We start from the raw sequence: 144,179 nt of genomic DNA on the forward strand, positions 1-144,179 counted from the left end.
CCCCAAAAGGCAAGAAGCTCCCCACATACCTGGGTAGGGCAAAAGAATAAACAGAGACAAAAGAATAGGGACGGGACCTGCACCAGTGGGAGAGAGCTGTGAAGGAGGAAAAGTTTCCATGCACTAGGAAGCCCCTTCACGGGCAGAGACTGCGGGTAGTGGAGGGGGAAACCTTTGGGGCCTCAAAGGAGAGCGCAGCAACAGGGATGTGGAGGGCAAAGCGGAGAGATTCCCGCACAGAGGATCGGTGCCGACTGGCACTCACCAGCCCGAGAGGCTTGTCTGCTCACCCGCCGGGGCGGGCCAGGCTGGGAGCTGAGGCTCGGGCTTTGGTCGGAGAACAGGGAGAGGACTGGGGTTGGTGGCGTGAACACAGCTTGCAGGGGGTTAGTGTGCCACGGCTAGCCGGGAGGGAGTCCGGGAAAAAGTCTGGACCTGCCGATGAGGCAAGAGACTTTTTCTTCCCTCTTTCTTTCCTGGTGCATGAGGATAGGGGATTAAGAGTGCAACTTAAAGGAGTTCCAGAGACGGGCGTGAGCCGCGGCTAACAGCACGGACCCCAGAGACGGGCATGAGACGCTAAGGCTGCTTTTGCCGCCAACAAGAAGCCTGTGTGCGAGCACAGGTCACTATCCACACATCCCTTCGGGGGAGCCTGTGCAGCCTGCCACTGTCCCGGGATCCAGGGACAACTTCCCCAGGAGAACAAACGGCGTGCCTCAGGCTGGTGCAACATCCTGCTGGCCTCTGCCGCCGCAGGCAGGCCGCAAAACTGCACCGCTCCCTCCCCGCGGCCTGAGTGAGCCAGAGTCCCTGAAGCAGCTGCTCCTTTAACCCTGTCCTGTCTGAGTGAAGAACAGATGCCCTCCATCGACCTACACACAGAGGCGGGGCCGAATCCCAAGCTGAGCCCCGGGAGCTGTGAGAACAAAGAAGAGAAAGGGAAATCTCTCCCAGCAGCCTAAGAAGTAGCAGATTAAAGCTCCACAATAAACTTGATGTACCCTGCATCTGTGGAATACATGAATAGACAACGAATCATCCCAAACTGAGGAGGTGAACTTTGAGAGCAAGATTTACTATTTTTTTCCTCTTTTCCTCTTTTTGTGAGTGTGTATGTGTATGCTTCTGTGTGAGAGTTTGTCTGTATAGCTTTGCTGTCACCATTTGTCTTAGGGTTCTATCCGTCCATTGTTCTTTTTTTCTTTTCTTTTTATAAAAAATAATTTTTCTTAATAATTACTTTTTATTTTAGTTATTTTATTTTATTTTACTTTATTTTATTTTATCATCTTTCCTCTTTCTTTCTTTCTCTTCTTTCTTCCTTCCTTCCCTCCTTTCTTTCTTTCTTTCTCTCTTTCATTCTTTCTTCCTTTATTTCTTTCTACTTTTTCTCCCTTTTATTCTGAGCCATGTGGATGAAAGGCTCTTGGTGCTGCAGCCAGGAGTCAGTGCTGTGCCTCTGAGGTGGGAGAGCCAACTTCAGGACACTGGTCCACAAGAGACCTCCCAGCTCCACATAATATCAAATAGCGAAAATCTCCCAGAGATCTCCATCTCAACACCAGCACTCAGCTTCACTCAAGGACCAGCAAGCTACAGTGCTGGACACCCTATGCCAAACAACAAGCAAGACAGGAACACAGCCCCACCCATTAGCAGACAGGCTGCCTAATATCATAATAAGTCCACAGACACACCAAAACACACCACCAGACGAGGACCTGCCCACCAGAAAGACAAGATCCAGCCTCATCCACCAGAACACAGGCACTACTCCCCTGCATCAGGAAGCCTAAACAACCCACTGAACCAATATTAGCCACTGCAGACAGACAACAAAAACAACGGGACCTACAAACCTGCAGCCTGCAAAAAGGAGACTCCAAACACAGTAAGATAAGCAAAATGAGAAGACAGAAAAACACACAGCAGATGAAGGAGCAATATAAAAACGCACCAGACCTAACAAATGAAGAGGAAATAGGCAGTCTACCTGAAAAAGAATTCAGAGTAACGATAGTAAAGATGATGCAAAATCTTGGAAATAGAATAGAGAGTATGAAAGAAACATTTAACAAGGACCTAGAAGAACTAAAGATGAAACAAACAACAATGAACTACACAATAAATGAAATTAAAAATACTCTAGAAGGGATCATTAGCAGAATAACTGAGGCAGAAAAACGGATAAGTGACGTGGAAGATAAAATAGTGGAAATAACTACTGCAGAGCAGAATAAAGAAAAATGAATGAAAAGAAAAGAGGACAGTCTCAGAGAACTCTGGGACAACATTAATCACAAAAACATTCGAATTATAGGGGTTCCAGAAGAAGAAGAGAAAAAGAAAGGGACTGAGAAAATATTTGAAGAGATTAAGGTTGAAAACTTCCCTAATATAGGAAAAGAAGTAGTTAATCAAGTCCAGGAAGCACAGAGAGTCCCATAGATGATAAATCCAAGGAGAAACATGCCAAAACACATATAAATCAACCTGTCAAAAATTAAATACAAAGAAAGCATATAAAAAGCAGCAAGGGAAAAACAAATAACACACAGGGGAATCCCCATAAGGTTAACAGCTTATCTTTCAGCAGAAACTCTGCAAGCCAGAAGGGACTGGCAGGACATATTTAAAGTGAGGAAGGAGAAAAACCTACAACCAAGATTACTCTACACAGCAAGGATCTCATGCAGATTTGATGGAGAAATTAAAATCTTTACAGACAAGAAAAAGCTAAGACAGTTCAGCAACACCAAAGCAGCTTTACAAGAAATGATAAAGGACCTTCTCTAGGCAAGAAACACAAGAGAAGGTAAGACCTACAATAACAAAGCCAAAACAATTAAGAAAATGGGAATAGGAACATACATATCAATAATTACCTTAAATGTAAATGGATTAAATGCTTCCACCAAAAGACACAGACTGGATGAATGGATATAAAAACAAGACCCATATATATGGTGTCTACAAGAGACCCACTTCAGAACTGGAGACACATACAGACTGAAAGTTAGGGGATGGATAAAGATATTCCATGCAAATGGAAACCAAAAGAAAGCTGGAGTAACAATTCTCATATCAGACAAAATAGACTTTAAAATAAAGACTATTAGAGGAGACAAAGAAGGACATTACATAATGATCAAGGGATTGATCCAAGAAGAAGATATAATGATTGTAAATATTTATGTACCCAACAGGGGAGCACTTCAATACATAAGGCAAATACTAACAGCCATAAAAGGGGAGATCTACAGTTACACAATCATAGTAGGGGACTTTAACACCCCACTTTCACCAATGGACAGATCATCCAAAATGAAAATAAATAAGGAAACACAAGTTTTAAATGATACATTAAACAAGATGGACTTAATTGATATTTATAGGACATTCCATCCAAAAACAACAGAATACACATTTTTCACATGTTCTCATGGAGCATTCTCCAGGATAGATCGTATCTTGGATCAAATCAAGCCTTAGTAAATTTAAGAAAATTGAAATTGTATCAAGTACAATCTGACCACAATGTTATGAGACTAGATATGAATTACAGGAAAAGATCTGTAAAAAATACAAACACGTGGATGCTAAGCTATACACTAGTTAATATGGAGGGGACCACTGAAGAAATCAAAGAGGAAATCAAAAAATACATAGAAACCAATGACAATGGAGCCACGATGACCCAAAACCTATGGGATGCAGCAAAAGCAGTTCTAAGAGGGAAGTATACAGCAATACCATCCTACCATAAGAAACAGGAAACATCTTGAATAAACAAGCTAACTTTGCATCTAAAGCAGTTAGAGAAAGAAGAACAAAGAACCCCCAAAGTTAGCATGAAGGAAGGAAATCGTAAAGATCAGATCAGAAATAAATGAAAAAGAAATGAAGGAAACAATAGCAAAGATCAATAAAACTAAAAGCTGGTTCTTTGAGAAGATAAACAAAATTTATAAACCATTAGCCAGATGCATCAAGAAAAACAGGGAGAAGACTCAAATCAATAGAATTAGAAATGAAAAAGGAGAAGTAACAACTGACACTGCAGAAATACAAAAGATCATGAGAGATTACTACAAGCAACTTTATGCTAGTAAAACGTACAACCTGGAAGAAATGGACAAATTCTTAGATATGCACAACCTGCCAAGACTGAATCAGGAAGAAATAGAAAATATGAACAGACCAATGACAAGCACTGAAATGGAAACAGTGATTAAAATATTCCAACAACCAAAAGCCCAGGAGCAGATGGCTTCACAGGCGAATTCTATCAAACTTTTAGAGAAGAGCTAACACCTATCCTTCTCAAACTCTTCCAAAATATAGCAGAGGGAGGAATACTCCCAAACTCATTCCACAAGGCCACCATCACCCTGATACCAAAACCAGACAAGGATGTCATAAAGAAAGAAAACTACAGGCCAATATCACTGATGAACATAGATGCAAAAATCCTCAACAAAATACTAGCAAACAGAATGCAACAGCATATTAAAAGGATCATACAGCTTGATCAAGTGGGGTTTATTCCAGGAATGCAAGGATTCTTCACTATATGCAAATCAATCAACGTGATAAACCATATTAACAAATTGAAGGAGAAAAACCATATGATTATCTCAATAGATGCAGAGAAAGCTATTGACAAAATTCAACACCCATTTATGATAAAAACCCTCCAGAAAGTAGGCACAGAGGTAACTTTCCTCAACATAATAAAGGTCATATATGAAAAACCCACAGCCAACATCGTCCTCAATGGTGAAAAACTGAAAGCATTTCCACTAAGATCAGTAACAAGACAAGGTTGCCCACTCTCACCACTCTTATTCAATATAGTTTTGGAAGTTTTAGCCACAGCAATTGGAGAAGAAAAGGAAATAAAAGGAATCCAAATCAGAAAAGAAGAAGTGAAGCTGTCACTGTTTGTAGATCATATGATACTATACATAGAGAATCTTAAAGATGCTACCAGAAAACTACCAGAGCTAATCAATGAATTGGTAAAGTAGCAGGATACAAAATTAATGCACAGAAATCTCTGGCATTCCTATACACTAATGATGAAAATTCTGAAAGTGAAATCAAAAAACACTCCCATTTACCATTGCAACAAAAAGAATAAAATATCTAGGAATAAACCTACCTAAGGAGACAAAAGACCTTTATGCAGAAAAGTATAAGACACTGATGGAAGAAATTAAAGATGATACAAATAGATGGAGATATATACCATGTTCTTGGATTGGAAGAATCAACATTGTGAAAATGACTCTACTACCCAAAGCAATCTACAGATTCAGTGCAATCCCTATCAAACTACCACTGGCATTTTTCACAGAACTAGAACAAAAAAATTCACAATTTGTATGGAAACACAAAAGGCCCCGAATAGCCAAAGCTATTTTGAGAACGAAAAATGGAGCTGGAGGAATCAGGCTCCCTGACCTCAGACTATACTACAAAGCTACAGTAATCAAAACAGTATGGTACTGGCACAAAAACTGAAAGATAGATCAATGGAACAGGATAGAAAGCCCAGAGATAAACCCACACACATATGATCAACTTATCTTTGATAAAGGACAGCCTCTTCAATAAGTGGTGCTGGGAAAACTGGACAGGGACATGTAAAGGTATGAGATTAGATCACTCCCTAACACCATACACAAAAATAATCTCAAAATGGATTAAAGACCTAAATGTAAGGCCAGAAACTCTCAAACTCTTAGAGGAAAACATGGGCAGAACACTCTGTGACATAAATCACAGCAAGATCCTTTTTGACCCACCTCCCAGGGAAATGGAAATAAAAACAAAAATAAACAAAGGGGACCTAATGAAACTTCAAAGCTTTTGCACAGCAAAGGAAGCCATAAACAAGACCAAATGACGACCCTTAGAATGGGAGAAAATATTTGCAAATGAAGTAAGTGACAAAGGCTTAATTTCCAAAACATACAAGCAACTCATGCAGCTCAATAGCCGAAAAACAAACAACCCAATCCAAAAATGGGCAGAAGACGCAAATAGACATTTCTCCAAAGAAGATATACAGACTGCCAACAAACACATGAAAGAATGCTCAAAATCATTAATCGTTAGAGAAATGCAAATCAAAACTACAATGAGATATCATCTCACACCAGTCAGAATGGCCATCATCAAAAAATCTAGGAACAATAAATGATGGAGAGGGTGTGGAGAAAAGGGAACACTCTTGCACTGTTGGTGGGAATGTGAATTGGTACAGCCACTATGGAGAACAGTATGGAGGTTCCTTAAAAAACTACAAATAGAACTACCATATGACCCAGCAATCCCACTACTGGGCATATTCCCTGAGAAAACCATAATTCAAAAAGAGTCATGTACCAAAATGTTCATTGCAGCTCTATTTACAATAGCCGGGACATGGAAACAACCTAAGTGTCCATCGTCGGATGAATGGATAAAGAAGATGTGGCACCTATATACAATGGAATATTGCTCAGCCCTAAAAAGAAACGAAATTGAGCTATTTGTAATGAGGTGGATGGACCTAGAGTCTGTCATACAGAGTGAAGTAAGTCAGAAAGAGAAAGACAAATACCGTATGCTAACACATATTATGGAATTTAAGAAAAAAAATGTCATGAAGAACCTCAGTGTAAGACAGGAATGAAGACACACAGTTACTAGAGAATGGACTTGAGGATATGGGGAGAGGGAAGGGTAAGCTGTGACAAAGCGAGAGAGTGACATGGACATACATACACTAGCAAACGTAAAATAGATAGCTAGTTGGAAGCAGCCGCATAGCACAGGGAGATCAGCCCGGTGCTTTGTGACCACCTAGAGGGGTGCGATAGTGAGTGTGGGAGGGTGGGAGATGCAAGAGGGAAGAGAGATGGGAACATATGTGTATGTATAACTGATTCACTTTGTTATAAAGCAGAAACTAGCACACCACTATAAAGCAATTATACTCCAATAAAGATGTAAAAAATAAAAAAAAATAATAGCTATATAATAATAATAAAGAAAGAAAAGAAAAGAAAAAAACCATGGTGATAAGATTGAACCTCATAAAAGTTGGTTTTCTATTTGTTTTTGCAGTGGTCACACATTGCATTCCTCTGTCTAGGCAACTGAACACTGCAAAAAAATAAAGTGATTGCAACTACATTAGCAGAAGCAAATACCTCTACTAGACAAGATGCTTCAAGCTTGTTGACAGTTTCAGAGTTCTATCTGTAATCACAAAATATTTGGGTGTATATTTAAAGGTAATATTTGCCTTATGTACTCCAGATACTTGAGTAAAAACAACTTGGAAGCATGTTCCTATTTTAAATTCCCAGGAAATTTGTTGTGTTCTCATTCACTATTAACGCTATTAAGGGTTATGCATGTGAATCCAAGGAAAGAATAATTCCTTAATTATCAGATATTGATGTGTTGCTGTATTTTGAACACCAGGCTAGCACTTGTTTCACCTTGAAACAATCGGTGAGCTGAAAGAATCCTAAAAACCACTTAACTATAAAGTATAATTTGTTTTCTTAAATAATGTGAATGATAATGAAATATAAGCTCACATGGAGTAATCATTTTCATTTAATATTTTCATGTTTCTTGCATCTAATTTAAATGATAGTAGGATATTTATCTAAATTTATTTTGATGCTGTATAATGAAATGCAGTTCAAAGCAAAGCATTGATAAAAAGAGATGCTTGGATGTTCTTACAATCAGGATGGAAAAATGTGAACTCTATGAAAGTTTAAGGGAGACAGCGAGACTGCCACCATTTATTTAATTCCTGTAAAATATTAAGCATTGGAATCTCAGCTTTACATACATTATCTCATTTAATTGTCACATCACAGATAAAGTATCATAATCCTCAGGTTTATAGCAAATGATTCTGAGATTTTAGAAACTTTATTGATCAAGAATGCTAAAGGAGGAAGTGGCAGTGCTGGGATTTAAATTTAGGATGTCTCTAAAGCCCAAACTCTTAACTACTCAACTATCATACTTTGTTCAAAATATTATTGCAATTTAAAAATAAGCCCCTTTGTAAACTTTAGGTTCATTCTAAACAATATTATTATTATTATATAAATAGCTTTTTCATATTCAATAGTAATACATGGTTGTTAAATAATTAGATAATACAGAATGAAATTATCTAATCTTATCATTGCTCAGTGTTCAATTACAGAGAACAGAATATTTTCCACCACTCTAAACCAAAAGAGATTTTACTAAATACTAAATGGCTTACAGAATTATTGTAAAGAGTAAAGAGACAGATTCTAGGTTGTGCTGTCAGAAAGAATGCCAGAGCCATACCACAGGGAATTACTGATTCTTAAATGATTAGAAGTTAGAATTCAAAATCATGCCATCACTGCCAGGACTAGGAAACTGTTCCACAATCTATTCTGTGCATGCTATACTATACAATGGCAAAATGGATGTCCCATGGTCAGCTTCTTGAAAATCACATTACAAGTGACTCAACACTGGGACCCCTTTGATGATGTAGCAAAAAATCAAATGATTCTATGCCTATGCTTGTGAGAAGAAATGGGAGTAACAAAATTATATCTACTGCCTCACTTGCACCTTCCAAATTTCCTGCAATAACATGGGGTTTGTGGGTGTTAAACAGATACAGAGCCCAAGCTGCAATGGAGCCTAAGGAATGGAATTTCTAACTTTCTAGTCTCTACAGAATAGGAAAGCATCTGAGAAGAGGTTGGAAGAGGTGTTGAGCACAAGCCATCATATCTACTAAGCCCATATGACATAACCACTGTGAGCATTTGTTGATTTTTCTTAATATTTTTAAATCAGTAGGTTTGTGCATCTCTATAATCTCATGATTTTTTATTGAATAGCTGAGTGGTATTCAATTGTATGGATATACCACAATTGATCTAATAAATCCCCTATTTAGAAGTGCAGACAGTTCTAACATTTTTAATATTACAAACAATGTTTCAATAAATATTTTTGTTGCTAAATCAGTGAACACATTTATAATATTTTCCTTAGGATAAACCCTTAGAAGTGAATTTCTAAGTAAAGTATGCAACACTAATTTTAGAGAAATATATATCAATTTATTTTCTTACTAGCAGTGTACACAATTACCCATTCCCCCCCCCCAAATCTGGCCTACATTGGGTCTTATCACTTTTTAAAAAAGATTATCAAATATTACTAAATTTTGTAGTTATTTGACTATTAATTTTGTGGGACTATTCGGGGGCTTACTTCTGGTATAAAGTCTTAGAAATAGTTCTTGGTTTTAAAGAGGCCACAAAGAACCACAGTTCTCAAAGTGTGGTCCCTGGACCAGCAGGAACCTAGAAATGCAAATTTTTATACCCCCACCTCAGACCTACTGATTCAGAAACTCTGAGAGTGTGGGCCAGGATTTGTGTTTTAACGAACCCTCCAGATGATTCTGATACATGCTAAGCTTTGAGATCACGAATTTAAAAGATAATTAATGGCTACTCCTACATCCTTTTTTTAAATAAAAATGTTTTACACTTAAATTTAAATTCATTTATACACACATTATATAAAAATTTACAAAAATATACAAATATGACCATATCATTCTTTTTTTTTTTAGTGAAGTCTTTGAAAAAATACACTCAAAATAAAGACAGGAATTTTAAAGTAGTAACCTTTATTTTTGTAAGCAAGAGATGCAAAGAAAATTATATTCTTATATGTTTCTGGTAGAAATGTGATTTTAAATATGATTTCATATAGCAGAATTCTCTTCTTTGGGAACCTAAGTAATATAAATGAAATTTTCAGTATGTAAGGATCTAGGAAGTTCACTTCAATATACACCACGCACTGCTACAATATGTGTCACTGCATTATAGAGGGATCCATAGTGACGAATAACTAAAAATAAAGTGAATTTCCATCAGTAGGGAAATTGCTGAATAAATTATGGTATATCATCACATTGAAAAATTTATTGTCACTTAAAATAATTAAAGCTACCCAGTTGAAGTGAAGAGATTTTCATTAATTACAGTTGGGTAAGAACTCTACCTTTCTGGGAAATAGAAAATGATAGAACATCTATTTATACATGTCTATCCATATACTTGTTAAATCATATGAGAGAGGAGAAGAATGTGACAAGATGTATGCTAAGTTCTTAAATTGTATAACTGTTGGGGGTAGTATTGGTTGCTAATTTGAATGGAGAGGTAGAGAAAGGTCATACTTTTATCATTATATGATTTTATCAATACACCTGGCTGGTTTAATAGTCTTTTAATCTCATTTTCCTACCCTATAAGCATCTCATGAGGATACGTGAGAAGCAGCAGCATACTGCAATAGTTAAGAACCCAAATTCTGCAACCTTAAGGACTTACTCCAAAACTAGGCTCAACTACTAATGACTATATCGCCTAAGGAAGGCAACTTCAACTCTCTGTGGCTCAGCTTTCTCCTCTGTAAAGTGGGAAATGGCACCTATCTCATAAGTTTTTTGTGAGAATTAAGTTAATATATGTGAAAAGATTAAACTATGCCTGTCACTGTTCTAAATGAGTTAATATATGAGTTACTATTTGCTTACAAAGTGTTTAGTTTTATTTATTTATAAATTATTAATTTATTTAATTAACATTATCATTATTAAATTAAAAAATAAAATGTATAAGAGTCTTGACACAAAGCAGGTGCTCAAAAGTTAGAATTGTTCCTAAAATGCAAGTGACCACCTTCTTTCTTCTCAAAGGACATATTCCACTACTATCAAATGCTCTTTCTTCTAACACCTATTCTCTCAACTTCCCTGGGAATATAACAGTTTATCAGTTTCTTCTATACTCTGGTGTTTCACTTCTTTTTTCTTCCAGTTTTATTGATATGTAATTGCCATACAGCATTGTATAAGTTTAAAGTGTATGACATAATGATTTGACTTACATACATGATAAAATAATTACCACAGTTGGTTTAGTGAACTTCCATCATCTCATATAGATAACAGAATTAAAGAAATAGAAAAAAAAGTATGTTTTTCCTTATGTTGAGAACCCTAGGATTTACTCTCTCAATTGCTTTCATTTATAACTTACAGCAGTATTAATTATCTTTATCATGTTGTACAGTACATCCTTAGTACTTATTTATCTTGTAACTGGAAGTTTGCACTTTCTGACTGCCTTCCTCCAATTCCTCTTCCCCTCACCCTCTGCCTCTGCTAGCCACAAATCTGCTTTTTTTTCTATGAGTTAGTTACTTGGTTACACTTTGTTTCTGAATTGTAATTGACCTTCAACACTATGTTTGTTCCTAGCCCATAACGTAGCGATTCAATATTTCTGTACATTTTTAAATGATGAACATAATAAGTCTAGTTGTCATATGTCACCATACAAAGATATTACATAATTATTGATTATATTCCCCACACTGTACATTTCATACCTGTCACTCATTTTCTGGTAACTGAAAGTTTGTACCTCTTGATCTCCCTCACCTATTTCCTTTTTCCATACGCCTCCCCTCTGGCAACCAATGTTTCTTCTCTCTAACTATAGTTCAGTTTCTGTTTAGTTATGCTTGTTTATTTGTTTTGTTTTTTATATTCCACATATAAGTGAAACCATGCAGTATTTGTCTTTCTGAGTCTGACTTATTATACTTAGTATAATACCATCTAGGTCCATCCATGTTGTTGGAAATGGCAAGATTTCATTCTTTTACATGGCTAAGTAACATAACTATATATATATATATATATATATTTTCATTTATTGATGTGCATTTAGGTTGCTCCCATATCTTGGCTATTGTAAATAATGTGCAATGCACATAGGGGTGTATATATCTTTTCTAATTAGTATTTTCATTTTCTTTGGATAAATACCCAGGAGAGGATTTGCTAGATCATAAAAATAGTTCTATTTAATTTTCTATAGCTCTATTTTTAAATTTTTTGTGAAACCTCCACATTGTTTTCCATAGTGGCTGCACCAATTTACATTCCTACCAGCAGTGCACAGGGTTTCCTTTCCTCTACATCCTCACCAACTTAATATTTCTTTGTTTGTTTGTTTGTTTATTTATTTATTTATAATACCATTCTAACAGGTGTGAGGGGATATCTTACTGTGGTTTTGATTTGAATTTCTCTGATTAGTGATGTTGAGCAGCTTTTTATGTGTTTATTGGCCATCTGTCTGTCCTCTGGAAAAATGTCTATGCAGATATTCTGCCCATTTTTTAAATTGTTTTTTTTTTTTGACGTTAAGTTGTATGAGTTCTTTGTATATCTTGGATATTAAACCCTTGTTGGATATATCATTTGCAAACATCTTCTCCCATTCAGCAGGCGGTCTTTCCATTTTGTTGATTGTTTTCTTCATTGTGCAAGAGCTTTTAAGTTTGATGTAGTCTGATTTGCTTATTTTCCCTATTGTTTCCCTTGCCTGAGGAGACACAGCCATACAAATATTGCTAAGACCAATGTTAAAGAGCATACTGCCCTCATTTCAGGTCTTACATTTAAATCTTTAATCCATTTTGAGTTTATGTTTGTATATGGTGTGCAAAAGTTTGATTCTTTCACATGTAGCTGTCCAGTTTTCCCAATATCATGTATCAAAGAGCCTTTTTCTCCGCTGTATATTCTTGACTCCTTTGTCATAGATTAGTTGCCCATATAACTTTGGGTTCATTTCTGAGCTCTCTATTCAGTTCCATTGATCTATGTGGCTGTTTTTATGCCAGTACTAACTGTTTTGATGGCTACAGCTTTGTAGTATATTTTGAACTCAGGGAGCATTATACCTCCTGTTTTCTTCTCCTTTCTTAAGATTGTTTTGATTACCTGGGGTCTTTTGTGTTTCCACACAAATTTTAGATTATTTTTTCTAGTTATGTGAAAAATGCCCTTGGTATTTTGATATGGATTGCACTGAATCTGTAGGTTGCTTTGGGTAGCATGGTCATTTTAACAACATTTTTTCTAATCCATGAGCACGACATATCCTTCCACCTGTGTCACCTTTCATTTCTTTCATCAGTTTCTTATAGTTTTCCAAGTACAGGTCTTTTACCTCCCTACTTAGATTTATTCTTTTTAATAAGATTGTAAATGGGATTATTTTCTTAATTTCTCTTTCTGATAGTTCATTGTTAGTGTGTAGATTTCTCTATATTAATTTTGTATCCTGCAACTTCACTGAATTCATTGATGAGTGCTAGTAGTTTTTTAATGGTTTCTTTAGGATTTCTATGCATAGTATCACGTCATCTGCAAACACTGAGAGTCTTACTTTTTCCTTTCATTTGGATTCTTTTAATTTCATTTTATTGTCTGACTGCTGTGGCTAGGATTTCCAATACTATGTTGAATAAAAGAGTGAGTATTCTTGTGTTCTTCCTATCATAGAGGAAATGCTTTCAACATTTTACCATCAAATATATGGCCTTTATTATGTTGAGATATGTTCACTCTATATCCACTTTGTTGAGAGTTATTATCACAAATGTTGAATTTTGTCAAAAGCTTTTTCTGCAACTATTGAGATGAGCATACAATTTTTATTCTTCAATTTGTCAATATTGTTTATCACATCGATTGATTTGCATATATGAAACCATTCTTGCATCCCTGGGATAAATCCCATTTGATCATGTTGTATGATCCTTTTAATGTATTGATGAATTTGGTTTGCTTATATTTTGTTGAGGATTGTTGCATTTAGGTTAATCAGTGATATTTGCCTGTAATTTTCTTTTTTGTGTGACATCCTTGTCTGGTTTTGATATCGGGGTGGTGCTGTCCTCATAATTGAGTTTGGAAGCATTCTTTCCTTTGCAATTTTTTGTAATAGTTTGAGATTAGGTGTTAACTTTTCTCTAAATGTTTGGTAGAATTCATCTGTGACCATCAGGTCCTGGACTTTTATTAGTTGGAAGTTTTTTTTTTTTTTATTACCAATTCAATTTCATTACTGGCCATTGGTCAGTTCATATTTCTATTTCTCCTGATTCAGTTTTGGGCTATTGTACATTTCTTGAAATTTGTCCATTTCTTTTTGGTTGTCCATTTTATTGGTGTATAATTGTTCACAGTAATCTCATGATCTTTGTATTTTTGTGGTCATGGTTATAACTTCTTTTTCATTTATGATTTTATTGATTTGGGCTCTCTCTTTTTTATTGATGAGTCCTGATAAAGGTCTATCAATTTTGTTTATTTTTTTTCAAAGAACCAGCTCTCAGTTTCACTGATCTTTTTTATTTTATTTTATTATCTTATTTTATTATTATTTTTTTTAGTCTCTACTTCATTTATTTCTTCTCTCATCTTTATGATTTCTTTCCTTCTACTAATTTTGGATTATGTTTGTTCCTCTCTTTCTAGTCCCTTTAGGTTTAAGTTCAGGTTATTTATTTGAGATTTGAGGAAACTAGAAAGTTTCCTGAGATAGGCTTTTATCACTATAAACTTCCCTCTTAGAACTGTTTTGCTGGGTCCCATAGATTTTGGATCATTATGTTTTCTTTTTCATTTGTCTCCAAGTATTTTTTTTATTTCCTGTTTGATTTCTTCAGTGATCCATTGGTTGTTTAGTAGCATATTGTGTAGCCTCCATATTTGTGTTTTGTGCAGTTTTTTTTTGTAGTTTATTTCTAGTCTCATAGTGTTATGATCAGAAAGGATGCTTGATATGATTTCAGTCTTCTTAAGTTTACTGAGACTTGTTTTATGGCCTACCATGTTGTGTATCGTGGAGAATGCTCCATGTGCACTTGAAAAGAATGTGTATTCTGCTGCTTTTGGATGGAATAGTCTCCTCTCTCTGTCTCTCTCTGTCTCTGTCTCTTTCTGTCTCTCTCTCTATATATATTCCATCTTGTGTAATGTATTGTTTAAGGTCAGCGTTTCCTTATTGATTTTTTTGTTTGGATGATCTGTATTGATGTAAGTGGGGAGTTGAAGTCTCCTACTGTGTAACTATCATTTTCTCCCTATGTCTGTTAATATTTGCTTTGTATATTTAGGTGTTCCTCTGTTGGGTGCATATATATTTACAATTATCAAATCTTCTTATTGGATCAATCCCATTATCACTATGTAATGTCATTCTTTGTTGCTTGTTATAGTCTTATTTTAAAGTCTATTTTGTCTGATATATGTATTGCTACCCCACTTTTCTTGTTGTTTCCATTTGCATGGAATACCTTTTCTACTGTGGTATTTCTGAAACAGGTAATTAAAGGCTTTTATTTCTGATAACTAGAAAGAAGGCAATAGGGCTAACAAATGACATACATTAAGTTATTCATTCATTCATATTTATCAAATGACTGTTACTGCTGGCACAGCACAAGGCAATTAGAAAAGAGCAGTAATGAATGAAGAAAATTTCTCTATGTACTAGAGTTTATATCAAATTAATTATTCAATTTAAATTATGACATAGAGAATAAAAAGAAAGCATGAAGTCAAAGAATTCAGTAGAGAACAAAGAAAATAGGCAGAGGTCAAGTCAGGTAGGGCTTTACAGGCCACATGCAAGGTATTCTATATATGTAAAGCACAATGGGAAGGCACTGGGATGACATAATCAGAACTGTCCTTTTAAACAGTTAAACATGATGGATTGAAGATGTGTTTTCCTGCTCCTCTTGAGATGACACTGAAATGACAATACAGCAATGAAAGGCTATAAATCCAATAGGACAAAAAGAATAGGAGAGGACACAGGAGTTGACAAAAAATGTCATTAGCTTTACAAGATAGAAGAAGGTGGAGTAGTAACTGCCTTCCTGAGTAGAGGGAGCTTAAACCTCTAGAGGCAGATAAAAACTGAGAAGTTAGTGCATCACCTCACAGAGCCTCAGAAAAACGCAAATATGAAGATACGTTGTACTGATTCTGCAGAAGTTGGGGGTAGGGTGAAAGGCTAAAAAAGGTGGGGTTAGGAGTTAGTGTAATTCTCTAAGTGTCTTGAGGCTCAAGTCTCCACCCATAAAATTCTTGTGGTCAGGTGATTACATTTCTCCAGTCTTGCAAATAAAAAGGGATTTTCCCTGGAGATAGAAAGGCTCCAGAAACAAGACAATAGGATTTCAAGAGGGCAGATTGAGGCACCAGAAAAAAGAGGGTTAAGTAAAAGCAGACAGACTTTAATTATGAGCCCACATCTCTAATGAAAGATTAGATAGTCCTTCTCTGATATTTTGGGATGCTCCACTTCAAAGTACACTGAATCATTCTTCAGTGAAGCTCACTGGTTATAAGCCTTATTAATGCATTTCAGCTCCATATTATAGTGTTCTTAAATAGAAATAGAGAGCATTTACATCTAGTCATTTTTATCAGCAGACACCTGAGAAAATCCCACAACATGAAAAACAACAAACAAACAAACAAACAAAGGTTATTCAGGGACACATAGTTTTTAGAGGCAGAAGCCCTGTGTGTCTCCCTTTGCCTGGCAAAACAATAAAGCTATCTTTTTCTACTTCACCCAAAACTCTGTCTCCAAGATTTGATTTGGCACCAGTGCACAGAGAGGCTGAGCTTTGGGTAACAGTTTTGGCAACCATGAAGGGGCCAACTTGGGGACGGTCCCAGGGGTGTCCCTGAAGGCCAGATCACCCTGGATCCTTGCCTGGAAAGGCTGAGCCCCAATCATACCCTGTCCACCATCCCAGCAGCTGGACTCTGAGTTCGGAATAGATGGTGGAAGAGGGACAGCCCTAGCAGCTGCGCTTTTGCCTTGAGGATGTTCCTCTCTTCCTCCTGCCTGGACCACCCTAGACTTCCTCCTCCAAGAAATTATTTTGGGGAAGCAAAAAAGATAGCATCTTATGTTGTGACACCTCTGCCAGAATCTGGGTCTCCCATTGCCTGGAAGCTTCCTTACATCCTTCCAAAGCTGGCAGACAAGATGCTGCTGAATGTGAAAAAGAGCAATGACCTGAGCAGCAGCTTGAAGAAAAATGGAAGGAACTCTATGATGTTCTTATTACTAGTCATGCTTCTCTAAAGTTGCATGGAGTAAAACTGTGGGTACATCACACTAGAGTAAGAAGATTACCAGAGATGAACCAGCCAAGCCTGCCTACAGCCAGTGAGCAGACTCCCAAGAAGCAGACATCTCACCCTTTGGGAAAGTATTTGTTTTGACAAATGGAATGAAAGTTCTGCTCTCTTATCCTTTCTCATACCTTTTACTACAAAACTATAGATTCATATGCTGATTCTTTCAATAATTTTAACTGCTAGATATGTGGTCAGCTTCCTATTTCCTGGTCTTCAGGATTGCCTTAATAGGTTTTCCCCATACAGGGAATGGTTTGAAAACAACTGGCTACAAGTCTCTCCAAAGTGCCAAGTGTGCAACGGGTTTCAGGCTTATTCCTAAGGGACTGAGATCTTAATCATAAAAGACTTGGATCTGGGACTTGGAACTCAAATATTTCTAATTCGGTATCTATTCCACCAAATTTAGGCAGGACTACACCCCATCTCAGCAGGAAGTAGTCAGAGCAGTCGTCACCCCATTCCCTCAAAGATTTGGGAAAGATAAAACCGAAATGGGGATTAAAATCAAGTCCCCCTAAAACCAACTTCCTCTGCCGAGTTTATGATTAACATCTCTATTATCCAAAATGACTGTTTCCTTTCTTGTCCAACATCTGTTCTCCTCAAGATTGAGGAGTATCAAAGAAAAGGGGGTAATGAAACCAAGTGGGGCCCTGTGGGGCTCCTTGGCATGGAGGCCATTTTGTCCCCCATTCCTTTGTAGGCAAGACTCCAGCTTCCATGACTTTCCCTGAGTTCCAAAGGGCAGATTCAAGCAGATGCTAATCAAGAGAGGAGCAGCCAAGAAACGACCTTAGGCAAGATTAAAGGGACCAGAGTAGCCCATCAAGATTAGGAGACAGACCACCTGAGATGAGATTAAGAGAGTGCATTAGTCAGAGTTCTCTAGTGACAGAACAAATAAATTTCAGAGGTAGTAAAATTTTTGGAGGGAAGAACCCCTGGATGATCATTTACTAAAATGAGAGTGTAATAGATGACAAGCCTTATTTTTGCAAATAATTAATGGATAATTCTATGTCTCTCATTTGATCTGCCTGAATTTTGGTTTATTGACATACCAGTTTCACAAAATGAAAGCATAGCTCGAAGTCCAAATCGCTATTTGTAGTTTTCTTTTTTCTCTTTTCTATTGAGGCAATGGTATTCTTTAATCCACACTTTTGGTATTTTAATACTTAAATTGCTACAGTTCATGATACACTAAAATGTGGTGATCATTTCACAGTATACACATAAATCATTATGTTGTACATCTTAAACTTATTCAATGTTATATGTCAATTATATCTCAATAAAACTAGAGCAAAAAGAAGTTATTCAGAGGGAAAAGACACAAGACAGAAATGGTGAAGGAAAGTTAAAGAAACAATTAACATGGTCTGAAAAAAAGTACAGACTATATGTCCATGAAATAAGAAGCAAAAACAATCAATAAAAAGTATGGGGCCCTCCCTGGTGGCACAGTGGTTAAGAATCTGCCTGCCAATGCAAGGGACACGGGTTCGATCCCTGGTCCAGGAAGATCCCACATGCTGCGGAGCAACTAAGCCCATGCGCCACAACTATGGAGCCTGAACGCTAGAGCCCACAAGCCACAACTACTGAGCCCATGTGCCACAACTACTGAAGCCCACGCACCTAAAGCCCGAGCTCCACAACAAGAGAAACCACTGCAATGAGAAACCTGCGCGTGGCAATGAGGAGTAGCCCCCGCTCTATGCAGCTAGAGAAAGCCCACGTGCAGCAACGAAAACCCAACACAACCAAATAAATAAATTAAAAAAAATAAAATAAAGACACATGTTTCCCAAATCGCCCTTCCACTGAATGTTGGAGGTTTGCATAAATAAAAAAATTTAAAAAGTATGCATATCTTAAAACTACAGTAGCTGAAATTGTAGGAATTTAATAGAAAGTTCATAAAAGAAAGTCAAGCGTACAGATAGCCAATAGGCACATGAAAAGATGCTCAATATCACTAATTACCAGAGAAATGCAAATCAAAATCACAAAGAGTTATCACCCCACATAGGTAAGAATGCCCATCATCAAAAAGTCTACAAATAATAAATGCTGGGGAGGCTGTGAAGAAAAAAAACCCTCCTACACTGTTGGTGGGAATGTAAATTGGTGTAGCCTCTACGGAGAACAGTATGGAGGTTCCTTAAAAAATTAAAAATAGAGTTACCATATGATCCAGCAATCCCAATCCTGGGCATATATCCAGATAAATCTCGAATTCAAAAAATACGAGCACCACAATGTTCATAGCAGCACTATTTACAATAGCCAGGACATGGAAGTAACCCAAATGTCCATCAACAGATGAATGGATAAAGAATATGTGATACATGTCTACAATAGACTACTACTCAGCCATAAAAAAAGAATGAGATAATGTCATTTTCAGCCACATGGATGGACCTAGATATTATCATACTAAATGAAGTAAATCAGACAGAGAAAGACAAACTTCATATGATATCACTTATATGTGGAATCTAAAGTATGATACAAATGAACTTATTTATAAAACAGAATCAGACTCACAGATATAGAAAACAAATTTATGGTTACCAAAATGGAAAAGGGGAGGATAAATTAGGAGTTTGGGATTTGCAGATATGAACTATTATATATAAAATATATAAACAACAAGGTCCTACTATATACTACAGGGAACTACATTTAATAACTTGTAATAACATATAATAGAAAAGAATATGAAAAAGAATATATATATACACATACATATATCTGAATCACCTTGTTGTACACCAGAAACTAACATAACATTGTAAATCAACTATACTTCAATTTTCTTAAAAAAATAAAGAAAATAAAGTCAAGGAAATTTCCCAAAATTTCAACTGCAAAGAGTAGGGGGTGGTAGAGATAGAAAGCAAAAGAATAACAAAATAAAAGATTCAATCCTGGTGGTCCAAAATCCAACACAAAGGAATTCTAGACAGATGCAAGAAATAGAAAGAAATAGAAAAATAGAAAGCAAAGGATTATCAAAGGAATAAATCAATAGAATTTCTCAAAATTGAGTCTCTGAAATGTTCACTGAATATCTGTCAGGATAAATGAACAAGTGAACACAATGGAAAAAGAGAAGACACCAAACCTTCCAAAGTGATGAATCAGATTGATTAAAAGGATCTGGAGCCAGAATAGAATAGGACTTGTCAATAGCAATACCCATGCCTTCAAGCCAGAAATCTGGTCATTATCATCACCACTTGGGTGTGAATGACCATGCCATTCTCCAAATTAAGAAATATAGAGAAGGCCCAAGCATGTACAGAAAGTTAGAATTGGGCCCTTATGAACCTGAGCTACTATAGAACACAGAAAAGGAATGTGGTAAAGCTTTAAGTAAATTAAAATGTAATATTTGCCTCTGATCTTCATTTTCAGAGTGAGCTCAGCTGTTCTGATATTTCCTCATTTACTCACTCTCTTACTTCCTGTCTTTGGGGTCAAGTAATTTTTGAAATTATTTGAATGAAAAAAATGTTGACTGCCATATCAGTAAACAAAGGGTGTTGCAGCCATCAAGCCATCACATTGCAGCCACCCCAAAGGTGAGCCTTTGAGGGAACTCAGGATAGAAACAGGATGCCTGCCATCAAGCAGTCAATCACTGCAACAATCCTCCCAAAGGTGCACCCTGAGGAGACTCAGAATGGGAAAGCACAGGATATTGGCCCCACATAGTTAAGGTGTATATCAAAGGAATGATTTCAGTGAGCCCAGACTCTTGTATCTTCCCATATATAGAAAAGTACTAAATTCCTTAACTTAAGCTATCTGGTTTTCTTTAACAGTAATCTTTTTATGTTCAGACTACTTGGTTTTTGTTGCAAAAACTCCTATATATCCTGGATCCTCCCTTACCTTTTCAGAGTGGTCCCTCAGAGTGATCTAAGAGTCCTGTCTCCCAGGCTTGGGCTTGAATTCCTCAGAAAATCCACCAAATAAAATGCAACTCTCAACTTCTAGGTTGTGCTTTTTTTTTTTTTTTCAGTCGACGATAGTTTCAGGAATGATTCACAAGTTCCCCTTACCTCAGGTAGATCTCTACCTAAGAAGATAACTCCCTCTCCTCCATATTTTGAAAGGGGTATGGGAAGAGGAAAAAGAAAGAATTGGAAAAGCATTGAGCAAGCAGGGATATCAGGGAGTACTGAATGTCCAAAATTACCACTCAAGAGGCTAGTTTAGCTCACACAGGAATTCTCATAGGATCTTCCCCCCCAAACCAATTCTTCCTCTACTTAATGCAAAGGTCACTCAGAATGAAGCTGTGACAAAGACGCTTAGAGCCTGTATTTTTTGATTATCAATGCCTCACGTTAGCACAGCAAATTGTGTTCAGTGTCAGCCTAACCTGTTCTCCCATTCCTTACTACTTTAGCAACTCCTTCAGAGTGTTGGTGAGGAAGTATATGAAAATATGTATTGCATGGTTTATTAGGCTCTTATTAAAATAGTTGACAAAGAAATTTAAAGACTGTGAGTTTAAATTCTTGTCATCTTATCCTTCATCATTGAAAAAAAAATGACTTTCAATGCAGTTTCTACTTTCCCAAAACTCTTACCTGAGCTTTAATAAGTGACATAAAATCCTGACTTGACCCACCTGTTAATGAACTGTGAGATGGCCTAAAGATGCCATCTCTAGATGGCCTAAAATAAATCAAATCCTTATGGTATTAATTTTAGAAGAAAGCAAAAATATTTCAGACAAATGAATTCAGCAAAATGAATATCCAAGCGAAATTAACTCTGCTTGTTGTGGAAACACAGCAGTAGGAATAGTAATAAACAACCAAATAGTAGGAACAGCATAAACAAATACCAGGAAAGTTATTTTCAGAATTTGCTTACCTAATAATATTTAACACTGAAATCAAACATAAGAGGGTCATTAGAGAGACATTCTGCCTTACTCCACATAAGCAAGTAAGTAGTATAAAATCACTGATTTGGTCATCCCACACAAGAGCTCATATAGTAAATATGAAAACACAGCATTACATTACAAGTTGTTTCATATGGGTCTGTCTAGAGTGTGGAGGACTGGAGGGCAAGGACAATTGGAAAGGGCCTTACTAAAATCTGTTACAGCAGGACCCTGAGGGGCCTTCCTGAGTACAGAATCTCCTCTCTGCCCCCCATTTCTTGATTGTAGAAAAAAAAGGCATTAGTCTTCAAGGTCTTCACTGAGTTCCAAAGAGAAGGCTCAAGCAGTTAATGATTAGGACAATAGAGTCACAGGACTGCTAGTTCCTCCTGAAGATAGATATACAATCTGATGTGTATCTTTGAGTTATTCTGTAGAAACTAAGGTGCTCCCACCCAGGTGGAGGATGGTGACTACATGCTGACCACAAGCATGTAGGCCCCAGACTGGTTGGAACCAGAAGGTTGAGATTTCCAAAACATCAGCCTATTACCTCACCGCCAACCAATCAGAAGAATGTCCACAAGCTGATCACACAACCTATGACCTTCTTTCCTAACACTGTCTTTAAAAACCCTTGCCTGAAAGCCATTTGAGCATAAGCTGCCTGTTCTTCTTGCTTGGTGCCCTGCAAATAAATCCTTACTTTGCTGCAAACACCCTCTGTTAGAGTTTGGCTTTCTGTAACATGGGCACAGGAGCCCTTGTTCAGTAACACTTATCTTTAAACATAGCGGATATTCAAGATTTTTTTAAATGACAGTGAAATTATTTCTTTAGTCAATCTGATCTAAAAAAAAAAACCCCAAATCGATGTGCATAAAAAAAAAAAAAAAGCAAATGAAGCCTGCAGATTTTACTTTCTCTTAATTCATGATAAAAATAGTCCTAGTGATACCAATTGTCCTATGAATCAGGTCAAAATGATTCAACTAATAAATGCTCCCTACTGGAATGTTATGCTGAATATTTATAGTAAACTTTACCAGTGTTCTTACAGAGGAAATAACTTATCACAAACTGTCAAACAGGTTTAAAATAAAACAATCTACTCTACGGCAGCAAAACCTGCTGCCCCAAAATGTCTCTGGCATGTGGATTATTTTGAGCTGAAAACAACAGTACCAAAAAGACTCAGGAAGAAACTTCAACCTTCCTCCTAGCTGCCTAAAACAATGTAGATAGAGCTGTCCAGGAAGGGAGCTATCATCATAGGTAACTACTGTATGAACTAGATGTGTAGACTGGGAGGAACCTAGCAAGGTCTGTTTGTTAAAATTTTTCTTGTCTCCATATGGCCGAGAACACATTTGTTTACCAAGCATTTGCTTTCCCATCTCCATGTAAATTGCCTTCTTCCCCTTTGAGGTACCAAACCACTACCCCCAACACCCTTTTTTGCCTTTAGCTGAAGAGGGCTTTTAAGGTGAGGGCTGCAGCCATTTTGGTGAGTTACTCATTTTTTCCTGAGTCTCTCCCACTGTATACATGTTATATATATATATTTTTTCTCCTGTTGATTTGCTTCAAATCAATTTAATTCTTAGACCAGCCTGAAGAATCAAGATGGGTAGGGGGAGATTTCTTCCTCCTCAACAAGAACAAATTCAGGATATTCTACTTCTAAAGTAAAGAATCCTTACCTAACAAAGGTTAAATCAATCTTCAGCTTATACTATGGGATCAAACTCTGCCTGAAAACAATTTAAAAGCAATGTAAATGCATTTCCTGTAAACTTGTGGCACATGTTTATTAACATGATTTTGTAGCTTTAGCTCCATTAGTGATTATCACTCATTTGCATTAGAGAATTATAAGTCCAAGCCCCTCAGTCATCTCCTCGACTGAGATAAACACCTGAAAACAATTTCCTCAGGTTAAGCAGTGGTGTGTGTGAGAGATTTGAAATTAATCCTTCTCCCCTTTAACAACTGTGGCTTGTCTTTTTCAGTATTTAAGTCACTTGAAAGGGTGATAAACGGATTCAGGTTATGCAGTCTCAATTTCCAATTCCAGATTAGTGGACAGAATCCTAACTGAATGTTAATACAAATAACATATTTTGTTTTGGGATCTCCTAAGTTTAATAAAGAAAAAAATCAAAAAGGCAATAAATTAAAATTTGACTATTCAGTTTGTTTATGCATAAAGAAAAACTGAACTGGGTAATCAGTAAATACACCTCATGGTGAATTTCACTGCTAGTAATAAAAAGACCTCTTGGGTTGAATATTCTGTCTCTAAACAATCATAGTTAGAAATCATTTTTAAAATGCTTTCCTGGGATATCTTCTTTCTATAGACATCTAGTTTTATTACTCATCTACTCGTTTTTTCAATTTCACTTTTTCAGTTTGTTTTCAGTTGGAATGACTTTTCAGAAAAGTAGAACCGGATAGAACACATCCGTAGTCACATTGGAGGGAAGAGGGGATTGGGGTACGGAGGCTGAAAAAGGTACAGAGAAAACCAAGATTTCTTGCCCTCCTATGCCCCCAGAAGAGCATCCCCAGCCTCAGCAGGACGACCCAGCAGGGGAGCCGGGCAGCCCCTCCTCCATGGTCTCCCCCTTCCCCCGGGGACTAAAGAAGGCGCGTTCTGTTGGGGGTCTCCGGGCCGGCGCCAGGCTGCGATTGGACGCGCCCCCGTCAGGCACCTGCCAGAAACACAAGCGCTGCAGCAGTCGAGGGCTTTAGTTTTTTTACGTCCCCCGCCCCCTCCCCTCCGCACTCCATGCCGGGTCTCTCTCCAGCTCGCTTGGGCTCGTTCGCGCCGCGTGAGAGTTGGCAAAAACCTCGCAGCCGCCGCTGCCGCCTCCGCCTCGCCCTGGTTACCGCCCCAGCCTCTCCCCCTTCTCCCGAGCCCTCCGCTCCCGCCATGGGGCCAACTTGGGGCTCCTAAATTGCCGCCTTTTAGCTGCGCGCTCTCCGGCCAAAGTCCTCGAGGGCTGGTTATGGTTTACGGCGCTAGAGGGGCCAGCACAGAGGTAACGGGAAGGGGAAAGGACAGCTAACTGGGGGAAGCAAGGCCAAACGATGAGTTTCCAAAAGGAGGACGGAGTGAGCAGCCTGTGCCAGAAGGCGCTGCATATCGTCACCGAGCTGTGCTTCGCGGGCCAGGTGGAGTGGGAGAAGTGCTCGAGCATCTTCCCCCCGGACAGGGGCAGCCAGGGCGGAAGTAGCACAGGTAATTGGGGGAGGGCTCCGCTCGCGACCTCCCAGTCGTCTGGGACCCGCGTCCTCTCGGCTCTAAGGTCCCGGGTCCTGAGCCTTCAGAGCGGCGCCGGCGCATCTTTGGGACGCCGCGCTTTCCTATCCTACCTCGCTCCTTCCTTCTGGTCAGCTCCTGGCGACTTCCAGCGTAGACTGTTCGGGTTTTGTCTCCTCGCCTCCATCTGCCCGGCTTCTTCCACTTCTCTGGTCCACTCCGTACCCGCCGGCGCCTTCTCTCGCTCCCAGGCGCCTGCACCCCCTCTTCCTGAGCTCTCCCACGCCTCCGATCTCCCTCCCGGAGTGGAGGGGCGAGCGCGAGCGGCGGCGTCCGATCATTAGCCGAGCGCTGCCCTCGGGGGCCATTCGCCACCCGGACTCTGGCTGCCCTAGCTTGTCCCGCGGGTGGTGGGTCGCGGCTTGGGGAAGGGGCCGGGCGGAAGAATCCGGGCGTGGACGCAAAGAACCGCGTTGGAAATGGGGCTGCCTTGGCCCCCGAGAGCAGAAAGGATCCCTGTAGGGATAACCCGCGGCCGCAAGCTGTCTAGCATTTGATAGTGTGCAAAGCCCTTTAATACATATGACTTTATAGGGCTTCATGACAACGTTGGCCCAACAGCAGGGATTATGCATCCCATTTTTTGACGCGACAGGTAAGGCTCAGCGCACATACAGATTTACGTGGAACAGAGGAAAAGGGTTATAAATCCTTTCTACACACGTGCTCATACACCCCCCAACACAGGCACCCTCTCTGCCCCTTCAAGAAACTTGGGGGGAAAAACGGGGTGGGGTGGAGGAAACATATCGACCTTCAGAAATCTGGAGGTGGAAAGAAGTCTCAGGTGACAGATTTTTCTCAAAGGGGTGTGGGGAACGTATCAGAGCCACTGTTTTTGTCATGCCTGGGGGAAAGGGTTTTTTACCACCTGCGCTATGTGCAGCCTGTTGTGCTGTTGACGCGGGCGAGATGGATTCCGGGAGTTGCTGGCCGCGTGGTTTTAAGAGTCCCTTGTGAGAGGGTCACTTGTTGCTTTGGGAGACGAACACTGGTTGGGGATTTTTGTCATCAGGCTGGAAGGTTATCATTCCTTCTGTAGGGTCTTGTTTCTTTCCCCTTACTTTCCCGTCATTTTAGTCACCTGGCAGGAATTCGTGGGTTGAGGGTAGCCAAGGCAACAGGTAAGAGCTGGACCGTAGCTCAGTGTGGAACGTGACAGTAGAGAAATCTGTGCTGGGGAGGAGGCGAAGAGGGCACAGTTAGTGATCCCCTCATCCACTACTACCAAAGACAGAGGGAGAGGGGATGGAGGTGGAGGAGAGATGTGGTTTAGTCTTTGCATACCATTATTTAAGTGGAATATTTGCACTCTTAAAATTCTCTGATCTTGGCAATAGGAACCACGAGAGGCTTCTGTATGCACTTGGCCGAACCTGAGGAGATGTTGCTGTTTGGGCCCTGGAGCGGAATGATGCATAATTGCTTCTGTACATATTCTGGAAACGTAGACATTTTGTGAATTTTTATAATCACAACAGAGACTTCCATTTGTTCATGAGGTGTTAAATTGCTAGGAATGTATGAAAGTCAACTACTAGTGGAAGGCACTGGGTGAACATTGTGTATATGCTTGTCTTGTGTATGGTAGCTAAACATGAGATAAACACTCAAAATAGAGTGAACTTAAAATCCTGTGTGGTGATTGGATAAGTTGCTCTGAAATGTCTTTGATGATACACTTGCTAAAGATAAGACTAAGAGAAGGAGGTGAAGTGAAAGAAATGAGAGTATATTTAAGTTTAAAGATCTGTACTTTGGTCATTTAACAGTTGATACTGTGGATAAAACTACTGATTTCCACCATCACCCCACCACCCCACCTTGTGATCATACACCAAATAGTGGTTTCCTGGGTCTCAAATTGATTGATAATGAGGAAAATTTGAAGGTTGGAAAACAAACACTAGCTCTTAAATCTTTATAAATACACAATTATCAGCTTAAGGTAAAGCATAGTATATGAATTGTAGAAAGGGTTCTGAACTTGTCCTAAGCACTACAAGTAGTTGTAATCCTAATTCCTTTTGGACTTTCCCTTGGGAACAAAAAGTGGACAAAACATAGTCTAAAACAATTACATGGATATTCTTCTGCCCTTAGGGGAAAATATATACTATTCAAATGGGGTATTCAATTTAATATATGAATATTTATTCAATGGCTGTCACTAGAAAAGACATCCTACTAGGTTTTGTATGAGATATAAAGATGCACAAGATTGCTTTACATTTTCCATTTGTAAATCTATGCAACAATTAGAAGTACAATACTTTAATCTGCAAATATACTCCCAATACCAATATATATCTATGAAATGGATCAAAGATTATTTACCAAATCTTTAATTATATTAATTAGCCACTCAGCTTCACTTTGTTCTTTAAAGTAAATTTTCTTATAACTTATGTACTTGTGTCCTTTATTAAAGATCCCTACGTAAACACACTTCCAGTAGGCGATCCTTCTACTCACTGTTTGTTTAATGAGAAACACATTATTGGTAGGAGGACATGGACATTGAATGGTACAGTGGTTTTTTACTTTCAGCACTGCCCAGATGGTGTCAGTTATTCTAAGGTTGCAGTGACAATTGCAAGCTTCCAGATTGTTTATATTTTTAGATTCCTTCATATAAGTGTAGAGGCAGAGAAGTTCAGGTATAGTCCTCCTTTGGTCTCCATGGGGGATTTGCTCTAGGAGCCCCCACAGATAACAAAATTTGTGATGCTCAAGTTCCTTATATAAAATGATGTAGTATTTGCATGTAACCTACAGCACTTCCTCCCATATACTTTACATCATCTCTAGATTACTTTTAATACCTAAATCAATGTAAATGATTATGTAAATAGTTGTAAATACAATGTAAATGTAATGTAAATGGTAGCCTGTGTAACAAATTCAAGTTTTGGTTTTTTGAACTTCCTGGAAATTTTTTTTTTTTTTTTTAATATTTTCAGCCTGTGGTTGCTTGATCCCATGGATATGGAACATGGATACAGAGGGTTGACTGTAATCCTAAAGTTATTCTAACTTAAAGAAGGCATGAACCATATATATAAATAAGATATTCTCCTACTGTTTTTTTTTAATGCCAGTAAGGAGCAGCTTCACCATTCTCTTTACCATTTACTACTACAGAAGTAGCAGAAGCAGCAGCAGCGTTATTGACTTGAGGATCAAGCAATTAAGTCGACAGATCCCATATTTTATTAAACTTTACAAAAACTTAACTGCAGATGGCAACATTGGTTAATTTACTCTTTTGGAATAGTTTTTTTAGAGACATTATTGATGCCAACATTACTGGAAAGTTCATCATATGCTATTTTTTTAGAAAATCAGATTTTTGCAGTCTTTTTGCCACTGATTCTCCCTGTCCCCCTAAATAGATAGATCACCCACTAAGCTCATTAATTTATTGATATAATAGGACTTAATGCTATAATGTTTAGGGAAAATACAAAACAATATATTGGCCTTAAATGTGATTTTTCATACGTACTGTGATTGAATATACATAAGAATTTTTGAACTGCATTTGAGTTCATTTCTGGTCAGTCTTTAATTGCTTCTCCATATCCAAATCCCTATGAAGTTTTAGGAAACTTTGTTGCTTGAAAAGCAGACCTCATAAATGCAGCTAATCAAACCCACATAAGCTCATAGTCACATCACAACTGTATAGACCTAACCATAATTTAAATATTTAAAATAAACATTTAATTCATTAATGTTATAAATTTTCATTTTTACACTTTTAATTTAGTACTAAAATTTCTAAAATAAACATTTAAACAAATTATTCTAAATTCATATGTGTGTTCTTCAATTTCTTATATGTGGGAGCAAGTAGGTATTTATATGGCAAACACTTTCACTGAAGTTACTTGACTAATAAGAATGGTACCAGTACCATTAATTAAATGTTGTGCATAGTTGTTCAAGTTAATGTAAATGTAGAATTAATATACAATCACAGATTATAAATCATTTATAAATCATTTACTCAATTATGAGTATATGTAAAGACTTAAAAAATAAATTTGGCTAATTTAATACGACATTTGGTACTATACTTGATACCATATTTTATTGAATCTAAGATGCTATTGATTACAAGACACAACATTATTTTATATGATACCAAAAAAGGAAAAAGAAAGATGCAAATTAAATTATGCTTTCTTATCACATAGAATTTTTATTTTATACTTATGGAAAAACTTCTAAAAGTTAAAAATAAATTTTTAATATCATATATCACTCTTGTACAAATATAAAAAGGAAAGCATAAAAGACAAATAGGTTAAAATAATTTAAAAATTAAAGTTTTGAGTCTGATTCTTCTGAATAGCTTTTTGAATGAGAATTGGTGATACCTTTGTTTATCCACTCATCATTGGACTCTTTGCCATCAAGAATGCTGTTAAGACTAGTAATGATGCCTTTTATTCCTTGCAGGAATTCATAAGAGATATAAGGTCTAGTGTTGCTGTGCTCTAAAGCTAGCTGTACAGTTATGTCGAATGTTGGCAATGTTGCCAAACTCATCTGACCCAACAAAAGTTTGGCTTATGAGGGTTGCGGGTCTGCTTCGCTGTTTTCTCCAGTATTTTCTTCCAAGCCAATTTAGACTCATTCTGCGACTTCTGATGCTGATGTATTTGCTTTAGCACATACACAGATAAAACTATGACACACATACTTAATGGCAATTAGCAGTTGTAACAAGCTTGTTATTCTTCATCCAGCTGCCTGGAATGTAGACATTAAGCTTGCCATCTTGGACTTTAAGGAGAAAGCAAAAACCTTTGAATAGAAAAGCAAAAATATTGAAGAAACCAGGATTCCAAACATCTGAAGCTGATGTATTTGCCCTACTTTCTTATGCTGAGCCAATTAATTAAATGAGAGGGAAATAAACTTCTATCTTGTTTAAGTCAGTATTTATTTGGTCCCTTATTATAGAAATCAGAATTATGCCCCATTATAATAATAACACCATATGAAGAGTATAAATAAGTTAACTTCAAAGATAATTCCAAATCTTCGTTTTAGAGGCAGCTTTCCTCAGCTTTCTCTGAATAAGAGTTGCTGGTTTGAGTTTTATTACCTCTTGTTCTCTGCAGAATGTTGCCATAAACATGGTCTGTCATCAGGCAACAATGAGGACAACCAAAGAAATAAAAGACTTGGAATATACAAGAAATTATAATTTCTGATTAATTGAGAAATTACTTCTTTGTACATTTTGAGAAATTAAAAAACTATAATTTTAAAATTTAAAAAAATGATGCAGAAAGACACAGATAAGATTATCAACTAAGGCAGTAGTAATTGGAATTGAGAGCATACAAATTGGCCTATACTTTTCTGCATCGTAGCCATCTGCATGGTTAATAGGTAATTAGACCTAACAGTACTTACAATCCATAGTAATTAAGACCATGCAAATATTAGACTTTAGCAAAGTTCTGTTTTACTAAACGATTTTGAGGAATTAGCATTTTTTGCCTTATTCTGTTTTCTGATGAGAGTGGTCTTTCCTGTTTCTTTCAGAACAATGCCACTTTATTTTGAGATATTAAGACATGATAAAAGAGTAAGATCTTTATAGCTACAAATCATTCAAGAGATATAGAGTCAGCCAACCAGACAGACAGATAGATAAGTAGATACATACCGGTGGAAGCAATAGTTATGCATATGTATGTAGTCAAATCAGAGTTCGAGCAAATTTAAACCTGATTTTCTTTGACTCTAATCTAATTTTTGAAATTTCATTTACTCTAATTCTTACCAAGATATAATTGGATGAATGGCATATAATGGATTCTTTTTAATGCAAATGTCTTTAGTGTCTTTAATGTCTCTGCAAAGAGACATTAAAATTTTGAGCTAGAGAGATCCTACTCATCAAGCTTGCTCATTAAAATAGGCAATTTCAAAGTCTGTGTGGAGAAGGCAAACCATTCATATTCATCACCCTGACCTCAGAATGGTTGGCCCCTTTGCTCCAGTGATCTTCTCCTCCTCTCCACCTTACCTCATTTCTTTTATGATCATGGTCAAACACTAGTCATTATGTTAAACAGTACTATTTTAGAATTATAAATTCAAATATTCTGAGCCCCAACGAAGAGCTCCTATGCTTTTATCTTTCTCATTTGGAAACTGCATTCAGTTTTCTACCTCTGTGTTAATTCCCTGTCAACAAATATTGCATCATACTTACGATACATCATTTCATCATTGCAATCATTTTCTCCTTTGAGGTTTATCACATTCTCCTGGGACGGTAGGGAGTGCTCATTCATGGATAAATTCATCTGCTTCTCTATTCCTACACCAAAGAAACTGAATATTTAGGAGGTTTTAAAACCAGGGAGATGAGTATCACTCTTAGTCTCCAATTTCAAAAGAACCCTCAATTCTGATCAGACATCCTTTGTTTTCCTATTCAATTTTCTCCTGTTCTCTAAAGTTCATATATCAGATTTTCCGCACTCTGTTTAAATATTCCAAATTATTCCCCAATATCCCTAAATAACTGGCAGTTGACCCTAACTCCTATTTTGCAGAGAAAATTGTACTTACAAACAAGAATTCCCTTGTCTTCCTGCCTATACCTATAAACTTACCCGATTCCAGAACCATCCTCCTTTTCTTTTCTTTTTTTTAACATCTCTATTGGAGTATAATCGCTTTACAATGATGTGTTAACTTCTGCTTTATAACAAAGTGAATCAGCTATACATATACATATATTCCCATATCTCCTCCCTCTTGCCTCTCCCTCCCACATTTCTTATCGCACCCCTCTAGGTGGTCACAAAGCACCGATCTGATCTCCCTGTGCTATAGGGCTGTTTCCCACTAGCTATCTATTTTAGATTTGTTACTTTATATAAGTCCATGCCACTCTCTCACTTCATCACAGCTTACCCTTCCCCATCCCCGTATCCTCAAGTCCATTCTCTACGTCTGCATCTTTATTTCTGCCCTGCCCCTAGGTTCTTCAGAACCTTTTTTTTTTTTTTTAGATTCCATATATATGTGTTAGCATACAGTATTTATTTTTCTCTTTCTGACTTACTTCATTCTGTATGACAGTCTCTAGGTTAATCCACCTCACTACAAATACGATGTTGAGCATCCTTTCATGTGTTTGTTGGAAATCTGTATATCTTCTTTGGAGAAATGTCTGTTTAGGTCTTCTGCCCATTTTTGGGTTCGGTTGTTTGTGTTTTTGATATTGAGCTGCATGAGCTGCTTGTAAATTTTGGAGATTAATCCTTTGTCAGTTGCTTCATTTGCAAATATTTTCTCCCATTCTGAGGGTTGTCTTTTCATCTTCTTTATGGTTTTCTTTGCTGTGCAGGAGCTTTTAAATTTCATTAGGTCCCATTTGTTTATTTTTGTTTTTATTTTCATTTCTCTAGAATGTGGGTCAAAAATGATCTCCCTGTGATTTATGTCATAGAGTGTTCTGCCTATGTTTTCTGCTAAGACTGTCTGGCCTTACATTTAGGGTTTTAATCCATTTGGAGTTTATTTTTGTGTATGGTGTTAGGGAGTGTTCTAATTTCATTCTTTTATACGTAGCTGCCCAGTTTTCCCAGCACCATTTATTGAAGAGGCTGGCTTTTCTCCATTGTATATTCTTGCCTCCTTTATCAAAGATAAGGTGACCATATGTGTGTGGGTTTATCTCTGAGCTTTCTGTCCTGTTCCATTGATCTATATTTCTGTTTTTGTGCCAGTACCATACTGTCTTGATTACTGTAGCTTTGTAGTCTATTCCAAAGTCTGAGAGCCTGATTGCTCCAGCTCCATTCTTCTTTCTCAAGATTGCTTTGGCTATTTGGAGTCTTTTGTGTTTCTATACAAATTGTGAAATTTTTTGTTCTACTTCTGTGAAAAATGCCATTGGAAGTTTGATAGGGGTTGCATTGAATCTGTAGATTGCTTTGGGTAGTATAGTCATTTTCACAATGTTGATTCTTCCAAGAACATGGTATATCTCTCCATCTGTTTGTATCATCTTTAATTTCTTTCATCAGTGTCTTATAGTTTTCTGCATACAGGTCTTTTTTCTCCTTCGGTAGGTTTATTCCTAGGTATTTTGTTCTTTTTGTTGCAATGATAAATGGGAGTGTTTCCTTAATTTCTCTTTCAGATTTTTCATTATTAGTGTATAGGAATGCAGGAAATTTCTGTGCATTAATTTTGTATCCTACTACTTTACCAAATTCATTGATTAGCTCTAGTAGTTTTCTGGTGACATCTTTCGAATTCTTTATGTATAGTATCATGTCATCTGCAAACAGTGACAGATTTACTACTTCTTTTCCAATTTGTATTCCTTTCCTTTCTTTTTTTTCTCTGATTGCTATAGCTAAAACTTCCAAAACTATGTTGAATAATAGTGGTGACGGTGGACAAACTTGTCTTGTTCCTGATCTTAGAGGAAATGGTTTCAGTTTTTCACCATTGAGAACTATGTTGGCTGTGGGTTTGTCATATATGGCCTTTATTATGTTGAGGTAAGTTCCCTCTATGCCTACTTTCTGGAGGGTTTTTATCATAAATGGGGGTTAAATTTTCTCTAAACCTTTTTATGCATATATTGTGATGATCATATGGTTTTTCTCCTTCAGCTTGTTAATATGGTTTATCCATTGATTGATTTGCACATATTGAAGAATCCCTGCATTCCTGGGATAAACCCCAGTTGATCATGGTGTATGATCCTTTTAATGTGCTGTTGGATTCTGTTTGCTAGTATTTTGTTGAGGATTTTTGCATCTGTGTTCATCAGTGATATTGTTGTGTAGTTTTCTTTTTTTGTGACATCTTTGTCTGGTTTTGGTATCAGTGCGATGGTGGCCTTGTAGAATGAGTTTGGGAGGGTTCCTCCCTCTGTTATATTTTGGAAGAGTTTGAGAAGGACAGGTGTTAGCTCTTCTCTAAATGTTTGATAGAATTCACCTGTGAAGCCATCTGGTCTTTGGCTTTGGTTTGTTGGAAAATTTTTAATCACAGTTTCAATTTCAGTGCTTCTGATTTGTCTGTTTATATTTTCTATTTCTTCCTGGTTCAGTCTCAGAAGGTTGTGCTTTTTGAAGAATTTGTCCATTTCTTCCAGGTTGTCCATTTCATTAGCATATAGTTGCTTGTAGTAATCTCTCATGATTCTTTGTATTTCTGTAGTGTCAGTTGTTACTTCTCCTTTTTCATTCCTAATTCTATTGCTTTGAGTCTTCTCTCTTTTTTTCTTGATAAGTCTGGCTAATGGTTTGTCAGTTTTGTTTATCTTGTCACAGAATCAGCTTTTAGTTTTATTGATCTTTGCTCTGTTTTCCTTCATTTCTTTTTTATTCATTTCTGATCTGATCTTTATGATTTCTTTCCTTCTGCTAACTTTGGGTGTTTTTTGTTCTTCTTTCTCTAATTGCTTTAGGTGTAAGGTTAGATTGTTTATTTGAGATGTTTCTTGTTTCTTGAGGTAGGATTGTATTGCTATAAACTTCCCTCTTAGAACTGCTTTTATTGAATTCCATAGGTTTTGTGTCATTTTGTTTTCATAGTCATTTGTTTCTAAGTTTTTTGATTTCCTCTTTGATTTCTTCAGTGATCACTTCGTTATTAAGTAGTGTATTGTTTAGCCTCCATGTGTTTGTATTTTTTACAGATATTTTCCTGTAATTGATATCTAGTCTCATAGCATTGTGGTCGGAAAAGATACTTGATACAATTTCAATTTTCTTAAATCTACAAAGACTTGATTTGTGACCCAAGATATGATCTATCCTGGAGAATGTTCCATGAGCACTTAAAAAGAAATTATTCTGTTGTTTTTGGATGGAATATCCTATAAATATCAATTAGATCTGTCTTGTTTAATGTATCCTTTAAAGTTTGTGTTTCGTTATTTATTTTCATTTTAGTTGATCTTTCCATTGGTGAAAGTGGGGTGATAAAGTCCCCTACTATGATTGTGTTACTGTCGATTTCCCCTTTTATGCCTCTTAGCATTTGTCTTATGTATTGAAGTGCTCCTATGTTGTGTGCATAAATATTTACCATTGTTATATCATCTTCTTGGATTGATCCCTTGATCATTATGTAGTGTCCTTCTTTGTCTCTTGTAGTAGTCTTTATTTTAGAGTCTATTTTTTTCTGATACGACAATTGCTACTCCAGCTTTCTTTTGATTTTGATTTGCATGGAATATCTTTTAACATCCCCTCACTCTCAGTCTGTATGTATCCCTAGGTCTGAAGTGGGTCTCCTGCAGACAGCATATATATGGGTCTTATTTTTGTATCCATTCAGCCAGACTGTGTCTATTGGTAGGAACATTTAATCCATTTACATTTAATGTAGTTACCAATATGTATGTTCCTATTACTGTTTTCATAATTGTTTTGGGTTTGTTAATGTAGATCTTTTCCTTCTCTTGTGTTTCCTGCCCAAAGAAGTTCCTTTAGCATTTGTTGTAAAGCTGGTATGGTGGTGCAGAATTCTATTAGCTCTTGCTTGTCTGTAAGTTCTTTAATTTGTCTGTAGAATCTGAATGAGATCCTTGCTGAGTAGAGTAATCTTGGTTGTAAGTTATTCCCTTTCATCACTTTAATTATGTCTTGCCATTCCCTTCTGGCTTGCAGAGTTTCTGCTGAAAATTCAGCCATTAACCTTATGGGGATACCCTTGTATGTTATTTGTTGTATTTCTCTTGCAGCTTTTAATATTTTTTCTTGTATTTAATTTTTGATAGTTTGATTAATATGTATCTTGACATGTTTCTCCTTGCATTTATCATGTATGGGACTCTCTGTGCTTCCTGCACTTGATTGTCTATTTCCTTTCCCATATTAGGGAAGCTTTCAGCTATAATCTCTTTAAATATTTTCTCAGCCCCTTTCTTTTTCTCTTCTTCTTCTGGGACCCCTATAATTGGAATGTTGGTGCATTTAATGTTGTCCCAGAGGTCTCTGAGGTTGTCTTCAATTCTTCTCATTCTGTTTATCTTTATTCTGCTCTGCAGTAATCATTTCCATTATTTTATCTTCCAGGTCACTTATCCGTTCTTCTGCCTCAGTTATTCTGCTATTGTTTCCTTCTATAGCATTTTTAATTTCATTTATTGTGTTGTTCATCATTGTTTGTTTGCTGTTTAGTTCTTCTAGGTCCTTGTTAAACATTTCTTGTGTTCTCTTCATTCTATTTCCAAGATTTTGGATCCTTTTTACTATCATTACTCTCAAATCCTTTTCAGGTAGACTCCTTATTTCCTCTTCATTTGTTTGGTCTGGTGGGTTTTTACCTTGCTCCTTTTCTGCTGTGTGTTTCCCTGTCTTCTCATGTGCTTACCTTACTGTGTTTGGGGTCCCCTTATTGCAGCCTGCAAGTTTGTAGTTCCCGCTGTTTTTGGTGTCTGCCCCTAGTGGCTGAAGTTGGTTCAGTGGGTTGTGTAGGCTTCCTGGGGAAGGGGACTAGTGCCTGTGTTCTCGTGGATAAGTCTGTATCTTATGTTTCTGATAGGCAGGACCATGTCTGTTGGTGTGTTTTGGGCTGTTTGTGACCTTATTATATTTTTAGGCAACCTCTCAGCTAATGGGTGGTTTTGTGTTCCTGTCTTGCTAGTTGTTTGGCATAGGGTGTCCAGCACTGTAGCTTTCTGGTTGTTGAATGGATCCTTAACATTTAGATGGCTATCTCTGGGAGAGCTTTTGCCATTTGATATTATGTGAAGTTGGGAGGTCTCTAGTGGGCCAATGTTCTGAACTCAGCTGTCCCACCTCAGAAGCACAGGCCTGACACCCTGCCAGAGCACCAAGACCCTGTCAGCCATGCGGCTCAGTAGAAAAGTGGGAAATAAAGCAAGCAAGCAAGTAAGAAAGTAAGAAAGAAAGGAGGGAGGGAGGGAGGGAAGGAGGAAGGGAAGGGAAGGGAAAGGAAAGGAAGGAAGGGAGGAAGAAAGGGAGGAGAAAAGGGAGAATGAAAGGGAGAAAGAAAGGGAGAAAGAAAGAAAGAAAGAAAGAAGAGAGAAACCATACCAAAAACAAATCCACCAATGATAACAAGCACTAAAAAGAATAGTAAAAACAAAGTAAAGAAAAAAGTAAAAACTGACAGACAGAACCCTAGGACAAATGGTAAAAGCAAAGGTATACAGACAAAATCACACAAGGAAGCATACACATACACACTTACAGAGAAAAAATTAAAAATATGTATATATATTTTTTAAACAAATAAATTAAAAAAAGGAATTGAGCAACCAAATCACTAAACAAATCTACCAATGATAATGAACTCTAAATACTAAACTAAGATAAACATAAAACCTGGAACCAGTCAGTCACATACAGCAAACCCCAAGTCTACAGTTGCTCCCAAAGTCTACCGCCTCAATTTTAGGATGGTTCATTGTCTCTTCAGGTATTCCACAGATGTAAGGTACATCAAGTTGATGGTGGAGATTTAATCCGCTGCTCCTGAGGCTGCTGGGCGGAATTTCCCTTTGTCTTCTTTGTTCGCACAGCTCCTGGGGTTCAGATTTGTACTGGTCCTGCCTCTGCATATAGGTCGACTGAGGGCGTCTGTTCCTGCCCAGACAGGACGGGGTTAAAGGAGCAGCTGATTAGGGAGCTCTGGCTCACTCAGGCTGGGGGGAAGGAGGAGTACAGTATGCAGTGCAGTCCTGTGGTGACAGAGGCTGGCATGATATTTCAACAGCCTGAGGTGTGCCGTGTGTTCTCCCGGGGAAGTTGTCCCTGGATCACGGGACCCTGGCAGTGGTGGGCTGCATAGGCTCCCGGGACAGGAGGTGCGGATAGTGACCTGTGCTTGCACACAGGCTTCTTGGTGGCTGCAGCAGCAGCCTTAGTGTTTCATGCCCATCTCTAGGGTCTGCGCTGATAACCACAGCTCGTGCCCTTCTCTGGAGCTCATTTAGGTGGCGCTCTGAGTCCCCTGTCCTCGCACCCCCTAAAATAATGGTCTCTTGCCTCTCAGGCAGGTGCAGATTTTTCCCCAGACTCCCTCCTGGCTAGCTGTGGTGCACTAGCTCCCTTCAGGCTGTGTTCATGCAGGCAACCCCCGTCCTCTCCCTGGATCTGACCTCCAAAGATGGAACCTCAGCTCCCAACCCCACCCATCCCAGCGAGTGAGCAGAGAAGCCTCTCTGGCTGGTGAGTACTTGTTGGCAGTGATCCTTTGTGTGGTGATTTCTCTGCTTTTCCCTCTGCACCCCTGTTGCTGTGCTCTCCTCTGTGGCTCAAAAGTTCCCCCCCACCAACCACCCCCTCTCTCCATCAGTGAAGGGCCTTCCTAGTGTGTGGAAACTTTTCCTCCTTCTCAGCTCCCTCCCCAAGGTTCAGGTCTCATCCGTATTCTTTTGTCTCTGTTTTTTCTGTTTTCTTTTGCCCTACCCAGGTACGTGGGGAGTTTCTTGCCTTTTGGGAAGTCTGAGGTCTTCTGCCAGCATTCAGTAGGTGTTCTGTAGGAGTTGTTCCACATGTAGATGTATTTCTGATGTATTTGTGGGAAGGAAGGTGATCTCCACGTCTTATTCCTCTGCCATCTTGAAGGTCTCCTGCCCATCCTTGTTTTCTTACAAAGGAAGACGTGATCCAGTCCTTTCACCTTTGCTTCAGACTCCACCCATGGTCACCTTTTATGAGACTTTACTATTAATTATTCATCCTGCTTAATTTTCTATCTCTTCTTGTCTACTGATTCCTTCCCATAAATTTTAAAACATGCTAAAATATTGCATATCCAAACATCAATTCCATGTGCTACTGTTTCCCTCTTCCCTAAATATAATGTCCTGAAGGAACTATCTACACTCACAGAATTCACATCCTCACTCCCATTCATTCATTAAACCACATTCATCTGTTTAACAGTCTCTGCTTCACTAGTCTCCTTGAATGCACTAAAGACCTACTTGTTAAAGTTAATGGATACTTACCAACCTTTGTTTTAATTGAACTTACTTTAACTTATGCTGTTTACCACTTCTTAAAATATTCTCTAAACTTCTATGAAAGCACATTGGCCTCATTTTTTTTCATACTTCTACTCTTTCCCAGTCTTCTATGCAGGCTCTTTGTTCTTTAAAGTTATGTTTCTTTTATTATCGGTGTCCTCAGAAATCTGTTAAGGAGCTTTTATCTTCTCTTTCATGGATTCAGATTCTACTATTTAAGAAAGTCCTTGAATTTTATCTTGAGTTGCAGTGACCAACAGCTTACTCAAAATTTCTATTTGCATGTTGGATATGTACTCCAAACCCAACACAGCCGAAGCTGAAGTCATTGTCTTCCTCACTTCAACAACCTGTTTGTCTCCCAGTGAATCACATTCTTGTCCTTCAATCTTCACACTTTTTCACTAGAGCCTTGATTTCCCAATGTGCTCTGTTTCCCATTTCAGCCACCCTTGTTCAGAACCACTATAATCTCTCATGTGGATGACTACTATAATCTGTTAACTATTTTTCATCTTCTAGTTGGCCTCCACTCTTATCTTCTCCCTAGCCAGAAGGTTATTTCTGAAATGCGTATTCAACCATTTCATACCTTGACTTAAAAATGTTCCTGGGACTACTTATTTGAATTTGAACTAAGTCCAAACTCATAACATCCTTCATGTCATAGCTAAATACTGAATCATAAAAACTCATTTTAAACATTTTGATGACTTTATAAATTCTCACAGATCCTCCCTTAATCTTTTGAGAGTCAGATTCTTTTTTTATCTTGCTAAACAAATTTTGTTGAAAAAAAGTCATAAAGACCTAAGAATTAAACTATTGGTTTTGTTTTTTAAATACTTTTAATAATTAGTCATAATTTCAATAACAAGCAATGTAAAAAGTGTGTAATACAATAGCTTCTTTTTATAATTTTAATTTTATTTTTCTTAATAAAATTCTAACTAATGCAACTTCTTTCACTTCTTGCTGTTGTGGGGAGATCTCTTCCCTCCTTGCTTTACATTTCTGGATGGAAGGAGCTACAAGATAGAATAATCATGGAATCTTGGCCTACCCCATCCCTAAGAAATTACTTACCTGTTTCCCCCTTTTCTTTGAGTTATAACCTTGATATCCTCAGGAAACAAATATTCTCTACTCCTTTGGATAGTAAATTTTATAGGATCAAGTACCCATGGGGAACACATGTGGTTGTCCAGCCAGGACTGTGACTGTATGGGCTAGTCTACTTAATTCAAGGTGATATATTAGCAAATCCACTTTCTAATAGACCTAAGCTGATATTCACTTTTATTTTTTTTTAATTACTACCTGCTTGAACAGTTTCTCTGAGCACAACTGAGTAGGAAAATAGAATGTTATTTATTAACTTCCTGAAGCATTAATATTTACTTAGAAATTTTGGTTTCCATTATAAGCAAATTCACTTCTTTCAGTACTAAATAGCATTAGAAGATGTGTTTCTCTTCTAACTAATCTGTGAATCACCATTCAATCCATACTCAATCCATACCTATGCCTCTTTTCCCCTAGGTACTCTTGTTTAAAGAAAAAAAAATAGTTGACAATAGTAGCAACCTATTGTTGCACTTATGCAAATTATGATGCTAAATAATTTACATACATTTCCTTATATAAACTCACAACATTCCTACGAAATAAATATAAATTCCCCCATTTTACTGAGACTCTTAAAGCCTAAACAATTTGCCCAAAGTCACACAGTGTTGGAGTTGACATTTTAACCCAGGTCTAAATGGTTTCACAGTATAAGTTATATTATACTATTTTCCTAGTATAAGAATTTCTACATATTCCCTCTATATCACTCAACTTTTAGCCATCTTGAAGTTCACAGACATTTGAGTATCTTTTCAGATAATTCCCAAAATGTGTATTCAGTAGCTCCATAAATATTTTTTGACCATGTGATATATGCTAGACACTAAAAATAAAAAGGTAAATAAAGGGAGTAAGTGTACTGGTAGGATGGGAGCATTTGGAGAAGCAAAATAAATACACATCCACAATTCCTTGTCCACAATTATGAAACCTCTAAAACCTGAAAATTATTTTGCTAATTGTCCAATTTGGGGACTTCCCTGGTGTCGTAGTGGTTAAGAATCCGCCTGCCAATGCAGGGAACACAGGTTTGATCCCTGGTCAGGGAAGATCCCACATGCCACAGAGCAACTAAGCCTGTGCATCACAACTACTGAGCCTGCGCTCTAGAGCTCACACGCCACAATTACTGAAGCTTGCGCACCTCAGAGCCCGTGCACCACAACCACTGAGCCCACGTGCTGCAACTCCTGAAGTCCACGGGCCTAGAGCCCAAGCTCTGCAACAAGAGAAGCCACCGCAATGAGAAGCCCACACACTGCCGCGAAGATTAGCCCCCCTCACCGCAACTAGAAAAAGCCTGTGTGCAGCAAGGAAGACCCAAAGCAGGCAAAAATAAATAAAATTTTTTAAAAATTGTCCAATTTGGCACCAACACCTTATCTAAATTGGCATTAAGTTGCTTACGGTCTTCAGTGATCCCACTCAGTGTGACTGATCCATACATTTCATTACATATATATTAATGTGTTTGGTTACTAGATGTTATTCCAGATAATGTATACCTTACTACCTTTCTAATATCCAAAAGAAAATAATTTTTGAAACCATCATGTCCTAAGTGTTTGGGATAAAAGATTATAGACCAATAAATTATTACTAGTGCTATGGTAGTGGATGTGCTTTCAAGGCCCTTAGAGGCAGAGAGAGCTTCAGGGAAGAGGTACTACTGGATCTAGATTTTGAAGCATGAATACAAATTTGCCAGGCACCCAGACAGGAGGAAAAAATGCCCTGGAACTATTAGAAACAGCCTGAACAAAAATCATGAGAGAGTAACGTATGGTCAGGAGAAGGAGAATAGGTAGGAGAGTGGCAGAAGAATGAAGTTGGTTCAATAGCCAGGGGTCAAATCACAAAGACACTGTGGAATGTCATGCAAAGTTTAGATTTGACCAGATTGGGTAATTTGGAAGGATGTTAGGCTAAAAGTGGTAAGATGACCATTTACTAAGTTTCCAGAATATGACTTGATTCCTGCTACTCTGGTACAGTTGATAGTACAGCCTTTCACTTTCAAAAGTGACTTGGTTTGGATGAAGTATTTTATGAACCACATTAGTGAGAAGGGAGGTGTGATATTGTGCATATATATTTAGTCTTCTTCTACAGTTCCTGGCTCACAGCTCCCAAAACCCTTAGAATTTCCTCAGTGATGAGAGCAATGTCTTGTTATGTTAATGAGGTGACTTTTGGACCCCACCTAAGGATGAGGGCTGTTTTCCAGAAGGATCAACCATGTGATTAGAGGGTTGGAACTTTCAGTCCCACCGCTGCTGACCTCCTGAGAAGGGAAAGGGGCTGGAGGTTGAATCAGTCACTAGTGGCTAATTATTTACTCAATCATGCCAATGTAATGAAGCCTCTATAAAACCCCAAAAGGATGGGGTTTGAGAGCTTCTGGGTTGTACATGCAGAAATTTGAGAATATTGTGCTCTGAGCTTCCATGTCCTTTCCCCATACTTTGCCCTATAATCTCTTCCATCTGGCTATTTCTGAGTTATATCCTTTTATAATAAACTGGTAATCCTTTTATAATATATCCTTATATCTTTTTATAGTAAACTGGTAAAGAAATGAGTTTCCTGAGTTCTGTAAGCTGCTCTGGCAAATTAATCAAACCCAAGGAGAGGGTCGTGGGAACCTCCAATCTTTTGCCAGTTGGTCAGAAAACCACAGGTAACAACTTGGATTTGCTACTGGCATTGGAAGGGAGGGGAGCAGTTATGTAGGACTGAACTTTTAACCTGTGGAATCTAATGCTACCTCTCGTAGGCAGGTGTCAGAATTGAGTTGAACTGTAAGAACACCCAGTTGGTATCCAGAGAATTGTTAGTGGTATGGGAATTCCCTCCCCCCCCACACACAAGTTGAAATTGGGTCAAAGAACTTAAAAACAGGGGGCATTTTCAGTTATAGACTGAAAACTATTTCCATCCTTTCCTCTATCCCACTTTGTCCTGCAGTTTCCTTATATCTTGGCTTTGGCTCCAACTGAGTAGAAGTTAGCCACTGAAGAAGTTAATTGAGTTAAAATATCCAGAAAAATATAATGTAAGTGGAGCTGAAAATACATGAAGGTTATGAGGCCATCATTGGCTTCCTCCATTTTAAAACTGTAGTTAATAATCAGGAAGCACATTCATTTTATAATTTTTCTCTTTCCCTCAAGGTATGGTGCTAATGGATAATTTTAAAATGTAAAAATAAACTACAAAGTATAAAATATGATCACACATTCCTCACCAATGGAATATAAATGGAAAATATATTCAATGTAACTTTAGCTAGCAATTGAAAAATAAAGGAAAATATTAGTGTCTATGTATCATAGCATGTCAAAATTAATTTTTATTCTTATAATTAAGTAACAATAAAAACTTGGAAGTATTTCAATTTCTTAATGGATTTCCATCAGCTACAAATTGAGAGTTTAACTAGAGCCATTTTATCTCACTAATCAGAGAAATAAACAAACCTATCATTTCCCCATCAGGTCAGTGAAAATTAAAATACAACAATATTTCTCTGAAATTGTAGGAACTGGTAGACTTATATGATGTTTTTTTTTAGTCAGTCTGGGGTTCTTTTTGGAAATATCTAGTAAAGCTAAATATGTGCATAACATGTGACCCTGTGGTTCTATTTCTAGATATGTACTTTAGATAAATATTCACAAATATGCACAGGGACAAGAGCACAAGGATGCTCATTGTAGCTATGTTGTAATAGCAAACAGTGGGCATAATCCAAATATCCATCATGATGAAGTATTATGGAATGCTGTGACATGAAGTTAGACCTCAAGTATTGTTGAATAAACAAAAAGCAAATTGAATAAAGCAATATGCAGTAGCCATTTATATTAAAATTGTATTAAATAATTCTATATTTTATAGTTACTTAAGATATATTTGTTTTTATTAGTGCTTGGGCTGGACAGACACACACCAAACTGGGGTTAGTGGTTGCTTTCTAGGAGGGGTGGGACCTCCTGGATTTACAATGGTGGTTAAAGGAAATTGGATTTATTCTTTAGTTTTCTAGGGCTGCCATAATCAAGTACTACAGACTGGGTGGCTTAAACAACAGAACCTTATTCCTCAGAGTTTTGGAAGCTAGAAGTCTGAGATAAAGGTGTCAGGAGGGTTGATTTCTTCTGATTCCTCTTCTCTTTGGCTTGTCAATGGCTGCCTTCTCCTTGGGTCTTCACATGGTCTTCCTTCTGTGACTGTCTTTGTCTTTATCTGCTCTTCTTATAAGGACACCAGTTATATTGGGTTAGGGCTCATCCATATGACCTCATTTTGCCTTAATTACTAATTTAAAAGTCTCTATCTCCAAATACACATTCTGAGGTACTGGGGTTTAGGACTTTAACTTATGAATTTGGAGGGGATGGAGGGACAGACACAATTAAGCATATAACATATTCCTAACATCTTTATTTAAAACAAAGAAACAAAAGAAATTGGTTTCATATTTGACACTGATGCTAAACAGAGTTGTAAAAGAAAAGTATAAGGTTATCTAAATCTAGAAAAATTTTCCCTCATGGGGAATCTATTTGGTCTTCCAAACTTTAAGAGTGCTATAACACCAGGTTGCTAACATTGGTTATTTTAGGAAGGTGAAAATGGAAGTGAGTAGGGGGATATTCTTAAATTTTTTTTAATGGATTTTACTTTTTTAAAACAGTTGTAGATGTGCAGAAAAATTTGTGAAAATACTTCAGAGTTCCCATATTCCCCACACCCAGTTTCTCCTATTATTAACATTTTATATCAGTATGGTACATTTGTTACAGTTGATGAACTAGTATTGATACACTGTTAACTAAAGTCCATACTTTATTCAGATTTCCTTAGTTTTTACCTAATGTCCCTTTTTTTTTTTTTTTTAACTACAGGATTCCATCTAAGATACCACATTGCATTTAGTTGTAATGTCTCCTTAGTCTCTGGGTTAGGACAGTTTCTCAGACTTCCTTTTTTTTTGGACAACATTGACGGTTTTTTGTAGAATGTCCCTCTACTGGAATTTGTCTTCTGTTTTTCTCATGATTAGATTCAGGTTGTTGGTTTGGGGAGGAGGACCACAAAGTGCCATATTCATCACATCCTATCAAGGGTATTAACATGAATTGTCACTGTTGATGTTCCCTTTGATCACCTGGGTGAGGTTAGTATTTTTCTGATTTCTTCTGTGTAAAGTTACATTGTTTTTGCCCCTTTCCATACAAGTACTCTTTAGGAGAAAGTCACTTTGTGCATCCCACAGTTAAGGAGTGGAGAGCTATGCTTCACTTCCTTGAGGGCAAAATATCCACATAAATTTTTTGGCGTGCTTTTGCATGAGAGATTTTTTTCTTCTCTGCCATTTGCTTATTTATACAATCATTAACTTTTTTTTTACTATATCCCTTTTAATTATTTTACATAATGAGCATATATTAATTTTGTAATTATTTTAATTTTTTAAAATTAATTAATTTATTTATTTTTTGCTGCATTGGGGTCTTTGTTGTTGCTCATGAGCTTTCTCTAGTTGTGGCAAGAGGGGGCTACTCTTCATTGCAGTGCGTGGGCTTCTCATTGCGGTGGCCTCTCTTCTTGCAGAGCACGGGCTCTAGTAGCAAGAGCTTCAGTAGTTGTGCACTCAGGCTCAGTAGTTGTGGCTCATGGTCTCTAGAGCTCAGTCTCAGTAGTTGTAGCACACAAGCTTAGTTGCTCCGTGGCATGTGGGATCTTCCCAGACAAGGGCTTGGGCCCATGCCCCCTGCATTGCCAGGCAGATTCTTAACCACTGCACCACCAGGGAAGTCCCTGTAACTATTTTTAAATAAGAATATTTTAAAGATACTTACATAAGAAATCATCAACCAATTTTGGACTTTAGAAATTAGGAGCATGAAAGCTTATTAGAAAGGACCTATGGAGTTTGAAAATACAAATAATTGTGTACCCATTCTCTATTAGTAATGTGTTATTCTCATTTACACCATAGAAAGCAGTTTATACAAATATTTAACATTACCTGTTTAGAGAGTAAGAAGGTTGCATCTTTAGGTCAAACATGAAGCAAACAGAAGCCTTTCCAGTTGTATACAGTTTCAGAGCATCTTAAGCTTCATGACTTCAAGGCAGGTTGCATGTAGCTGACCTTCATTTTGCAAACTCTTGGAATGTTTGTACTATACTTGGAAATGATATGTACATACCATGCTTTTCTTGTATACAATTGGAAACTTCCTGGGAAAGAAATTTTTGTCTCCTTTGAGAATTTCCAAATATAATTATTAATATTTCCTCCCTACAAAGATACTTAAAAGTAAATTTTTGAAACTCTAAATCAGCAAACTATTAATAATAACCATAATATCAAATTATCCCATTGTTGCTGCCCTATTACGTACACTATCAATGACTTAATATTTCTTTACATTGTAATTTTTTCCAGATATTTCAGTCAGCCTGTTAGCAGTTGTTGTCAGCTTTTGTGGCCTGGCCTTGTTGGTTGTTTCACTTTTTGTCTTCTGGAAGTTGTGCTGGCCTTGTTGGAAGAGCAAACCCATGACTTGCAATGTCAGTACCCTTCCACAGAGCATGTCAAGTGCTCCCACTGAAGTTTTTGAGACTGAAGAGAAAAAAGAGGTTAAAGAAAATGGAGAACCAGCACTAAGAGCTATTGAGCCTGCAATAAAAATCAGCCACACTTCCCCTGATATCCCAGCAGAAGTCCAAACTGCTTTAACAGAACATTTAATTAAACATGCACGTGTGCAAAGACAAACTACTGAGCCTACATCTTCATCCCGGTAAGGAAAGATCAAATATATAAAACTATTTGTGGTGTGTGTGTGTGTGTGTATGTGTGTGTGTGTGTGTTGTATGTGATTTTCTAAGAGAAAAAAACTGAGGTGGGAAAGGAGAAAAGAAAAGACAAACAGGAGAATGAGAAAGACACAGGAAACAGATAATAGAATAAGGAGGGAATTGGCAGGACAGAATAAATAGGGATGAAGAGAGAGAAATTAAGGACAAAGAAGCCAAACAGAGAGCAGTACCATGAAAGGGGCTTACTGGAATTTGAGGTCTCATTAAAATCATCTAATTAGAGTTTTTCTCCCGTTGCGGAGCACAGGCTCCGGACACCCAGGCTCAGCGGCCATGGCTCACGGTCCCTGCCACTCCATGGCACATGGGATCCTCCCGGACTGGGGCACGAACCCGTGTCCCCTGCATCGGCAGGTAGACTCTCAACCACTGCGTCACCAGGGAAGCCCAAGATTATTATTTATTGACTTTTTCCTTTGAAATATCAGTTTGATCATTGCTATTTTCAGTCTTTCAATTTAGTTTAAAACAACCAATAAATATCAAGAAAACAGCCATTTGCAATGCGTTTCATGAAATTATCCACAAGTTCACAGTCAAAACTGAGTAACAGAGACTAATGTTTCATCTACAGTTGTTTAGCACCCACCGCATAAACTGCTGGAAAATTTCATTGCTTATTTGAACTCACATAGACCAAACTCTTATACTGGTTAGAGTATGGTAAGTTCCACAAGAGCTTTGATGAATATCATGAGCATAGCAAGGAGTGTACATGAAAGGAAGGAAGAGGGAGACCTCCTTAAGGAGATACATTTTAAGGAAGTGCATTTTAACTCAGCCTGGAAAAATCAGCAGAAGTTTGCTTGAAGGAAAATAATTTGCTGTGGTGTGTATTGAATTGTGTTAACTGTAAAGGGAAAAAGATTCTTGTGAAAAGCCATTTTTTCTACTAAGTATGGTATTCAATCTTTAACACGAAAAACATGTTAGTAGCAGTGTTTCTCTGATTCCCAGAAGTAGCAACTAGTTTTACACTAGGACAGGGTAAAAATCGATAGCAATGGGGGTAAGTCTGTTTTCTGCTAACTGATTGACTTCCTAATCTTACCTTCCTACTTCTCTAAATCAAAGATGCATCCATGCTTTCTGACATGACGTACTTTTTGTGGGTTTGGAAATCTGTCTAGTTGAAAAACTGCATGGGTCATGCTTGCTACTAGGATTGAAAGAATATTCAATATATCTTTTATAAAATAAAAAAGGATTGTATCTATAAATAACTTGTCTTCTTTCTGAAATAAATTCCAGAGGGATGAGTAAGAATAATTGTTACTTCGGGGATGAGAAACTTTGGGGTAAGGAGGATGTATGGAGGTGTTATACTTTTCTGAGCTATTTAAATTTTATAACCAAGGTATGCCTCATATTTAGTTATTATGTTGACAAGTTTTCCTGAGCACTGCATTTGGGTTCATTTTTATAATCCAGTATACATTCATTTAAATTTATTTATGGATATTTAACTATAAAATAATTATCCCATGTGCCACTTCTTTATATTTATAGGAAAAACTGCTTCAAAATTATCTCATGTGGTTGGTTACTTGATTGTCATTACTATCACAACTGCAAACTGTGGCCAACTATGGTATTTAATAAAGCCTTAACATACCCAGAAATTTCAGGGTAAAAGTGTTCAATTAACCTACAAAACATTTTTTAAAAATATTGATAATGGCTATGACAATATATCAACTTAGTATTCAGAATTATTCAACTCTTTCAGTTGATAAGTGCACCCTACATAAGGACACTCAATTAATGAAGACAAATTGAGGTAAGCTATGACAATATCTTGCCTTTCTTTGTGCAGATTTTTTTTTTTTTTGGAAACCTCAGAAAAATGAAGTACTATCTCCAAAATATTATCTGCTGAATGTAAACATACAGCTTATCTGATTATCCCTAGCTAGGGGAGAATGAAAGAATACATACTGAGAACACGTGTGAAGTTTGGTTTTAGATGCAGAATTGGTTTCTAGAAATAAAATACAATAGGGAATGACAACAGGTCATTTTAGCCCTGGATTTCTCAGTTATTAGATGAAATTGAAGAAATCAGAAAAAAACCTTTTTCTCTCAATCTTAAAAAACATAAAAATTGGATTGTACCTGTACATCTCATATTTTCTTAAGAGAAAAAGTGGAATACAAATTCATAGTTCTGCTAGAACTTTGATATAATTTCATTACCTCTTTGAATTTCCTTGTTTATGAGTGGCTGAAGAGGGAAGAAAAAAAAGTATTGTTTTTGAGTGCCTGCAATTTAGTCACTATGCCAGGCATCCTTCCTGCTAATCCTCTGCCAGCCTGTATGAAGTAAGTATTATTAATTATACCCATTACTTGTGAGTTAACTGAAGCCCAGAGAGATTTTAAAAATTGCCTAAAGCCATGCAGCTGGTGAAAGTTAGAATTCAGATTTATCCAGATTGATGGAACATGTTTTAAGAGTTAAAGCCAAGGGAATATGGTTTTTTGCAACCAAAGATGGTTAAAGTCTGCTGTGGGCAGGTAGTTTGGAGATTGGAGAATGAGGGTCACTTCCTGCTCATTCTGCTCAGTTGGAAATGTGGAATTATATGTGGTTATCATGAATAACAAGAGTCATGAGTTTAATCTGTTTAGCCTTGGGATGAATTCCTTGCAGAAAACTTGATTATTCCTAGTTCTCAAAACCCCTCATCTATATAATTACTTCATCATACTAAAAATTACCTTTATATAGAGAGGAAGGGGAAATTGCTGAGTTCATTATGCAGACAGAGAGATCCAGGGCACATCATTATAAATCAGATTATTCTGCTCAAATGCTAACTTTTCATTGAGGTCTAGCAAAGCAGAACCGCCCCCCGCCCCCCACCCCACCACTCACACATGCACACACAGTAAATTTAACTTTAATGCTTGGTTTTCTCACCTTATTAATATATCCCAGCTCTAGTCTGCTGTTGGGACTCCATTTTATTTGGTTCAGACAATAGATGACATATTCTCTCAAGTTTTGTCACTATTCTTAAGCGGCATCTTGATTAGTTTAACAACATTGCCGGAAACTGCCACATTTCCCAAGTTCTCATCTTCCTTTTCAAATACCTGGACATTTGGCCCCATCAGCCTGCTGGCAGCCAAACAACCCAACAGACATCTGTGTATTTCTTATTATTAACATTATTCTCACATCTGTCTTGATTGACTGTTGATTCATCCAATAGCCTTACTCAGTAGATACAGTCAGCAGATATAACTTTTGGGTATAGTCAGTGTACTCTTCATACTCTGTCCACTCTGCAAACTCTAGTGAACTGGAAAAAAATCCACAGCATAATGCAGAGAGATAAGATACCAACTTCAGCATAAGGAACTACAAGTGCAAACTGTGTGGTGGAGAATGTGGAATTAAGATAATTACAAAAATCATTTTTAGCTGAGGCATGGAGAAGTCCCATTAAACTGAGACCAAAGGAAACTAGGAATTCACATAAAGACAATTGGAAGAGAGTACACATTCTAGATGGAAACATTTTATGTGAAAAGACACAGAATGGCAAATCTTATTATGAAAACAGCAGGTAAGTTGCCTTGATCAGAAAATAGAGGTCAGTGGAGGAGTAATGGAAGATAAAGTCAGCTGGGATTAAAGTCTGAGGAGGCCTTGGAATCATGGCCAAAATTGTTCAAGGTCTGTCCTGTCAAAACTATTTGTAGCAAAAGAGTCCTTTGGATAAAGAGCTGTGTTTTAGGAAAATTAATTTGACAACAGTGTGTAGGACAGACAATAGAAAAAGGCATCTATTTTGAAAGTAATATAGTAGTTCAGGCATGATAAAAATCTTATAACATTTTGAGTCCATACTGCCCCACACATATAGCTCTACACTGCCTTCTTAGGAAGAAAACCTGCCAATTTTATTTCTGTACTGATCTTGATACCTAGACAAAACACCGTAGGAACTCAGGGTATATTTGTTGAATTTAAAAAATCAGTAAATGAATTTGATGACTTCATTTTATTTATCCAAATGGATCTTTCATGGTTGCCAGTTAGAAGGGTGCTTGGTCTTTTTATCATCCTCCTGTAGACCTCAACTCTCTGCCTCTGTGCTTTTGCTTATGCTGCTTCCCTTGTCTAGAATGATAAACTCTTTTTTATCCACTATAAGATCTTTAAGGAAAATGCATCTTTTTTTGTCCAATTATAAGCTATTGTCCTTTAAAGCCATAGCTACAGTCTAGCAATTATTTATTGTCTTAATGTTGAGCTCTAGCTGTTTGCCAGACCTGAGATGCTAAGTTCTCAAAGAACAAGTCTGTATAACCCACTTTAATGTGCTCCTAATTTCCTCACTGTGTAGGTGCATAATAAGCATCAAGTGAATGTTTTGGATTGACTGATGATCTCTCCACTTTGCTTTGCTCCTTTAAAGACAGCATCAGATGGTGAGATAAACATTGCTAATATTAGGAGAAGGTTAATGATGGTGTACTCCCAAGGAGGAGTACGAGGACCAATTTTCTGTGCATTCATTAACAGTGTGAAATGAGGTGAATTGTAAGTGGCAAAATAATTTGTTGAGGATGAGAAATTATGTAGGTTAGCCACTGTTAGAGAGGATTATAAGTACCTACTGAAAATAATTTGGAAACCTAGTGACAGGTCCATTTGAACATGAACAAAAGCATGACATGGAAAGAAATCATTGACTCATATGTGCTGATGGATTTACAATTAGCTATGGTTGCTTAGAAAAGTAATTCTTAATATCATCACACATAAAGTCAGAAAGAACACTCAATGTATATTGTTAAAAGAGAAATGAAGAATTACATAAAAATATGTAATACTGGAGTGCATAGTTTTCTTTGAGATTTTTTGAAAGTTAAGTCCTTCTCTAAAGATAGCAAAAAATGTAATTTTCATTCTAAGATACTGTAAGGAGTGGAAGACAAGATGTTACACAAAGGAAGAATTTAAATGGTATTTAACCAGCTAGGATATCAAGAAGAAGTGCTTGGCCAGAACAATAGAGAACCTGAGATCTAACTCCTTGAAATAAAACTTCATAAAACATGCTGTGCCGGTGCTTGAGGTGGTTAAATAATTTCCGCTATGAAACATATGTATTTGGTATATAAACTAACTTCTGAAATGGGGTGGCTCTTTGAACCAAGGTCAGAGATAAAACCTTATAAATGTATTCAGACTTGGAGAGTTTGTTTTCTGGCACTGATAAATATTATCTCCTCTTTACAAGCACTAATTATAAATTGATTAGGCCCTTCTTCTTCATAGTACGAATAATTCTTGGGAAGTTGACTTTTATTAGTGACAAGAATCTTGTAGTAAATTATTTCATACAAACTCCAACAGACTTTCTTGAATCCCAGCATGTGTTTATTATGAAATTCATGAAAAGATTAATAATATTTAGTTCTGCTATTATAAAGACTACTAGTAGAAGGGTTGGGGAATGGAAGGTACGTCTGAAACAAGTGATTTCAATACACTCTTTTCAGTATGCTCAATGAGATGTGGAGGAACAGAAGGAGGGACCAGGGTGGTAGGTCAACTCAGTTGGAGGACTACAATATTTTTCTTCAAATTCTAGCTGACCTCTCTAGGAGAGAGGCTCATGATAGCCAGCAACATAATTCCAAGTAAGGGAAGACCTAAATGACAAATTGAGCATAGAAATTTAGAGCTAGAATACAAAATTAAGGTCAAAAGACCTTATAGGGGCCTAGCAATACCAAACAGAATATTCTTGGATTTATTAATCTGACAAGTAGTTATTGTGAGTTTTTTTTTATTTAGGCTTCATTTTATATTACTTCTTTTCTTTAATATAAAATATTATGTTCTCAGAACTTTGTTTGTAGATCAAAAACTACCAACCTAATTACTTCATACTCTATTCCTTTAAATATATGCTGGATCAAAAACAATTGCTTATCATCTCTTTTTATGATTTGTAAGCTTTTTTTTTAACATAGTGAAAGGCCAAGGGACAAGTATTTACAGAATAAGAACAATTCATTTCCTTAATTACTATTAAAAACAAGTTTCCTGTAAATTCTTTGAACAGAATAAAGATAAGTTACTTAAATTAATTTTAAGCATTACATTGAATAATTGAGAAGAAAACCAGTTTTTTTTTGAAACAGCTTTTATTATGATTGGATTGTTAGTCATATGGCTAAATTCTTCAGGGAAAATTTTTAACTTATTTATTCAACAGTATTTATAGAACACTTGTTATGTGCCAGGCATTTTTCTAGACATTTGATACACATTAGGGAACAAAACTCAAAATTCCCTACCTGCATTCTTGTGGAGAGGAACCATACAACATAACTAAGTCAGTTACATGATGTTTTAGAAGATAATAGATTCTGTAGAAAATACTAGTGCAAAATAAAGGGGTTGGTAGGTCTGAATGAGGAGATGGAAGGGTGGTCCATGCTGGTGTTTGGGGAGAACTTTCCCTGTGGAGGAGGCAACCAGTGCAGACGTCCTGAAGGTGGAATCTGCCTTTTCTGTCCCAACCACAACAAGGAAACCAGTGTAGGTGTAGCAGAGAGAACCAGGTGGAGAATGCTAGGAGAAAAATCAGAGAGGTAGTAGGGCCCAAACCACTTTTGGCTTTGAGTAACATGCAAAGCCACCAGAGAGTTTTTAATCAGAGGAGTGCCATGATCTAACTTGTTTTGAAAGGATTACTTTGTTGTTTTGAGTATAAACATTGAAGGAGGCAAAATGATAGAAGCAGAAAGACCACTATGGAGGCTGTAATCCAGGCCAGAAGTGATGGTGGTTCAGACCAAGGAGATGGTAGTTAATGATGGATATATATATCTATATCCTGGCTGGATTCAGGATATACTTTGAAGATAGAATAAACAGACTATGACACACTAGCTTGGGCATAAGTAAGAAAAGAGGAGTCAAGAATGACTGCATGTTTTGGCCTGAGCATCTGGAAAGATAAAATTGATAAACATGAGGCTGTGAATGGAGTGAGTTTGGGAGCCCAAAACAGGAGATATGGAACTGTTGTGTTTAAGGATGTTGTTAGAAATCTTAGTGGAAAATTTGAGTACGCAACCAGATAATAACTCTGGAATTCTGGAGAGAATCTGTAAAACATATGTAAACTTGGGGTCCACATAGAGATGGTGTTCAAAGCCAGGAGATGATATTATCAGAGAGGTGAGTGTAGATAAGAAAGAGAAAACCAGAGATGAATCCCAGAAGTACTCCAATATTAAGACGTCAGAAACAGCATTGTAGACTGAGAAGTCGAGACTAGTAAAGAAGAAGGAAAACCAGGAGGGTATAACCTGAAAGCCAAGTGAAGAGAGTATGTAAACAATCAGGAGTGATTAACTGTCAGGTGACTATTGTAAGGTCAAGTGGGGTGAGGATCATGGATTGACCGCTGAGTTTAGCAATGTCAGGGAGACATTATTGACATTTTCAAGAGCTATTATGTCAGAATTGGTATGTGAAAAACGAGTTAGAGTGAGTTTATATAGAATGGGAGAAGATAAATTGGACAGTGGATGTACTATCCTCAACTCTTTCAAGGAGTTTTGCTGCAAATGTGTTAGAGAAACAGCAGTACAGAGAGAGGAAGTAGAGTGAATGGAAGGTTCCTTTAAGATAGCAGAAATAACAGTATCCTCTTGTGCTGATGGTAATAATCCAGCAAAGAGGCAGAATTAATAATGCAGGAAGCAAAGAGGAGCAGCCTTGAAGGTGACATGAGAGAAAATGGGATTTAATATACAAGTGGAGGGATTGGCTTTAGATAATAACATGGGTAATTAATCATATCAGAAAAGTAAAAAATATGTATACAGATGCTGATAACAGGTTGATGAGGTGGAAGGTTTCTGCTCTTTGCTTCAACTTCATTAGTGAAATAGGAAGTAAGGTCATTAATTGAGATTGGGAATGAGGAAGGTGTTAGAGGTTTGAAGAAAAGTGAGAAGGTGTGAAATAGTCTTGTGAACCTAGGAGATTAAGAGGGAGAATGGTTTGCTCTTCAGTGTTAGGGTTTAATGAGGAATGTGGTCATGAATTTAAAATGGAACATTGAGAGTTCTTTTATGTTTTTCTCTAGTTGTATTCGCTTGCACATGTACAGGTGTAGATATGATGGAAAGTTGAATTCAACCAGGACTGTGGTTTTGCCCTGCAACTAAGAAGGTAGAGAGCAACAAGAGAATTGGGAATGTATGTGTGAGAATGGCTCTATTGATTAACAATGGAATTGAAACTGGATAAAGAGGGAAAAGTGATATCAAGGAACTAGGGATTATGAAATAGTGATAGAATCAATGTATTGGAGGTTCTTGTGAGTTGGAAAGTTATTTGAATTGGAATATAAGAGGGTGTGAGCTGGAAAGAGGTGCTGCTCAGAGAGAAGCATGTGTGAAATTGGGGTTGTGGAGAGTTTGCAGCTAATTAATAATGATGAAATCTGGCTATGAATATGGTAGTAACTGAGGTAAATAGAGAACATCATTAGAAGAGAGAAATTAAAAGAACCTAGAGGCCAAGTAGTTGGAAGAAACTTGTTCATGGCTAGGAATCGAAGCAAAAACATTGTCAAAGAGAGTTAGTGAACCAAGTGATTAAAATCACTTTGAAGGGAGTGATTTGAGTATTAGTAAATGACTAACAATAAGTGGTAATGGGGATATGATCTGTTGACTTGAGCTTTAGAGCCGGGAGTAGTGTATTCAGGGAGAATGATGTGAATGTGGTAATGAAGGACAAGAGGAATGGACAACTCCTTCACTTCTAGGACCAGTGGAACAAGGATTATCGCAAAAATATCAACCACCACATGATAGGGGCACAGAACAAACAGTGTCCTTGGGGAAGAATCAGGCTTCTACTGAGCAATAACATGAGAAGAACATTTAAAGAAGAGATTAAAGATATAGAGGATTGTGCTGACATCAGACAATGAATTAATTTCAAAAATTCCTTGTGGTACATTATACAACTTAGTCTGCCTTCATATATATAGTGCCCTGCTTGGTATATGTTCAGATATTTTTGTGCTGAATGAGTCACTCTTGTCATTGTTTCAAATTGAATGGAAAAAATAGGAAACAAATAAAGATGAAAACTTTGTTTACCAGCAAATTAATTTAGTCTTATTATTTGAGCCTCTTTAGCTATAAAACAGGGTTACAACTTTTAATATATGGTGATAGTTTCCTATATAAATATTATTAATATTAAAACAGAGAGATGAACTCCTTGTAAATATATTGAATAAACAAATAAAACGCTGCTAAATATATTTTTGCTTTTCACCTCTTATTTCTCAAGCAGTACCTAAGATAAATTTAATAGCTAGTAAAGACACTGCAAGTAAGAGTAGGAGGATATAGGTTTCCCACTTAAGGAAGAAAGAACTGCTGTGGCTGAGAAGTGAGAGTCAGAGGGAATCTGTTGTCCAGGGTGGTAGTCCAGGACATGCTCACACAAGAATGACTTTGTGCCAACTCTGTATCCCCAAACAGGAAACCTAGATTTGAGATTGTCAGAACCAGAGAGTTCATTACAGCATTTGCCCTTCAGCTCCATGTGTCCTAAACTCTAATGATAATTATTAGCAGTATGAAAAATGGTAAGTTTCAAAGTTATCTGTAATATCTCATTTGACCTTCACAACTATGAAAGGACGGTTTTATGGATGAGGAAAGTAAACATCAAAAAAGTGAAGTGACTTGCCCAAAGTTGCTGTTACTCCATAGGGAGGCTGGGACCAAACTATAGTCTGATTTCAGTCCAGCATTTTTTAAATCTCATCTCAGTGTAATGCTCTTCAAGTGCTTTCTCCTGGGTCGTGTGGAAAAATTGGCACGGTTTCTAGTGAGATTCCAGGACTCTACTCACACATTAACCAAAGCAACTCTCTCCGTACGTGTTGAACTTCTGGTCTCTGATTTTGTTTGAAAGAAAGGATCTGTTGGTGAAAAAAATATTTGAAAATTACCATATTAATACATTTTATTCCTATGGCATCAGATAATATTGACTATATCTAGTAGTTACTCTCAGATATTTCAGGTAAGGTGGGGAAAGTTTTTCCTTCTCCATCTGGAAGAGTACTTATGCAGTGCCTTCCTGGGTTTGAAGGGTAAGATTGGGGTCAGTAACAGTCAAATGGCCTGTACTTTAATTGGTTGATATTTGTGTGAGACTAAATAGACACTTACCACTGTCATTCCAAAAGAGAAAAAAAATTCAAGAAGATAAAGAGGATCTGTGTTGTCATGGCAATAGTTTAACATTGTAATAATTAAAGCTTCTCTTAACTGACTAGCTAAATTGTGACTTAAAACATGAATTATTTACTGTATAATGGGGGCACTGGCTTACTAGAACAAAAATGTTACTACTTTTTGATTCTTGTTAGAAGGGGCTTTACAGCTGCCCAATTATATTCAGTGGCATAAGAAATAAATGATTGAATTTTTAGGGAGAAGATAGAAGCTTAAATTTTATTATGTTGAAATGCATAAGGGAGGTGAAATTATGGATCAAGTTATAAAAAAAGGAATTAATTTCTTGGGAGCTTTTTGCTCACAAAAATTAAAAAAAATTTAAAATTGTTGTGAAAGTGATTTTGGCAGAAATATTAGATTGTTTAGTAAAATATTCTAAATCTCTTAAGAATATTGAATGTATTAACTGGATTATCTAGACCTCTTTAATAATTCACAACAACACATACTACCTGTATTCCTTTTTTTTTTTTTTTTTTTTTTTTTTTTTTTTTTGCCGCTCTTTCACTTTGTCACAGCTTACCCTTCCCCCTCCCCATATCCTCAAGTCCATTCTCTAGTAGGTCTGTGTCTTTATTCCTGTCTTACCCCTAGGTTCTTCATGACATTTTTTTTTTCTTAAATTCCATATATATGTGTTAGCATACAGTATTTGTCTTTCTCTTTCTGACTTACTTCACTCTGTATGACAGACTCTAGGTCTATCCACCTCATTACAAATAGCTCAATTTCATTTCTTTTTATGGCTGAGTAATATTCCATTGTATATATGTGCCACATCTTCTTTATCCATTCATCCGATGATGGACACTTAGGTTGTTTCCATCTCCGGGCTATTGTAAATAGGGCTGCTATGAACATTTTGGTACATGTCTCTTTTTGAATTATGGTTTTCTCAGGGTATATGCCCAGTAGTGGGATTGCTGGGTCATATGGTAGTTCTATTTGTAGTTTTTTAAGGAACCTCCATACCATTCTCCATAGCGGCTGTACCAATTCACATTCCCACCAGCAGTGCAAGAGTGTTCCCTTTTTTCCACACCCTCTCCAGCATTTATTGTTTCTAGATTTTTTGATGATGGCCATTCTGACTGGTGTGAGATGATATCTCATTGTAGTTTTGATTTGCATTTCTCTAATGAGTAAAGATGTTGAGCATCCTTTCATGTGTTTGTTGGCAGTCTGTATATCTTCTGTGGAGAAATGTCTATTTAGGTCTTCTGCCCATTTTTGGATTGGGTTGTTTGTTTTTTTGTTATTGAGCTGCATGAGCTGCTTATAAATTTTGGAGATTAATCCTTTGTCAGTTGCTTCATTTGCAAATATTTTCTCCCATTCTGAGGGTTGTCTTTTGGTCTTGTTTATGGTTTCCTTTGCTGTGCAAAAGCTTTTAAGTTTCATTAGGTCCCATGTGTTTATTTTTGTCTTTATTTCCATTTCTCTAGGAGGTGGGTCAAAAAGGATCTTGCTGTGATTTATGTCATAGAGTGTTCTGCCTATGTTTTCCTCTAAGAGTTTGATAGTGTCTGGCCTTACATTTAGGTCTTTAATCCATTTTGAGCTTATTTTTGTGTATGGTGTTAGGGAGTGATCTAATCTCATACTTTTACATGTCCCTATCCAGTTTTCCCAGCACCACTTATTGAAGAGACTGTCCTTTCTCCACTGTACATTCCTGCCTCCTTTATCAAAGATAAGGTGACCATATGTCCGTGGGTTTAACTCTGGGCTTTCTATCCTGTTCCATTGATCTATCTTTCTGTTTTTGTGCCAGTACCATACTATCTTGATTACTGTAGCTTTGTAGTATAGTCTGAAGTCAGGGAGCCTGATTCCTCCAGCTCCATTTTTCGTTCTCAAGATTGCTTTGGCTATTCGGGGTCTTTTGTGTTTCCATACAAATTGTGAAATTTTTTGTTCTAGTTCTGTGAAAAATGCCAGTGGTAGTTTGATAGGGATTGCATTGAACCTGTAGATTGCTTTGGGTAGTAGAGTCATTTTCACAATGTTGATTCTTCCAATCCAAGAACATGGTACATCTCTCCATCTATTTGTATCATCTTTAATTTCTTTCATCAGTGTCTTATAATTTTCTGCATACAGGTCTTTTGTCTCCTTAGGTAGGTTTATTCCTAGATATTTTATTCTTTTTGTTGCAATGGTAAATGGGAGTGTTTCCTTGATTTCACTTTCAGATTTTTCATCATCAGTATATAGGAATGCCAGAGATTTCTGTGCATTAATTTTGTATCCTGCAACTTTACCAAATTCATTGATTAACTCTAGTAGTTTTCTGGTAGCATCTTTAGGATTCTCTATGTATAGTATCATGTCATCTGCAAACAGTGACAGCTTTACTTCTTCTTTTCCAATTTGGATTCCTTTTATTTCCTTTTCTTCTCTGATTGCTGTGGCTAAAACTTCCAAAACTAGGTTGAATAAGAGTGGTGAAAGTGGGCAACCTTGTCTAGTTCCTGATCTTAGTGGAAATGGTTTCAGTTTTTCACCATTGAGGACGATGCTGGCTGTGGGTTTGTCATATATGGCCTTTATTATGTTGAGGAAAGTTCCCTCTATGCCTACTTTCTGCAGGGTTTTTATCATAAATGGGTGTTGAATTTTGTCGAAAGCTTTCTCTGCATCTATTGAGATGATCATATGGTTTTTCTCCTTCAATTTGTTAATATGGTGTATCACGTTGATTGATTTGCGTATATTGAAGAATCCTTGCATTCCTGGAATAAACCCCACTTGATCATGGTGTATGATCCTTTTAATGTGCTGTTGGATTCTGTTTGCTAGTATTTTGTTGAGGATTTTTGCATCTATGTTCATCAGTGATATTGGCCTGTAGTTTTCTTTCTTTGTGACATCCTTGCCTGGTTTTGGTATCAAGGTGATGGTGGCCTCGTAGAATGAGTTTGGGAGTGTTCCTCCCTCTGCTATATTTTGGAAGAGTTTGAGAAGGATAGGTGTTAGCTCTTCTCTAAATGCTTGATAGAATTCGCCTGTGAAGCCATCTGGTCCTGGGCTTTTGTTTGTTGGAAGATTTTTTATCACAGTTTCAATTTCAGTGCTTGTGATTGGTCTGTTCATATTTTCTATTTCTTCCTGATTCAGTCTTGGCAGGTTGTGCATTTCTAAGAATTTGTCCATTTCTTCCAGGTTGTCCATTTTATTGGCATAGAGTTGCTTATAGTAATCTCTCATGATCTTTTGTATTTCTGTAGTGTCAGTTGTTACTTCTCCTTTTTCATTTCTAATTCTATTGATTTGAGTCTTCTCCCTTTTTTTCTTGATGAGTCTGGCTAATGGTTTATCAATTTTGTTTATCTTCTCAAAGAACCAGCTTTTAGTTTTATTGATCTTTGCTATCGTTTCCTTCATTTCTTTTTCATTTATTTCTGATCTGATTTTTATGATTTCTTTCCTTCTGCTAACTTTGGGATGTTTTTGTTCTTCTTTCTCTAATTGCTTTAGGTGCAAGGTTAGGTTGTTTATTCGAGATGTTTCCTGTTTCTTAAGGTGGGATTGTATTGCTATAAACTTCCCTCTTAGAACTGCTTTTGCTGCATCCCATAGGTTTTGGGTCGTCGTGTCTCCATTGTCATTTGTTTCTAGGTATTTTTTAATTTCCTCTTTGATTTCTTCAGTGATCACTTCGTTATTAGTGTATTGTTTAGCCTCCATGTGTTTGTATTTTTTACAGCTCTTTTCCTGTAATTGATATCTAGTCTCATAGCATTGTGGTCGGAAAAGATACTTGATACAATTTCAGTTTTCTTAAATTTACCAAGGCTTGATTTGTGACCCAAGATATGATCTATCCTGGAGAATGTTCCATGAGCACTTGAGAAAAATGTGTATTCTGTTGTTTTTGGATGGAATGTCCTATAAATATCAATTAAGTCCATCTTGTTTAATGTATCATTTAAAGCTTGTGTTTCCTTATTTATTTTCATTTTGGATGATCTGTCCATTGGTGAAAGTGGGGTGTTAAAGTCCCCTACTATGATTGTGTTACTGTCGATTTCTCCTTTTATGGCTGTTAGTATTTGCCTTATGTATTGAGGTGCTCCTATGTTTGGTGCATAAATATTTACAATTGTTATATCTTCTTCTTGGATCGATCCCTTGATCATTATGTAGTGTCCTTCTTTGTCTCTTCTAGTAGTCCTTATTTTAAAGTCTATTTTGTCTGATATGAGAATTGCTACTCCAGCTTTCTTTTGGTTTCCATTTGCATGGAATATCTTTTTCCATCCCCTTACTTTCAGTCTGTATGTGTCTCTAGGTCTGAAGTGGGTCTCTTGTAGACAGCATATAGATGGGTCTTGTTTTTGTATCCATTCAGCCACTCTGTGTCTTTTGGTGGGAGCATTTAGTCCATTTACATTTAAGGTAATTATCGATATGTATGTTCCTATTCCCATTTTCTTAATTGTTTTGGGTTCGTTATTGTAGGTATATTCCTTCTGTTGTGTTTCTTGCCTAGAGAAGTTCCTTTAGCATTTGTTGTAAAGCTGGTTTGGTGGTGCTGAACTCTCTCAGCTTTTGCTTGTCTGTAAACGTTTTAATTTCTCCATCAAATCTGAATGAGATCCTTACTGGGTAGAGTAATCTTGGTTGCAGGTTTTTCTCCTTCATCACTTTAAGTATGTCCTGCCACTCCCTTCTGGCTTGTAGAGTTTCTGCTGAGAGATCAGCTGTTATCCTGATGGGGATTCCCTTGTGTGTTATTTGTTGTTTTTGCCTTGCTGCTTTTAATATGATTTCTTTGTGTTTAATTTTTGACAGTTTGATTAATATGTGTCTTGGCGTATTCCTCCTTGGATTTATTCTGTATGGGACTCTCTGTGCCTCCTGGACTTGATTAACTATTTCCTTTCCCATATTAGGGAAGTTTTCAACTATAATCTCTTCAAATATTTTCTCAGTCCCTTTCTTTTTCTCTTCTTCTTCTGGAACCCCGATAATTCGAATGTTGGTGCGTTTAATGTTGTCCCAGAGGTCTCTGAGACTGTCCTCTGTTCTTTTCATTCTTTTTTCTTTATTTTGCTCTGCAGCAGTTATTTCCACTATTTTATCTTCCACCTCACTTATCCGTTCTTCTGCCTCAGTTATTCTGCTATTGATCCCATCTAGAGTATTTTTTATTTCATGTATTGTGTTTTTAATCGATGCTTGATTCATCTTTAGTTCTTCTAGGTCCTTGTTAACTGTTTCTTGCATTTTGTCTATTCTATTTCCAAGATTTTGGATCTGGGAAATAGAATCTTGGATCATCTTTACCATCATTATTCTGAATTCTTTTTCAGGTAGACTGCCTATTACCTCTTCATTTGTTAGGTCTGGTGGGTTTTTATCTTGCCCCTTCTCCTGCTGTGTGTTTTTCTGTCTTCTCATTTTGCTTATGTTACTGTGTTTGGGGTCTCCTTTTTGCAGGCTGCAGGTTCGTAGTTCCTGTTGTTTTTGGTGTCTGTCCCCAGTGGCTAAGGTTGGTTTAGTGGGTTGTGTAGGCTTCCTGGTGGAGGGGACTAGTGCCTGTGTTCTGGTGGATGAGGCTGGATCTTGTCTTTCTGGTGGGCAGGTCCACGTCTGGTGGTGTGTTTTGGGGTGTCTGTGGACTTTTTATGATTTTAGGCCACCTCTCTGCTAATGGGTGGCGTTGTGTTCCTGTCTTGCTAGTTGTTTGGCTCAGGGTGTCCAGCACTGTAGCCTGCTGGTCGTTGAGTGAAGCTGGGTGCTGGTGTTGAGATGGAGATCTCTGGAAGATTTTCGCCGTTTGATATTATGTGGAGCTGGGAGGTCTCTTGTGGACCAGTGTCCTGAAGTTGGCTCTCCCACCTCAGAGGCACAGCACTGACTCCGGGCTCCTCAATTTGGGATGATGTGTTGTCTATTCATGTATTCCACAGATGCAGGGTACATCAAGTTGATTGTGGAGCTTTAATCCGCTGCTTCTGAGGCTGCTGGGAGAGGTTTCCCTTTCTCTTCTTTGTTCTCACAGCTCCTGGGTCTCAGCTTTGGATTTGGCCCCGCCTCTGCGTGTAGGTCGCCGGAGGGCGTCTGTTCTTCGCTCAGATAGGACAGGGTTAAAGGAGCAGCCTCTTCGGGGACTCTGGCTCACTCAGGCCGGGAGGGAGGGAGGGGCACGGAGTGCGGGGCGAGCCTGCAGCGGCAGAGGTCGGCGTGACGTTGCACCAGCCCGAGGCGCGCCGTGCGTTCTCCCAGGGAAGCCGCCCCTGGATCCCGGGACCCCGGCAGTGGCGGGCTGCACAGGCTCCCGGAAGGGCGGTGTGGGCAGTGACCTGCGCTCGCACACAGGCTTCTTGGCGGCGGCAGCAGCAGCCCCAGCGTCCCACGCCTGTCACTGGGCTCCGCGCTTTCAGTAGCGACTCGCGCCCGTCCGTGGAGCCCCTTTAAGCAGCGCTCTTAATCCCCTCTCCTCGTGCACCAGGAAACCAAGAGGGAAGAAAAAGTCTCTTGCCTCTTCGGCAGCTCCAGAGTTTTCCCGGACTCCCTCCCGGCTAGCTGTGGCACATTAGCCCCCTTCAGGCTGAGTTCTCGCCGCCAGCCCCAGTCCTCTCCCTGCGCTCTGACCGAAGCCCGAGCCTCAGCTTCCAGCGCTGCGCGCCCCGGCGGGCAAGCAGACAAGCCTCTCGGGCTGGTGAGTGCCGCTCGGCACCGATCCTCTGTGTGCGGATCTCTCCGCTTTGCCCTACCCAGGTATGTGGGGAGTTTCTTGCCTTTTGGGAGGTCTGGGGTCTTCTGCCAGCGTTCAGTAGGTGTTCTGTAGGAGTTGTTCCACGTGTAGCTGTATTTCTGTTGTATCCGTGGGGAGGAAGGTGATCTCCGCGTCTTACTCTTCCGCCATCTTACCCGGAAGTCTCCTGTATTCCTTTTTAAATACTTATTATTTCTTAAATGCTACCTGATGGTTCCCTGACCCTAATTTAAGCCCCTGATCTTGTATATCTGGAATAGATTCAGGATCATAATACATTTCATAGCATGTCCAATACATTAAAATGGGATCAATCTGAGGATCAATCTGAGGAAACAGATCACTTCAAGATTTAAGTAACTTAGTAAAGACCTTTACATATATACTCACTTAGATACTGAAACTAAAATATTGGGTCTTAAATTCAGTATAGTTTTAATTAGGCACTTATTCCCTCATCTGAGATAAAGTTATCCTAGTTTGTTTCTTTATATAGAAATAATTTTTCAATTATGATCAAGTGGAAAAAGTTATAACAGCAAGCATAAAGGATTTTGAAGTAAGTGCTGGAGAGACATTGAATTTAAGAGAGAGATGAAAGATGGAAAGCCAAGCTGAAGGCTACTGTAGAAAGCAAAGTATGAGATGATGAGGATATGGACCAAATAGCAATGGAAATAGAGTAGAATGGACAATTATATGAGATATCTCAAAGCAAAAAATCAACAGGACTTAGAAAATTAAGCAAATCCCATGAAATAAAGGAAAAGTGATTCAAACAAGCATACTGCAGTATTCCAAGCATAAGTGACTGATAAAAATGTTAGAACTATTGTCAGAGATTGTGGAAGAGTGAACTGGTTTGAAAGCAAAATAGAGAAAATAATTAGTTTGCTTGAGTTTGGAACAAAATTAGGACATTTGTTTAGAAATCCCCCTTCAAGACAAAGAGATATGGAACTAGGATTTTGTCTATCTGAGAAATATCTAGGGAATCACCAGATTAAAGGTAGTAATTATAGCCCCAAAACAGATTATTAGTCTGATGGAGTGACTGAGAAGAGAAAAGAACAAAAGACCTGGAACCAGACAGTGAGGAAACACATAAGTTGACATAGCTCATGCTAGAAATCATGGAGAAAGTATGAGAAGCAGATCTTAATGCAAGTCACATTTATGAGCCATTAGTAAGCTGATATACCTAATGTTCTGGAAATGTTGGAGAGATAAATAGTAACAGTGAGTATAGGAAATTCAGTTTGAATTTTAAGAACTATTATTTAGCCCCAAACTCTAAAATTCTACAGTTTTTTAATCCTTAAGAGTTTCTGAAGCCCACTCCATGTTGAAAAAAAGAAAATGTACTAATTTTTTCTGTCATAACTATATATTCTTTTGAAAAATACACATTCATTTAGTTATCTTAAGTATTAGAAATAACACAGAATAAGAATATGTGGACTTATGTTTTTTTTAATATTGTCATCACTAAAATGGGAAATTCATAAGACCAAAATATTCAGATGAAAAGAAACCAGTCATCTGAATGATTTGTTTACATAATGTTTACATCTAGATACACCCAGGTAACATTTTGTAGAATACTGAACTTTTTTGGTAATCATCTTTCTTTACAATTGTGTTGAAAAATTTTGGGCTTATTATGGTACATAAAAATACCAAAAGCTCATAAAAATGTACATATGTGTGTTTTAGGTGTTTCTATAATATTAGGAGACTTTTCTTTGAAAATTGCATTCCTGGTTTTTCAAAAGTAACTCTGTGTGTGTGTGTGTGTGTGTGTGTGTATCCATCTGTTTATTGCTGTAGATATAATGCTCCCATTATCCTGGGTGTGGGGGAGAGTTTATATGCCACTGTATATAACATTATCATCAAAATGATCTACTTAAATGATTTTGTGTGTATGTGTGTGTGTACAGACACAATTCCTTCAGAAGACACCTACCAAGGCAAATGCAGGTTTCCAGTGTTGATTTTGGCATGGGCACAGAACCCATTTTACAAAGAGGAGAAACAACAACCAGCATTGGGAGAATAAAACCAGAGCTCTACAAACAGAAATCAGTTGACTCTGAGGGCAACAAGAAAGAAGATGTCAAAACCTGTGGGAAGCTTAACTTCACCCTCCAGTATGATTATGAAAATGAACTTCTAGTTGTTAAAATTATCAAAGCCTTAGATCTCCCTGCTAAAGACTTCACAGGAACTTCTGACCCTTACGTGAAGATGTATCTTCTTCCAGACAGGAAAAAGAAATTTCAGACCCGTGTGCACAGAAAAACTTTAAATCCTGTGTTTGATGAAACTTTTCAGTTTCCTGTAGCATATGATCAACTAAGCAACCGAAAACTACATTTCGGTGTGTATGATTTTGACAGATTTTCTAGACATGACATGATTGGGGAAGTGATTTTTGATAATTTGTTCGAAGCCTCTGATCTCTCCAGGGAAGCCACAGTATGGAAAAATATTCATTGTGCTACCACAGTAAGTTATAATTCCACCAATGTCTTCCTTTTTATTTGACCTGCAGTGATAAAATAGACTAATTTTTACCCACATTAGTTCTACAAATTAGAGAATTTATGTCCTAAAGACCTGCAAACAGAGTATGTGATTACATACATATATAATAATTCAGACACTTAACACTATGTAGGTAACATTAGTGATTGTATAAATAAAAAATCTTTTCTTTCAACATCTAACCTTTGTTTCTACACTTTCTGTTTGGGGAAATTCATTACTTCACTGTATTGGACATTTCTTGTAATTTGCCAAAAATAGTAGGCCTTTTCTCTTGTAAAATATTTATCTGTAACCTGTTATCAACACTCAGTTTCTTCATAGTTATTATTGACTTTCATTATTTAAGATGATTTTGTTCCTCAGATTAAACCTAAAACGTACTTTGATGCCACTGGAAACTCCTTGATTTTATCTAAAACAACCTTCCTTCAGGAGGTTTTGTGGAATTGATACGATTATAGCATTTGAAATGCCGAATGATCAAGAAGTAATTGTTTACATTAGAAATTTTCCTTTTCATTACAAAATGCTTTTTCTGATTATAAAATAATTTAATATTGAAAATTTTAGAAACAGGGTAAAAAACATAAAATTAAATAATCCATAATGCCATGAATTATATGTAAAAACTTGGCATATTTCTTTCTACTTTTTTTTCTATGAATGTTTTAAAATAATTAAGATCAAACCAAGTTTAAATTTCTTCACACTCATTTTTTTGTGCTATATATATTTTAGTACATGATGTTTAAATATATGATCCATTTTCCTAACCATTCTTTTATTGTTGGACATTTGAATTAGGCATAAATTTTGTTAGACTAAAAATTTGTTGCATTCTCTATACATAAATCTCTTTTTTATTCAAGATTATTTGTCCAGAATAGAATTGGAGAAACAGAATTAGGGAACTGGTCTCTTTGGAGGTTAGATTGCTAAATTTTTTTCATTTATTAGTTTTTAAATGAAGACATTTAATTTTTTACTACCAGGTTTTCTTAACATCTTTTGTCTAAGTTTTACCACAAATTATAAACTAGAAATGTTGAAGTTTTGGACAGTGACAGGGATTATTTAAAAAACAAGAAAACTGTTTTTTAATTCAAAATAGCTCCTTTTGTGTTTCCCCCTTATTAATGTTTTACTAAGTACAACCAGTATTTAGGGTTATTAAATTTTCATTATTGGGTTTTTATTTCATGGTCTCCACTGTGATAATCTATTAGGGAACAAACTGGATCTCTTTTGATTTCATATTGTTTTTCACATTATTACTTATATTCCTACAGGGATAAAAGTGGTGAAGAGTGAATTTTACTGTTTTAAATATATGACACCTTCTGTAGAATTCTACAAATGCAGATAATAATTAACTGTTAGGTTATTTCTCTTGATTCGCCAATCTTATATTAGTCCTTCTTTTATTCATTCAACAAATATTTGCTGATTGCCTACTCTGTGTTTGATGTACTGTAAGTACTAGGGGTGCAACAAACGTTACCATACAAAAACTGTTCTGTTCATATATTTGGGTTCAGGTAAGTAACCCCTAAGTGAAGTCTAAAAATTAACATAATTTTATAGGTGATTGACAGTGGATTATTTTTTTTACATTCATAAATTTTTGTATTCCATACTGGTCCTTAAAAAACAGTAAGAATCCCTTGTGGAAGCTTCAATTTTTGACTGCTAATAGAACATAAACTGTTTTTTTGGTAAATATTAATGAATTCTTCAATTTTATTTTCAACTCTCCCATGTGCTTGAAGTATTAATTTTTTATTTCTGCTGTAAAAATTACCACAAATGTAGTGTCTTAAAATAACACAAGTTTATCACCTCATATTTCTGTAGGTTAGAAGTCCAACATAGGTCTTATTGGACTAAAATCAAGGTATTGGCAGGGCTCTGTTCCTTTCTGGAGCCTCTCAGGGTGGTCCATTTCCTTGCCTTTTCCAGATTCTAGCAGTCACGGGCATTCCTTGGTTTAGATTTAACCCACGTGAGCAATCTATGATAAGTTTCCCATCACAAGGTTTATAATCTTAATTGCATCTGCAAAGTCCTTTTTGCCATGTAGGTAGCATACTCAGGTCAGGATATTAGGAAGCAGCCATCTTTAGGGATGCCTTTATTCTGCCTACCACAACATAGACATTTTCATTTCAGTATTCTGGATATGAAAGGAAGTATGCAGATAATAATATGTATTATTAAATTATTCTAGTCAAATGACTCTTTAACTGGAACAGTGAGCCACACACTGTTCTAGATACTGTTTATGACTTTTTTGTTGCAAAGATAGTGATGAAACCTAAATTCCTTGACTATGGGACCAAAGTTCACAGTATACACTAGTATCATCTTTATGGTTAATGTAGTATTTAATTAAAACTTCTCAAGCTTTTGAAAAATTATTAAACAATTTTATATTCTTATATTAATAAAAATGAAAAAAATAATGTGAGTTGAAATTTGCTTAAGAAACTGTCTTTTCCTACTCACACATCTTTAATTTTAAGTAATTTCACACAGAAATTATAGAATGTTCTAGAAAGAAGGAGAAAGGAAAAAAAGTAATGTAGTCATATACCCTCACTAAATACTTGTTGAATAAATAACTTAGCATATTTGCATATAAGGCCAAGTGAAAGAATGTATGTTAGTACAAATCTCCCAGAAGAAAAAAAAAAAAGTGCAATGATGTACCTTTTGATATGCTTGGTTATATTTGTTGACATTAACTACTTTCTGTAGGCAAAAATTATTCAGTGTGTAGCACAAATTAAAAATTATTCAGTGCCTAGCACAATTTCATATGTAAAATAAACCAGAAATATTTTAAATTTATTGTTAAAAATCCTAAATGGTTGAAACAAGAGGCACGTATCATGTATTTATAATTTTATTACCAATAAATTATTTCTATGCAAGAGGGTTTAATATTTTTATCAGGAATTAGCAGGGCTTTTTTTAAATTTCAGGTTGAATGAAAATAAAAAAATAAAGGCATGTCTTTATTCTGTGCAAAACATTAGTTTTCACTTTAGAGTGGTATATTACAAATATGGCAAGCCAGTTGGCTCTTCAACTAACAGAAATATCTTTAACATAGGGAAAAATCACATTGGAGGACAGTGTGTACCCTATGCCTCTACTTCTGTAATGGGAAAGAGAAATATATATTCATATTCAGTTATATATACAAAAAAAGTTCTATATGAGGAGACACAAGAATTTAATAATAGTTGTTACCTATTGGCAAAAATAGTAGAAGCTGGATGAATATGGAGAAGGAATGATTTGCAACATATTCCTTTATATACATTTTAAGCTTAAACTATGTGAGAATAATATTATTCAGATTTTAATTAACATTTTTTCAGAAAGTCCTGTTTAATAAATACTAATGTATTTTGAATATATAAATGTAGTTTTCTTATACATACTCAAGAATCCATTGAAAGTTTTCATAGATAAGGAAAAGCTTTCCTTCTTATGAACAGAACCACTTCATTTTGCATATTTATTTATTTACTCATCTATTCAAATAACATTTTTTTTTCAGCACCAACTATGTTCTAGACACTTAGGAATTCTCAAAGGAGTAAGTGTGTGTGTGTGTGTGTGTGTGTGTGTAACCACACTGACCTGGTTTATAGCTATAAAATGCTTGAATCTATTATCTTCTAACTAAGGGTCTATCAAATATTATTTTTTTGAATATTTCTGTTTTGTAAATAAGTTCATTTATACTATTTTTTAGATCCCACTTATCAGTGATAACATATAATATTTGTCTTTCTCTGTGTGACTTACTTCATTTAGTATGACAGTCTCTTTATTTCATTCTTTATTATGGCTAAGTATTATTCCTATTTCATTGTATACATGTGTGTGCGTCTATCTATCTATATATATCACATCTTCTTTATGCATTCATCTGTTGATGGATATTTAGGTTGCTTCCATATCTTGGCTATTGTAAATAGTGCCACTCCAAATATTGAGGTGCATGTATCTCTTCAAATTAGAGCTTTCCTCTTTTCTGGATTTATGCCCAGGAGTGAGATTGCTGGATCATATGGTGACTCTATTTTTAGTTTTTTAAGGAAACTCCATACTGTTTTCCATAGTGGCTGCACCAATTTACATTCCCACCAACAGTGTAGGAGGATTCCCTTTTCTCGACACCCTAGCCAGCATTTGTTTGTAGACATTTTAATAATGGCCATTCTGACTGATGTGACACAATACCTCATTGTAGATTTGATTTGAATTTCTCTGATAATTAGCAATATTGAGCATCTTTTCACATGACTGTTGTCTTCTTTGTATGTCTTCTTTGGAGAAATGTCTATTTAGGTCTCCTGCCCACTTTTTGAGTGGGTTGTTTTTTTTGTTTTTGTTTTTGAGTTGTATGAGCTGTTTGTATGTTTTGGAAATTAAGCCCTTGTCAGTTGCATCTTTGCAAATATTTTCTCCCAGTATGTATGTTGTCTTTTCATTTTGTTTATGGTTTCCTTTGCTGTGCAAAAGCTTGTAAGTTTGCTTAGGTCCCATTTGTTTATTTTTGCTTTTATTTCTATTGCATTGGGAGACTGACCTAAGAAAACATTGTTACAACTTATGGCAGAGAATGTTTTGCCTATGTTCTCTTCTAGGAGTTTTATGGTGTCATGTCTTATATTTAAGTCTTTGAGCCATTTTGAGTTCATTTTTGTGTATGATGTGGGGTAGTGTTCCAATTTCACTGATTTACATGGAGCTGTCCAGCTTTCCCAATACCATTTGCTGAAGAGACTGTCTTTTCTCCACTGTATATTCTTGCCTCCTTTGTTGAAGATTGACCATAGGCATGTGGATTTATTTCTGGGCTCTCTATTCTGTTCCATGGATCTTTGTCTGGTTTTGTGCCAATGCCATGCTGTTCTGATTACTGTAGCTTTGTATTATTGTTTGAAGTCTGGAAGGGTTATGCCTCCAGCTTTGTTCTTTTTCCTCAACATTGCTTTGGCAATTCTGGGTCTTTTGTGTTTCCATATAAACTTTAGGGTTATTTGTCCCTCCCTTCTGGCAACCACCAGTTTGTTCTTTGTATCTGTGAGTATATTTCTGTTTTATTGTGTTTGTTTTATTTTTTAGATTCCACATATGAGTGAAATTACATGGTACTTATCTTTCTCTTTTGATTTATTTCACTTAGCATAATACCCTCAAGTTCTATCCATATTATTGCAAATGACAAGATTTTTTTCTTTTTGTATGACTGAGTAGTATTCCATTGTATACATATATACCACATCTTCTTTATCCATTTATCTATCAATGGAAACAGGTGGTTTCCATATCTTGGCTACTGTAAATAATGCTGCAATGAACATAGAGGTGCATATATATTTTCAAAAGAGTGTTTTTGTTTTCTTCAGATAAATACCCAGAAGTGTAATTGCTGGCCCATATGGTAGTTCTATTTTTTCATTTTTTAAAGGAACCTCCACACTGTTTTCTATAGTGGTTGCACCAAGTTACAATTTACACCAGCATTGTATTCTCTTTTCTCCACATCCTCACCAAAATTTTTTTCTTGTCTTTTGATAATTGCCATTCTGACAGGTGTGAAGTGGTATCTCATTGTGGTTTTTGAGTTGCATTTCCCTAATGATTAGTGATGTTGAACACCTTTACATGTGTTTATTGGCCATCAGTATGTTTTCTTTTGAAAAATGTCTATTCATGTCCTCTTCCCATTTTTTAATCAGGTTGTTTGCTTTTTCAATGTTGAGTTGCATGAGTTCTTTGTATATTTTGGCTGTTAACCCCTTATCACATATATGATTTGCAGATGTCTTCTCCCACTCAGTAGGCAGCCTTTTTGTTTTGTTGATAGTTTCCTTTCCTGTACAAAAGCTTTTTTAGTTTGATCTAGTCCCATTGGTTTATTTATGCTTTTGGTTTCCTTGCCTGTGGAGACACATCCAAAAAAATATTGCTAAACCAATATCAAAGAAGTTACTGCCTGTTATCTTCTAGGAATTGTATGGTTTTGTTTCTTACATTTAGGTCTTTAATCCATTTGGAGTTTATTTCTTTATATGGTGTGAGAGAGCAATCAATTTGATTCTTTTGAATGTAGCTGTCCAGGTTTCCAACACCATTTATTGAAGAAGCTTTATCCCATTGTATTTTCTTGCCTCCTTTGATGTAGATTAATTGCCTAGCTAAGTGTGAGTTCATTTCTCAACTCTCTATTCTGTTCCATTGATTGTTTTTGTGCCACTACCATACAGTTTTGATTACTGTAGCTTTGTAGAATAGTTTGAAGTCAGGGAGCATGACACCTCCAGCTTTGTTCTTCTTTCCCAAAATTGCTTTGGCTATTCAAGGTTTTTTGTGGTTCCATAAAAATTTTAGTGTTATTAGTCCTAGTTCTGTAAAAAAATGCCATTGGTATTTTCATAGGTATTGCACTGAGTCTGTAGATTGCTTTGGGTAGTATGGACATTTTAATTGTATTGATTCATCCAATTCATGAGCACAGTATATTGTTCCATTTATTTGTATTGTCTTCAATTTCTTTCTTTAAAGTCTTGGAGATTTCAGAGTAAAGATCTTTCACCTTCTTGGTTAAATTTATTCCTAGATATTTTATCCTTTTTGATGCAGTTTTAAATGGGATGCTTTTCTTTATTTATCTTTCTGACAGTTTGTTATTAGTGTATAAAATGCAACAGATTTCTGTATATTAGTTTTTTGGTTTATTATTTTTTTTTTTTTTGCGGTACGTGGGCCTCTCACTCTTGTGGCCTCTCCCATTGTGGAGCACAGGCTCTGGACGCACAGGCTCAGTGGCCATGGCTCACAGGCGCAGCTGCTCTGCGGCATGTGGGATCCTTCCATACCGGGGCACGAACCCGCCTCCCCTGCATCGGCAGGCAGACTCTCAACCACTGCGCCATCAGGGAAGCCCCTGTATATTAGTTTTTTATTCTTCAATGTTACTGAATTCTTTTATTAGTCCTACTACTTTGTTGGTGGAGTCTTTGACACTATATATAGTGTCAGGTCATTGGAAAACAGTGACAGTTTTACTTCTTCCTTTCCAATTTGGATGACTTTTATTTCTTTTTCTTGACTAATTATTGTGGCTAGAGTTTCCAGTACTATGCTGCATAAAAGTGGCAAGAATGGGCATCTTTGTGTTGTTCCTGATCTTAAAGGAAATACTTTCAACTTTTCACCATTGACTATGATATTAGCTATGGGTTTATCATATATGGCCTTTAATATATTGAGGTATACTCCTTCTAGGCCCACTTTGATGAGAGTTTTTATCATAAATTAATGTTGAATTTTATCAAGTGGTTTTTCAGCATCTATTGAGATGGTCATATGACTTTTATCCTTTGTTTTGTTAATATGGTGTATCACATTGATTAATTTGTGTATATTGTACCATCCTTGCATCCCTGGAATGAATCCAACTTGATCATTCTCTCTTTATCTTTAACATTTGCCATTTTAATTATAATATGCCTTGGTGTGGATATCTTTAGGTTCATCTTGTTTGGGACTGTCAGTGCTTCCTATACCTGGATGTGCAGAGGTTAGGGAAGTTTTCAACCATTATTTCTTCAAATATATTTTCCATCTCTTTGTCTTTCTCTCCTTTTTCTAAGAACTCTGTAAATATTATAATGCTTGATTTTTATCCTAGAGGTAAGGTCCCCTAAACTCCCCTTTAACTTTCCTTTAAAAAAGGAAATCCTTTCTTCTATTTGCTGTTTTGATTGGGTGATTTTACTATTCTATCTTTTATATTGCTTGTTTTTCTTTGTCATATAATCTGCTGTTGATTTCCTCTAGTGTATTTTTATTTCAGTTATTGTACTCTTCATTTCTGATTGATTCATTATTATATTTTCTAAGTCTTTGTGAAGTTCTCAATGAATTTTCCCATTCTTTTCCTGAGTTGGGTGGGCATTTTTGTGACTGTTTCTATGAACTCTTTCAGTTAAATTACTTATTCCCATTTCATCAGGCTTTTTTCTGGGGTTTTATTTTGTTCTTTTGTTTAGAACATATTCTTCTGTCTCCCCATTTTGTTTGACTTTAGATTTTCTTTCTATGAATTAGGCAAAACAGCTAATTCTCTACAGTCTTGATGGAGTTGCCTGTGTGGCTGAATCTCCTGTGTAGGTTACTTGTGCCTAGTGGCTTTGGCAGGCTGGCTGGAGTGGGAGCAGTCCAGGCCAAGTGTGGTTTCTGGGTAGTGCTGTGCCTGAGGCCACCTTGTGGGGCACTGAAGCTGGTTTGGGTCAGTCTGGAGGGCAGTACTTTGGGAGTGCTACACTGGATGTCACCTTGGCAGGATGGCTGGGGCTGGGGCTGGAGTGGGTATGGGCTGGGAGGAGTCCCAGAGGGACTCAAACAATGGTGAGTCCCTGGTACCTCTGACCCCAGAGAGGGGTCCAGTAGTGCCCTGCTCATTTGGAAGAATCTCTAGGATTAGTAAATATATTTTCTTCTCATATAGTTTAGATGCTCTTTAAACTGCCATCTTTTTAACGGTATCCCAGAACAGGCAAGTCTATGCCCGAGCCCCTCAGCAATATCCCTCCCTACTTCAGGTTACTGCAATGAGGGTGTGGTTCCCATAGATATCATATCTCTGTCTTTCCTACCCATTTCTATATGGTCCTTCTATGTTCAGTAGCTGTTCAATCAGTCCTCAGGTCTTCTGGAGGAGATACTGTATATGTAAAGTGTAGATTCAGTATGTCTGTGGGAGAAGATGAGCTAAGGGTCTTCTTATCCTGCCATTTTGCCCTTCACCCCAGCACCTACTCAACATTTTTTTTTTTTTTTTTTTTTTTTTTGTGGTACACGGGCCTCTCACTGTTGTGGCCTCTCCCGTTGCGGAGCACAGGCTCCGGACACGCAGGCTCAGCAGCCATGGCTCACAGGCCCAGCCGCTTTGCGGCATGTGGGATCTTCCCGGACCAGGGCACGAACTCGTGTCCTCTGCATCAGCAGGCGGACCCCCAACCACTGCACCACCAGGGAAGCCCCCTACTCAACTTTTAACAACAGACTGTTAAAAGGGACTTCGTCTCACAAATATTTTATATTCAATAAATCACCAGAGCCTAAGTTCTTTAGTGACTAGACTTCACTTCCTCTTAACTACAGCCAGAGACAGAGACAGAAAAAGACAGAGAGAGATAGAGGCCCATGAATGATAGACAAGCTACATGGTGATTGCACTCTTTACATTTAGAACAATGTAGGAATTTAAATTGGAAATTATGTAGATGCTATGAATATAGGCAAAAAAAATCATCTTGCTTTTTAAACAACCACAAATATTATTATTCAAAATTTAACTTTTAGATATACATTAACTTTGAATTTTTGTTTTGTGCAGCAGAATGCCGTAATGAATATTACAGGAATGTACTACTTAAACTGCTAATAAAAGGCTAATATAATCACTGTTGTGGACTCTGGAACAAACTGACCATGGCTTTGCATCCTTGCTGTGTCATTTATCTGTATGTCTTTGAGTAAGTTACTAGATCTCTCTAAGTCTTAATTATCTTATCTGCAAAGTGGGGATTATGAGAAGGTGAACCATAGTTTGTTGAATAGACTAAATAGATGCCTAGCATAGAGCCAGACATTTGCAAATGCTCAGTATACATTAGCGGCCAAGAAGTATAAACAGAATGATATCACTGGAATATGGTTTTGGTGTTGTAGTTGACATATTAAATAGGAAAGAAGATCTTGGTGCTAAAAATGGCTATGTCCTATTATAATAGTGAAGATAGTTTTAGGTGGTATGCTTTTCTATTTAGGTCAGAAAGTTTTGTGTGAGAGATAATTTAAATCTATTTAGTTACTGTATGCTGTGATTCAGTGAGTAGATACTATTTCTTCTTTTATGATATATATACTCACACTGGTACCTAGCATGCCCCTCATCTCCCACCTGACTTGACTCTTCCTTTTCCACTGGGCACGTCTCCTCTTTTTTTCCTCACCAACCTCTGCATGCACTTATCAAATGTATCTTATAAAACCTCAAGAGTTAATGATGCTGGTTATCTTCCGTATGTTCCTTTCCAATAATCTTCACCCTGTTTGGTGCCTTAAGTGGCTGGCCTGTTTGTCCACAAACTCTCTGCTCTCTGAGTTCTGGCAAGAGCTGTTAGGACAGAAGGAGAATCACATTTGGATATGTATTCTCTTTAGATCTTTCTCTGAGAGATTGCCTCAGGATGGCTATGTCCTTTATCTGAGGGTACCGTTCCTCTCAAATTAGGCTATTATTATTACCACTTCTTTCTGAATTCAGGTAAATGTCCCCACCCACTTGCCCTTTCAGACGTAGGGGTCATTACCACCTCTACTCTTACCCGCACCAGGGCACCACACCATCTCTTGTGGTTTCCCTACTTCCTGCTCACATCACTGTAGATGGGCCCATCATTAAGCCCTCTGGAATTACTCTAATTTGTGTGTGTCGTTTGGTTCTTCTTGTATCCCTGAATGATACCACAAAGAAAGAATATGATTCCTGATTACAAATAGTTTAATTTCCTGTAACCTTCTTAGACCATGCCATGTGTCTAAGATGTTTCATGTGTTTAGTACCTTTAAGGAAGCTAAATTAGTCCATTAAATTCTTGATAATAAGACAAGGCCTTAAACCACAAAAAGAACCATTACATTGTTAAAATTTTCTAATCTTTTCTTTTTTAACATCATTATTGGAGTATAATTGCTTTACACTGTTGTATTAGTTTCTGCTGTATGACAAAGTGAATCAGCTATATGTATGCATATATCCCCATATCCCCTCCCTCTTGTGTCTCTCTCCCACCCTCCTTATCCCACCTCCCTAGGTGGTCACAAAACATCAAGCTGATCTCCCCATGCAATGCAGCTGCTCCCCACTAGCTATCTATTTTACATTTGGTAGTGTATATATGTGAGTGCTTCTCTCTCACTTCGTCCCAGCTTCACTTCCCCCTCCCCGTGTCATCAAGTCCATTCTCTACATCTGTGTCTTTATTCCTCTCCTGCCCCTAGGTTCTTCAGAACCATTTTTTTTCCTTTAGATTCCATATATATATGTTAGAATATGGTATTTGTTTTTCTCTTTCTGGCTTACTTCACTCTGTATGACAGATTCTAGGTCCATCCATCTCACTACAAATAACTCAGTTTTGTTTCTTCTTATGGCTGAGTAATATTCCATTGTATATTTGTGCCATATCTTCTTTTTCCATGCATCTGTCAATGGACACTTAGGTTGCTTCCATGTCCTGGTTATTGTAAATACAGCTGCAATAACATTGTGGTACATGTGTCCTTTTGAATTATGGTTTTCTCAGGGTATATGTCCAGTAGTGGGATTGCTGGGTTGCATGGTAGTTCTATATTTAGTTTTTTAAAGAACCTCCATACAATTCTCCATAGTGGCCGTATCAATTTACATTCCCACCAACAGTGCAAGAGGGTGCCCTTTTCTCTGCATCCTCTCCAGCATTTATTGTTTCTAGATTTTTGGATGATGGCCATTCTGATGGGGGTGAGGTGATACCTCATTACAGTTTTGATTTGCATTTCTAAGGATTAGTGATGTTGAGCATCCTTTCCCATGTTGGCAACCTGTATATCTTCTTTGGAGAAATGTCTATTTAGGTCGTCTGCCCATTTTTGGATTGGGTTCTTTGTATTTTTGATATTGAGCTGTATGAGCTGCATGTATATTTTGGAGATTAATCCTTTGTCAGTTCCTTCATTTGCAAATATTTTCTCCCATTCTGAGGGTTGTCTTTTCATCTTGTTTACGGTTTCTTTGCTGTGCAAAAGCTTTTAAGTTTCATTAGGTCCCATTTGTTTATTTTTGTTTTTATTTCCATTTCTCTAGGAGGTGGTTCAAAAAGATCTTGCTGTGATTTATGTCATAGAGTGTTCTGCCTATGTTTTCCTCTAAGAGTTTGATAGTGTCTGGCCTTACATTTAGGTCTTTAAACAATTTTTAGTTTATTTTTGTGTATAGTGTTAGGGAGTGTTCTAATTTCATTCTTTTACATGTAGCTCTCCAGTTTTCCCAGCACCACTTATTGAAGAGGGTGTCTTTTCTCTATTGTATATTCTTGCCTCCTTTATCAAAGGTAAGGTGGCCATATGTGCATAGGTTTATCTCTGGGTTTTCTATTCTGTTCATTGATCTATATTTCTGTTTTTGTGTCGGTACAATACTGTCTTGATTATTGTAGCTTTAGAGGTTAGTCTGAAGTCAGGGAGCCTGATTCCTCCAGCTCCATTCTTCTTTCTCAAGATTGTTTTGGCTATTTGTGGTCTTTTGTGTTTCCATACAAATTGAAAAATTGATTGTTCTAGTTCTGGGAAAAATGCCATTGGTAGTTTGACATGATTGCAATGAATCTGTAGTTTGCTTTAAGTAGTATAGACATTTTCACAATATTGATTCTTCCAATCCAAGAACATGGTATATCTCTCCATATGTTTGTATCATGTTTAATTTCTTTCATCAGTGTCTTATAGTTTTCTGCATACAGGTCTTTTGTCTCCTTAGGTAGGTTTTTTCCTAGGTATTTTATTCTTTTTGTTGTAATGGTAAATGGGAGTGTTTCCTTAATTTCTCTTTCAGTTTTTTCATCATTAGTGTATAGGAATGCAAGAGATTTCTGTGCATTAATTTTGTATCCTGCTCTTTTACCAAACTCATTGGTTACCTCTAGTAGTTTTCTGGTAGCATCTTTAGGATTCTCTATGTATAGTATCATGTCACCTGCAAACAGTGACAGCTTTACTTCTTCTTTTCCGATTTGTGTTCCTTTTATTTCTTTTCTTCTCTGATTGCTGTGGCTAAATCTTCCAAAACTATGTTGAATAATAGGGGTGAGAGTGGGGATCTTTTTCTTGTTCCTGATCTTAGAGGAAATGGTTGCCGTTTTTCACCATTGAGAATGATGTTGGCTGTGGGTTTGTTATATATGGCCTTTATTATGTTGAGGTAAGTTCCTTGTATGCCTACTTTATGGAGGGTTTTTATTATAAGTGGGTGTTGAATTTTGTCAAAAGTTTTATCTGCATCTATTGAGATTATCATATGGTTTCTATCCTTCCATTTGTTAATATGCTGTACCACATTGATTGATTTCCGTATATTGAAGAATCCTTGCATTCCTGCGAAAAACCCCAATTGATCATGTTCTATGATCCTGTTAATGTGCTGTTGGATGTTGTTTGCTAGTATTTTGTTGTGGATTTTTGCATCTATGTTCATGAGTAATATTGGTCCATAGTTTTTTTTCTTTTTGTAACATCTTTCTCTGGTTTTGGCTTCAGGGTGATGGTGGCATCGTAGAATGAGTTTGGGAGTGTTCCTCCCTCTGCTATATTTTGGAAGAATTGAGAACAATAGATCATTGTTCTTCTCTAAATGTTTGATAGAATTCACGTGTGAAGCCATCTGGTCCTCGGCTTTTGTTTGTTGGACGATTTTTTTTTTTTTCTTTTTGCGGTATGCGGGCCTCTCACTGTTGTGGCCTCTCCCGCTGCGGAGCACAGGCTCCGGACGCGCAGGCCCAGCGGCCATGGCTCACGGGCCCAGCCGCTCCGCGGCATATGGGATCCTCCCAGACCGGGGCATGAACCCGTATCCCCTGCATCGGCAGGCGGACTCTCAACCACTGCGCCACCAGGGAGGCCCTGTTGGACGATTTTTATCACAGTTTCAATTTCAGTGCTTGGGTTTGGTTTGTTTGTATTTTCTACTTCTTCCTGGTTCAGTCTCAAAAGGTTGTGCTTTTCTAAGAATTTGTCCATTTCTTCCAGGTTGTCCATTTTATTGGCATATATTTGCTTGTAGTAATCTCTCATGATCCTTTGTATCTCTGTAGTGTCAGCTGTTACATCTTTTTCATTTCTAATTTTATTGATTTGCGTCTTCATCCTTTTTTTCTTAATGAGTGTGGCTAATGGCTTATCAAGTTTGTTTATCTTCTCAAAGAACCAGATTTTAGTTTTATTCATCTTTGCTATCATTCCCTTCATTTGTTTTTCATTTATTTTTGATCTGATCTTTATGTTTTCTTTCCTACTGCTAAGTTGGGTTTTTTTTTTTTGTTGTTGTTGTTGTTCTTTCCCTAATTACTTTAGGTGTAAGTTTAGGTTGTTTATTTGAGATGTTTCTTGTTTCTTGAGGTAGGATTTTATTGCCATAAACTTCCCTATTAGAACAGCTTTTGCTGCATCCCATAGGTTTTGGGTTGTCATGTTTTCATTGTCATTTCTTTCTAGGTATTTTTTGATTTCCTCTTGGATTTCTTCAGTGATTTCTTGGTTATTTGGAGTGTATTGTTTAGCCTCCATGTGTTTGTATTTTTTACAGATTTTTTCCATGTAATTTAAATTTAGTCTCATACCCTTGTGGTCAGAAAAGATATTGATATGATTTCAATTTTCTTAAATTTACCAAAACTTGATTTGTGACCCAAGATATGATCTATCCTGGAGAATGTTCCATGAGCATTTGAGAAGAAATTGTATTCTGTTGTTTTTGGATGGAATGTCCTATAAATATCAATTAAGTCCATCTTGTTTAAGTATCATTTAAAGCCTGTGTTTCCTTATTTATTTTCGTTTTGGTTGATCTGTCCATTGGTGAATGTGGGGTGTTAAAATCCTCTTCTATGACTGTGTTACTGTCGATTTCCCCTTTTATGATTTCTCCTGATGGTTTGAGGTGCTCCTATGTTGTGTGCATAAATATTTACAATTGTTATATCTTCTTCTTGGATTGATCCCTTGATCATTATGTAGTGTTCTTCTTTTTCTCTTGTAATAGCCTTTATTTTAAAGTCTATTTTGTCCGATATGAGAATTCCTACTCCAGCTTTCTTTTGATTTCCATTTGCATAGAATATCTTTTTCCATCCCCTGATTTTAAGTCTGTATGTGTCCCTAGCTCTGAAGTGTGTCCCTTGTAAACAATATATATACAAGTCTTGTTTTTGTATCCACTCAGCCAGTGTATATCTTTTGGTTGGAGTGTTTAATCCATTTATATTTAAGGTAGTTATCGATATGTATGTTCCTATTACCATTTTCTTAATTGCTGTGGGTTTATTATTGTAGGTCTTTTCCTTCTCTCGTTTTTCCTGCCTAGAGAAATTCCTTTAGCATTTTTTGTAAAGCTGGTTTTGTGGTGCTGAATTCTCTTAACTTTTGCTTGTCTGTAAAATTTTAATTTCTCTATTGAAACTGAATGAGATCCTTGCTGGGTAGAGTAATCTTGGTTGTAGGTTTTTCCCTTTCATCACTTTAAACATGTCCTGCCACTCCCTTCTGGCTTGCAGAATTTCTGCTGAAAGGTCAGCTGTTAACCTCAGGGGGATTCCCTTGTATGTTATTTGTTGCTTTTCCCTTGCTGGTTTTAATATTTTTTTCTTTGTATATAATTTTTGATACTTTCATTAATACATGTCTTCACATGTTTTTCCTTAGATTTATCCTGTATGGGACTCTCTGCTTTTCCTGGACTTGATTGTCTATTTCCTTTCCCATATTAGGGAAGTTTTCAACTATAATCTCTTTAAATATTTTCTCAGACCCTTTCTTTTACTCTTCTTCTTCTGGGGCCCCTATAATTTGATGTTGGTGCATTTAATGTTGTTCCAGAGGTCTCTGAGACTGTCCTTAATTCTCTTCATTCTTTTTTCTTTATTGTGCTCTGTGGTAATTATTTCCACTATTTTATCTTCCAGGGACACTTACCTGTTCTTCTGCTCAGTTATTCTGCTGTGGATTCTTTCTAGAGAATTTTTAATTTCATTTATTGTGTGGTTAATCATTATTTGTTTGCTCTTTAGTTCTTCTAGGTCCTTGTTAAATGTTTCTTTTATTTTCTTCATTCTGTTTCCAAGATTCTGGATCAACTTGACTATTATTACCCTGAATTCTTTTTCAGGTAGACTGCCTATTTCTTCTTCTGTTGTTTGGTCTGGTGGGTTTTTACCTTGCACCTTCATGTGCTGTGTGTTTCTCTGTCTTCTCATTTTGCTTAACTTACTGTGTTTGTGGTCCCCTTTTCACAGGCTGCATGTTCGTAGTTCCCATTGTTTTTGGTGTCTGCCCCTAGTGAGTGATTTTGGTTCAGTGGGTTTTGTAGGCTTCCTGGTGGAGGTTTCTGGTGCCTGTGTTCTGGTGGGTGGGGCTGGATCTTGTCTTTCTGGTGAGCAGGGCTGCATCTTGTGGTATGTTTTGGGGTGTCTGTGAACTTAGTATGATTTTAGGCAGCCTCTCTGTTAATGGGTGGGGTTGTGTTCCTGTCTTGCTAGTTGTTTGGCATGGGCCATCCAGCACTGGAGCTTGCTGGCCATTGGGTGGAGTTGGGTCTTAGCGCTGAGATGGAGATCTCTGGGAGAGCTCTCACCAGTTGATATTATGTGGGGCTGGGAAGTCTCTGGTGGTCCAAGGTCCTGAATTTGGCTCTCCCACCTTAGAGGCTCAGGCCTGACACCAGGATGGAGCACAAAGATCCTGTCAGCCATATGGTTGCTGGTCTTGGAGAGTCTCCTAGGGAAGAAGGGGACTGCTGCAGCTCACCCTGGGGACATAGACACCAACAGCGGTCATTCCTAGGATCTGAGTCTACTGTGAGGAAGGCGGTGCTGGCAGGCACCCTAACATTTTCTAATCTTTTTTACACAGAGAATTTCCAAGGGCTTCCTTACACTGGAATTTCACATTTCATCGCAACTGAAAAATCTGAATTCTGCCTTTTAAAAATCAAGATTTCAGTGTTAATAATAATCGTTTATTTAGAATAGTCTAAAAATTGCCCCAATTTATGATAATTTTATAGGTTTCAAAATATATATTTGTGCACCCAGTTTCTTACTTTAGAAATATAACCTAGAAACACATAAAATGCTCTACATATCCCTATTTTTAAAGTAGAAGCTACTGAATATAATTTAACCTTTCCTTGTTAGTGGTGATCATTGTGACCATTAATTATGATAGTAAATTTAAAAAGCAGATTTTTATTTTTGTCTGTTTTTCTTCTATTGCGCTATTTTCTCTACATATAAGTATATGTGCTTCCTGCATTCCTTACTTCTCCAATTTGTTATTTTTAGGTAGTATAATAAAATATCTAAGTTGGAAGAATTATATATAAGTAAAATCAATATGTGTTAAATAATGATCTGAGATTTTGTTCTCAGAGTAAACCGCATGAGACATAATAAGTCAGAAGTTTTTTTCTATTAACCTAAAAGTTCATGGGTATGTTCTGAGTAGGATTTTGAAAGTCTAGATCTTATTATCTTATTATTTTAGAATTTGTAGAGAGTTCAAGTGATCCTTTCATTTTATAGTTAACAAATGGAGGTCCAGTAATAATAAGAAAATCACTTAAATTCACACAACTGATTGATAGAAGGTTCAAAACTAGATTTAAACTCTTAGTTCAGTGTAGTTTGCCCTGAACTATGTTAGATTTTTACCATGCTTGAAACATACTAAAAAGATATGAAAAGAATTAGTTTTTTTAACATGGAAGTTCACTTTTGTTTTACAAAATTAAAATCTCAAAATAATTACATAAATTGAAGAGATTTTAAATAAGATATTTATGACAAAATATATGTATAAAACCTTTAAAATTTATAATCCTGTCAGATCCATCTTATTAACAACTTTTATCAAAAATGCATGAAGAACTAAGCAATGACTCTTGGCCTTATTCAAAACAGCAGTCAGAATCAGTGTTATTTCAGGAAATTTCTAGGCTATTTTACTTCTTAGATGTAATTGGTGAAAAATCCATAATAGAAGTATAATTTCATTAGATCTGTTGTGTCTTTCTGTATTGTAATGATTGGAGGTTATAGGAGATAGAGAGAAGCTTTTTATCCCCATGATGTTCTAGCAATATACGTGAGTCTTGCAAATTTTAGGAATTTAGTGTAATTCTACAGGTAGTATTGAGTTAAAACTGTTCCTTTCTCTCTTGCATTTAACTAGTTTAATTTTTTAAAATTCTCTTACATAGTGAAAAGGATAAGCAGTTGATTTTTAAATGTGAATGTTCAAAATATTCTCCTCTTCCTCTATGATAGACTGCATTAAATAGCTTACTAAAATTCAGGTAACTGATTTTCTAATTTTTAACAAAATTTTGAAAAAATATAGTACTTCATTTGCTAGCTTTGAAATCTAAGGACATGAAAACAAATTTGAGTTTGTTCTTTTGCCTAGTAAAATGTGAAGCAGTATTTCCATTTGGGAAAGGCACAGAGGAAAACAGAAAGCCACAGGAATTCAAAGTGAGTGCCCTTTAGAAACCTGGATTTGCTACCATCAAGTCGTATCACTTTGGGGAAATTGCCTAACATTTCTGAACTTGTTTCCACAACCAAAAAAAAAGAGGTTTATAATAATATCAACCCCACAGAAATAATTTTGAAAATAAAATAAGTTAATAAATATGCAGGTCCTGTAAAATTTAAAGTTGCTAAGTTACGTGTCAGTTATCCCCAACATGCTGTAATCTTGCAAACAAAGAAAACAGCTATTTGTTATCCACTTGGTTATTAATATCCCAATTCCTTCCATGTCTTAAATTTCTTACCTTAATTTTTTTTTTTTTTTTTTTTTTTTTTTTTTTTTTTTTTGCGGTACACGGACCTCTCACTGTTGTGGTCTCTCCCATTGCAGAGCACAGGCTCTGGACGTGCAGGCCTAGCGTCCATGGCTCACGGGCCTAGCTGCTCCATGGCATATGGGATCCTCCCAGACCGGGGCATTAACTCGTGTCCCCTGCATCGGCAGCCTGACTCTTAACCACTGCGCCACCAGGGAAGCCCTCTTACCTTAATATTTAACTTTCTTAAATGTATTACCATCACAATTTTTTAAATGAATGAGATATTCTTTACTGTTATCCTCAATCTTAAATTGAATAAAACATGACAAGTTATAAAAGACTGTGCTATGGCATACACTGCATTAATTCTTTCTATGAATTTAATTAGTTCACTAAACCAAGGATCTCACTGACTGAATACCAATTTTATTTATGTTTTTGGAGTACTTTTAAATTTTTATATATTCTATGCATAACTCCACACCCCATGGTAAGTAAAGGGATCCTTTACAAGTGTAGACACCTATGAAATAACAGTCTAGAGAAGAGCTTAGGTCACCAGAAGCAGAAAATTATGTCCAAACAGGCTGTTATCATACCAAGTATACTGCAAATGTTTTAATTTATAATCTATTTATTTATAGAGAAACAAGTATGATATATTGACCATCCAGTGAAAAATAATGACTAGGAGAACATTTTTGTAACACCGGCTGTTTACCTACTATGCCTATTTGTAGACCAAGGATCTTAAATCTATTGATTCAACAAATTTCTATTTAGTTCTCCTATTTACCAAGCACTTTTCTGGATGTTTTAAGATATAAAATGTTCCCAATCTAAAAAGGCTTACTTTGTAGAAAAAGGAGACAGGTAATAATGAAAGAAATATTCATATGTCCAATGAATGGAAGTGCTATATGAAACATGAGGCAGGGTAAAAGAAAGAAGTGGCAGTGAGGTGGGGCCACTCTTCATAGGATGGTCAGATAAGGCCTCTCTGATGAGAGTGATGAGGGTCAGATCATCTAGAGACTTCAAGTCATGAAAAGAACTTTGAGTTTTATTCTGAGTGACACGTGAGACCATTGATGGCTTTTGATTAGAGGTGAGCCATGGCTTCATTTATTATCAATAAGATCTCTGGCTACTATGTGGGGAATAGACTTTGTTTGGGAGGGGAGGAACCAAGTAAACCAATTTCTTATTCTTTAAAATTCATCCAGTTCTAGTATCTACATACAGCAATACTGAGAGGAATTCCTTCAATTAGGAATTTTGTAATGATATTTAAAAGCATCAAACACTCTAAGGACTGTTGTACACAGTTTACTACACAAGTTTCTATGCCCCATCTATAAATGGTGGTTAAGGTTTGAGAATAAGTCTCCAGTTCCTCTCAGCAAGAAACTTATGATATCTCTTAACCAGTACAGTGAGGAGTTCTTATCAAATTTGTATCCTCTTATTGTGTCCCAAGTTCTTCTTGTCCCAGTGTCTATATTACGCTATCGCCTGTTTGCTTCAGGGTCCTTATTATGCAGGTGGTTAGGAGACTTGATTTGTTAAACCCAAGAAATGTTGTTTTTACGCCTCAGCTCTGTCTCTTCAACCTGAGCACTTAATGACTCCTGGTAGTTAAGTCTATGGCTGTGTTGGATAGGATAAGAGCTAAACCAGTGTGTCAGGTAGAGTTATTTCCTGCTTAGATTGAGGGCTGAAAATAATTCTCCCACTGAGAAGAAACAAGGGCACTATTAAATAGCATCCCCGGCAATAATAGCTCTTGGTTGTGACCATTAAGCACAATGGTCCCATCTCTAACACTGCCATGCTCTCTGCCCATTCCTGCCCTGACATCAGCAATGTTTCACCTTATCTTTGTGCCATGGCCAACCACAGTGCTTAATATTATATGCTTAATAAAAAGGCATTCCTTCCTTCTTGCAGAAATACTAGCAGGTCCTGCTAAAGGACACCAGGTGAGCATTTTCTCTATTTTTAAGTGCAGATGATGGGGAAAATCCAGGAATGTAACTAGGTTTTGTGATAGGACCCTCCTCTTGCTGTTTCTTCCCCACCTTCATTGAACATGATGAAATCTGGTTTAATCAGCATCACTGGGAGAAAGAGAAAGGGCAGGGAGGAAGTGCTGTGTGAAAATTTTGGTTCTTTGGAGGAAAAGGAGGGAAGTGGGCTAGAAACTGGAAAAGGATTATAATGTTAATTACATTCCCTAATTGTATTCTTTCAAAAAGCTTCTTCCTCCTTCTCGTTTGCTTCCCATAGTCACTAGACTGCTTGTGCTGGCTGAGTGGAAGAGATGGCCAGATGTACAAAGAAAAGAAGCAATTTGTCCACCTTAGGGATATATTTAATTCTGAAATTCCAATGCACTATAGAATTATAGCAAACATAATACTAGATCACACTAGCATAGAGGGATCTACAAAGAAATAAGTTCAATAAAACTAGTAGATAAGTATCATGTAACTTCAGCCCCCCAAACCTTAGTGTACCTTTAAATGGCTCAAACGTGTTTTGAGCCATATATGGACATGCCCTTGCACACTTCTAGGGGTTTCACTCACAAAGGCCTCAACATTCATGAACAGTGTCTTTGCTCAGTTGATCTCAGATTACTGAGTAATCTTCAGTTCTTCAAACAGTAGATGTCCCTGCTGTCCCTGAAGTCATGACCTGGCCTGATATTTTTATGATTTATTCATTCAATATGCTTTTTTATTGAGCATCAACCTTATACCAGTCACTGACCCTAGAAAGATTGTTATAAACAAGAAAAAATAGTATTTTTTGAATATCTACTATGTGTCAGTCTGCAAACTGGACCCGTGGCATACATTATCTTTGTATATTATCCCCTTTAAATCTAAATGCAACCTCTCCAGGTAATTGTTATTAGCCATGAAAATGGATCTCATCCTGACTGCAGAGAAAATCTGCGTTGATTTGAAAATCTCAGGAATACTTATTCCTGAGAAGGGATCCTGAGCCAGTGATCTCTGTTTACCTTCTGGTCATGCTTAGACACTTCAAAGCCTCACCCCACAGCTTCTTTATATGCTGCTCCCTCTATTTTTAATTCCCTTTACCATTAGTCATTCCTCAAGGTTCAGATTAAAAGTCACCCACCTCTGAAGTCCTCCTAGATCCTCATGGGAAGAATGAAGTATTTTTCATCTCTATTTTCTTAATTAGAACCTAAGAATCCCTCTTAAAAATGCTTACAGCACTCATTTTAAAAAATGTACTTTAAAATCACGCAGACCTACGTTTTTATTCCAGTTTGTCCCCTAGTTAATTGTGTGGTGTTCTGAGAGGTTATGTGACTTGTCTAAAATCCCATGTAAGCCCTATGAGGAGGAAAATTTTGTCTTGATCATCAGTGTTCCCTCAATGACTAGAAGACTGTGTGCCATTTTGGATGTTCTCAATAAACACAAGCATGCTAATAAATGAATGAATGTTTACAGATTGACGAGGTATTTGATACAGCTGGAGTGCAGAGTTTGGGGGGTTTGTTGTGTATAACAAGAAATTTGTAAAATGAAGGTAGAAAAAACATAGGGACAAAATTGTTAGGGACCACATGTGTCATGTTGAGGAATATGGACTATATTGTAGGTCCTGTGTATCCAACACGTATCAGAGAGTCAAACACAATCTGATTGAAATTTTTAGCAGAGCCAGGGGACAATATAAATGACACTGCACATTCATTGTTCACTATGGTCTTTTCTCACGAATCTCCAACAAAATCAACACAGTGCTCTCTGCCTTAAGGATTGGATCCTTCCTCATCTAAGCCACATTGTCTGGAAATTTAATTGATAGCCATGTTTTATGACCACTTATTCTTGAACTTGAAATCAAGCTATTAGCACCAGTTGATCCTTTCTTGTCTTTCCAATGAGGCTTTGCCAGCTCTGTAGCACACAAAGACTAAAAGGGCCCGTCCATACATTCCTGAACATGTCTGAGCTATGTATATTATTTAGTCCTCATTTTACTGGTGTTTAAGACTACAAAGGTTTAGAGCTGGAAAATAAACTAGTTTATCTCTTTGAACACCCTCATTTTATACCAAAGAAACTGAGGCCAAGTGGGGTTAAATGGATTGATTGAGGTTAAGTTCAATGATTTTCTCAGGTGGATGAGAGGTGTGGGTCAGAGAGAAATAAGTATTTTACTGTAGTTTGAATTCAGCAGACCCACTTTGGGTTTTCATTTCACTGTAGCTTCATTTCATGAAGTAATTTAGTAACTTAATGAAGAAGCTCATTTTAGCCAATAACGTATCATTTAACAATGTGAGGAAAGCTATCTGTTTTCTTACCAACCAGGAAATTAGGAAGGCAGGCTGCATTTAGGGTGCTAGGTGGATGTGATGACTGCTGTCACCATGGCAACCAATTGTTCATTTAAAGATTTTTTAATAAGTCTTGGTGATTCTTCCTAATATGTCTCTGAATTCAAACCTGTCTTCAGCCAAAGCCTTCCTATGCCTGTTTATTTAAATGGTCCCTTTCTTCTGTCTTTTTCCATCCTAATCTGGCCTACTCAAAACAAAGAAATGTTTTTTAAACTATCCTTTTCATTAGCATCATTATTTTTTTTTTGAGTGTCTGTTCATGACAGGCACTTTAGATGCATGATAACTACCCTGTGAGGCAGATGTTATTATCCCCATTTTACTTGTGATCAAACTGAAGTTAAAGGAGGTCATGTATTTTTGCCATGTGCTTGGGAAGTAGTATATGGAAGATATAGGATTTCAACTCTGGCTTTTCTGACCCAGGAACCTATGCCCTTTCCATTCTGCCAAGCTCCCAGTCTTTCATGTTACCAAAATCTTTGGATCCCTATTGCCCAGAGAAGTCACCAAGCCAATTGCATCTAGCCTTAAACCTCCCTCAACAGGTCACCAAATTCCATATTTCTCAACATAAATTGCCCATTCTTATTTCTGAGTATTAATCATAGTACACACATAGAGCTTCATTCTTCTTTTTCTCTGTAAAATCCAATCTCTTTAATCCTTCAAACCCTGATGTAATGATTATTTTCCTCCAGGAGTGCTTCCCTTGGTTATTATAATCACTAGTTATTGAGCCTTTAAACTGCCGCCTCTCCATATCTTGAGCTCACTATTTGTTCAGTTAGTCCTGAAATAAGAAATGTAATGCAACTATTTGCATATCAATTTATCTTTCCAATGATTTTCATTTTAATTCTGGAGAGACATTACATGCAAAAACTTTATAACTGTGAATATGTTTGTGAGGCTGACTTAGCCAGTCATCAGAAAATGATCTTTATCTCTCTAGCTCTATGTCTGTGGAACCAGGTTGAAGAAATCAAATATATAGTCCCTGACCTAACCTCAGTGTTAGCTTTTTTTCATGAGCCCTTTTTCCAAGTATGGATTCAGAAGATTGTCACTGTGAATGTTTCACCAATTACATTGGTGTGTATAAGAATGAAATAAAAGTCATCCTACTTGAAAGAAATTTTATGAAACATGATATCCTAGACTTTATAGTAGGCTTTCAAATAATTATTTGCCAAAAGGCACAAAAGTTGTTCAAAGGTTAATATGGGGATTTCATTTTTATATCAAATTACAGTAAATGAGATTACCCATAAATAAAATTTTCAGAAACTCAAAGTCTTTCTCATTTTAAGCCAACGTTATCACTTCAAACATTTTAAGGATTTTGGATAAAAATAACTCTAAAAAATAGTGTACACTTCTCTACCTTCTTAAACAAAACATATAGGATAATTTTCCCTAGCTTGATGACTCAGTCATCATTTTGAACATCAATTACTCTTCAAGTCTGAATAAAAATGTCGTTTTTAAGTTACTGAGGAGTTATTAATGTTAGTTACCCTTGATACAAAATGATTCTAGATTGCTATCCTTTTTAGAATACAGTATTTGCTTATTTTTTATATGCTTTGTGTCTTTGTAGCTATCATTTATCTCTGCCTTTGCTAGACCTATGCTGTTAGTTTCCTCATCTTTACATTTCACATGTGTGTTTTGAACTGCTATAGACTGATATATCAAGTAAACCTTCTTCTTAGAATTTTGTCTAAAATAATAGTAAATGGGTGTTGAATAAGAGAAGATGTAGTCTCCTTATATAAGAGAATTTTATTGCATAACTTTGTTATATTTATGCTGTATGTTCAGAAACGCTTCAATTTATTTCCTGGTTCTTTGCTGGGCATTAGAGGGTTCAAATTGTTGAAACTAAGACTTTCCTTATAAACTGCAGTGATCTGGGGCAGACCGAGGCAAGTAAAACTCAACCTCATCCTTGGAGGTGGGCTGTAAACACACGGACAGATTCAGTGGTGGGTACTGAAATCAGTGCACATTTTAGCTCAGAAAACTGTCACCAAAATCTGGAGTTCTGATGTTACTTTTGTGATGGGACCTTTTTAAAGGTCATACAGCCATTTACCTTCATTAAGTTCATTTCTCATAATTATCTCTTATATTTCTTCCAGATTTAAAAAGTTGAAGAATATTGGTATTTATCCTAGAGAGTATTTTGCCCTTTTCCATATGTAGGCAGTTTTAGTTCTTTCACATTCATACTTCCTGAAGGAAAAAAAATTATTCTAATGAAGATTCAAATTTTTGTGCAGTTATTATGCATGCATACTATACATTAATTTTCCCTACTCAGTTCATTCTAGTTCCCTTAAAACTCCTGACTATATGGAATGTAAATATTTAAGTAGATTTCTTACTACTGCAGTAACAAAAAGCCAACTAGCTTGTCATACGAAGTTGCTCAGAGATGTCCTTTAATCATGCTCTTTGCTTTCAGTTTATTTGGGCTAGTTCTTTGGTCACTCCCCAGTTTAACCTCTTTATATTTGCCAATACTCAATAATAGTCAAAATTATGTTGCGAATGAATTCATAGAAAGGATCTTTGAGAGATGAGACCAAAGACAGCAAACTTTCTTTGTTCCAGCCAGTAAACATGTGATACATCTAAAGAAACAGAAAAATTACTTCTGCAGATGGTGTGATGTGTAAAAATAAAAACATATCAGTCAGACATGTGAAAATGTTGTATTCACTAATCCCTTTAGATGTCTCTGTTTGTGTACTTTTTTCTGCATATATGTAGTTCATTTCCTGTTGAATTCTAAGTATTTCATCTTTGAGATCATGTCTCCTATTTCTTTCCTAGATTCTCCATCACCATTCCCACCATGTTTCTTGGTGGAACAGGTATCTTGTTCTACATTTATAAAGGGATCCCTTAAATTTTACCAGCTTTCAACAAAATATGCCTACTCTGATTGATAGTTCCAGGGAGGTGAAATGTCCAGTAAGGGAAAGAAGGATGGCTAACAGACAGAGAACTTCAGTCCATTGACTGAGCCTAAAGAAACACGTGGAAAAAGAGAAAGAGAAATAAAGAATCAGATAAAAATAAAATTCAGACTTCTTTTCTTAGCCCTTTATAGCCTACTCTCTTCCTCCTCAACTGAAATCTTCAAGGGCAGAATCATGCCATTTCTATTTTTTTATCTATAGCACCTACCAGTGCACTTAACAAATAATACTCAGTATTTACTTGGTGGTGAAAAGAATGAGTACTAGAAGGAGGTTGTACTCTTCCTGTTTTTTCTCAGGCCTCTTCTCCTTTTGGATCTTTCTCGCTATTTTGGATCTGCAGCAATCAAACAGCCCAGAGGAGACTCATTTGGATATACTTTTGTTTTAAAATAATTATTTTCTTACTATTTTTTCTCAAAAAATAATGCTTTTTATTATTATTTTTCACTTGTCCGGTATTACTGAGCACCTGATATGTGTAAGGCCCTGCTCCATGAGATAACAATACAGCAATGAGCAAAACAGCATGCCTTATATGCCAGACACTGTGTGCCTTGGACTTTATTTACATTATCTCAATTAATGATTAAAACCCCTGTGGAGATGGCATTTTCCTCAATCTGAAAATGAAGTTTCAGAGATTCAAAGCTTAATTAAATTTCCTAGGATCTCACAACCAAGAGGTAGAAAACAGGAATCAACTCAAGTTTAACTGACTCTAAAATTTATGCTCTTAGTTGCTGAGCTCTACTACTTCTAGACCATGAATAAAGAAAGGGGAATTACATAAATCAGAACCTAAACTGTAAGGATAAGTCCAGTAAATGTTAATAGTTCTTCATGAAGAATTTTTTAAAACCAGTTTTATGGACCTGGATGCATAGAAACTTATTTCTCCCCATATTAAATCTACCACAGTTTGTCTTACCAGGAATATATATACATTTTTTTTAATCTGAAGTATGTCACTTTATTTAATTTATATTTTTAACATCTTTATTGGAGTATAATTGCTTTACAATGTTATGTTAGTTTCTGCTGTATAACAAAGTGCATCAGCTATATGTATACATATATCCCCATATCTCCTCCCTCTTGTGTCTCCCTCCCACCCTCCCTATCCCACCCCTCTAGGTGGTCACAAAGCACTGAGCTGATCTCCCTGTGGTATGCGGCTGCTTCCCACTAGCTATCTATTTTACATTTGGTAGTGTATATATGTCCATGTCACTCTCTCACTTCATCTCAGCTTACCCTTCCCCCTTCCCATGTCCTCAAGTCCATTCTCTACGTCTGCATCTTTATTCCTGTCCTGCCCCTAGAATCTTCAGAACCATTTTTTTTAAGATTCCATATACATGTGTTAGCATATGGTATTTGTTTTTCTCTTTCTGATTTATTCACTCTGTTTGACATACTCTAGGTCCATCCACCTCACTACAAATAACTCAGTTTTGTTTCTTCTTTTGGTTGAGTAATATTCCATTGTATATATGTGCCACATCTTCTTTATCCATTCATCTGTCAATGGACACTTAGGTTGACTCCATGTCGTGGCTATTGTAAATAAAGCTGCAATGAACATTGTGGTACATGTGTCCTTTTGAATTATGGTTTTCTTAGGGTATATGCTCAGTAGTGTGATTGCTGGGTCGTATGGTAGTTCTATTTTTAGTTTTTAAGGAACCTCCATACTGCTCTCCATAGTGGCTGTATCAATTTACATTCCCACCAAGAGTGCAAGAGTGTTCCCTTTTCTCCACACCCTCTCAGCATTTACTGTTTCTAGATTTTTTGATGATGGCCATTCTGACTGGTGTGAGGTGATACCTCACTGTAGTTTTGATATGCATTTCTCTAATGATTAGTGATGTTGAGCATAACTTCATGTGTTTGTTGACAATCTGTATATCTTCTTTGGAGAAATGTCTGTTTAGGTCTTCTGCCCATTTTTGGATTGGGTTGTTTGTTTTTTTGATATTGAGCTGCATGAGCTGCTTGTATATTTTGGATATTAATCCTTTGTCAGTTACTTCATTTGCAAATATTTTCTCCCATTCTGAGGGTTGTCTTTTCGTCTTTTTTATGGTTTCCTTTGCTGTGCAAAAGCTTTTAAGTTTCATTAAGTCCCATTTGTTTATTTTTGTTTTTATTTCCATTTCTCTAGGAGGTGGGTCAAAAAGGATCTTGCTGTGATTTATGTCATAGAGTGTTCTGCCTATGATTTCCTCTAAGAGTTTTATAGTGTCTGGACTTACATTTAGGTCTTTAATCCATTTTTAGTTTATTTTTGTGTATCATGTTAGGGAGTGTTCTAATTTCATTCTTTTACATGTAGCTGTCCAGTTTTCACAGCACCACTTATTGAAGAGGCTGTCTTCACTGTATATTCTTGCCTCGTTTATCAAAAATAAGGGGACCATGTGTGCATGGGTTTATCTCGGGGCTTTCAATGCTGTTCATTGATCTATAGTTGTGTTTTTGTGCTAGTACCATACTGTCTTGATTACTGTAGATTTGTAGTATAGTCTGAAGTCCAGGAGCCCGATTCCTCCAGCTCTTACCAGGAATAATTTGATTTAATTCCTTTAAATAGCTCTTTGAGAAGCACCCTAAATGTGCATTGTTCACACTCATTTTCATTTGTCCACCATCTATGTAGCCACTGACAGCAAATTTATCTATACCAGGGTACTGTGGACAGTTTTACTTTAAAAATGAAACAAAGCAGGTCAGTTTTAATCCAGATTAATTAATAATCTTTTCATTTCTTCAAAAACTGCACTAAGAGCCAGCTATGTACCTTCATTAAGATGTAAAAATAAGACAGATAATAACCGTGCTCTCCTAGACCTTATATATTAGAATTGGGGAAACAAAAAATAAATGTAAAAGATCATTTCTGGTGATGAGAAGTACTATGAAAAAAATGTGAAGGATGTGTGAATGGGGTGGGTATAGGATAGGAAGAGGGAAAGCCTCACTGAAGAGATGCTGTTTGAGTTGAGTCCTAGTTGGTGAGGAGGAGTCAGCCATGTAAAAATATGAGAGAGAAAAAGAAAATGCAAAGGTCAAAAGCAGGAACAAATATCATTCAATTGAGTAACAGAAAAAAAAGCTTTTGTGCCTGCATAAGAGTGAGCTGAGGGAGAAGCAAGAGATTAATAGAGTGATAGGTGGGTCCAGATCACATGGGACCTCCTTATATGTATTACTTTGTAATGCATTATCTAAACAAAGACATATTTAATAATGGAAAGAGACATTCTTAATAATTATATCAGGACAGTAGGTATAAATCTGGAATTTCCTAGATTACCAGGATTTATAAGTACCCCACTTATATGCCTAGGTAAAGCATTTGAATTTTATTCCAATATAGTTGTGAGCCTTTAGATGGTTTTAAGCAGGAAAGTGAAATAATGTGATTTGCATTTCATAAGTGATCACTTTGCTTCTGAGATCAGTTTTAGAGACTACTGAAGTAATCCTGGCAAGAAGTGATATTGGTTTCAATGATAGTAATAGAGCTGAAAAGAAAGTCAGTAATTTCATATATGTTTTGTAGATAATGTAGACAAGACATGGGTTCGATGTGTTAGGGGTGAGAGAAAAAGAAGAATGAAAGTGACTGCTAGGTTTTTGCCTACAGCCTTTGGGTAAATTATGATACCATTTCCTAATTTTGGACAGATGACAGAGGGATTGGTTTCAGAAGATGTTTGGGAATGAGTAGAATCAACAGTCTGATTTTGACTGTATTAAGTTTGAGATTCCTGTTAGAAATACAAGTGGATATATCAAATGAGCAACTGGGAAATACTCTTTTTTCTTACTCTGTCTATTACAGCTTTTTTGCAATGCAATCTGTATCCTCAATAAAACAATTTAAAATGGCATTCAAATATTCCACCAAAGCGATTTTTCACTCATTATATTTTGTTTTCACTATCTGGTATTTGAAATTGCTAACATTACCAATTGCCTTTCTAGGAAAGTATAGACCTGGGTGAAATCATGTTTTCCCTTTGTTATTTGCCAACTGCTGGACGTATGACATTGACAGTCATCAAGTGCAGAAATCTGAAAGCTATGGATATCACCGGCTCATCAGGTATGCACACAATTGGCTAGTGGGTACATTCCCAAATAAAATATTCCACATAGCCAAAGTTATATATGGCTCTTGAATTACTGAGTTCATTTGTCTGTCATGGGACACTATAAAAGTAGAAAAAGAGATTACCAAATAAAGTGCTCCAAACACCTCTTTAGTTTACATTATCATTATGAAATTTTAAAAAAGTATTATCTAATAGATAGACTTTGACTTGGGTTTTTATTTTTATTTCTTTCTCTACTGATTTAGTTCTTTCTCAAAAATGCATTATTTACCATACACTTCCCTACTTCCAACTAGTCAGTTGCTTATAAAGGAATATCCTTGGACTTTAAGCCATTCAATTTAAACTTGTGTTACTCTACAAGTAAGAGTCCTAGGAAGACATATTTAGACTGAATTTATCTCCCTCACCTGATCTGCAAAGAAATAACAACTTTCCAAGACCACCGTTTGCATTTGCTTTCTTACCACCTTTCTAACTAAAAATTTGGACAACAACAGGGACTGAAATAATAAAGTAAATGAATACTGCTTAAAGTTTCTTAAAGATATTCTTGAAGGAAATTTCTCTTGTGCTAACTTTGTTAAAGAGGTAAAACCACATCATTCTCTTTAATCCCTTCATTTAAATCACCACAGTTCTGAAGCATTATTTGTGAGTTAATAGGTGAACTCTGGCACAGCTCTGTGGAAGAAAAAATGATAAAGACAGAGTAGGGAGTTCAGTAGCATATGTTGAATTAAACAAATAAGAAATAGTAGTGGAGATATAGTAAAAGATGACATGGGAACTTTTTGGTTCTTCAGAACAAAGAAATAAACTAAGTTTTCATCACAAAAAGTATGAGGGAACTCTCAGTTCTAATGTAGAGAGAACTCCAGGATATACTAAGTGAATAAAAAATGAGGTACAAGCATAAATATGGATATCATGCTCCCTCCTATGTAAGAATGAGGAATCTTAGAATATATATCATGTTGCTAATATTTGCATGAAGAAATACTTGAGTGATATACAAAAATTGAGTGGTGGAGAGGTATGGGGACAGATGGGAGGGAGACTTCTCACTGCATATCTTTATCTCATTTTTGAACTATGTCATGAATTTCCTATTCATTTTTTAAAATTTGCAATGAATAGTTGAAATATAAAGATAGAAAGAAAGCAAATAAATTCCACATTCATTTTGGTGAAAAGGTCATAGGTAAGTAAATGTTGAAAAACTTAAACAGCACACTCTGCAAATTATTGTTTATTTTACTCTTTCTACCATGTATCAAAAGAGAACCAAATTTCAAGAAAACAGCATCAAAGTTGTAATTAAGTGCAAGACTACTTTTTATTTATATGAAGTTTCTCATCAGGGGAGTGCATGTTTTGAGAACATCACCTCATTGATTCTCACAACAGACTTGTGAATCAACTAAGGAGCCAGTAAATTACCCTTGTCACTAGTAGAGAAATGTCATCAGAGACATGATGGGGGTAGCAAACAATAAACTAGGACTCGTTCTCATTGTTAATGAGAGGCCTAGGCCTGGAAGCTCATACATAGAATTATATCACAAAAATAAGCTTCTTCCTTAGAACATATTTCCTATTATTAAAACATTGAAAAGTAAATAGGAGTCTGTTTCTGTTTTATAAATAAGTTAATTTGTATCATTTTTTTTAGATTCCACATATAAGCGATATCATGTGATATTCTCTTTCTCTGATTTATTTCACTTCTTAGTATGATAATCTCTAGCTCAATCTATGTTGCTGAAAATGACATTATTTCATTCTTTTTTGAGTATTATTCCACTGTATATATATACCACATCTTCTTTATCCATTCCTCTGTTGATGGACATTTAGGTTGCTTCCATGTCTTAGCTATTGTAAATAGTGCTGCAATGAACACTGGGGTGCATGTATACTTTTGGACCATGTTTTTCTTTGGATATATGCCCAGGAGTGGGATGGGAGGATCATGTGATAGCTCTATTTTTAGTTTTTTAAGGAACCTCCATAGTGACTGTACCAATTTACATTCCCACCAACAGTGTAGGAGGGTTCCCTTCTCTCCACACCCTCTCCAGCATTTATTGTTTGTGGACTTTTTGATGATAGCCATTCTGACTGGTGTGAGGTGATATCTTACTGTAGTTTATTTTTTCTTTCTTTTTTTTTCTTTGCGGTACGCGGGCCTCTCACTGTTGTGGTCTCTCCCGTTGCGGAGCACAGGCTCTGGACGCTCAGGCTCAGAAGCCATGACTCACGGTCCCAGCCGCTCCACGGCATGTGGGATCTTCCCGGACCGGGGCAGGAACCCGTGTCCCCTGCATCGGCAGGTGGACTCTCAACCCCTGCGCCACCAGGGAAGCCCCTCATTGTAGTTTTGATTTGCATTTCTCTAATAATTAGTGATGTTGAACATCTTTTCATGTGCCTTTTGTCTACCTGTATGTCTTCTTTGGAGAAATGTCTATTTAGCTCTTCTGCCCATTTTTTGATCAGGCAGTTTGTTTTGATGATATTAAGCTTCATGAGCTGTTTGTAAATTTTGGAGACTAATCCCTTGTCAGTCACATCATTTGCATATATTTTCTCCCATTCTGTGGGTTGTATTTTCATTTTATTTATCATTTCCTTTGTTATGCAAAAGCTTTTGAGTTTAATTAGGTCCCATTTGTTTATTTTTGTTTTTATTTCCATTACTCTGGGAGATGGATCAAAAATGATATTGCTGTGATATGTCAGAGAGTGTTCTGCCTATGTTTTCCTCTAAGAATTTTATAGTTTCCAGTCTCATATTTAGATTTTTAATCCATTTTGAATTTATTTCTGTGTATGGTGTTAAATAATGTTCTAATTTCATTTTTTTACATGTAGCTATCCAATTTTCCCAGCACCATTTATTGAAGAGACTGTCTTTCCTCCATTGTATAGTCTTGCCTCTTTTGTCATAGATCAATTGACCATAGGTGCATGGGTTTATTTCTGGGCTTTCTATCCTGTTCCATTGATCTATATTTCTATTTAAACAGACTCACAGACTTAGAGAAGGAACTCATGGTTACTAGAGGGTAAGGGTGGGGGGTACAGATCATTAGGGATTTGGGGGTTGACATGTACACACTGCTATATTTAAAATGGATAACCAACAAGACCTACTGTATAGCACAGAGAACTCTGCTCAATATTATGGGAAACCTAAATGGCAAAAGAATTTGAAAAAGAGTAGATACAGATATATGTATAACTGAATCACTTTTCTGTACACCTGAAACTAACACAACATTGTTAATCAACTGTACTCCAATATAAAATAAAAAGTTAAAATAAATAAATAAATAGGAAACAGCCATTGAACATTTCCCTTTTACCTTGTTGTCCTCTATATACCCTATTTCCAGCCATAAAATATGGTTTTGCCCCTTGATACAAATGCTTATGAAATATACAGAGACATTTTTCTAGAGCCTAAAAATCATCCATTTCATTCATTTGCTCAAATAAATTAATGTTCCCATGTTTTTGGCTTATTCTAAGGAAATAAGTTTTGTAACTTTGTTACATTGATGGAAAGAGAGAAAATATGGTTGTGGTTCTACAGTTGGAGGGTAACTATATAAAAAAAAATGAAGGTAGAGCAGACACTGATTGTTTTGACCGCCTAGGATACTCACCCCAATGCCAATACCCCCTCCCAAAACCATACCTCCTTTTTATAAAAAGATACAAAAATTAAGGCTTTTTAAAGAAACTTTTGATAAATATTGTATAATTTTCTATAATACTGTAACAGTTTTTCTACTTAAGGTGGCAGGGGTAAGAAAGTAGAGATCAGTCAGTTAGGGCAGAACTTGTTAACAATTATTTGACCTCTTTGGCCCATAAAAATATAGCCCGACTAAAATTTTATCTTTCCAATTGACATTATACAGACAATTCATATGAGGAAACTTCCCTGAGAACATCTGTAAACCAAATATCACCTTTTCATTGTATACTGTTGAGTATGTAATAACTGATTTTTAGTGATCATTTCTTCAATCCAAACTCTTTATCAAGCACTATGACTAAAATGGAACCTCTAAGTTTAGTACCTTTTCCAACAATTCAAGACAATTCCCACATAGATTTTGCTAATTTCAATTCACTGTTACTATATATACTTATCTAGATACAATGTTGCTCCTTCATAAATTTTAGTCTTCTTATTCTAGTCATTTTGAAGGAAATTAATTTTAATACAATTATTTTTACTTGTTAGGATTACATTCCCGACTAAAAGACACATTATAGTTTAGACTGGCTCTTGATAAACTAGTGAGTTTTCTCTGTTGTATTAAACACAGTGATCAAGTTAATTCTTTTCTCGTCCATTCAGTAAGAAGTACTAGAGAGTCTATTGCCCCCAATATGTCATTTGAATTTAAAACCGGTAATACTAAAGGACTTATTATACTACTTTTCTTATTTAGTAACATTTAACCACAGTTTTATTTATGCTTTGTACTATTACTTTCATTTTAATAAAATTGCCTTCCCGTGATAGATCCTTATGTCAAAGTGTCTCTGATGTGTGAGGGTCGAAGATTAAAAAAGAGGAAAACGACTACAAAGAAAAACACTCTAAACCCTGTGTACAATGAGGCCATTATTTTTGATATCCCTCCGGAGAATGTCGACCAGGTCAGCCTCTCCATTGCAGTCATGGATTATGACAGGTACTTTCATCCCTCTACTCACTGAATAACAGCTACATTTAGTCATATGCAGACCAAATTCAGCTTTTCAGGTTATTTACTGCTACAAGAGTTTTAATTTAAACTGGAGTGAATAAAAATTATTCATTCAAAATTAATTTTATTCTATGTTATTATTTATCCTTTTTCTTTTCCAAAAGACATCATTCTTAAGTTGAAGGACAGGATACCTGCGGATGGTGAAAGAATGGGATACATTATAGGAAGCACTTTTGTGAAGTCTTTTTACAGTAACAACATATATCACAATCAACGTATTTTGCTTTCCCAGCTGGGCTGGAATATGAATATCATGATACTGAGCTCTATCATTAACTAGCACTGTGAAAGGGCAAGTTATCTCTTAGAAATTCACTTTTCCATTTGTAAAACATCAGTGTAATGTGCAGCTGTGAGCAGTGAGTATTAACAGTGGAAGATTAATAGTGCCCATAGCGTTATGCCTTGAGGCTTTCACACCAGTCTCAAATCATTGCTTTGTGGATAGTTCTTCCAGTTCGCACACTTTGATTACTTCTCCTTTCACAAAATAAATGGCAAAATCCTGAGTGAAGCTCTGAAGCTTCTTCCTGCTGCAGCACCCACTCCTTCCTTTTCTGAAATGTTGCCCTGCATCAACATTTCAGATACAGGTATCTCGTGTATGCGAGATATCTCATATACACGAGATACCTGTATATCTCATTTCACCCATGCTTTACAGCCCTGCTCAAGGCACCACTTCTGTGTCTTTCTAGGCTAACCAATCTCTTCTCCCTCTGAACTTTTGTCCCACTAAAGGTTTATATATATTATTTGATCCTTGCTATATACTTCTTTTTATTATTTTGCTTTTTATATTTATAAGACTTTCAGAAAGGAATCTTGTATGTTTAACCTACAAAATTATCAGCACATAGACAATGTCTTATTTTGTTCTAATGATAACACAAGTGGGACAGAATACACATACACAAATATTCAATGTGTTTATTTTATATCATTATGCAAATGGCAGTAAACCAAGACCCTATAACATAGAGACATTAAAAATGGTATCCTCTGGATGAGAGCTAGAAAAATGAAGCACTGAAAAATACAATGATTTATACCACCTATTTGAAGTTAGTTTATATCACAGTTTACAAAACAAGTTGACACAATTTAAAGAGAGAGAGTGAGAGAGAAATCTTGAATTAGTTGAAATGGCAAACTTTAAAAATGTTGTAATGTTTTCATCAGAAACCCTTATTCTGCTTTATGAAAAAATTACTCCTATTGATTTCTCACAGCATAGATTGCAGGTAGATACAATTGCACATTCATCACCCAAATAATTTTAGGGAAATGGACGCTGACAATATATAAAATAGAAAGATTAAAAGTTATTTCTAAAATATGCTTTTTTGGGAAACTTCATATTAAAATAAAAGATATTAAGCCTACATATCTATTAATACATCAGTGACAGGAAGAAAGTAATGAAATGTCCTAAAATCATCTCAAAACTTTCCTTATAGATAGATGTATGTCAAAATAATCCTCAAGAAAATGCCTTTAAATTCCATTCCATTCTTGAAAAGCAGCTTACCATATGTATGCTTGAGTCAACTGTCTTGATTCAAGTCCTGCCTCTGTCTCTTACTAAGTGTACAAAGGCAGGCAGGTCCCTTAACTTCTGGGTGTTTAATTTCTTTGTCTGTAAAATGAGATGATGATAATAATATTCATGGTCATGGTGTGAGGATTAAGTGAGTCAGTACATTTAAATTACTTAGAACAGTGTCTGGCACATTGCAAGCTCTTAAACATATTAATATCATTATTATTTTGATTTGTTGCTATGAAAACAAGGCATGAATAGAAAGTAAGAATGTTGCTCAGTATGCTCTGGTACTATGCAATAATAAGTCAAATTCCATGGTTCAAAATGTAGCCCTGCCCTGTTTAATTGTAATACAAGCAGTAATGTTCACTGACATATCATTTAAATCAATTAATTATGGTCATTTATACAAGAAAGTGGGTATTGAGCTCTTGGTAAGAAATGTAGGCATCATTATAAAACATTAAAACTTTTGGAAAGAAGGAGATTAGAGTTACATTGCTTAAAGTTAATAGGTCTGCTACCAAGAAAGAAACTCATCATGTAGGTAAAGACCAGCAGACATTTCTCATTCACACTATTCTTATTATTGTGAAATGTTCTCAATTTACAGGGCACTAAGATGGTTTGTGTGTGATCCTTTTACAGATTCATTTTTGAATGCTGATCCTGTTCAGTAAATTTTAGCCTACTTAAGACTCTTCATTTGATCTGAAGTAGTTTAATATGTAAAATTATCTAGAACCTACCACAAAATCTACTCTTTTAATCATAAGTTTAAAATTCTGTTTAAGGTGTGTGAAACTTATCTTTGAATGTTGGAATGAAAGTAAAATATTCTCTAAATCATAGGGTAGGACACAATGAAGTCATAGGAGTGTGTAGAACAGGACTGGATGCTGAGGGTCTTGGGCGAGACCACTGGAATGAAATGCTGGCCTATCACCGAAAGCCAATAACACATTGGCACCCCTTGCTGGAGGTAAGCTCTGGGATTCTTTCACATCTACTCTCTTCTTTATCTCTTGCTTAAATATTATTTATCTGCTAACACTTCACTAATGTTTTATATATTCACCTATTTTTTTAAACAGATATTGTTCTTGCTTTTGTCCCACAAACTCTATCATCCAGAATGAAAAGTTCAGTGTGCCTTGTTGGTTTTTAAAAACCACTAAATTTCTGAGTTTGATATTCCTTTACAGTAATCCCATAAAAACTGCAAGCCTATTATTTTCTTTGCATTGCCTGAAAACTTATATCAGTGAGTGGTGGAGCAATCAAGTAAATTCATTACTAACTGGAAACTGAATTTTCCTGCTTCTCTTTTGTGAAAACAGCTACCTCACCTAAACTTCTCCAGAATCCCTAAATAGGGGTAATATCACCTAATACAGCTCATCTATGTAAGGGGACAGATATAAAACCACTGACTCTGGTCAGGAAGTAAAAGGGCTCACAGATTTTTAAAAATATTTTTTGCCTGAGTTGAAGGCCTGGCTCTGCTGTGTGAATACATATTACACTCTGTAATAGCAGTAAACTCATAGAGTAAAACTAAATAAAATGCTGAATGTTAAGTGCTTAGTACAGAGTATGGCACAGTGTTTGCTCTAATTATAACTAATATTAATAGTTATATTAACCAGAAGAAGTATCAATACCAGTTTCTATCAGGATTTTTAGCCATGAAGACAGTTGTCAGAGACTGCGGGAGTCTCTTGAAGAGTCTCAAAATAAATAAATAGAGAAGAGTCTCAAAATAAATCATTTATATGACCTGATTAACTGAGGTAATGCAGGTTGATAAAAGGATGTATGGTAGAGGGTGGAATTTATGCAATTTAGTAAAAAGTTATGATAGCCACATAGTAAGTGATGGATACATTGCCATCTCTCCCATGGATAAGATTCTGCTTCTTGTTCTGTCACTAAGCACAGGGTTGAATAGGAGAGACAGAGCAGTGTAATTAAATGTCAGTGAGCCCTGGTTCTAAGCTCAGCTTAGTCACAAAAATGTGACCTTGGCTGTGTTACTCAAGACACTACAAGGAAAATTCGATGAACACTGTATAAACAGCACATGCTCAGACAACAGAGGTGAACTGTCACCATAGATAAGATATCTGCTTTATTATATTAATGTTCCAAATCTTTACCTCACTTCATCATTTAATGTAAATCATAAAAGACAGACAGACATGCAAATGCACATTCACACAGCACTTTCCCCTAAGTAATAGCTCAACGAGTCCTGAGAAGGTTGTTTCATTTCAACAATGTGTATTGTCTAAAGTATACTCTACTGCTTTACTATTCTTTTCCTGATTCTCATCTTTGTTTACATGTAAAGTTTTAAAAGTGAATATTAAATCTAAGAATCTAGACATGAGAGTAAATTTTTCTGGGCAGAGAACCACACTGAAGGGAGACATGGATTCTAACCCTTGCTCCTCTGGCTGTCTAATCCTAGGCAGACCACATACTCTGTCTGCAGCTACATTCTCCCATATTTAATGAAAATAGAAATTCCAACCCCTACAGAATTCATAGGAATGATGTAGGGAGAAGTGAGATAATGTGACCAACAACTTTTAACTAATGAAAGGACAGATGTTGTATGACCCAAGGCATATTATACTTATGACTGTTTAATAAGAAGTTATACATTTATATGATGAAGAAGAGCTATGAAATAGGCATGTGTTTGTGTCTGAGAACATGTGAATACTTTTCAGTCACCATAGAATATATAGGAAGAATAAGCTACAATATGGGCCTCAGAAGAATATCCCAGATATATTTTTCTAGCAGCTGACTATCAGAGGACAAGTGGGCCAAAAAGATTATGTAAATATACTTGTTCTAGCAAATAGCTCATTTTTTTCAACTCCTGTACCTACATTCACTGATCAAACAGAACATAGGGACTGGAGACCTAACAACTGGCTGGATTTTGAATTGTGGGAAAGTGGTACATGTGTAATTATGTTTTGTTGCCACAGCAGGTATCAAAATGAGAAGGGAACAATTATTCAAGAGCTGAGTAAGTTGGTAAGAGGAGACTAAAGCATCACTTGGAAAATCTGGCTACTTCTACCTAGATACAAAAGTTTATTCTGTTGTAATTAAACTTTTAAAATACACATAATATTTAAAGACCATGAGAAATTATTCTTTATCACTCGTGGCTCCCATTTTCCCAGTCCCTATCATCTCATTAATTGCTCTTATAAAAATCACCTCTTGCCTTAGAGAAAGTGGAATGCAGTCTCTTGTGTCTTGAACCTTCTTGTTCTTACCCAGCAATTGCCCCCGACTGTAGTAAACCATTAGTTATTTTACAATAAGAACTAAAAGCCTGTGATAGAATGTGAAATGAATCTGCAGTTGCTCTGCATGACATCTATGTACAATGCTCTACCTACATCTTTGTTAGATGTTTGTGTCCCCTCATGATACCTGAGAAGGTGAGTTCTGAAAGGCGTGGGGAGTTATGTATATCTTCTCTTCAGAGGCTTGCATATCAGGGGTGAATATTCGCTATTAAAAGGTAACAATTACCCACTTTATTATTTTTTACACTAGATCATATATTATGAAATTATTATCTTTCAGTTACCTGGCCGGGCAACCAGTTTTGATAGTCAAGGATCCTGTCCATCTCCCAAACCACCTTCCACGCCATAATGCTTTCAAAATAAGACCATTATAATAAGGACCCAGGACTGTGTACTCATCAGATCAAAAAAAAAAAAGTGGAAGATTTGATCTCCTTATTTAAAATATATCCTGATAATGAACAAACAATGTGCAATTTTTATTTACCTTTTTTGTTTATTAACTTTGGAAATCTTGATGTATTTTACTTGAATACAAATGGTCCTTACATAAGGCTTTTTATTCTTTGTGTCATATGTCAATTAGCACAAAGAATGTTTTTGCTAAGTTGTAAATTCTCTGCATAAGCAAAGAATACATTTTTAAAAATTAATCCATACTTATCTAAAATTAAATAGTTAATGCTGCTATTGTATAAAGAAGCACATGTCACATATGTATGGTTTTGACTTTATTAAAACTATGTTCATTTCTAGTTGTGCACATGGTTCTATATACACTTTAAGGGAAATTCTGAACTTTACTCACAGCATTAAATCCTTGAATAATCAAATTAATATTACTTATCTGATAATATATTCTTTCATTCTCAACAAAATCTTTTCTTGGTGAAGTTTGGCTCTGCTAAATTCAAAACTTTTTCTTTCAAGCTTGTTCTTTAATATATAGAGAAAAAAACTATAATTTGAAGAACTTCTTTGAGTATAAACTTAAGAAGTAATATTTAGTAGCTGGAAAATGGAGATTGAGCTATTTGGGCTACTATTTTATATTGTCTTAAAGTTACATTAGTTCAAACATCTGTAGCACTATTTAACTCATATTTTAAAAATTATATTACTCTTAATCTCAAATGTAGCATTAGTATTCCTAATTGACTAGAATCAGAACTCATAAGTCTTCATAAGGTTCTCAAGTACTGTGACATGTTTATTTTGTAACATAAAGCTATCACATAGATCCTGTATTTCTGATAGGCATACTGACACCAAAGGTACAATAAATGTCTGTGCTCATTGTCGTTTGGATTGTACACAGTAATGGTGACTTTTAAACTCAAACAGAAGTAATTTTTAGAAGTGGGTATTTTCTTAAAGAAAAAAATGACATTTCTCAGCAAATTATAAAACTATACCATAAATAATACAACTTGAACATTTAATATAAATAAATAATTCTTAAGGCCCAGACCCACAGTCTTTTGTGAAAGGCATTTGCCTTCATAAGGATCAAGGATCAGGTCACTAGTCGTAAACACTATGCAAATGTTTTTACATGACAGAACTTTCCTTTAAATCATGTCAACTTTTTATTGTCTTGTTTCTGGGCCCTATTGGAACGTATCTATATTGAATGACCCCAACCTTACTTTTGAGATGTGTACCATGGATAGTGCATATTTCAAGCTTATCCCAAGAGAGAAGGTTAAACCCCACCCCCCAAAAGAAAACTGAAAAGCAAGAAAATCTGCAGGTAGGCTATAAAAACATATTCATCAGAATGAGAAAATTTTATCAGCAATTACAAAGTTTTGATTTTAGTAAAATCCTTTATTTTAAAATATTAAAAAATACAAAGTTTCAAAAATCTTGAAATTTTGTGTGTTAGCATCTCTCATATGATGGTATTACTATTAATTAAGATGTAACTATTTTACACATTAATATTTTAAAGTCAAACGCAGTTCCCTAAAATTTTTCAAAAATGCTTGTGCCATCTTAATGAAAACAAGTATTCCTTGTTAATATTTCCTAACTTAAAATAACTAAAGAAACCTGTTGGACATACCTGGTTACCTCATCAAGCCTAAAAGAACCACTTGCTATAGACAGAATGAGGATGACACTTCCATTTTGTAAGTCTTTGTTCTACTGGAAAATAAAATTGTCAAATGGGAAGACTCAATAAAATAACATATTTGGAGACAATTGTTTATAGGTATTGCTGCAACTTACAATTAATTAGCAACTCTATTTCCTTAGTATAATTATTTTCACCTGAAAATATATTTTAAGGGCTTTATATTCATGCTTTTCTTGGCCTCCTATGGAGATAAAGTCAATGTTTATGATGAAAAATGCAAACAATCAGCCAAACAGGAGACGTTAATATGGTTATTGTAGATTAAATGTTTAAGGTAATTTTTTTTAATGTTTCTTAGGAATTAGAATAAACTCACCATGACTGAGCATTTGTTAATCTTTGAGAGATTAAGGAGAGAAAATTAGTAACTCAGATTTCATGCATCATTAAAATGGTAGTTCATATTGTAAAAATGTAATTCTACCATTTTCAATACAATACACCATCACTCTGCACAGTCGTGCATCCATACAAACATAACTTATCCTCTTTCTACCTATGGTTGAAGATGGAATGTTTTTCATTTCAGTATTTAAAATAAGGTTCGATGTTACAGATATCCTCCACTAATTTGTGTGGAACACCACATTTTAATGACAGCACTGACACATTATGAAGTTACAATTTAGGTATATAATGAATACCTAATTCCAGGGAATTATTCAGGGACTTGCCAAACATAAATCTAAGAAAAAGGAACAAGTGTTGATTGATTAGCATAACAACACTGATGTTCTTTTTGGTTTTGTTTCTTGTTTTGTTTATTTATTTATTTATTTATTTACTTATTTTACCTGATTCACTAAGTAATCAGGTGAATTAGGAAATTGAGTATGAAAAAATATTAATGTTTGTGGAGTATATAATCTTCTCACAAAAATCTGAACAGCTGATGCTTTTTTTACCCTAGTTTCTTAATATTTTATGGACAATTTTAATTTTTTTGTCAGGGCAGCCCTGTTTCTGGTACTTTATTTTACATATAAAACTTATGATGTTAATACATTCATAGTTCAGTAAAAAATATCATCAGGACTAGTGCCAGGGAACTAGAGATGGGAACACAGAACAAAGCACCCACTTTCTTATGCAGTTTTTGGGAGTGATTGCATGTTCTAGTTACTGAGGGAGCTCACAATTGATGGCTACTAACTCGGGTATTAGATAAAAGCAAAATATATTTGAACCTATTTGGTTATGATGTTAATTGACACCTGCGTTTATTCTTCTGTAATGTCTATTTTTAAATCGCAAATGCAATAAAAGCTATCAGTCTCTTAAAGCTTTAATTTAATGATTAATTGCTTCAGAAATGAAAAATCCAAACTTTCACTTCTTTCTCAACTTTTACTATCCATGAAACAAAATATAACTCATTTCAGAATGAGTTATCAAAAGAGCCAGAGACTATTGTAACTAAAGGGACACAAAATCTTAACATTGAAAACATTGTTATTTCTTTACCCCTTTAAAAATAATATTCGATATCATCTCAGATATATTTTCATGGAATGGATTTCCATATGATTTTTTTGCCACTTTAGTTGCAATTATGACCAAGTAATTTAATTGACTGATAATTTTTAAAAAAAGAAAGAAAGAAAACTAGAGGTGATAAGGATTTAAGAAAATCATTCATCTTCCAACTAAATCTGTTCTTGAAGCAGCTCTTGTTGTTGTGATGTACTTTAATTGATTTAAACTTTTGTAGTTTGTAGGCTGCCAAAAAGAAATGATACAAAAGCATGGAAAGTAAAATAATTTAAATTAAGAATCTATATAACTGAATGGCAGTTAAATGCAGATGTTAAAGCATATGGAAATAAAGATATTGAATGCAAAATCAAAAACCACCTTTGTATTTTAACTTTTAGGAGAAAGTAAATTCTCTAACACTGTTCAAAAAACCCATGACATAGCATTTTAATAGTTACTCAATGATATGGCTCAGGATGTGATTCATCTGAACCTACTAAGACCCACTATTTAAAAGAAACTAGTGAGTTTTTATTTTATATGGGAAAGAGAGTTAGTTAACCTAAATGTTTCCAACATGTTATTCAGTGATACTCTTTAAGATAAGAATTTTCTATTTCATTAAAAGGCTTTTCCTATATATGTTCAGTCTTATATTAAAATGAACAGGAATTTAGTTAAAGATGCATTGGTAGTACCTGTAATCTGGCAAATTACAGTTAACCAAAAGGATGTGCATTTGAACAATGGCAATTAATTAGTATTCAGTTCAAGGGTTTTCTCATCAGAGCAAGAAATTGTTTTTATTTCCACCCTGTTCATTATGAAGATTGGTAACCAGGGTTTGACTTAATAGCATGATAATATCATGCTGTAGAGACCTTAAAAAGAAAGCACTAAATTAAGGGCTGAGGTGAGACTTAAAGATTTATTGAATGCAAACATTTTGGATATTAGAAATGGTGATTGAAAAAATAAGTAGAAGATATATAAGAGAAAAGATAAGTTTATTCATGCTTGAAATTATTTAAATACACTTCTATAAGGAGAATTGATTACAGTAGTCCTATTTTTATCTCTTCTGAAACACTGGAAATGACTTGCCATTAATGGATCTAAAGCTGCAGATAGTTTTTATATGGAAATGTTTTAATCTCAAACTGATGATGATTTCTTCGAAGCTCAACTGGGTCATGAATACCCTCTCCAAAGAACAAACTATGCCTGATTTTGTCATAAAAGGGTAAAAATAGACCATTTTCTTCAGAAATTTTGTTGTGATTTGCATCTGCTATGCACAGGATCTCTATTTACTGTACAGGATGGTGGATTTCAATTATATATACAAAATATTTGCATTTATAATATTTTATAAACAAAAAGTCCAACTCAAGTTTATGTCATTAACTTTTTATTGACCCAATTGAGATAAATGATTGGGTTCATCTGCAAAATATAGATAAATTATGGAACACATGAAGTGAGATCCTCATTGAAGAATGAAGAATGAAGAAGTCAAATAGAAATATCTCACACTGTAAATATGATGATTCCACTAATGAATATTCCAAGATATTTGCCAGTTATTCTAAACTGGCAGAATCCATGAAAATTCTTCATTTCATAAATGATATTGAATAATTTGGATCCATCATATTTGATTTTTTTTGTATCCTTCAGTCATTGTTCATAAGGTGGTTTTTTAACTGAAGTTTGTGATATAATATGTAGCTTTTGTTCAAATAAAAATCTTTGACTTCCGTATTATAGAACAAAAATTTTTAAATCTTTTGAAATTCATGTTTCTGGCTTTTGTACATGGTAACCAGCCATTTGTGAAATTTGACAGCATATAATTATATTACCTAGAACAAATGTTGTGCAACCACCTTTAAAAGATGTTACACATTTCAGTATTTTTACAATGTCTTCTTTAAAATGTGTGAACATATTTGTTAGGTTCAGATGAATTATGAAACAATGAAACCTCAAAGCTGTTGTGAAGTGTACAGTTTATGAGATTACTTTTGTAAAAGAAAAAGGAAAGAACTTGAAATATAATTTTACTGTTTCATATGTATTTTGAAAAATAAAGTGATTATAAATTATTTTTTCTTGCCTTTGAAGAAAACATTTTTTTTCAGATTTAATTTTGAGACCTTTATGTTGCTAAGTCTTTCTTTAATAGTCATTATTTTTGGCACTCATTAGAGAGCAGAGTAATTCATCTATCAATAATTCAGTAACTGGAGCAACTGAATATACCTTAAAAATCTCACTTAATACATACCATTATTTTAACAAAATTATAAACTTAAGGTCCTGGATTATTTCCATTAAGGTATAATGAAACAATCATTAGTCAAGTGTTAAGAGAGGTAAATGCCATTTACACATCTTAGCTACATTTTTTTCATCTGCAAAAACTCCCTATAAATAACTTAGCAGGTGATTCAGTAGTTGGGAATACCAGTTATTTTGTTTGTTTCTGTTTTACCTCAGATTTTCAAAAATACTTTCATAAGGATTATACATACAGCAAATAGTTTTAGGCAATCAACACAGCAGTGAATCAAAGGAAATCATAATCATTGATAAAACAGATGTTCTGTACCTAGAATCATTGTTTAAAAAAAATACAACTCCTAAGAAGAAGCAAATAAATAAGTCTATGCCTCTGTTTAGAATGCAGGATAATGAAAAGTCAATGATCTGACTTGTCTGGCCTTGTTTAACTTCCTACACCCAAAAAGTTTGAGGAGCCAACATGAAATCTAAGTTGTTTAGATTAGTTTTTTAAGTTGCTTCTTTAAAAAATTAGTCAAATGGCAACTCTTAAAGATTTTTTGTTAGTATTTCTAAATGTCTCCCCAGGAAGTGTTTATATTTCCACTAACAATATATGAGAGTTCCCAGTTAACCTAGTCAATACTTGGCATTATTATTATTTGAATCTTTGCCAATTTAAACACAACAAAAATGATATTTCATCAGTATTTTAATTTTATTTCTTTTTTATCCAGTGGTATTAAACATTTTTCATATATTTTGATTAGAAATTTGAATTTTATTGCTTAAAACTTTTCTCATTCTTCTGTTGGAATTGTCTTCTTTATTCATTTTTAGAGGTTTTTATTCCTTTTTTTAGTGCAAACATATTCTTCATAGGACCACATCTCAAACTGATTTCCATTCTGCAAAGATGAAGGCATATAATATTAGGTTATAATCTGTAAAGGCAGTTTATACAATCTATACAAATGAAACTTATATAATAAAAATATATGTGAGATACAAAGTGCAATCAAAAGTTACCATGTTTTATCTTAAAAAGCAGGAGTTATTATCTTGACAATATACTAGATCATTTTGTGCTGTCACTACCAGTGTATCTGAAAGAATTTGAAGACATCCAGTTCATGGATAAACCATTATTTATGTTATTTTTTAAAATTAATTTTTATGTTAGATTTGAACAGTTTCAAATCTATCCACTTTCATAAAATAATATAAGAATGAAGGGAAGATATATCCATTAATGTCTACAGAAAATAAAACCAAAAATATGAACTGTAACCACAATAGGACACTTGCCAAAGAGTTTTCATGTTTTTTTAACCTCATTTTTCCTTCAAACGAAAAAAAAATCATCCAAAATTCTACATACAAGTATAAATTATGTGGACAGATGAACCCCAACTGTGAATGCACTTAGCGAGTCTAATTGTTTAGCTTGTATGCATTTCATGAGCAAGATTTGAGGGGAGGTGGTGTTTGTTTGTTTGCTTTTTATAATTTCCAGGACAAATATGACTGAAAATTGTACCTTAAATGAGAAGGTAGACTTGAGTCAGTGACAGGAACTTAAACCAGGATGTAAAGGAACTAATAGGAATTATACTGAGAACACAAGATACAAACAGGCCACCAAATTGCACAACTCCTAGAGGCATTGATCACACTACTCTATGTAAATGGTGCCTGCAGCAACACATGAATCTAATCACCTTACATTAGTGAATAACATGGAAAAAGCATACTGAAAGCTATAGAGGTAACTTATCCAGAAGCAGTAATTAAAAGCTAGAGTCAATAATTGGGGAGATTTTTTTTTTTAACTGCAGAACATGGCTTTGAACAAATGGTAAGTATGGGCTTTTATTCTCTACATATCATGAAATGTAAAAGCTTATATTTATACAAGTTGAAAATATTTTCACATTTGTTGTTTCTTAATTCTTACCAAAGTCATTTGGGTTATATCACTCCCATTTTACAGAGATGGTGATTGTGGTTAAGGAAGATTAAGTGAAAGCCCAAGGTCACAGAGTAGATGGTGAGACTGGGCTTCAAATCTAGATCTTTGGGCCTCAAACTACAAGCATAAGCAACTTGATGATTTTCAGTATAACATTTTAAAAATACAAAAGACAGCTAATTGGATTTTTTTCCTCTTTAGATAAATCACCAAGATGAAAGATGTATAAACTTTATTAACATTTACTCTTCCCTAAATTGAGATCAGTTGTATCTGCCTGATCTACCAACTAGTTAAGATATATGTCATTTTTATAACATGTAAACCACTATGCAAATAGTAGGTACTAGTTTTATCACTAACATAATTCTCATCATTAATACCTAAAACCCATGAATGGGGTAAATATCTTCAAGCATGATAAGATAACATTATTTGCAGATCAATTTGCTAAGAAGAAGGAACTCTCTTCTGATACTGAATTTACCCTGGCCTGATGAAAAAAAGAGCAAAGATGGGAAGAGAAGGAGCATAGAATCCTGCTAATAATATCTCATTAAAAAAATAGTTTTTGGGAGAGACCTTCAAGATGGCAGAGGAGTAAGAGGTGGAGATCACCTTCCTCCCCAAAAATACAACAGAAATACATCTACATGTGGAACAACTCCTACAGAACACCTACTGAACATTGACAGAAGACCTCAGACTTCCCAAAAGGCAACAACACACCACATACATGGCCATGTGGCTGACAGGGTCTTGGTGCTCTGGCTAGGTGGCAGCCCTGTGCCTCTAAGGGGTGACAGCCAAGTGCAGGACACTGGTCCAACAGAGACCTCCCCGCTCCATGTAATATCAAACAGGGAAAGCTCTCCCAGAGATCTCCATCTCAACTTTAAGACCCAGCTCCACTCAACAACCAGCAAGCTACAGTGCTGGACACCGTATGCCAAACAACTAGCAAGACAGGAACACAATGCCAACCATTAACAGAGAAGCTGCCTAAAATCATAATAAGGTCACAGACACCCCAAAACACACCATCGGATGCAGGTCTGCCCACAAGAAAGGCAAGATGCAGCCTCATCCACCAGAACACAGGCACCAGTCCCCTCCAACAGAAGCCTACACAACCCACTAAACCAACCTTAGCCATGGGGGCAGACATCAAAACAACGGGGACTATGAACCTGCAGCTTGCAAAAAGGAGACCCCAAACACAGTAAGTTCAGCAAAATGAGAACACAGAGAAACAAACAGCAGATGAAGGAGCAAGTTAAAAAACCCACCAGACCAAAAAAAATGAAGAGGAAATAGCAGTCTACCTGAAAAAGAATTCAGAGTAAAGATAGTACAGATGACCCAAAAAATGGGAAATAGAATGGAGAATATACAAGAAACGTTTAAAAAGAATGTAGAAAAAATAAACAGCAAACAAACTATGATGAACAACACAATAAATGAAATTAAAAATTCTCTAGTACGAATCAATAGCAGAATAACTGAGGCAGAAGAAACGATAAGTGACGTGGAAGATAAAATGGTGGAAATACATACCACAAAGCAGAATAAAGAAAAAATAATGAAAACAATAGAGGACAGTCTCAGAGACCTCTGGGACAACATTAAATGCACCAAATTTCGAATTTTAGGGGTCTCAGAAGAAGAAGAGGAAGAGAGGGACTGAGAAAATATTTGAAGAGATTATAGTTGAAAACTTTCCTAATATGGGAAAGGAAATAGTCAATCAAGTCAAGGAAGGGCAGAGAGTCCCATACAGGGTAAATCTAAGGAGAAACATGCCAAATAAACAAGACAAATATTAAACTATTAAAAATTAAATACAAAGAACAAATATTAAAAGCAGCAAGAAGAATACAACAAATAACATACACGGAATCCCCAAAAGGTTAACACTTTCAGCAGAAACTGTGCAAGCCAGAAGGGAGTGGCAGGAAATATTTAAAGTGATGAAAGGGAAAAACCTACAAACAAGATTACTCAACCGAGCAAGGATCTCATGCAGATTTGATGGAGAAATTAAAATCTTTACAGACAAGCAAAAGCTAAGAGAACTCAGCACCACAAAACCAGCTTTACAAAAAATGCTAAAGGAAATTTTCTAGGCAAGAAACACAAGAGAAGGAAAAGACCTACATTAACAAACCCAAAACAATTAAGAAAATGGTAAAAGGAACACACATATCAATAACTAAGTTAAATGTAAATGGATTAAATGCTCCAACCAAAAGATATAGACTGCCTGAGTGGATACAAAAACAAGACTTGTATATATACTGTCTACAAGAGACCCAATTCAGACCTCGGGACACATACAGACTGACGATGAGGGGGTGGAAAAAGATATTCCAGGCAAATGGAAATCAAAAGAAAGCTGGAGTAGCAATTGTCATATCAGACAAAATAGACTTTAAAATAAAGACTATTAAAAGAGCCAAAGAAGGACACTACATAATGATCAAGGGATTGATACAAGAAGAAGATATAACAATGGTAAACATTTATGCACCCAACATAGGAGCACCTCAAAACATAAGGCAAATGCTAACAGCCATAAAAGGAGAAATTGACAGTAACACAATCATAGTAGGGGAATTTAACACCCCACTATCACCAATGGACAGATCATCCAAATGAAAATAAATAAGGAAACACAAGTTTTCAATGATACATTAAAAAAGATTGATTTTGTTGATAATTATTGGACATTCCATTCAAAAACAACACAATACACTTTCTTCTCAAGTGCTCATGGAACATTCTCCAGGATAGATCATGTCTTGGGTCAAAAATCAACCCCTTGGTAAATTTAAGAAAATTGAATTCTTATCAAGGATCTTTTCTGACCACAACACTATGAGACTAGATATTATTTACACAAAAAATTTGTAAAATATACAAACACATGGAGGCTAAACAATACACTACTAAATAATGAGATCACTGAAGAAAGCAAAGAGAAAATCAAAAAAATACCTAGAAACAAATGACAATGAAAACACAACAACCCAAAACCTATGGGCTGCAGCAAAAGCAGTTCTAAGAGGGGAGTTAATAGCAACACAATCCTACCTCAAGAAACAATAAACCTCTCAAGTAAACAACCTAACCTTACACCTAAAGCAAATAGAAAAAGAAGAACAAAAACCTCAAAGTTAGCAGAAGGAAAGAAATCATAAAGATCATATCAGAAATAAATGAAAAAGAAATGAAGGAAATAATACCAAAGATCAGTAAAACTAAAAGCTGGTTCTGTGACAAGATAAACAAAACTGACAAAACATTAGCCAGACTCATCAAGAAAAAAAAAAAGGAGAAGACGCAAAGCAGTAAAATTACAAATGGAAAAGGAGAAGTAACAACTGACACTGCAGAAATACAAAGGATCATGAGAGATTACTACAAGCAACTCTATGCCAATAAAATGGACAACCTGGAAGAAATGGACAAATTCTTAGAAAAGCAAACTTTCCAAGACTGAACAAGGAAGAAATAGAAAACATAAACAGACCAATCACAAGCACTGAAATTGAGACTGTGATTAAAACTCATCCAACAAGCAAGAGCTCAGGACCAGATGGCTTCACAGGCGAATTCTATCAAACATTAAGATGAGAGCTAACACCTATCTTTCTCAAACTCCTCCAAAATATAGCAGAGGGTGGAACACTCCCAAACTCATTCTACGAGGCCACCATCACCCTGATACCAAAACCAGACAAAGATGTCACAAAAAAAAAAACTACAGGCCAATATCACTAATGAACATAGATGCAAAAATGCTCAACAAAATACAAGCAAACAGAATCCAACAGCACATTAAAAGGATCATACACCATGGTCAAGTGGGGTTTATACCAGGGATGCAAGGATTCTTAAATATACACAAATCAATCAATGTGATAAACCATATTAACAAACTGAAGGACAAAAACCATATGATCATCTCAATAGATTCAGAAAAACTTTTGACAAAATTCAACACCCATTTATGATAAAAACCCTCCAGAAAGCAGACATAGAGAGAACTTACCTCAGCATAATAAAGGCCATATATGCCAAACCCAGAGCCAACATCGTTCTCAATGGTGAAAAACTGAAATTATTTCCACTAAGATCAGGGGCAGACAAGGTAGTCCACACTCACCACTCTTACACAGCATAGTTTTCGAAGATTTAGCCACAGCAATCAGAGAAAAAAAAGAAATAAAAGGAATCCAAAATGGAAAAGAAGAAGTAAAGCTGTCACTGTTTGCAGATGACATGATATTACACATAGAGAATCCTAAAGATGCTCCCAGGAAACTCCGAGGGCTAAGCAATGAATGTGGTAAAGTAGTAGGATACAAAATTAATGCACAGAAATCTCTTGCTTTCCTATATACTACTGATGAAAAATCTGAAGGAGAAATTATGGAAACACTCCCATTTATCATTGCAACAAAAAGAACAAAATACCTAGGAATAAACCTTCCTGAGGAGACAAAAGACCTGTATGCAGAAAATATAAGAAACTGATGAAAGAAATTAAAGATGATATGAACAGATGGAGAGATATGCCATGTTCTTGGATTGGAAGAATCAACGTTGTGAAAATGACTATACTACCCCAAGCAATCTACAGATTCAGTGCAATCCCTATCAGAGTACCAATGGCATTTTTCACAGAACTAGAACAAAAAATTTCACAATTTGTATGGAAACACAAAAGACCCCGAACAGCCAAAGCAATCTTGAGAAAGAAAAACGGAGCTGGTGGAATCAGGCTCCCAGATTTCAGACTATACTACAAAGCTACAGTAATCAAGACAGTATGGTACTGGCACAAAAACAGAAAGATAGATCAATAGTACAGGATAGAAAACCCAGAGATAAACCCATGCACATATGGTCACCTTATTTTTGATAAAGGATACAAGAATATGCAATGGAGAAAAGACACCCTCTTCAATAAGTGGTGCTGGGAAAACTGGACAGCTACATCTAAAAGAATGAAATTAGAACACTCCCTCACACCATACACAAAAATAAACTAAAAATGGATTAAAGACCTACATGTAACACCAGACACTATAAAACTCTTAGAGGAAAACTTATGCAGAACACTCTATGACATAAGTCAAAGCAAGATCCTTTTTGATCCACCACCTAGAGAAATGGAAATAAAAACAAAAGTAAACAAATGGGGTCTAATGAAATTTAAAAGCTTTTGCACAGCAAAGGAAAACATAAACAGGACAAAAAGACACCCCTCAGAATGGGAGAAAATATTTGCAAATGAAGCAACTGACAAAGGATTAATCTCCAAAATTTACAAGCAGCTCATGCAGCTCAATATCAAAAAAACAAACAACCCAATCCAAAAATGGGCAGAAGCCCTAAACAGACATTTCTCCAAAGAAGATATACAGATTGCCAACGAACACATGAAAGGATGCTCAACATCATTAATCATTAGAGAAATGCAAATCATACCTGCAATCAGGTATTACCTCACACCAGTCAAAATGGCCATCCTCAGAAAATCTACAAATAATAAATTCTGGAGAGGGTGTGGAGAAAAGAGAACCCTCCTGCACTGTTGGTGGGAATGTGAATTGGTACAGCCACTATGCAGAACAGTATGGAGGTTCCTTTAAAAACTACAAATAGAACTACCATATGACCCAGCAATCTCACTACTGGGCATATACCCTGAGAAAACCATAATTCAAAAGGACACTTGTACCACAATGTTTATTTCAGCTCTATTTACAATACCCAGGACATGGAAGCAGCCTAAGTGTCCATCAACAGATGGATGGATAAAGAAGATATGGCACATATATACAATGGAATATTACTCAGCCATAAAAAGAAATGAGAGTGAGTTATTTGTAGTGAGGTGGATGGACCTAGAGTCTGTCATACAGAGTGGAGTAAGTTAGAAGGAGAAAAACAAATACCATATGCTAACACATATATATGGAATCTAAAAAAAAAAAAAAGTCATGAGGAACCTAGGGGCAGGACAGAAATAAAGACGTAGACCTAGAGAATGTCCTTGAGGACATGGTAAGCTGGGACGAAGTGAGAGAGTGGCGTGGACATATAAACACTACCAAATGTAAAATAGATAGCTAGTGGGAAGCAGCCGCATAGCACAGGGAGATCAGCTAGGCACTTTGTGCCCACCTAGAGGGGTGGGATAGGGAGGATGGGTGGGAGATGCAAGAGGGGGGAAATATGGAGATATATGTATAGCTGATTCACTTTGTTAGAAAGCAGAAACTAAGACACCATTGTAAAGCAATTATACTCCAATAAAGATGTTAAAAAAAAATTTTTTTTTTTCTTTTTGCGGTATGCGGGCCTCTCACTGTTGTGGCCTCTCCCGTTGCGGAGCACAGGCTCCGGATGCGCAGGCCCAGCGGCCATGGCTCACGGGCCCAGCCGCTCCGCGGCATATGGGATCCTCCCAGACCGGGGCACGAACCCGTATCCCCTGCATCGGCAGGCGGACTCTCAACCACTGCGCCACCAGGGAGGCCCTAAAAAAATTTTTTTAATAGATAAATAAAAATTATTTTTCCAGTCACTATTCTGGTTCAGGCCATGAACCCTGTTATCTACATTTTATAAATCTTGATAATTGGTTTAGAAACCTCAAGATTCTCACAGTTGTCACTCTTTACTATCCAGTGTTGTTAAATCCACCACTAGAAATGCAACTCTGTACATCCCATGTCCTTACACAAATCCCTAAATGAATCTTAAAGGAGAAAAGTATTGTACTGGATCAATTGCAAATCTGTAAGGAAAAAATAGTAATTTGACTCCCGTCTCATATCATACATAAAAGTTAAATTCAGATACATCAGGCCTCAATATAAGACTTAAACCTATAGTACTTCTGAAAGACTAAGTATATCTTCTTGATCTTGGTATAGGCACACCTGGCTGAAATGTTGTTTCTTAAAAGTAACCAAAGAAAAATATAGAAAGTCTTAAAAATGTAAAGATTTAAAATTCCTCAAAATTGATTTAAACCAACTCAACTTTTCAAAGCAACTCCAATTAAAATCCCAATGAGGATTTTTTCTTTTTTAATATTTATTTTTTTAATTTATTTATTTTGGCTGTGCTGGGTCTTAGTTGCAGCATGCAGGATCTTTAGTTATGACATGCAGGCTCATAGTTGCAGCATGCAAACTCTTAGTTGTGGCATGCATGTGGGATCTAGTTCCCCGGCCAGGGATCAAACCTAAGCCCCCTGCCTTGGGAGCACAGAGTCTTACCTACTGGACCACCAGGGAAGTCCCCCCAATGAGTTTTTAAATTTTTCTTTCTATGAAATTTGAGAAGCTGATTCTTAAACGTGTATGGAAAAGTAAAGGTCTATGAACAGCCATACTGCTGAAAAAGAAAGAGGAAGAGGAAGAGGTGAGACTTACTCTAAAAATATGGTTTATTCTGAACTTATAGTAATTTAAAAAGTGTGACACTAGTGCGAGGATAGAAAGATTGGCAAAATAAATAGAGTAAAAATATGTCAAGTACGTATGGAAATTAGATATGTGACAGAAGGAACATACTAGGTTGTGGGAAAACAAATGGAATTATTTATTTAATAATTGGCAGCTGTAAGAATGATTATTTTTAGGGAAAAGCATAAATACCAATCCCCTTTTCAGTTCACATACTAAATTCAACTTCAAATGGCATTAAATATTAAAGAAAAACTTCCAAAATTCTATTATAAAATATAAATGATTTAGAGGGAGTGAATGGTTTCTTAAGACACAAAATATGTTCAAATTAAAACAAAAGACCAATTGTATTACATTAAGTAATTTGACACCAAAAGCAATGGCAACCAAAGCAAAGATAAACAAGTGTGACTACATTAAGGAAAAGCTTCTGCACAACAAAGGAAATTAACAACAAAATGACAAGGAAACCTACTAAATGGGAGAAAATAATTGCAAATCATATATCTAAAGGGTTAATATCCAAAATATAGAGAAAATTCATATAACTCAATAGCAAAAAACAAACATCCAATATAAAAATTGGCAGAGGCCCTGAACAAACAATTTTCCAAAGAGGACATGAAAAGACACACAGATCACTAATCATCAGAGAGATGCAAGTCAAATCTGCAATGACGTATCACCTCACACCTGTTACAATGGCTATAATCCAAAAGACAACAAATAGCTAGTGTTGGCCAGAATGTGAAGAAAAGGGAACACTCATACACTGTTGGTGGGAATATAAATTGATGCAGCCACGATAGAAGACACTATGGAGGTTCCTCAAAAACTTAAAAATGGAGCTACCATATGATCCAACAATTCCACTTCTGTGTTTTTATCCAAAGAAAAAACAGTAATTCGAAAAGTTCATGCACCCCCATGTTTTGCAGCATTATTTACAATAGCCAAGATATGGGAACAACCTAAGTGTTCATCAAAAGATAGATGGATATAGTTCAGCCATAAAAAATGAAGGAAATCTTGCAATCTGTGACAACACGGCTGAACTTCATGGGTATTATGCTAAATAATACTATATGATTTCACTTATGTGTGGAATCTTAGAGCCAAACCAAACCAAAACAAACAAAAAAGAACCACACAACAACAACCAAGTTCAGAGAAGGGATTGGTGGTTGCCAGAGGTGGGGAAGGTGTGGGGTGGTGGTAAAGGGGTGCCAAACTGGTGAAGGGAGTCAAAAGATATTAAACTTCCAGTTATAAAATCAATGTCATGGGTATGCAATATACAGCATGGTGACTATTCTTAATACTATACTGCATATTTGAAAGTTGCTGAATTCTTAAAGGTTCTAATCACAAGAAAACCTATATAACTATTTGTGGTGACAGATGTTAACTAGACTTCTCGTGGTGAAGAATTTGTAATATATTACAAATATCAAATCATTATGTTGTACCTCTGAAACTAATATATGCCCATTACACCTCAATTTAAAAAAAAAACTTAAATAACTTTTCATTATCAAAAATCAACTTTAAAAAGTGAAAAGTCAAGCTACAAATTAAGGATAAGATATTTACAACACATATGATTAAGAAAGAGTTGCAAATTGTATAAATAAATCCTACAAATCAATTATAAGGACTTAAATAACCCAATTTAAAATGGGCAAAAACATGAAAATCATGAGAAGTATTTTATGGAGGAGGAAATATGTATGGCAATAAACTTATGGATATTCTCCACCTCATTAATCAAAGAAATGCAAATCAAGCTTGTAATAAGATAATATATCATATGACATTAATTGATAAACTCACAAAGTCTCACAATCCCAACTCTGAAGACCAATAGACCAATAGAATTTCCAATACATTTCTGATTGGAGAGTAATAAAAAACACCCAACAGTTTGGAAGTATCTATTAAACACTGACATACCCAGGTTGGAGCAATTCCACACCTGAGTATATACCCAGAGGAAACTACTTCATCCATGTGTATTAGTTGATAGGTACAAGAATTGACATTGAAACACTGTACAAAATAGGGGAGGATAAAAATAGGAAATGACCTGCACACCTATAGAAAAGTGATGGATTTTAGAAGTATGGCATATTCAACAAAAAAATGATACATAACCGTGGAATAACTGAATTATTGTTACCAATGACATGGATAAATCTTAGTAACAAAAGGTTGACTGGAAACCTTAAAACTGAAGAATTTCTGTGTACACTTTTGTATAATTTTTAATCTTGAAAGGATGTTGTATCACTGCAAACAAAAACTACATACAAACTAATTTAAGAAAGCAATGAAATTAAAATGGTGATAACTGACTAAGTATATACATATAAATCAATGGAACAGAAATTAGAGTCCAGAAATAAACACTCACATTTATGATCAACTGATTTCTGACAAGAGTGCCAGAAAAAGTCAATGAGGAAACAACAGTCTTTGCAACAAATAGTGTTGGGACAAATGGATGTCCACATCCAAATAAATGAAGCTGGAGCCCCAGCTCACACAGTATGCAAAAAAATAACTCAGAGTGGATCAAACACATAAATGTAAGAGCTAAAATGATAAAATTCTTAGGAGAAAACATAGGGGTAAATCTTCTTGACCTTGGATTTATCAATGGTTTCTGAGATATGAAACCAAAAGCATTAACAATCAAGAAAATAATAAACTGAACTTCACCAAAATTAAAACTTTTTATGCTTCAAAGGATACCATCAACAGCCTAAAAGCACAGCCTACTTAATGTGAGAAACTATAAGCCAGTTATATATCTTATAAGGATCTTATTTATAAATATATAAAGAACTCATAACTCAATAATAAAAACTATGAACCCATTTTTTAAATGGGCAAAAAATATGAAAAGATGGAAAAGATGTTTAGCATCATCAGTCCTCAGGGAAATAGAACTCAAAACCACGAGATACCACTTCACACCCACTAAAATGTCCATAATTTAAAAGACAGATAATAACAAGTGTTGACAAAAATGTAGAAAAATTGGAATCCTCATTGGCAGTTGGTAGAAATGTAAAATGGGCCAGACACTTTGGAAAATTTCTGGCAGTTCCTCAAAATGTTATACATAAAGTTCCACATTACCCAGCAACTCCACCCCTAAATATATACACAAGAGAAATAAAAACATATGTCCACAAAAAAAAAACTTGTACATGAATGTTCATAGCAGCATTATTCATAATAAGCAAAAAAGAGGAAATGATCCAAATGCCTATCGAGGAAATGATCCAAATGCCTATCAACTGATGAATAGAAAGGTAAAATGTGGTATATCCACATATGGAATTTTATTTAGCAATAAATAAAAATACAGTACTGGTGAATACTACAACATGGTGAACCTTGGAAACGTTATGCTAATTGAAAGAAGCCAATCACAAAAGATAATGTATTATATGATTCCATTTATATGAAAAGTACATAACAGGCAAACCTATAGAGACAGAAAATAGTTTAGTGGTTGACTGGCGCTGCCTTCGATGAGGAGACTGGGAGTGACTACAAAGGGAACAGGATTACATTTGGAGCAGATGAAAATATTCTAAACTTAATTGTGGGAGGAGGAGCTTCAAGATGGCGGAAGAGTAAGACGTGGACATCACCTTCCTCCCCACAGATACATCAGAAATACATCTATATGTGGAAAAACTCCTACAGAACACCTACTGAACGCTGGCAGAAGACCTCAGACCTCCCAAAAGGCAAGAAACTCCCCCACGTACGTGGGTAGGGTAAAAGAAAAAACAGAGACAAAGAATAGGGACAGGACTTGCATCAGTGGGAGGGAGCCGTGAAGGAGGAAAGGTTTCCACACACTAGGAAGCCCCTTAGTGGGTGGAGACAGCGGATGGCAGAGGTGGGGAGCTTTGGAGCCACAGAGGAGAACGCAGCAACAGGGGTGTGGAGGGTAAAGCGGAGAGATTCCTGCACAGAGGATCGGTGCCGACCAGCACTCACCAACCTGAGAGACTTGTCTGCTCACCCACCGGGATGGGTGGGGGCTGGGAGCTGAGGCTCGGGCTTCGGTCGACTGGGGTTGGTTGCGTGAACACACCCTGCAGGGGCTAGTGCCCCACAACTAGCCGGGAGGGAGTCCATGAAAAACTCTGCGGCTGCCGAAGAGAAAGGAGACATTTTCTTGCCTCTTTGTTTCCTGGTGCACGAGGAGAGGGGATTAAAAGTGCCGCTTAAAGGAGCTCCAGAAATGGGCGTGAGCGGCAGCTATCAACGCAGACCACAGAGACGGGCATGGGACCCTAAGGATACTGCTGCAGCCACCAAGAAGCCTGTGTGAAAGCACAGGTCACTATCCACACCTCCCCTCCCGGGAGTCCGTGCAGCCCACCACTGCCAGGGTCCCGCAATCCAGAGACAACTTCCCCGGGAGAATGCACGGCACGCCTCAGGCTGGTACAACATCATGCTGGCCTCTGCTGCTGCAGGCTCGCCCCACATCCGTATCCCTCCTTCCCCATGGCCTGAGTGAGCCAGAGCCCCCGAATCAGCTGCTCCTTTAACCCCGTCCTGTCTGAGCGAAGAACAGACGCCCTCAGGCGACCTACATGCAGAGGCGAGTGCAAATCCAAAGCTGAACCCCGGGAGATGTGCAAACAAAGAAGAGAAAGGGAAATCTCTCCCAGCAGCCTCAGAAACAGTGGATTAAATCTCCACAAACAACTTGATGTACCCTGCATCTGTGGAATACCTGAATAGACAACAAATCCTCCCAAATTGAGGAGGTGAACTTTGGGAGAAAACATATATATATATATTTCCCCCTTTTCTCTTTATGTGAGTGTGTATCTCTATATTTCTGTGTGTGGTATTCTCTGTATAGCTTTGCATTTACCATTTGTCCTAGGGTTCTGTCTGTCCGTTTTTTTGGGGGGGGTAGTTTTTGTTTTTTTTATTACTCAAAAATTTTTTTTCTTAATAATATTTTATTTTTTATTTTAATAACTTTATTTTATTTTATTTTATTTTCTCTTTCTTTCTTTCTTTCTTTCTTTCTTTCTTTCTTTCTTTCTTTTTTTTTCTCCCTTTTATTCTGAGCCGTGTGGAAGATAGGCTCTTGGTGCTCCAGCCAGGTGTCAGGGCTGTGCCACTGAGGTGGGTGAGCCACGTTCAGGACACTGGTACTCAACAGACCTCCCAGCTCCATGTAATATCACATGATGAAAGTCCCCCAAAGATCTCCCATCTCAAGGCCAAGACCCAGCTCCACACAGCGACCAGCAAGCTACACTTCTGGACACATTATGCCAAACAACTAGCAATACAGGAACACAACCCCAACCATTAGCACAGAGGCTACCTAAAATCATAATATGGCCACAGACACCCCAAAACACACCAAAAGACACGGACCTGACCCCAGAAAGACAAGATCCTGCCTCATGCACCAGAACACAGGCACTAGTCCCCTTCACCAGGAAGTCTACACAACCCACTGAACCAACCTTAGCAACTGGGGACAGACACCAAAAACAATGGAATCTACGCACCTGCAGCCTGTGAAAAGGAGACCCCAAACACAGTAAGTGAAGCAAAATGAGAAGACAGAGAAACACACAGCAGATGAAGGAGCAAGATAAAAACCCATCATACCTAACAAATGAAGAGGAAATAGGCAGTCTACCTGAAAAAGAATTCAGAATAATGATAGAAAAGATGATCCAAAATCTTGGAAATAGAATGCAGAAAATACAAGAAACGTTTAACAAGAACCTAGAAGAACTAAAGAGCAAACAGAGTTCAACAACAAAATAAATGAAATTTAAATTCTCTAGAAGGGATCAATGGCAGAATAACTGAGGCAGAAGAACGGATAAGTGAGCTGGAATATAAAATAGTGGAAATAACTACTGCAGAATGAAAAGAACTGAGGACAGTCTCAGAGACCTCTGGGACAACATTAACACACAAATATTCAAATTATAGGGGTTCCAGAAGAAGAAGAGAAAAAGAAAGGGACTGAGAAAATATTTGAAGAGATTATAGTTGAAAACTTCCCTAATATGGGAAAGGAATAGGTCATTCAAGTGCAGGAAGTGTAAAGACTACCATACATGATAAATCCAAGGAGAAACACATCAAGAAATATTAATCAAACTATCAAAAATTAAATACAAAGAACCAATATTAAAAGCAGCAAGGGAAAAACAACAAACAACACATAAAGGAATCCCCATAAGGTTAACAACTGATCTTTCAGCAGAAACTCTGGAAGCCAGAAGGGAGTGGTGGGAAATATTTAAAGTGATGAAGGAGAAAAAACTACAAGCAAGATTACTTTATCCAGCAAGGAACTCATTCAGATTTGACAGAGAAATTAAAAGCTTTACAGACAAGCAAAAGCTAAGAGAATTCAGCACCACCAAACCAGCTTTACAACAACTGGTAAAGGAACTTCTCTAGGCAGGAAACACAAGAGAAGGAAAAGACCTACAATAATAAACCCACAAAAATTAAGAAAATGGTAATAGGAACATACATACTGATAATTACCTTAAACATAAATGGAATAAATGTTCCAACCAAAAGACATAGACTGGCTGAATGGATACAAAAACAAGACCCATATATATGCTGTCTACAAGAGACCCACTTCAGACCTAGACTCACATACAGATTGAAAGTAAGGGGATGGAAAAAGATATTCCATGCAAATGGAAATCAAAAGAAAGCTGGAGTAGTAATTCTCATATCAGACAAAATAGACTTTAAAACAGAGACTATTACAAGAGACAAAGAAGGACACTACATAATGAGAAAGGGATCAATCCAAGAAAATATAACAATTGTAAATATTTATGCACCCAGTGTAGGAGCACCTCAATACATAAGGCAAATACTAACAGCCATAAAAGGGTAAATTGACAGTGACACAATCATAGTAGGGGACTTTAACACCCCACTTTCACCAATGGACAGATCATCCAAAATGAAAATAAATAAGGAAACACAAGCTTTAAATGATACATTAAACAAGATGGACTTCATTGATATTTATAGGACATTCCATGCAAAAAATAACAGAATACACTTTCTTCCCAAGTGCTCATAGAACATTCTCCAGGATAGATCATATCCTGGGTCACAAATCAAGCTTTGGTAAACTTAAGAAAATTGAAATCATATCAAGTATCTTTTCCAAACACAATGCTATGAGATCAGATATAAATTACAGGAAAAAATATGTAAGAAATACAAACACATGGAGGCTAAACATCACACTGCTTAACAACCAAGAGATCACTGAAGAAATCAAAGAGAAAATCCAAAAACACCTGGAAACAAATGACAATGAAAACACAATGACCCAAAACCTATGGGATGCAGCAAAAGCAGTTCTAAAATGGAAGTTTATAGCTATACAAGCCTACCTCAAAAACAAGAAACATTTCAAATAAACAAGCGAACCTCACACCTAAAGCAATTAGTGAAATAAGAACAACAACAACAAAAAAAAACCCAACGTTAGCAAAGGAAAGAAATCATAAAGATGAGATCAAATTAAATGAAAAAGAAATGAAGGAAACGGTAGCAAAGATCAATAAAATTAAAAGCTGATTCTTTCAGCAGATTTTAAAAATTGATAAACCATTAACTAGAGTCATCAAAAATATAAAAAAGGGATAAGACTCAAATCAATAGAATTAGAAATGAAAAAGAAGAAGCAACAACTGACACTGCAGAAATGCAAAGGATCATGAGAGATTACTACAAACAACTCTATGCCAATAAAATGGACAACCTGGAAGAAATGGACATGTCTTAGAAATGCACAATCTTCTGAGACTGAACCAGGAAGAAATAGAAAATATGAACAGACCAATCACAAGCACTGAAATTGAAACTGTGATTAAAAACCTTCCAACAAACAAAACCCAGGGCAAGATGACTTCACAGGTGAATTCTATCAAACATTTAGAGAAGAGCTAACACCTATCCTTCTCAAACTCTTCCAAAATATAGCAGAGGGGAGAACACTCCCAAACTCATTCTACGAGGCCACCACCACTCTGATACCAAAACCAGAAAAAGATGCCACAAAGAAATAAAACAACAGGCCAATATCGCTGATGAACACAAATGCAAAAATCCTCAACAAAATGTTAGCAAAGAGAATCCAACAGCGCATTAAAAGGATCATACATTATAATGAAGTGGGGTTTATCCCAGCAATGCAAGGATTCTTCAATATACACAAATCAATCAACGTGGTACACCATATTAACAAACTGAAGGAAAAAACCATATGCTCATCTCAATAGATGCAGAGAAAGCTTTCGACAAAATTCAACACCCATTTAGGAAAAACACCCTCCAGAAAGTAGGCATAGAGAGAACTTTCTTCAACATAATAAAGGCCATATATGACAAACCCACAGCCAACATCATCCTCAGTGGTGAAAAATTGAAACCATTTCCACTAACATCAGGAACAAGACAAGGTTGCCCACTCTCACCACTATTACTGAACCTAGTTTTGGAAGTGTTAGCCACAGCAATCAGAGAAGAAAAAGAAATAAAAGGAATCCAAATTGGAAAAGAAGAAGTAAAGCTGTCTCTGTTTGCAGATGACATGATACTATACATAGAGAATCCTAAAGATGCTACCTGAAGACTAGTAGAGGTAATCAATGAATTTGGTAAAGTAGAAGGAAACAAAAGTAATGCACAAAATCTGTTGCATTCCTATACACTAATGATGAAAAATCTGAAAGTGAAACACTCCCATTTACCATTGCAACAAAAGGAATAAAATATCTAGGAATAATTCTACCTATGGAGACAAGAGACCTGTATGCATTAAATTATAAGACACTGATGAAACTAATTAAAGTTGATACAAATAGATGGAGAGATATACCATGTTCTTGGATTGGAAGAATCAACATTGTAAAAATAACTCTACTACACAAAGCAATCTACAGATTCAATGCATTCCCTTTCAAACTACCACTGACATTTTTCACAGAAGTAGAAAAAAAATTCCACAATTTTTATGGAAACACAAAAGACCCCAAATAGCCAAAGCAATCTTAAGAACGAAAAATGGAGCTGGAGGAATCAGGCTCCCTGACTTTAGACTATACTACAAAGCTACAGTAATCAAGACAGTATGGTACTGGCACAAAAAGAGAAATATAGATCAATGGAACTGGATAGAAAGCCCAGAGATAAACCCACACACATATGGTCACCTTATCTTTGGTAAAGGAGGCAAGAATTTACAGTGGAAAAAGAGCCTCTTCAATAAGTGGTACTGGGAAAACTGGACAGCTACATGTAAAAGAATGAAATTAGAACACTCCTTAACACCATACACAAAAATAAACTCAAAATGGATTGAAGACCTAAATATAAGGCCAGACACCATCAAAGCCTTGGAGGAAAACATAGGCAGAACACTCTCTGACATAAATCACAGCAAAATCCTTTTTGACCCACCTCCTAGAGAAATGTGAATAAAAACAAAAATATACAAATGGGACCTAATGAAACTTAAAAGTTTTTGCACAGCAAAGGAAACCATAAACAAGACGAAAAGATAAACCTCAGAATGGCAGAAAATATTTGCCAATGAAGCAACTGACAAAGGATTAATCTCCAAAATATACAAGCTACACATGCAGTTCAATATCAAAAAACAAAACACCCGTCCAAAACTGGGCAGAAGACCTAAATAGACATTTCTCCAAAGAAGATATACAGATTGCCAACAAACACATGAAAGAATGCTCAACATCATTAATCATTAGATAAATGTAAAACAAATCTACAATGAGGTACCACCTCACACTGGTCAGAATGGCCATCATTAAAACATCTACAAACAATTAATGCTGTAAAGGGTGTGGAGAAAAGGGAACCATCTTGTACTGTTGGTGGGAATGTAAATCAATACAGCAACTAGGGAGAACAGTATCAAGGTTCCTTAAAAAACGAAAAATAGAACTACCATATGACCCACTAATCCCAGTACTTGACATGTACCCTGAGAAAACCATATTTCAAAAAGAGTCATGTACCAAAATCTTCATTGCAGCTCTATTTACAATAGCAGGACATGGAAGCAACCTAAGTTTCCCTCAACAGATGAATGGATAAAGAAGATGTGGCATATATATACAATGGAATATTACTCAGCCAAAAAAGGAACAAAACTGAGTTATTTGTAGTGAGGTAGATGGACCTAGAGACTGTCATACAGAGTGAAGTAAGTCAGAAAGAGAAAAACAAATATCGTACACTAACACATACATATGGAATTTTAAAAAAAGAAAGAAAAAGAAAATGGTCAGAAGAATCTAGGGGCAAGATGAGAATAAAGATGCAAACCTACTAGAGAATGGACTTGAGGATATGGGGAGGGGGAAGGGTAAGCTGGGAAAAACTGAGAGAGTGATATGGACATATATACACTACCAAACATAAGGTAGATAGCTAGTGGGAAGCAGCCGCATAGCAAGCACAGGGAGATCAGCTCGGTGCTTTGTGACCACCTAGAGGGGTGGGATAGGGAGGGTGGGAGGAGGGAGATGCAAGAGGGAAGAGAAATGGGGACATAAGTATATGTATAACTGAGTTACTTTGTTATAAAGCAGAAAGTGACACAACATTGTAAAGCAATTATACTCTAATTAAGATGTTTAAAAAAATAAAATTAATTGTGATGGGTTTTACAAGTATGTGAATATACTAAAAACCATTTAATTATACACTTTAAGTTGATGAATTGATTTGTATATGAATTATATCCCAATAAAGCTGTTACCAAGAAAAGAGAATGACAAACAAAAACTTTAGGATAGTGTTTATTTGTAAGTGGGAACTAGAGGAGTAAAATAAGGATGAATAAATGTACAGGTATAAATAACTAGAAATGGTCTAGTTCTTAAGATTTGAGTTCACAGATGCTCTTTATACTAATAAATATGTATATTCACCATACCAACAAGCATAAAAGAGGACCTTGCATGGACCAATGAAGACAATTTGTCCACAAGCCAAACATTATGTTTAAAACAATTCTGTGCAACTGAGATTCATTTAAAAATTCATTAATTAGCATTTATTCTGCTATATCTTGTGTATCACATTCCCAGTTTACAAAACTGGATCAGTGGATCAAATGTGGTTAATCGAATCTCTTAAACAGAGATAAAAATTTAATTTTAGAACATAAAACAGTAAATGCAAAATTAATAGACATTGTTCTCTTTAAATCTCTCTTCTATCAAGATCAAGAATTATGTCTGTGTTCATTCCCCCACCGTCCCCATGTTTCCCATGCCTATATTCCCTTTTGAATAGATCTGTTTCATTTTATTTATACTACAGTCTCAGTCATCATATGGGGAAATGAAATAGCATTGCTGACCAAAGAACTGACATACAAATGTAGCGATGGAGTAGAGGTTGAGGAGAGTGTTCTTACATTATAAAACATAGTTTATAAATAGTGTCACAAATTTTTAGTCTAAAAGTTTTTGTTTTGTTTATAGATTTAGTAATTTTGAAATATCAGTTTTAGTGGGTTTTTTTGTTTGTTTGTTTTTTTGGTTGTTTACTTGGTTGGTTGGGGGTTTTTGTTTTTTGCATAAATTCCTCTTTACTCTCCTCGATGGTTTTGTTTCCCTTCAGTGCTTCTACTTTTGAAAAGTGAGGATTGGCTATATATTTACTTTAAGGTAATTATTTATTGGCTTTAAGGCAATATCCCCACTCTTTAATAAATGTGATGTAGAAGTTTTAAGGTAAAGATAAAATCTGAATCTGGAAGCCAATTTCAACAAATCACTTCAATTATTAGCCGTTACATTTTTGAAACATTGTTTCATATAACCCGTGACGTTATACAATTCAATGTGTTTCCAACAAACAATATTATTTTCTACATGGTACACCTTTGCCTTCTTCGCAAATATTTTGGGAAACAAAATGCCTATTATATCTCAGATGCATAGTGTCATAAAAGTATTTTAAAGTTCAGAGCATTTGGAATTCCTTACAAAGCCTCACCATTGTTCAACCTAAACAATGAATTTTCCACATCATCACTAAAATTCAAATTTATATAGATGCCACACCTATGAGCACAGACCTTATTTAAATTAACTTTGATTTCTTTGACTCATTATAATAAACTCTAAGTTGTTTACAGCTGTCCCTTCAACAACAATAAAATTTAAGAATCTCTCCTTCAATTTTGATATTTAATTCAGCTGTCTTACATGAACTGACATCTGTCATTTATTTCTACACCAATATTTCCACCAGAAAATACTAAATAAGCCCAAAAGGATCTACTTACCAATGCCATGCAGCATTCTAGTCCTTATGATTCTATTTTAAATTTGCACAATTCTATTGGACTATTGTCTTATAAACTAAAACATTGGGATAATTCTGAAGTAGATTATCTTTCTTAAATATAGACTCAGTTGTCTAAGTAAATATAGTAACTATTAATTTCAAGTGCATTCTAGTATTTTAACCTGTTGTGAGTGATTAGATAATTTAATTATAATTGTAAATATATAATTCTACTTATCAGCAATAGTTTTACCATGAAATTGGCATTCAGTCCTCAATTGTATTGATTTTAAAAATTATTTAATGTCCTTTATATTTTCTGAAATTTTCTAATGTTGTTTAATTTAGAATATTTTATATCATAGTTATTTTTCGTGGGTAAATTTTTATTATTAGAGCAAATGACACAAACAAGGGACTTCTACCTCCTACATATAAAATGATGAGAAATATCTGAACCAAGATGTTTTAAAATTTCAAGTTTTATTTTAAAGTTTCCTTGCTTTAAAGGTAAACTGGTTGATACTATTTCTCTCTTCTTTTCATGACTTTCAAAACAAGTGGAAAATTATAACCTCATATTAGAAACTCAATGTATTCTCCTTATACTGCACCAGATGGAAACTTCTTGATAATAATAAAATATTTGTTTTACATTCCTGACTTAGTAACTGAATGAATAGAAATTGTTGTGAAAATGTTATGTACAGTTTAAATATTGCAGTTTAAAAGTCATCACAGGTATCAAGAAATAAATTATATCCAACCACAGCTGAAATTTAGGAGACTTTGTGTATTCACATGATAATATTGTACAATGTCACCATAAACAAGCAAGCATGCTTGAACAGGCTGTATGCAAGACATAAGCAGGACAGAGATAGTAAGATGGCAGTAAGAACATCAGTTGTGTAATTTTCATTTGCTTTCTGGCTGAAAATATTCAAGTGTTCACCTTGTCACAAAACAGAGGGAAACATGATTTATCTCTTACATTACAGATTAGCTATACTTTTAAAAAATTACCACATTTTAACAGTTGCACATTCTCACCCTTCACATTTTGGGTATGGTACAGGATATATGTATCCTCAAAGTTCATTGACCTTATTCTTAACATCAGAAAGTAGAACAATATCCTCTGAGTTTTGCAGAGAAAAAAATTGAGATAAAAATTCTACACAAGGCTGAATTTGCATTCAACTATAAGTACAAGAAAAAGATATTTTTAGATGTGCAAGTATACAGAAACTATAGTATATATATACACTTAATACAAAATATTTGAGGAACTAAGTTAACAAAATGAGAAAAGAAGAAAAAAGCAAAGATCTTAAGAATAGAGAAGTCACAGTATAAATGAATTATCTCTAAGAAAAAAAGCTGTCTTTAAAACTGAATAAATATGAAATTATTATAAATTTTAATATAATATAAAAATATCGTGAAAAATAATATAAGATATAAAATATTAAATGATAACAAGGACTTAAATTTCATATTACACTGACAAAAACTGGAAATGAAATGGGGAAGGGATGGCAGAAGAAAGGCAAGTTTAATGTGTTATAATACATTGTTTTAAATGCTTAGATGCAAATATTCATGGAAAATAATCAGTTATAATTACCTAAAAACAGATATTACTATAATAAAAACAAAGAATACTCTTTCTAAATTACCAGAGAGAAAAAACAAAGTCATCAATATAGCAAAAGACCATTAACAAGGAAAACAATAAGAAAAGATTTAAAGAACAATAAATTATAAACAAGATAACATAAGGTCAAATATCAGTTAAGCTAATCAAAGCAAGTTAGAAACCTCATATATTTATATCAAACAGTGTTGGATTAAGTAAACAGCATGAATGTATGACAATAAGACTTTGGCAAAATAAGTTATGTCACATAGTGCACTAAAAAATCACATTTAAGAAAAATATTTAATGATAACAGAAAATTATTTTTATAAATTTTAAAGAGAAATTGTGAATAAAATATTTGATTTATAATATCAGCTGCCTTCTGAAGAGAATAAGCACACAGCAGTGCAAGTAGAGTGGTCGCAACTGCCATCTTGTTACATTTTGATGCATAGAAAGAAGTTTAAAAGAAGATAAAGATGTGACTTTCAGGATAATGCATCTTGGCGTGATTGTTTTTTGCTTTATATATATATTTTTTACTATAAAACCCAGGGATTTTCTAAAAAGGGGGAAAATTCTCTAGTCATTAGTTTATTCAATAAATATCTACTGAGCAGCTATTCTTTTTTTTATTTTAATTTTAAAAACATCTTTAATAGAGTATAATTACTTTATAGTCTAATATATGGTGTGTTATTTTCTGTTTTATAACAAAGTGAATCAGCTATACATATACATATATCAGTTATACATATGTCCCCAAATCTCTTCCCTCTTGCATCTCCCTCCCTCCCACCCTCCCTATCCCACCCCTCTAGGTGGTCACAAAGCACTGAGCTGATCTCCTATGCTATGGGGCTTCTTCCCACTAGCTATCTATTTTACGTTTGTTAGTGTATATATGTCCATGTCAATCTCTCACTTTGTCCCAGCTTACCCTTCCATCTCCCCATATCCTCAAGTCCACTCTCTAGTAGGTCTGTGTCTTTATTCCCACCTTGCCCCTAGGTTTTTCTTTTTCATATTTTTTTTATATTCCACATATATGCATTAGCTTACGGTATTTGTTTTTCTCTTTCTGACTTACTTCACTCTGTATGACAGTCTCTAGGTCCATCTACCTCACTACAAATAATTCAGTTTTGTTCCTTTTATGGCTGAGTAATATTCCATTGTATATATGTGCCACATCTTCTTTATCCATTCATCTGTTGATGGACACTTAGGTTGCTTCCATGTCCTGCTATTGTAAACTGCAATGAAGATTTTGGTACATGACTCTTTTTGAAATATGGTTTTCTCAGGGTATATGCCAAGTAGTGGGATTAGTGGGTCGTACGGTAGTTCTATTTTTCGTTTTTTAAGGAACCTTGATACTGTTCTCCCTAGTTGCTGTATTGATTTACATTCCCACCAACAGTACAAGATGGTTCCCTTTTCTCCACACCCTTTACAGCATTAATTGTTTGTAGATGTTTTAATGATGGCCATTCTGACCAGTGTGAGGTGGTACCTCATTGTAGATTTGTTTTACATTTATCTAATGATTAATGATGTTGAGCATTCTTTCATGTGTTTGTTGGCAATCTGTATATCTTCTTTGGAGACATGTCTATTTAGATCTTCTGCCCATTTTTGGATTGGGAGGTTTGTTGTAAGTGGAAGTATTTTCTTAATTTCACTTTCAGATTTTTCATCATTAGTGTATGGGAATGCAACAGATTTCTATGCATTAATTTTGTTTCCTACTACTTTACCAAATTTATTGCTTACCTCTACTAGTTTTCTGGTAGCATCTTTAGGATTATCTATTTATAGTATCATGTCATCTGCAAACAGAGACAGCTTTACTTCTCCTTTTCTGATTTGGATTCCTTTTATTTCTTTTTCTTCTCTGATTGCTGTGGCTAAAACTTCCAAAACTAGGTTCAGTAATAGTGGTGAGAGTGGGCAACCTTGTCTTGTTCCTGATCTTGGAAATGGTTTTAATTTGTCACCAATGAGGACGATGTTGGCTGTGGGTTTGTCATATATGGCCTTTATTATGTTGAGGAAAGTTCCCTCTATGCCTACTTTCTGGAGGGTTTTTATCCTAAATGGGTGTTGAATTTTGTCGAAATCTTTCTCCGCATCTATTGAGATGATCATATGGTTTTTCTCCTTCAATTTGTTAATATGGTGTACCACGTTGATTGATTTGTGTATATTGAAGAAGCCTTGCATTCCTAGGATAAACTCCACTTCATCATGGTGTATTATCCTTTTAATGTGCTGTTGGATTCTTTTTGCTAGTATTTTCTGGAGGATTTTTGCATCTCTGTTAATCAGTGATATTAGCCTGGCAGTTTCCTTTCTTTGTGACATCTTTGTGCAGTTTTTGTATCAGGTGATGGTGGCTTTGTAGAATGAGTGTGGGAGTTTTCCTCCCTCTGCTATATTTTTGAAGAGTTTGAGAAAGATAAGTGTTCGCTCTTCTCTAAATATTTGACAGAATTCGCCTGTGAAGCTGTCTGGTCCTGGGCTTTTGTTTGCTGGAAGATTTTTAATCACAGTTTCCATTTCAGTGCTTTTGATTGGTCTGTTCATATTTTCTGTTTCTTCCTGGTTCAGTCTCCGAAGCTTGTACATTTCTAAGACTTTGTCCATTTCTTCCAGGTTGTCCATTTTTTTGGCATAGTTTTGCTTGTAGTAATCTCTCGGGACCCTTTGTATTTCTGCAGTGTCGGTTGTTACTTCTCCTTTTACATTTCTATTTCTATTGATTTGAGTCTACTCCCCACCACTTTTTTTTTAATGATTCTGGTTAATGGTTTATCAATTTTGTTTATCTTCTCAAAGAATCAGCTTTTAGTTTTACTAAATGTTGCTATCGTTCCCTTCATTTCTTTTTCATTTATTTCTGATCTGATCTTTATGATTTCCTTCCTTCTGCTAACTTTGGGGGGGGGTTGTTCTTCCTTCTCTAATTGAGTTAGTTGTAAGGTAAGGTTGTTTATTTGGGATGTTTCTTATTTCTTAAGTAGGACAGTATTGCTATAAACTTCCCTCTTAGAACTGCTTTTGCTGCATCCCATTGGTTTTTTTGTCATCGTGTTTATATTGTCATTTGTTTCTAGGTATTTTTTGATTTCCTTTTTGATTTTTTCAGTGATCTCTTGATTTTTAAGCACTGTGTTGTTTAGCCTCCATGTGTTTGTATTTTTTACAGATATTTTCCTGTAATTGATCTCCAGTCTCATACCATTGTGGGCAGAAAAGATACTTGATACAATTTCAATTTTCTTAAATTTACCAAGGCTTGATTTGTGACCCAAGATATGATCTGTTCTGGAGAATGTTCCATGAGCACTAGAGAAGAATGTGCTGTTGTTTTTGGATGGAATGTTCTATAAATATTAATTAAGTCCATCTTGTTTAATATGTCATTTAAAGCTTGTGTTTCCTTATTTATTTTCATTTTGGATGATCTGTCCATTAGTGAAAGTGGTTTGTTACAGTCCCCTATTATGATTGTGTTATTGTCGATTTCTCCTTTTATGGATGTTATTATTTGCCTTATGTATTGAATTGCTCCTATGCTGGGTACATAAATTTTTACAATTGTTATATCTTCTTCTTGCTTTGATCCCTTGATCATTATGTGATGTCTTTCTCTGTCTCTTGTAATAGCCTTTATTTTAAAGTCTATTTTGTCTAATATGAGAATTGCTACTCCAGTTTTCTTTTGATTTCCATTAGCATGGAGTATCTTTTTCCATCCCCTCACTTTCAATCTGTATGTGTCCCTAGGTTTGAAGTGGCTATATTGTAGACAGCATATATACGGGTTTTGTTTTTGTATCCATTCAGCCAATCTAAGTCTTTTGATTGGAGCATGTAATCCATTTTTGTTTAAGGTAATTATCAATATGTATGCTCCTATTACCATTTTCTCAATTGTTTGGGGTTTGTTATGTAGGCCTTTTCTTTCTCTTCTGTTTCCTACCTAGGGAAGTTCCTTTAGCGGTTGTTCTAAAGCTGGTTTCATGGTGCTGAATTCTCTTAGGTTTTGCTTGTCTGTAAAGGCTTTAATTTCTCTATCAAATCTGAATGAGATCCTAGCTGGGTAGAGTAATCTTGGTTGTAGGTTTTTCTCCTTCACCAATTTAAATATGTCCTGCCACTCACTTATGGCTTGCAGAGTTCCTGCTGAATGATCAGCTGTTAACCTTATAGGGATTCCCTTGTGTGTTATTTTTGTTTTTCCCTTGCTGCTTTTAATACTTTTTCTTTGCTTTTAATGTTTTTTTTACATATTTATTGGAGTGTAATTGCTTTACAATGGTAGTTAGTTTCTGCTTTATAACAAACTGAATCTGTTATATATATACATATGATCCCATATCTCTTTCCTCTTGCATTTCCCTCCCTCCCACCCTCCCTATCCCACCCCTCTAGGTGGTCACCAAGCACCGAGCTGATCTCCATGTGCTAGGAGGCTGCTTCCCACTAGCTATCTGATTTATGTTTGGTAGTGTACATATGTCCATGCCACTCTCACTTTTTCACAACTTATCCTTCCCCCTCCCCATATCCAAAAGTCCATTCTCTAGTAGGTCTGTGTCTTTATTCCTGTCTTACCCCTAGGTTCTTCATGACATTTTATTTTTTCTTAGATTTCATATATATGTGTTAGCATATGGTATTTGTCTTTCTTTTTCTCTTTCTGACTTACTTCACTCTGTATGACAGACTCTAGGTCCATCTACCTCACTACAAATAACTCACTTTCGTTTCTTTTTATGGCTGAGTAATATTCCATTGTATATATGTGCCACATCTTCTTTATCCAGTCTTCCGATGCTGGACACTTAGGTTGTCCATCTCCTGGCAATTGTAAATAAAGCTGCAATGAACATTTTGGTACATGACTCTTTTTGAATTATGGCTTTCTCAGGGTATATGCCCAATAGCGGGATTGCTGGGTCATATGGTAGTTCTATTTGTAGTTTTTTAAGGAACTTCCATACTGTTCTCCATAGTGACTGTACCCATTCACATTCCCACCAGCAGTGCAAAAATTTTCCCTTTTCTCCACACCCTCTCCAGCATTTATTGTTTCTAGATTTTTGATGATGGCCATTCTGACCAGTGTAAAATGATATCTCATTGTAGTTTTGATTTGCATTTCTCTAATGATTAATGATGTTGAGCATTCTTTCATGTGTTTGTTGGCAATCTGTTTATCTTCTTTGGAGAAATGTCTATTTAGGTCTTCTGCCGATTTTTGGATTGGGTTGTTTTTTTATTTTTTTTATTGAGCTGCATGTGCTGCTTGTAAATTTTGGAGATGAATACTTTGTCAGTTGCTTCATTTGCAATATTTTCTCCCATTCTGAGGGTTGTCTTTTGGTCTTGTTTATGGTTTCCTTTGCTGTGCAAAAGCTTTGAACTTTCATTAGGTCCCATTTGTTTATTTTTCTTTTTATTTCTATTTCATTAGGAGGTGGGTCAGAAAGGATCTTGCTGTGATTTATGTCATAGAGTGTTCTGCCTATGTTTTCTTCTAAGACTTTGACAGATTCTGGCCTTACATTTAGGTCTTTAATCCATTTTGAGCTTATTTTTGTGTATGGTGTTAGGGAGTGATCTAGTCTCATACTTTTACATGTACCTGTCCAGTTTTCCCAACACCACTTTTTGAAGTGTCTGTCCTTTCTCCACTGTACATTCGTGCCTCCTTTATCAAAGATAAGATGAGCATATATGTGTGGGTTTATCTCTGGGCTTTCTATCCTGTTCCATTGATCTATCTTTCTTTTTTGTGCCAGTACCATACTGTCTTGATTACTGTAGCTGTGTAGTATAGTCTGAAGTCAGGGAGCCTGATTCCTCCAGCTCCATTTTTCGTTCTTAAGATTGCTTTGGCTATTCGGGGTCTTTTGTGTTTCCATACAAATTGTGGAATTTTTTTTCTACTTCTGTGAAAAATGTCGGTGGTAGTTTGATAGGGATTGCATTGAATCTGTAGATTACTTTGGGTAGTAGAGTCATTTTCACACTGTTGATTCTTCCAATCGAAGAACATGGTATATTTCTCCAACTATTTGTATCATCTTTAATTTCTTTCATCAGTGTCTTATAATTTTCTGCATAAAGGTCTTTTTTCTCCTTAGGTAGGTTTATTCCTAGGTATTTTATTCTTTTTATTGCAGTGGTAAATGGGAGTGTTTTCTTGATTTCACTTTCAGATTTTTCATCATTAGTGTACAGGAATGCCAGAGATTTCTGTACATTAATTTTGTATCCTGCTACTTTACCAAATAAATTGATTAGCTCTGCTAGTTTTCTGGTAGCATCTTTAGGACTCTCTATGTATAGTATCATGTCATCTGCAAACAGTGACAGCTTTATTTCTTCTTTCCAATTTGGATTCCTTTTATTTCCTTTTCTTCTGTGAATACTGTGGCTAAAACTTCAAAAACTATATTGAATTAGAGTGGTGAGAGTAGGCAGCCTTGTCTTGCTCCTGCTTTTAGTGAAAATGCTTTCAGATTTTCAACATTGAGGACGTTGGCTGTGGGTTTGTCATATATGGCCTTTATTACGTTGAGAAAAGCTCCCTCTATGCCTACTTTCTGCAGGGTTTTTATCATAAATGGGTGTTGAATTTTGTCAAAAGCTTTCTCTGCATCTATTGAGATGATCATATGGATTTTCTCCTTCAATTTGTTACTATGGTGTATCACATTGATTGATTTGCATATAGTGAAGAATCCTTGCATTACTGGAATAAACCTCACTTCGTCATGGTGTATGATCCTTTTAATGTGCTGTGGGTTCTGTTTGCTAGTATTTTGTTGAAGATTTTTGCATCTATGTTCATCAGAGATTTTGGCCTGTAGTTTTCTTTCTTTGTGACATACTTGTCTGGTTTTAGTATCAGGCTGATGGTGGCTTCATAGAATGAATTTGGGAGTGTTCCTCTCTCTGCTATATTTTGGAAAAGTTTGAGAAGAATAAGTTTTAGCTCTTCTCTAAATGTTTGATAGAATTCGCCTGTGAAGCCATCTGGTCCTGGGCTTTTGTTTGTTAGAAGATTTTTAATCACAGTTTCAGTTTCAGTGCTTGTGATTGGTCTGTTCATATTTTCTATTTCTTTCTGGTTCAGTCTTGCCATGTTGTGCATTTCTAAGAATTTGACCATTTCTTCCATGTTGTCCATTTTCTTGGCATACAGGTGCTTGTAGTAATCTCTCATGATCTTTTGTATTCCCTAGTGTCAGTTGTTACTTCTCCTTTTTCATTTCTAATTCTATTGATTTGAGTCTTCTCCCTTTTTTTCTTGATGAGTCTGACTAATGGTTTATCAATTTTGTTTAACTTCTCAAAGAACCAGCTTTCAGTTTTATTGATCTTTGCTATCATTTCCTTAATTTTTTTTCATTTATTTCTGATCTGATCTTTATGATTTCTTTCCTTCTGCTCACCTTGGGGGTTTTTTTGTTCTTTTTTCTCTAATTGCTTTAGGTGCAAGTTTAGGTTGTTTATTCGAGATGTTTCCTGTTTCTTAAGTTAGGATTGTATTGCTTTAAACTTCCCACTTACAATTGTTTTTGCTGCATCCCATAGGTTTTGGGTTGTCGTGTCTGCATTGTCTTTTGTTTCTAGGTATTTTAAAATTTCCTCCTTGATTTCTTCAGTGATCACTTCGTTATTAAGTAGTGTATTGTTTAGCCTCCATGTGTTTGTATTTTTTACAGATATTTTTCTGTAACTGATATGTAGTCTCATAGCATTGTGGTTGGAAAAGATACTTGATACAATTTCAATTTTCTTAAATTTACCAAGACTTGATTTGTGATCCAAGATATGATCTATCCTGGAGAATGTTCCATGAG

The 144,179-nt window shown here is 36.0% G+C and overlaps 1 protein-coding gene across 1 annotated transcript; it reads left to right on the forward strand.

The window, feature by feature from the left end:
• Nucleotides 1-25,142: 25,142 nt before the first annotated feature.
• SYT10 (synaptotagmin 10) lies at nt 25,143-107,246 on the forward strand (the record flags this gene model as incomplete). Its single annotated transcript, XM_082636251.1, has 7 exons — nt 25,143-25,293; nt 46,974-47,331; nt 66,395-66,962; nt 97,084-97,204; nt 101,761-101,932; nt 104,409-104,538; nt 107,175-107,246. 7 exons carry the CDS (start codon nt 25,143-25,145, stop codon nt 107,244-107,246), a joined length of 1,572 nt encoding a protein of 523 aa, XP_082492377.1.
• Nucleotides 107,247-144,179: the final 36,933 nt, after the last annotated feature.

This window comes from Mesoplodon mirus (assembly GCF_964341445.2).
Source record: "Mesoplodon mirus genome assembly, chromosome: 11".
Lineage (NCBI taxonomy): Eukaryota > Metazoa > Chordata > Mammalia > Artiodactyla > Ziphiidae > Mesoplodon > Mesoplodon mirus.